The following is a 123,660-nucleotide window of genomic DNA, read 5'->3' as shown; positions in this document are numbered from 1 at the left end:
CCACAATTAGATCTGTACTGACAGAGGAGAAGTGCATGGTGATTGAATGGTGGAAACTTGCAGTGCTGGATTGCTACTGGCTGGTCAGGAATCAATCTGGAGTCAGGAAATCCATCATAGGGTCTATTGTGGGGCAAGTGTGCAGGGCCATTAATCACCTCCTTTGGTGGATCCCCAGGGATACTTCAGTGCCATCAGTGTGGGCTGGTCAGGAAAGGTGCAGGACGCTCGCATCTTTAAACTCACAGAATTATTCTGAAAACGGCAAGTAGGGGCTTTCATTCCCAATCAGTAGATTACCATTGAGAACATGGACAGGCCAATCGTGATCCTGGGGGACACAGCCAACCCCTTGATTCCCTGGCCATACAGGGAATGATTCAACTACTGGTTCAGTAGGTACAGAATGACAGTTGAATATGCTTTTGGTTGATTGAAGGGTCGCTGGCATTGTTTACTCACAAGATTGGACCTCAGTAAGAAAAATATCCTAGTGGTTATAGCTGCCTGCTGTGTCCCACATAATGTACGTGAAGCAAAGAGGGAAACATTTCTGTTAGGATATAGATATTCAGGCCTGTCTTTAAAGGCCTATACCCTATGAATTTAGGTGTATTCTTATCATTTAGCTAGTTATAGAGGTATAAAAGAAAGAATCAAAGTCACTGTCTGCCAGTGTAAGGTCCTTCTCTTACTGTGACAGTCTGAGGCCCTGTTCTTAGGATAAGGCCTTTGGCTAAGCAACATGCAGCCATAAGCTGGGAAGCGACCGGTCACCTCCGCACATTCCAAACTAGGCCCATTGAAATAAGGTGCTATTGGGCTGTTAGGATACAATCCTGTCCTGATAATGCCTGTCGCCTCCAGAGAAAGGGAAGTGCCTAGAAGATGTAAAAGGAAACTTAGTTTGATAGCATCCTGTCTGGCAAGAACTCCCTTATCAATAGCTGGGATGTGAAATCCTCACTTCTGTATTGTTTTGTCATTATAGTTCCCACTTTGCTATTGTTTGTCTGTATAATCTCTGTCTGATTCTGTGATTGTTTCTGTCTGCTGTATAATTAATTTTGCTGGGTGTAAACTAATTAAGGTGGTGGGATATAATTGGTTACATAATCATGTTACAATATGCTAGGATTGATTAGTTAAATTTCAGGAAAATGACTGGTTAAGGTATAGCTAAGCAGAACTCAAGTTTTACTATATAGTCTGTAGTTAATCAGGAAGTGGGTGGGTGTATGGGAAATGGGAATGGAATGAGGGTGGGGAAATTGGAATCATGTTTGGCTAAGGGCAGGAATGGGAACAGGGACACAGGTGTAAGGTTCTGTGGTGTCAGAGCTGGGAAGGGGGACACTAAGGAAGGAAACTGGAATCATGCTTGCTGGAAGTTCACCCCAATAAACATTGAATTGTTTGTACCTTTGGACTTCGGGTACTGTTGCTCTCTGTTCATGCGAGAAGGACCAGGGAAGTAGGTGGGTGAAGGAATAAGCCCCCTAACAATTTCCACTGGGGCAGAGGTGGAGCAGCTGTCTGCTGAATTTGAACAGCCAGATACAAGGGCTATTGGAATAGCTCAATACAGAGCTATACTGCTCAGGGAGGCTTTGAAAAACCATTTTAACAGTGAGCCAGGGCAGTATGGTGTTTGTTGTAACATGCTCTATCTGGACCTGCTCTTTTGTGGCCTGGTAGGAGTCACATAGAATCATAGAATCATAGAATATCAGGGTTGGAAGGGACCCCAGAAGGTCATCTAGTCCAACCCCCTGCTCAAAGCAGGACCAAGTCCCAGTTAAATCATCCCAGCTAGGGCTTTGTCAAGCCTGACCTTAAAAACCTCTAAGGAAGGAGATTCTACCACCTCCCTAGGTAACGCATTCCAGTGTTTCACCACCCTCTTAGTGAAAAAGTTTTTCCTAATATCCAATCTAAACCTCCCCCATTGCAACTTGAGACCATTACTCCTCGTTCTGTCATCTGCTACCATTGAGAACAGTCTAGAGCCATCCTCTTTGAAACCCCCTTTCAGGTAGTTGAAAGCAGCTATCAAATCCCCCCTCATTCTTCTCTTCTCCAGACTAAACAATCCCAGCTCCCTCAGCCTCTCCTCATAAGTCATGTGCTCTAGACCCCTAATCATTTTCGTTGCCCTTCGTTGTACTCTTTCCAATTTATCCACATCCTTCCTGTAGTGTGGGGCCCAAAACTGGACACAGTACTCCAGATGAGGCCTCACCAGTGTCGAATAGAGGGGAACGATCACGTCCCTCGATCTGCTCGCTATGCCCCTACTTATACAACCCAAAATGCCATTGGCCTTCTTGGCAACAAGGGCACACTGCTGACTCATATCCAGCTTCTCGTCCACTGTCACCCCTAGGTCCTTTTCCGCAGAACTGCTGCCGAGCCATTCGGTCCCTAGTCTGTAGCGGTGCATTGGATTCTTCCATCCTAAGTGCAGGACCCTGCATTTATCCTTATTGAACCTCATTAGATTTCTTTTGGCCCAATCCTCCAATTTGTCTAGGTGATTGCTCTATGTGCAGAGATATAACATTGTCATTACAACTATTAATCTTCTTCGTGTGAGTTGTGTGACATCCACTTACAGGTAATTGGCCGCCTTCATAATGGCTGAGCATTCGGTAGCATATGTGTTGCACTAATGAAGATGTTCCAAATAACAGAATTTTATTTTAACAAAATTAGTGCAAAAAAACAAAACAAAACACCCCAGCCACCACCAAACATGCAATTTTAAAACAAATACATTAAAAACTTAATAAAACATGTCTTTATACACCTTTGTCATTCACATCCTTCAGTAACATCAGGTTGTAGCATCATACCACTTGCTACCCTGGTTAGCGTCAATATATAACCACACACTTAACAAGAGGACAGAACTTATGCAGGGAAAGAACATTCAGGTCCATTTCAGCTACCCATTCAACCACCGTGGCTTTCACAGGCCCATGTATGTGAAGCTGCAATTGTCTTTAATAGTCCCTGGGGTCGATTGATAGGAATAGGGAGGTCCTGATCTTGAGTTCTCAGTGGGCTGCAGAGGGAGGCAAGCCCAGGACTGTTGAATCGGCAGGTCTACCAGAGTCTGCAGCATCTGTGTTTGCTGCCAGAGAGGCCCTATTATGTCCTGGTGCATCTCCCTCTCCTTTCCCTGCTGGGTTCGCCTGGGCCTTTCTCCTGTCCCCTCTTTCCTTCTCCAGGCTGTCCACATGGTTCATCCTCCAGGCTGCTCATGGTCTGATGTCGCACTGGTTTGATGGATCTCCTGGAACACGTCATCCTGAGTCCCCTTCTTCTCCTTCTCATCTGGCTCAGGCGTTCCGCGGGTGTGGAGGGGGAGACCCAAAAGGCTGCAACGGCAGCAGCTACACTACTGCACACACAGGTAGCACAGTCATCGCACGTGCTACAGAAAATGAAACTTAAGATGCTGAACTCACTCCCCTTGTTCCCCTGTCTACACTACATTCTCATTCCTGTGTGGGATTATTTGTGCATGGCATCAGTCACTGCACCAACCATGGCAGCAGGGGAAATGAGGCAGGAATTGCTCATGTGCATGATTCTAGTAGCGGAGGGCACTGGCACCGAACACTGGCACCGTTTTCCACAGGCGACGGTGATTTTAGCTGATCTCTCACTCCTGAGGGTAACAGAGGCAGAGAGAGTACAGCTGATTCTGCCTAGGCCTGTATGCTGCTAGTCCGTGTGCTGCAATGGTGCCTGCTGAAGTTATCACGGCTTGGTGTGGGAAAGTCTCCTACCGTGGAGGAAGAAATAAGGCAGCCTTCCCCAAAAACTTGAGGCTGAGGGTTGCAGAGTACGTCCATGGAAGATCCAGCGCGATCTCTCAGGAGGGTTCCAGGGACATCCCTGCGTACATAAGCAAACTGTTCCACATGCCCTCACTGCCTAACTCTGGAGAGGAAGGATAAGCAGATAGCAGCTATGGACCACAACTTCATCTCGCACAAGTAAAATGAATGAAAAGTCAAAAGATTGTGTCCTGTTCCTTTACTGGGGGAAGGGGCATCCCAATAATGAAAATTAATCTACACATTTACCCAAAGTTCCTTTCCCTGCATCAGGCTCGCCTGTGCTCCACTGGCTGGATTGCAGTGGTGTCAAAACCAGGTCCTGGGGCTGGCTGCACAGCTGGATCCCCAGTTGCCCATCCCCCATACTCCTCTTTCTTGTCCACCCCCTCCTCCTCGCAGTTCACAGCAAGGGCTTGTGACTTGGTTCTGCAGAGGTAGCTGCCGTGCTGTTAGGGGCAGTGGTGGGGTCTCCACCGAGGATGGCGTGCAGCTCTTTGGGAAAGTGGCAGGTCAACGACTCGGCCCCAGATCACTCATTGGCCTCCCCGGCCTTCTGGTCTGCCTGCCACAGCTCCTTGGCTTCACGCAGCACCCCTGATGCTCCCTGTCGTACCCCTTCTCTTGCATCCCCTGAGCAATCTGCTCATAGATGTCAACATTTTTATAGCTGGTTTGGAGCTCGGCCTGCATAGCCGCTTCTCCCCACAGGCCTGGGAGATCCAATATCTCCTGTCTGCTCCCGGCAGGACCACGCTGGCTACACGCGCTCCAGACATGGTCAGCCGGGCGGTTGCACTAAACAACGGAGAGCTGCTAGGTGTGCTCACCAAGCCAGGTAACCTGGAAAAGGAATTTTAAAACTTCCCAGGGCTTTAAAGGGGAAGGGGGGCTTTCAGCCAGTGGAGTTCACAATGGTGACCAGAGCGATCAGCGTGGGGCCTTGTAGGACAGCTGCTGGAGGACAGTTTGAGTCAACATAACTTATGCAGTGTCTACACTAGCACTGTGTCAAATTAACTACATCGACCGTGGCTCTACGCCGCTCGGGGAGGTGGTGTCGCTTTGTCTGCATAATGGGGCACTTGCAGCGGTAGGAGACCAATTGCTGGACCTCCATCGGGAGACTGTACCCGTGATCTCCTATGTACGGCCCCTGCAGAGGCCATGGACCTGGCAGCCGAGTCCACCGCATCCAGGGCTGCCTGCAAGGAGGTCCTGGCTATGGCCTTCTCCTTCTTCGCCAGTGAGAACACCTGCCTGGACTCTTGGGGAAGCCAATCTCTGAACTTCCACGTGGAGTCCCACACGTTGAAGTTGAAGTAATGCATCCGATGAAGTGAGCTGTAGCTCATGAAAGCTTATGCTCTAATAAATTTGTTAGTCTCTAAGGTACCACAAGTACTCCTTTTCTTTTTGCAGATACAGACTAACACGGCTGCTACTCTGAAACGTTGAAGTTGTATCTGCCCAGCAACCCCTGCTGGTTGGCGAGCCTGAGCTGTAGTCCCCAGTCGAATAAACCTTTCTACTGAAAAGGTCCAGTTTCTTGGGGTCTTTTGCTTTGGGAGTCGCTCCTCATAGGCCCTGCCCCTCCCTTTCATTGGCTGCAGAGACCACCAGGGACCTGGAGAGTGGGGTGGGATGAGAGTATAGGAACTTATAACCTTCGGCAGGCACAAGGTGCTTCCTCTTGGCTCTTTTTGATGTGGGGGGAAGGGAAGCGGAAGTTTGCCACAGAGCTTTCACGGGGTCCATAATGGCCTCATTGAGAAGTAGAGCCATTTTAGACGGGCCCACTGCGGCCAGGATGTTGACCAGGCTGTGAGAAGATTCTTTCACTACCTCTTTGACTGCAAGCCTAAGTTTGAGGTCACCATCTTCAATAGCTCCTGTTGGACCTTATAATTGTGTTGAGGCGACATGTGCGGCCCGGTCACTGCTTCGTCCAGGGAGGAGGAGGTGGCCTGCACTAGCCTCCTCTCGTTCTGCACCCCTGGGATTCCACAGATGCGGATCCTGAAGCTCAGTACTGGGCTGTGTTCCAGAGTCTGGGTCGGGCGCTGCCCCATGGGACAGAGGTGCCCCTCTCTCAGGGGCCACCAAGTAAGAGCGTCTCAAATGGGGCCCTGGCATCAGGGGAAACCCCCATGGGTTCCAAAAGGGCCATTGCATTAGCATAGGCCATTGACTGCTAGGCCCAGCACTCGGGGAACATGGCGGGGTAAGGATGACCGGAGGGATAATGAGGGTGACTCCTCGAACAAGAGAAGTATGACCCATCCTTTGAATCAGATGAGCTTTTCTCCAGGGACCATGGGGGTGTGGTTCCTACCGGTGCTGGGGCAGGGAGACTTGCACCATGCCAGGGCCAGCAAGGATGGTTTCCCTCTAGATGGTACCATGGGGCCAGAACTGGATGGCAACTAGGGATATGTTCCCTCCTGTTCAGCAGCACCGCTGACTTGTACTGCCAGCAACAGTACCACCAGAAGCGTCAGCAGGTTTCTGGCCGCAGGAAACATCTCCGGAGTGCCCTGCTGTCCCTCCAGTGCAGATGGCTCATTTGGGACCAGACTCAACAGTGCCTGAGTATGGGTTGCAGTCAAGGTGTGCCAGCCTGCAATGCCGAGGCAGAAGAGTGGCCGATGAAGTGAGCTGTAGCTCACGAAAGCTTATGCTCAAATAAATTTGTTAGTCTCCAAGGTGCCACAAGTACTCCTTTTATTTTTGCGAATACAGACTAACACCGCTACTCTGAAACTTAATATAGGTTGCACTCAGCTCTACTCCCCCTGTCTAACCTTCTTCAAAGTTGGAGAGCATCCCCTCCTGGCCAGTAGCATCTTTCTCTGCATCACACAATGCCAGGACTCCCATACAGAAGGAGTGCTCCGCTCTCATGGTGAGGTATTTGGTGTCAAGTCTGACCATCTCAGCTCAGAGGAAGGTCTGAGCACCGCCTCCATCAATAGGAATTTTAACCTGGCCTCCCCCTCCTTCGTAGGTTTCAACTTGTGGCAGATCTGACGGGGATCGTCCATGTGAGCCTCACTCAAGCAGTTTAGGCAACTCCAGTACAGGTTGCCTAAAGGCATAGCCTTGTTACAGGAGACACAGGGCCCTGAAGCCCGGTGACTGAGGCATGCCTCAGTGAAAGCAGTGGACAGAACTCCGCTGATGGAGAAGCGCCAACTGAACTATACACAACATGAAAAAATGAAAAACGAAGACCACTGAGATCAGCTTGGCCTAGCAAGGAGAGCAGTCGCTGCCATAAATTTGGTAGGTGGGTCAGTAAGAAGGAACTGAGGTGGCATGGCATCAGCTGGGCTCTTTATATTGGTGCTCTGCCCACACGGTACCAGGGGATGCCACAGCCACCCCAACTGGTACCACCGAGGGACATTTCCAGCAACTGAGCTTGGGGCACACAGTGGAATAGACGTGCAAGCACTCAGCACTCAAAAAAAAGCGTTATATTGGCTATCCTCCAGTTAGCTGGCAGCACGTTACATACCCTGGTTAGCAGTTCTGCAATTCCATATTTGAGTGCCTTCAAAACTCTTGGATGAATGCCAGCTGGTCTTGATGAATTATTACTGTTTACACATAGTTGGATTTTTGAAACAAATTTATAAACCTCAATCAGGACACTTCCACAGATTTTTCACCTAAAATTACTTGGGGTTCAGAAGGTTAGAGGCAAACATCCCCCCAAAAAGAGAAGTTGTTCATATGACAGTAAATGGTCTAAGTCGAACCTTATGTGCATTCCCCATCGGACACATCTAGCCACTATGGCTGAGCTCCCCCCCATCAATCACACCATGGTATCAGTCTGGAAAGAGACTATTGTTGATCCTCTATCAAAAGTGGTTTAGGGCCAGTAACACAGCCACAACTGGTGTATTGCAGTACTCTCGGCTCACACGCACTCTAATATTTCTCAGCCCTATCCCAAAGCATTTCAACAAGAGCCACTCTGTTTCACAATGACTTTTAAGTGAATACAGAGACTGCAATTAGAAGTCTGTGGCAGCTGGTTCTGAACTGTTGCTACCTGGGACTCTGGCCTACACTTCAACTCAGATTGTACCTGCCAATGTTTTTCAAACTGGAGTCCATTGCAAACCAGATGATGCTTTCACCCCGTATGACATTTTGGCCAGCAGCACTGACTGGGCTATGTAAAGCTTTTGCAATAGGACCAGACTCCCAAAACAATCCATACTGTTATTAAGAGAACAGTTGCTGTGGTTCCATGCAGGTGGATGTTAGTGTAATGAAGTTTGCAGAGAGACCTCCTACCTCAAGTTTCATGGTCTCCTTACTTTAGAATTAGACCCCTAAAGTTTGTTGAAGTTTTTTTTTTTTTTTTTTTTTTACATGTCCATGAAGTAAAGCTCTTCCTTTACACCATCCCTTTGCAGTTGTTTCACACCCCAGAGGTGGATTTTTAAAATCATGCAACATCTCAATACATCCTACATCTTCCATTTTGCGGTTGTTACGGCTGAACACAAGGAACTATGGCCTTGCTTACAAAGCCATGAAGCTTCTGTGAAATCAAGAAACATTTGAACGGATACACATTTATAACCTGCAGTTGTTTTTTATTCAGCATATTTAAGTTAATTACATTCATACACTGCAGCTCCAACCATAAGAAAGATTGACCTGGACAACTTGCTCCCTTGAAGTTTTCTACAGCACTTCCCCTGGGAGAAGTTCACCAGTCCCAGACACAGATGTGCGTCCATCTTTTACCCATGCCCCCATTTTTGTGCAGGTGGACAACAATGCTGTCTGGGATTGTATAAGCAACACCCTGGATAAGCTTTAACTGCTGGTCACATCCTTGCTTGGGTGGGTTTAGTTTATGAACTCTGATTCTGGAAAAACAGGGATGCTTTTTGTTCACCTAGTTGTGTGGCTCATCACCATAGACTATTGCTCCAAATTCACCCTAACAAGGAAAAAAACAAACAAACAAACAACCCTCCCCCCACCCCCACCTCTTGTACCTTAGACCAACGGATAAAATTTTGCAAACAAATTTGGTCAGTTTCACCTGTGCAACTCTCTAGTCTGCTATAGGATTGCATAGATGTGTACATAATTTGAGTATCCATTGGAATTTAATAGTTCTACTAATTATGCATGAACAAAATAGACATCTATTGCATGAGGTGGCACTTTTACGTATCTGCATTTAACACATTCAAGGTTGTGTGTAGATGGATATCCCTGTAGTTTGCATGAAGATGTGTATATACACATACATACATGTATATACACATCTTCATCTGTATTAGATCTTTATATAAGATAGCTTTCTAATTCTGCAGCTACCACACTTTTCCATGGGGTAGCACAAAAACCCAGAAACAAGTTTATCATCCATTTCCTGCCCCCCCCCCCAAAACCTCAGCAATCAAACTTTCTATGTAGACACTGATCAGAGGGCTCACACACTGATAATGTCCCTACTAAGCTGAACACTCCTATGCTGGAGATGGTGCTTCAGGTAATAAAGATGAGAACTCAAATGTTAATGCACAAGTGTAAATCAAGAATTTGGCATTTAAACCACAGATCAAGATGCCTCTGTCTGCTTATGTCTGCTCAATTACATGTTAATACTGTTCACAGCATGATGTATTTACATATATTAAACACTCATGACTAGCATTGGGGCATTCCAGTACAGTGACCCCAGCTTTCTGGTATAAACTGAAGTTGCCTTTATTGAAGCCCTGGCCCCAAAGAAAGCTACACACGGCAACTAAAACAATGGGTTGTTTTTTTTAATGTAGGGGATTCTTCCAGATACAGGGAGAAGGGGGAAAAAAAAGGGTAAAATTGAGAGGGCAATACAAAGTTTTACACAAATGGAACGAGCTTTACATTCTGCAGCACAAAGTCTGACATACAAAATAAAAAAAGTATAAGTCACATGGTCTGGGAATTTGTACAGTCTTAATAGGGTCTCTCACGGCGGTCTTGTCTGTGGTCACCTCTGTGGAGAGAAGGAGGAAGGATTAGGACTGATTGGTGTGGGACAGAATAAGGGAAGTATTTTAAGCTTCATCCACAAGCGGCTGAGTGATGCTTATAAACAGAAACAAGTCAATTATTTTAGATGTTGCGGCATTATCCACATTTTACAAGAGGAGAAGTGACTTGCCCAATTCATCTATGTTAAGGTCAGAAGGGACCATTATGATCCTCTCGTCTGTCCATCCAATATAACACAGGCCAGAATCTCACCCAGTGATGCTGGCATCCAGCGCATGATGTGTGGCAGAGCTACAGCAAACATCTGAGAAGCTCCAGGCTTGATTTAAAGACCCGTCTGAGAGAATCCATCTCAACCACCCATGTAAGTTGCACCAATGGTTACTTTTGCAATTTAAACAAAAAATAACCCCGGGTCTGAATTTGTCTGGCTTCAGTTGCCAGCCACTGAATTGTGTGCCTGTAGACTGATCAAGTCACCCCCCTAACCTTCTCTTAGATCAACTACTAGGTTGAGATTGTCACCAGAAGGCAGATTTTTCCCAGACCTTGAGTCACACTTGCAGCTGTACAGAATCAGGAGTAAAACCCAGGACAGATGATCACATCATGTCCTTTCTGTGCCAATCTGTTTACCTGTTATCCATCTTTCCTGGCCCAAATCCACCGCCCCGATCTCCGCCTCTACCTCCTCGGAAGCCACCCCGATCACCACCTCGGCCTCCTCGGAAGCCACCACGGTCATAACCACCTCGGCCTCCGCGGCGCTCTTCCCCAAATCCTCCTCCTGCAGAGGGAAAAAACAAGTACACGAGTGAGACTGGTGCCAATTATGCTCCAAATGCTATTGCCTCGGAGGCAGTCACAATCTCACCCACCCATGGAGGCCTGCCCCCTACTGGTGGGCAGGAAAAAGAATGGTATAAGTTACCCATGTGTGGTCCTCCGGGCCCATCGGGCTTTGGTGCCTTGCACTGGTTGCACTCATTACGCCATGAGAAATTCATGTTCTCACAGGTCCTGGAAGATGCAATATTTGAGGAGAGGCATTAGTGTCAGGTAAATCCAAGAGTTTTACCACTTGGTTCCCCCACTTACCGGAGCCTCTACTTACGGGTTAGGGCACTTCCAGTCCCCTGCGCGCTGCTGGCCACCGCCTCCACTGGGGAAGCCACCTCTGTTACCTCCACTGGAGCCACTATTGCCACTGCCCCCTCCACCTCCACCACCAAATCCACCACGACCCATGGGCCCTGCATAAGGAGGGGAAGGTGAGAGGTATCAAAAGGGGTCTGCCTCACTGGAAAGGACATGTTTATCTGCCTTCACAACCTGCAGAGTTCTGATCCTTTGTGCAGGTCATTCCCCAAGCTCAACCATAACAGCATCCAAGAGTTGGATTCAGTAGTCACCTCTTGCTAGCAGCCTCTGGTTAACTTCCTATAACCAGATCACAACTTATTTCACTCTCAGCCACACCCCTTAACTGTGCTTCCCTTGCTGCAGAGTTGGCTGGACAGTGCGTATCCCAGAATGCACTGTCCCACATGTTATATCTGGTCACTTACATGCTGAGGCAGATTTTCCCAGCATGCACTGACAACTACAATTATACCACAAATGAAGAGTGGATACAAAAATCATGGCTGACCCATAGGTGTATTGTGTACATATAACCCACAGACAAGCACGTGATAAGAAGGAGGGCTCCTAACACGGCTGACTTTTAACCCAATCAAATGTTTAAAGTCTATATGGCTAGGCCTTAGCTCAGACTCTATAATGGCTTCTAGACTTGGTGGGTAGTTTCCAGATCCTGAAAAACAGGTAACTCTCCTGTTGGGGTAGAGCACCCATCCCCATCAGGAGCAAACATTTCTAAATACCTCCACGGCCTCTGCCACCCCGTCCATTTCCACCGCCACGGTTGAAGTCCGCCCTCCGGGTAGCAAAGGAGACTTTGATGGGGTTGCCAGAAAATTCCTTTCCTAATTGGAGGAAAGAGAAACCAGACATCTCAGTTTCACCTCACACAGAGCTTTATGATTGGTTTTGTGATGGTCTAAAAGGAATGCCCCCCCACCCCACTTTAACCCAGAGCCAGTTGGAATTAAAAAAAAATTCTGTGATGGAAATTTGGATTTGATTTGTCCTATGTTGGGATAAAAACTTAGGATCCATTTTTTAAAAATTGGGACGTTCTGATTCAAATAACTAGTTTGATGTTTCCAGATGGGAATATGGAATTTCTGCTTGGCTTGACTATCTGTCCCAGCAGGCATTCTTTAGGGAGCTGCAGTTCAGATGCCTTGTGGAAATAAGGTGTTCATTTAACGGTGAGAGTAATTAACTGTTGGAACACTTTACTCAGGGTTGCGGTGGATTTTCCGTAACTGACCATTTTAAAGTCAAGATTGGATGGTTTTTCTACATGCTCCAGGAATTATTTTGGGGGAAGCTCTCTAGCCTGGTGTCACACAGGAGATCAGATTAGATCACAGTGGTCCCTCTTCTGGCCTTAGAACTGCTGGAGATATGTCTTGAATGCACAACTCGGTGGCTATGTTTTTTGTTAGTCTGAGATCCCAGTGCATTGTGGGAGATGTAGTACAGCCAGGAAGCCTAGACCAAGAATGGGCTGATGAGGCACCTGAACTACAACTCTCATGATTGCAATTGCCATATTGATGCAGGTGAATGTCCTGCCAACTAAAAATGGATTTTCCCTAATGGAAAACAAAATTCCAGCAGAACTGAAATCTTCCTACAGGCAAAACACAAGCTTATTTCAAGGCAATGTGTTTTCCCACTAGAAAAACAAACCAGCAAGATTCTTGACCAACAACACTTTAACCCCTCTGTCTCTGAATCAAAGCAGGGCACTACAGCTAAGGGCTTTCCCACACATGGAGCTATTCCAGCACAGCTACTGCATTTGAAATTAACTTCCCACTTTTAATTTGAATTAACTTCCAACTGTAGACAAGCCTTAAGACATGGCATGAAGAATGAATCCTACTCATGCTGAAGTTAACTGAAGCCCTGCCCTTGACTCAAATGACTGCAGCATCAGATGCTGAAGTAGCCAAGTATTATGCAAAACATAAGTATCATCCCCATTTCACAAAGAGAAAAATCTAAGGTTCAGAAGGGAAGTGATTGAGCAAAAAAGATCACTACTAAAATTAGAACTCCTCCTTTCCTGTTCTAATCCACTAGAGTAGATCCCACTTCCATCCCAGAACCAGGGACAGAACCCAGAAGTCCTGGCTCTCAGCTCCACCATTTATGCAGCTTCTTCAGGAGCTCCTTGGCCCAGCTCGATGGAAGCAACTTACCATCAAACCAATCGATGGCTGCCTTGGCAGATGGGGGATCATCAAAAGACACTGTGGCTTCCCCCTTTAGCTTCCCGGTCTCGCGGTCTGTGTACAGGTTAATCATGGGCTGCCCAGTTTTCTTGTTTGTCTGAAACACAAACAAGGGGTACATCTCATGATCTTAGCTTCTAGAGAGTAACCTAGAACTGAAGGCCACCCTGTCCACCTCCCTTATTGGGCAGACTGAAAAATGGAAGGAAATATTCTACGGCTTTAGACTAGGGACTATCTGAGAAATTGGCATACAAAGGATCTCTAAAACCATCAACAATAAGTCATGACTAAGGCTAAGATTGTGTCATGGTTATTTTTAGTAAAGTCATGGACAGGTCACAGGCAATAAACAATTCCCAAAGAGAAAACAGGACATCCACTCGCCCTAGGTGTCCTGTTCCCCTCCCTCCACTTGAGGCTGTTGCCCGTCGCTAGAACCCTGAGGAGGGCCCCCTCAGGAGGCTGTCGCCTGTCGCTGGACCTTGTAGGGAGCCACATGAGGCTGTTGCCAGAACCCTCCTAAGGCTCCACTGGCTGCCAGCTCCAGTCCCTCGCTCCCTGGGGCTGCAGTAGAGCATGGAGTATCAGGGAGGTCTCTGGAAGTCATGGATTCCTGACTTCCATGACAAAACATAGCCTTAGTCACAAGGATTGCAAGACGGTCACAGCAGGGACTGCCTTGGTATCAGTCAGATCCACACTGGCATGGCACCACAGTACAAACATTTGATACTAGTAATATCTGTATACTGCTTACTGAGTACCATCCATCTAGATCATTCAAAGCTTTTTAACAAACTAAACCTTGCTCATTAGAAGCATATATCCCAGTTCTATAGTGATAAAACTGGGAGTCTAATGCAGGAGTGCTGAGCCCCCCACCTCATCTGCCCTATCCCACGATATCCCCCTTCCCTCAACCAGAAATACAGGAGTCCTGACTCTTATTCTCAGCTAGTTGACCAAACTCCCTCCACAATCCTGCTTGGATTGTACGTTAAGGACAAGAGGCACAGAGCGAGAAGAGAAGTGCTGTTTCACCATGCTGTTCTTGCTAACCCAGACTACTGAGTTTCCTGTGCTGGTACCTTAATGATTCCTATTTGCTTGAAGTAGTCAGCGACCGACTCAATGGTGACATTTTCACCGAGTCCCTGGACGAAAATGGTGTTGTTGTCAGAGTTATCCTGTTCAGAAGCTGCAAAGTAAGCGAGTGTCACTCAGTTTCATACCCAAGGATCAAAGATGGAGAAAAAAATTACCCTGCTGTAGATGCTACAGCAATAGCTGTGTAACAACGTCTTTAACAAGACCACACCTTAGTAGGTATTCAGGCTACACAAGAATTTCATGCAAACTTTCAGTTTAAGCTGCTCAAGATCAGTTTTTCTTTTTGTGAAATGGGTGTGATGCTTATGTCTTAGGGGGATGATCTGAAGTTGATCTAATTTAACACAAAATACTCCAACACAAGAGGTAACTGCTTATTTGGGAACAGTCACATACCAGGATCATGGCGCGGTCCTTGGTCCCGGGGCCCTTTTGCACATGAAAATAAGGAAAGATCTAGTTAGTTGGTGGAAACAGACTCATCTCCCACACATACTAAACATATTAAAGACAGCAGGCCAGTGTTGGTACATGTGCTCTGAATGTTGAGCCTACGTTTACTTTAGCCAAAGGCAAAAATACTGTGAAGTCAGAGAACTTAAGGTACTTTGAAGACAGTGCTGCAAAACCAGTGACAACTCCTTTTTCAGATGTCATACTGTACACAGAGAACGCCTCTTTCCAACTCTACATGGAGGGTCAACTACAAAAGCCCTCATAACACATGTTAAATTCTGCTTAGCATCACCTTCCGAGGTCTGTTTAAATTGAGACCTTTGCATATACAATTTAAGGAGCTGCTACCCAAAGAGATCTTTGTCCACATGTTTTTAATACACCTTTGTCATTCACATCCTTCAGTAACATCAGGTTGTAGCATCATACCACTTGCTACCCTGGTTAGCGTCACAGTATATAACCACACACTTAACAGCTTTAAGATTTATGCAGCGATATAGTGGCATTAGCCCATGCCACACATTTACAGTGAACTAACCTTGCATAAATATAGCTTTGTTTCACTTAAACCATTATTTACCTATACAAACCATTTATGTATCAGTATTTTTGCTATATTTAGACATTTCACCCATTATACCTTTAATCACACCCAGATCAGATCAATAATTATCTTAACAAACCTAAAAGCATATGCCCAACACTGGTCTCTTAAAACTAAATTGACCTGGTCAAGTGATCATTCATGCCAAACCCTTTTCAGCAAACCCATGGGAACTCTCCTGGAAGTGTTCAGATACATTTTGTTTGGTATGTTTGAGTGCAAAAATACCTTTTTTTCTTCTTAAGATATAAGCTTAAATATAAACCATCTTTCTTAAGGTATAAGCTTACAAAACCATGTAATGTAGTCAAAGGGAAGTTTACACAAGACCAAAAATTCATTCCAGTTTTTGGGGACGTCCCCCATTTTCTTTACCAGTAACCATAAAAAGGTACGTAAACTCTTTGCATCGTTATCCTCAGGATTGCATGCAATTCCATTACCACATTTTAACTCCAAAAAAATCACCAGCACTTAAAGCTTCTTGTGTGTTTTGTTTTTTAAAAAAGGAACCACACAGACCAGACACTTCTAGGAAGTAGCACTTTTGTTTTCATTCCCCAAAGCACACTTTTGTGTGTGTGTGTGTGTCTTGTTGCAAAACATTCAACCAAGATGTATTGGCACCAAGAACTTTGGTCAAAGTAGAAGCCCAGTGGATGTAGAAATAAGTGACACCTTATGTATCTCAAGAACTCATTTGTATAGAGGGCTGCAGAGGGTGCTCCCATAGGTTACATCTGATAAATGGTGGCTTTTCCTAATGCATAAAGGTTCTGCATATGAAACACAAGTCTCTGGAAAATATATATATATACTTTTTTTGGTTCAAGTTTTGAACTCTTTGGACTTACCACCAAACTTATTGAAGCCACCACGCTCACCACCGCTGAGGAGATAAGTTAGAAGATAATGAAGCTTTTTCCATGGCTAAAAGGTTCACTAAAACTACCAGATCTTAAAATCCTGACCAACACTTGTTTTTTCCAGTTCTTCCTGAAAGCCTAAGGAATGCTCCTTTCAGCCTTTTTCTGTCCCTCAGCATATTTAGGCTTTTTATTTATTTAAATACACCCTTTTTGTCTTGTAAAATTGGAATGGACAAATCTAACACGAGTGCAACTTTGGCTTCCAACCTTCTCCTATTACTTCAGCCGTCGTGATGTACACTCGAGACAATGCTGACTCCTCGATGCAGTCCTAGCGTGGGTACGAATCCATGAACCGCATGTTACAACTTATTTGTACAGTGTATTCCCCCCGCCCTGGTGTTGATACCACCTAAACATTGATACGTAGGATATTTGCTTTGAAAGCATATAAAAAAAGCTAACCCAAGTTCCCTAGCATAGCATAATAAACTGATTGACCGCTAAGCCTGGACCTAACATAAGCTCTCTCCCTTCCTCACCCTTAGCTAACATGTGGAAGGTGGAGAATTGATAAAGTTCATTGACTTTCATACCTGTAGCACATAAAACGCAGAGTTTGTTAACAGATAACATGTAGTGTTAACAGCAGATAACAAGTAACATCAACAATATTTTGATTTCCCCCCCAACCTAATACTCACCTTTCTAAAGAACACAATTTGAACTCCAGATCAACAGTTCACGATCAGTATTATTTAACATCTGTTTCTCAACCTATCGTTTCTTTTTAATAGATCACTGAGCAACCCTCTGCTGAGGGAGGATTGTTACACCAGGGCAGTTTAAGACACTGCTTTTCTGTGTGTATATAGCGAGATAAACCAAAAGCAAGTCGTGTATATAAATGTGATCACAGCTGCTGAAGCTGCTAATTGGGTGCCCAAATACATCCTTTAACCCATGGAATATCTCCAGTGTGTGGATGGACCACAGAGTTAACCAAGTTTGTAACACAGGTTGTAAGCAACCAGGTTGGGAAGAAGACACAACTTCTCCTCTGACTGAGGAGACTTACATCCCTTGTTTCTTACCAAGATGACCCAGGTGCTTTGGTGAACAGATTATAGCACCAAATAAATTGCAAATAAACCCTTGTTGTAGAGAGATTTATATGCCCTTTGAATAGCGATATTTATAAACCTTCAGTATATACCTAGACAGGGTAACATGTGAATTCCAAGCGTTTGCTGAACTTTCATTGTGCATTTGATATGTTAAGACACACGTTTGATGTCAGACACACAACTCTGATAGTAACCACCAGTGGGGTATTTTACCCCCATGCATAAATTGTCTACTGTAGATATGAACCTACACTGGTTCTTAAGGTAGATAGTAGTGGGAGTCTGCCCCATACATACAAGAAAAGCTTTTATAGCCATTCAATCTCCACCCCCCCATAAAACATTGTAACTCCCTTACCACATGCAGTATGAGGATATGGCATTCCACCCATGCAGACTGGAAGAGCTTCTACATAATGCAACACACCCTCCCCAACATGTTAATTTCAGACAGTGCCAGAGACAGTAACACTTAAACCCACTCCCTCTCCCACCACAAGCGTCTAGACACCTACCCCATGCCTCCTCGACCGCCACGGCTGCCTCTTCCGCCACGGTCAAAGCCACCTCGGCCATATCCTCCTCTGCCCCTGCCACCACGGTCTTGCTGGCCACCTCCATAGCTGCTCTGATCCTGGCTACCGTAGCCACCACTGCCGCCGCCGCCACCACCGCCACCACCACCACTCATGGATGACTGGTCCTGGCCGTAGCTGCTGGCTGGAGAGAAGAACAAGTGCTTGAAGTTACAAAAAGACGACAATTTTAGCGGTCAGAGAAGAGGCACTGGAATCAGGACTCCTGGGTTTATCCACAGCTCTGGAAGGGAAGTGGGGTCTAATGGGTTAGAGCAGCATTGGGAGTTCATATTCCTAGGTTACATTTCCAGAGCTGCCACCAACTTGCCACATAACCTTGCAACAGTCTCTCAATATCCAAGCCTGCAGGCTGGAGAGGAGAGGAACTAAGCTCATGGGGTTAAAATTAAGAAGCCTGGATGAATAGCCTTTTAAAAAAAAGGGTAACACATCAGCTTTAAGATGTGTGTAATCCTCCTTTGAGAGCGGTCATGACTACTGTTCACCATCAGGCTGCATGAATTTGGAGTCCCCCCTACACCAAGTTTCTCCAGCTTTCAACCCTGACACACAGAGCACAATTAAGATCAACTCACATCCACTGCTGCCCCCGCCACCACCTCCTCCGCTGCTGCTACTGCTGCTGTACTGGCTCTGCTGCCCGTAGCTTTGTGGAGGGTTGTAAGAAGGCTGCTGCCCATAGGAGCTCTGTGGTTGGCTGCTGTAGCTGGATTGCTGGCTGTAGCCTCCACTTGGGGGCTGGCCATAGCTTGTGCTTTGGGAGCTGCTTCCATAACTATGGATTAAAAAAAGATCAGTGCCCTTTACATACACATCGAGTCTCTTCAATCCACCAGGTATTTGGCTTGATCACGGAGATAGCTTGGTCTAACAGACAGAACCCAAGACTCAGTCTGGTGCTCCATCTCCAGCTCTGGGAAGGGAGTCTAATAGGTTACAGCAGGGAGGTGGGGTCTAGTGGGTTAGAGCAGGGGGAAGGGGGAGCTGGGACTCCTGGGTTCTACACACAGTTCTGCCACCGACTGACACTGCGCAAGTCCCCTCCCCCACAATCTGTAAAATGAGATTACAACTTCACAGTAGGCGTTGTGATGTTAAACGTAGAAGTGTCTGCAAAGTGCTTTAAGATCCAGACACAGGGTGCTAGAAAGGGGAGAAGGGACACAAATAGGGAGATCTATGGGAAAACTAAGACTCTTTAGCCATACCTTCCAGTTGTCGAGCTGGCTGCCGGTGGCTGGGAGTAGCTAGGATAGGATGAGGGTTGCCCATATGATGTCTGAGAAGTCTGGCTGCTGCCGTATCCTGTTGTTCCATAAGTTGGGGGTGTTGACTGAGTGCTGTAGCCAGCTAGTAAAAAAGTGAAGAGCTCCTTAAAACATGGTGAGGCTGGGTCCTTTTTATGCCTGAGCTGCACTGAAACAACTGAGAGGCACCAACATATCACTTCATGTCTCCACAGCCGCTTTGGGAAGGCAGTGTTGCTTAGTGCATCAAGTACTGGATCATGACTCAGGAGAGAAGTTCTATTCCCAGCTCTGCCACCAGCCTGCTGGGTGCCCTTGGGCAGTCTCTTTGCTGCCATGTGCCTCAGTTTCCTCATTTGTAAGTCAGGGACAATGACATGAGATTTACTGATTTAAAGCAGTAGGTAAGAAATAAGTATTAACACCCTAAACCTCTATGTATGGGGAGTCCCTCCATCAGCACTGAAATGCAGGTACCTCTGGGGATGCGATACAGCAGCTGGTTAACAGATGCACAATTCACTGCTTAGGGGAGGAAACCAAGTAGTGCAGCAAATTTTAGGCAATTCCTAACCTGTACATATACCAGATGATGCAGAGACTCACGGTCTCCCCCCATGCAGGATGGAAGGTGATACAGAAGAGCCAGATTTTGTACTATGCAGCAAGGGTGAAAAGTGTTACAAAGGCACTACTATGACCTGTTCAAGAAGCTGGCAACAGAGTAACTACCCTTGATATCTGGGGCCAAAGAGCGTACACATCCTCGAAGCACGTACCAGAGAAAGGTTATACTGGGTTTATAATAGTTACTGGGGTAGGGACTGAACCACCAATATAGCTGCATTAACAAATGGATTATTTGATGGGACTGGCCGTCTGGAGAGCAGACTGAAGGGCAAATACTTGGTTCTGTGTCAAGAGAAATAATGCTTAGCACTGATAAAGCGACTGGACTTGTTGGCAGTGAAAACCTGCTTCACTTTAGTCCGAGTTGAGAAAATCGCTCAGAATGCACCATGCAGCTGGATCAAGAGACTCTGGCACTTACAGCTTTGGCTCTGGCCATAGGAAGAACTGTAACTGTTTTGTCCATATGCTGAGGTGTCTGCAGACTGGCCATAACCGCTGTAGCTTTGCTGGCTGTAGGGCTGGCTTGTTTGCTGAGAGTATCCCTGTCCTGGTGGTGCTGGGTAGGCCCCATAGCTGAGGGAGAACGATCAGACACACCCTTCAGGTTAAATATTCCAGTTAGGAGGGAGCAAGATTCCATAGTTAAGGCTGCAACGGTTTAGAGAGTTTTTCAAAGGACCCATACACCTAAGCAGACTGATCGGGAAATTGCCATGACACATCCTGGCACCATGTGGTGCAATTTGGGAGCAATCACAACATGTTAGGAGCCCTGAATGTCCTGAGCAGCCACAAATCAATGAATTTAACAGCAGGGACTAACTGGGTTTGTCAACTGATTTACAGGGCAACAGGTAGAGAAGAGCTTTTTGCCATGTTCAAAATATTAACTGATTAATCCTCAAAACCCAGAATGACAGGTTAGGGCCTAAGGCATGTGACTGAACTGGACATTCCTAAGGACAATACAAATATCCAGAGTTTAAGAGTACCCAGGAGTGGGGCAAGGGATATAAAAGCTTCAAGTCCTAATGTGGCAACTAGCAGTCTCAGTCATGACCCTTTGCAATATTGTGCTAGACATAGAGTCCCCACCCTAAAGAGCTTACAAATCAAGGGGGTCTAGGAGGAAGCTCCCTTTATGGTCAGGTTATTGTTTAACTCCACTGTAGTGGGGCATTTTTTGGGGGGGACTTCTCTAAACCAGCTAATGCTGGCCACTGTTGGAAAACAGGAGCTGGGGTAGATAGGTGTTCTGATCCAATCCAGGCCACAGGGAATGAAAATGGATACCAGGCTAGATAGGCCCCTGGGTCTAATCCGGGGCAGCAGGGAGGGATTGGATTATTGGGCTATGCAGGCCCATGGCTCTGATCCAGGGCTTCATGGTACCACTGATGTAAGACACCAATGGAAGCGGGATGAAGGGAAAGATTCCTGGGATGAATCCTCCCAATGTTCCAGTGATATGAGCCAGCATTGCCCTCCTTTTGCAGAGCCCAGGGTGACAGCTGGGCAGGGGTATCTAACACTCCCATCCTTCACACCAGATACTAACACCAATCTACTTTAGTTACAGAGAAGCGGGGCCGTTTACCTCTGGGTGGCCGGCTGGCTGTAATCTGCAAGAGACAAGAGGAAAAGGAACAAATTAGGCCCCAAAGCAACGCCCAGCTCCTGTGAGGACATATGGTGGGAGGCGGGCGATAATTGACATCGATGGGGAAGGAAGGGCAGCTACAGCCCTCAGTCCTTGTGTGTGTGCAGGACTGGCCCCAACTGCCCTGACCCAACCCCCCCATGCCCTCCCCCCCAAGCGCAGCGGGAATGGATCACCAGGATTGACCCCGATATGGGCAGCACAGCAGTGAGGCAGAAGTGACGGGGGGGGGGGGTATTTACACCCCAGTCAGCTGTGGGTGGCAAGGGGGGGCCTTACCCCGTAGGGGAGCTATAAGGGAGCATTAGGCCTGTGGGTGGGGCACTGGGGGGGTCACTTGGGGCTCACACACTGCGCTGAGCGGCCCTTTTAAAGGCAGAGGAGGGGGGGGGGGGGGGACGACGGTTGGTTGGGCAGTTGGGGTCCAATGAACCCGCGCCGCGCGCGCCAAACGCGATCCGGAGAGGCGGAGCGAGAAGTCCCCGGATGGAAGACTGCGGCAAAAAAAAAAAAAAAAAAAAAAAAAAAAAGGGAGCACGCATGCGCCAACTCGGGCACGCGTGCCCAGGGAGGCATCCCGCCGCCTCCGCCGCGCATGCGCACCCTCACTTTCCTAGGGACGCGCGCAGACGCCTGATCGTCACAACCGAGCATGCGTTACTCCGCGCAACGCCCTTCCTCTTCTCCTCCACCACGCGCGCCGCCTCTGGCGCGCAGGCGCAGTTGCCTCACGCGCGCAGAAGGGAAGCGGTTTCCTCCCCCCCCCCCACAAAATGGCGGCCAAGGGGTTTGGTGGCGCAGTTTAAAAAAAAAAAGGGGGGGGGGGCGCGCGCCGAGCCCCCAAAGCGTCGAGGACGGGGCAGGTACGAAACGGCACCCACAAGGAGAGGAGATGGGGACCCACCCCTTTCCCATAATGCACCGGGCCTCCTACCACTCTCCAGCATGGGGGGGGGGGGGGAATTGCTCGGATGGCGAGAGCAACCCACGCCCCTTGCCCAGCCCATCTGCCGGGGACGCAGCGCCCCACGGGGGGGTGGGGGGGACGGACACGCGCGGGGTTGAGATTCGCCCCGCCCGGGAGCCGTTACCATGGGGTAATTTACTCCCGGGGGGGCTGCGCTGCACCCTCAGCCCCCGGCCGCCGCCCAGGGCCGCCTCTTCTGCCCCCTGCCCCCCCCCATAGGGGGTTTGATCCCTCCACGGTGCACGTGGCGCGGGGGGGAGGGGTCAGCGGCGGCCCTTGACGCGCTTCTCCCAGCCCGGCCTGCGGCCCCGATGGTTCCTGTGCCCCGCTCCGGGGAGCCTTCCGCGCCTCACCGTTGGACGCCATTGCTGCTGCCGCCGCCCCGAGTCCCCTCCACGCGCTGCTGCCGCCGCTGGACTGAGCGTCCCTCCCCCACCCGGCGCCTCATATACTCTCCCCTCCCCCACCCCCTGCCGCCGGCCTGAACCAACTCGCCGGCAGCCGGGGGAGGATGGCGCGGCCCCGGCGCCGCGCTGCGGCTGCTGGATCCCCCCTGGGGCCGCCCCGCAGCCGGGCGCGTTGTTGTCCAGGGGGCGGGGTGTCTTTTCGCTGTGCACAAAAAAAAAGCCCCTGTTCTGCTTCCCCCCCCCCTCGGAGGGGAATGGTGCAGGCCACCCGGGGGCGGAGCAATGAGGTCATGGGGCAGAGTGGAAGGAACCAAAGTGGCTGAGGAGGGGGGGGAAGCAGTTTTCGTGTGTGTGTGTGTGTGTGTGTTTTCTGTGCGTGGGGGGATGGGCTTTTGGGGGTCTCTTTGTGTGTGGCGGGATGCGTGCGAGGGAGAGGTCTGTGCTTAGGGTAGTGTGTGCATGTGGAGTGAGATGGGGGTCTGTGTGTGTGAGAGAGAGAGCTCTTTGTGCGGGGGGGGGAGAGATCATTGTGGGTCTGTGTGCAGGGGTGTGTGTGTGTGTGTGTGTGTGTGTGACGGGGAGAGAGAGAGAGAGGTTTGTGTGTGTGAGTGTGAGAGAGAGAGAGAGAGAAATATGTTTGTGGGTCTTGTGTCCAGGGGTGTGTGTGAGAGAGAGAAAGAGATGTTTGTGGGTCTGTGTGCAGGCAACACTTCTTATATCAATAAGAGCTCATTGAATCGGTTGAAGACAGTGGATTTGTCCAGTTGTGTTGCTTTTAGGGCAGTGTGGAGTAGTGGCTAAAGCACTGGACCAATACTCAGGTCTCCTGGGTTCTAGGCCACTGGACTGCTGCGTGATCTTGGGCAAGTCACTGCCCCTTGGCGTGCGTCAGTTTCCCTAACTAAACCAGGAATTAACTTCTTTGTAAAGTGCTTATAGATCGACAGACAAAAAGCACTAGATAAGAGCTAGGATATGTGTGTGTATATGCAGGACTGAGTACATGGGTTTATATAGATGGATAGGTACGTGTTTGTGTCTAAATTTGTGTGTGGATCTATGTTTGCTTCTCCAGGATCTGAATCATCCTGTGCATTTTTGTTTACGGTATTTTCAAAAGCTGTTTTAATCTGGATGAATGTGTTGGCATACAGTGCATTCGCATCTCCAGTCTTGCTCTTGATTCGAGATGGCGAGCCAGTTCAATTGCTTAATAAAGCTTCGTAGGAACCCAGGCTGACCTTTATTCTTGGCTTGCAAAGCTCACATATCTAAATATTTATAACAACAGTTCAGCTGTTTACTACACCTTCTTCTCGAATTCTAGAAGTGCTTCCATGCTATCATGTTCTGTGGGGACATTTATTAATGAGCCATCCTCCGATAACAAACCAGGAAAGAATTAATATGAATAAAAGTAAGAGTTGGTTTTAATGGTGGAATCAGGCCAGAGCAATTCCAAAGACAGGGAGATTTTAACCATTTCAGATTGCACAATATAGGGGTTGCCTAGAACTCAGACAGCTGGATTTCAGCACTGATGGGGGGAGGGGTGTTTAAAAGGATTAAAAAGATCTCTAAAGAGTGCGTCATAAATTAGATTGCAAGCTCTTTGGAGCAGGAACTGTCTTTTTGTTCTGGGCTTGTCCGGTGCCTATATATAAGAACATAAGGGCTTCCATACTGGATCAGACCATGGTCCATCTTGCCCAGTATCCTGTCTCCCGACAATGGCCAGTACCCAGAGCTTCAGAGGAAGTGTACAAAACAGGATAATTTTAGAGTGATTCACCTCTTTCTTCCACTCCCAGCCTCTGGCAGTCAGAGTTTTAGGGTTGCCCTGAGCATGGAGTTGTGTCCCTGACCATCTTGGCTAATAGCTATTTGGACCTATCCTCCATTTATCCAGTTCTTTTTTGAACTTTTTTTGAAAAAGTACTTCCTCTTCTTTGTACAAAGCCTGCTGCCTATTAAGTTCATCGGGTGACCCCTGGTTTTTGTATTGAGTGAAAGGGTAAATAGCACTTTTCTAGTCATTTTTTTTCTAGTACAATGGACTTAAGTGCTACTGCAATAGAAAGGATAATGTACAGAAGTTTCTTCTCTGCATCTGACTCCCTGATCCCTTTTCAAGACCCATGACTTGCCCTTGTTCCCTCTTCTCCCCTAATGTAACAATCGCCTGACCTTCCACATCACCCCAGCGCTGGACTGTCTGCTCCAACCCCTCCTCCGATCCGTAGGAGATCTCAAAGCATGCCTTCTGCAATTGTATTTTATCTAGCCATGCAGATGGGGCTTTTCCAAATACAGTGCTAAGGTTGGTGTATAGAGAATGATTAAGGGATGGAGACCCTGGGGTATAGATCTACACTGAAGTGCAGCCACTGTTAGGATGAATAGATTCATAGATTTTAATGCCAGAAGAGACCTTAGATCTAGGTATACTTAATCCTGTCTTGGCGCAGGGGTGGGGTGGGGGTAGACTAGATGGTTTTGAGGGTTCTTCCAGCCCTGCATTTCTACAATTCCATTAATAGAACTAACTTCCCGGATAACACAGGCCAGAGACTTTCACTCAGTCACCCCTGTACTGAGCCGAGTAACTTGTGTTTGACGAAAGCATCTTGTCCAGAAAGGCATTTAGTCTTGATCTGAAGCCATAAAAAGATGGAGAATCCAACACTTCCCTTGGGGAGTTTGTTCCGGTGATTAATTACCCTCATTGTTAAAAGTTCGCACCTTTTTATTTCTCATTGGAATTTGTCTGACTTCAGCTTCCACCCACTGGTTCTTGCTATGCTTTTCTCCGCCAAATTGCAGCCATCTCTGGGGTGGAGGCCAGTCGTCAAGCCACATACACCACCACCACTGTTGGCCTGCTGAGCTAAGGGCAAACCCCTGCTCTTCTGAGAAAAGCATCATGGGACTTTTGCTAGAGGAGACAAGATCTTGGTAAAATAAAGAGCTGTTTACAGGATTTCTGGGTATTTCAAACCTGATAGCTCTTCCACTAAGCCATCCCTGGGAGAGGGGCAGGTCCTGAACTCTCATAAGCAATTCTCGTCCCAAGGAGAATCTGAGAGCATAAGCACAGGTTTCAGAGTAGCAGCCGTGTTAGTCTGTATTCGCAAAAAGAAAAGGAGTACTTGTGGCACCTTAGAGACTAACAAATTTATTAGAGCATAAGCTTTCGTGAGCTACAGCTCACTTCATCGGATGCATTTGGTGGAAAAAACAGAGGAGAGATTTATATACACACACACAGAGAACATGAAACAATGGGTTTATCATACACACTGTAAGGAGAGTGATCACTTAAGATAAGCCATCACCAACAGCAGGGGGGGGAAGGAGGAAAACCTTTCATGGTGACAAGCAGGTAGGCTAATTCCAGCAGTTAACAAGAATATCAGAGGAACAGTGGGGGGTGGGGTGGGAGGGAGAAATACCATGGGGAAATAGTTTTACTTTGTGTAATGACTCATCCATTCCCAGTCTCTATTCAAGCCTAAGTTAATTGTATCCAGTTTGCAAATTAATTCCAATTCAGCAGTCTCTCGTTGGAGTCTGTTTTTGAAGCTTTTTTGTTGAAGTATAGCCACTCTTAGGTCTGTGATCGAGTGACCAGAGAGATTGAAGTGTTCTCCAACTGGTTTTTGAATGTTATAATTCTTGACGTCTGATTTGTGTCCATTCATTCTTTTACGTAGAGACTGTCCAGTTTGGCCAATGTACATGGCAGAGGGGCATTGCTGGCACATGATGGCATATATCACATTGGTAGATGCACAGGTGAACGAGCCTCTGATGGTGTGGCTGATGTGATTAGGCCCTATGATGGTATCCCCTGAATAGATATGTGGACAGAGTGGTTACCCGTAGCTATGAGTCTTGAGAAATCACCTAAGACTTTGCACATTATTGCCCATGTGATTTAGGTCCAGTTAACTCCAATGTCCTACAGGGCAACAGATTGGGTGGCTTGCAGGGTGGCAGAATCCTCCCAGTTTAGTGCGGCCATAGAACGTAATTCCATTTGTTGCAGGAAGGACATCAGTCCTTGGGTGGGGGAGAAAGGAGTCAGATTTTTCCCTATTTTAAGAGAACCATAACATAACACATCCTAAAAAACAGCCTTTCCTCTCCTGTTCTGATCTGGCCCCAGAGCACGTTGTTGAAGGAAGATGAAGAGTCTTCCCCTCTTAGGACCCTGGTTCCCCATCTGGCTGGCTCAGCAGGGATTGGTATATAGTAAGGAAAGCTGTTAGGGGTTCTCTCTTTTGTGTTTGTACAACCCTTAGCGTGATTGGGTTGGCCAAGACTGGGGTCTAACACCTGAGATTAGCTTTTCTCCAAGGGCTACAACAGTATGTGCTGGTCATCAACCAGACTTCCCATAGCAACACACCTTTATTCTTAGGGTATTCTTAGGTATTTACAGCCTGAATAACTCACCTGCATCACACCTCAGTGTTCCTGAAGGAGCTGTGGCCCACTGGAATCACATACAATCCCTGACCCACAGTGAGACATAAACCATGAACTTAATGCAACATGGCCTCCAAAGATACTGCATGCGTTTGCAATATCTGTCACCCCCATTTGCACAGATTGGGCAGCCCGGGGGGACTTTGGCCCAGAACTCAGCAGGAATTAGGTACGTAAATACCCTGAGGGCCTGACCTAGAGGAGCTAGTACCAGACCCCTTACTGATCCAAAGCAGATATTTAGCTAATTAGCTCATTCTCCCAGACCTGAAGAAGAACTTTGTGTAGGATCAGGAGCTTGTCTCTCTCACCAACAGAAGTTGGTCCTCACTTACCTTGTCTCTCTAATTAATTAATCAATCAATTGGTTATTAGGCTAATTAATCAGCATGAATAATCATTTGCACAGTGTGGTGAGACATCAGTCACTGGGTTTAAAGAAGCTCATGAACAGCATGATAGCTGTGCTGCAATATATATACTCAAAAGCCCCTTTCTGTATGCGAAGCCTCCAGATCCCCGGGGAAACAAGAATTTGGACAAGCCAAGGCTGGACAGAGATGCGCTTTTCTGCATTGACGTGAAGGCAGTTTTTAAAGAATGTTCTTCTTTTAATGCAGTGCAAGACATTTACCTGTTCTGTTCATTCCCTTTGAAGCAGTTGACACCGTCCACCATCAGAAGACAGGATACTGGGCTAGATGGGTTATTGGGCTGATCCAGTCTGGCCGTTCTTACGTTCTTACAGTTTCTGAACAAACCTCTCTTTCATTCAAATCATCTTTTCAGTAATAATAAAATGTCGGGTTTTAAAAACACAGAACTGGAACTGAGTGGGAGCTTAATCAGAGTAAAGGCCTAATTCTGAGCCCATTTACACCAGTGTAAATCAGGAGCAACACCCCTGGTGTTGCACCAGGATAAAACTAGCTCAGTCTGACTGTCAACCATCTAAACTAGATTTTTGCTCCATTCTGTTTTAAACAGGACTAGGCTGCTGGAGTGCTGACCACAACTGTTTCATTTTTTCTTTGTAGTCCTTCTTCTACCTAGATCCATTTGTTGTCTCTCATCTTATACTTAGATTGTAAATGTTTTGGGGTAGGGACCACCGCTTAAAACAAACAAAAGGAAGTATTTTTTCACACAGTGCACAGTCAACCTGTGGAACTCCTTGCCAGAGGGTGTTGTGAAGGCCAAGACTATAAGAGGGTTCAAAAAAGAACTAGATAAGTTCATGGAGGATAGGTTCATCAATGGCTATTAGCCAGGATGGATAGGGATGGTGTCCCTAACCTCTGTTTGCCAGAAGCTGGGAATGAGCGACAGGGGATGGATCACTTGATGGTTGTCTGTTCTGTTCATTCCCTCTGGGGCACCTGGCATTGGCCACTGTTGGAAGACAGGACACTGGGCTAGATATACCTTTGGTCTGACCCAGTCTGGCCATTCTTATGTTCTTATGTTTTGTTCTGCGTTTATACAGCGCTTGGCCATGCCAAGGACCTTAGGCCCAATACAGTTCATGACTATGGCCCAGGGCTGGATTTAGAGGCAGGCATCCCAGGCAACTGCCTGAGGTGCTGGGTTTGGGGAGTGCCAGGCTCGGGGTGCTGTTTTTGTTGTTAGCGACAAAAGGGAAGGTAGAATGTTTGAAGTAACAGATTTCAGGTGGTCCGTACGTGGATTCATTTTTCACAGACCTCCTAGAATGTTCTGGACCTTTGTAGAATCTCGTGGAACCTTCCAGACTTTCTGAGAACTACATTTTCCTTAAACCTCCTAGAGTGCTGTCAGCCATGCCCTCATGGGTATATATGGGGCAGGGCGTCACCAGGCAGCCAGTGAGATAGAAGAACGAATTAAAGTGAGAGCCCGGCTGCAATATTGTGAACCTTGTTTTATTGTGTAATTGTGTTTTAAGACTTGAAAAGTGCAAATAGCAACTAATAGAGGACATATTTAGTGAGATGCCAGAGATATCTATTGAACCCTTATCTATGCACTAATATAAAAGAAGTACTGTTACTTCTTTTGCCATGCTTAACGCGTCATGTTTGATGACAGTTCAATTTCTGGATGTTAGTACATTTCAGTTATTCTTAAAATTAAAAAGTTTCTATAAGCTTAGCGGAAACACTTTTCTTTATTTGCTTATATATGGCGTGAATAAACACAGATCCTATAGCGTGCAAATGTATCGTCTTATATGACAGGGATAAATCATGCGTGCAAATCGTGCATCAAAGTCATGAAATGGGCTACATATGAAATAAAAAATAAGGCATTAAAAAGTTTAACGGATGGGGAAAGGGGCAGAGATACTCCTTGCCTGGGGCAACATTTTGGTGTAGAGCCCCTAGATGCTATGATAACACAAATAATAATAATTCTGTTGTACCCATCACCAGAGTATCTGATTCACAACTGTTACTATAGGTTTTGGGTTTTTTTAAAGCAGCCTTTCTTTTAAAACCCCTCGGGATCACAGGCCATTCAGCGGCATGGAATTATTGCCAGGTGCAGAGTTTCTCCTCCTCAGGACAAAAAATGAATGCAAGTCGACTGAAAAAAAAAATGGGCGCGGGGAGGTGAGCTGAATTTGCAAATGAAAAAAGCCCATTAACAAAATATAGGGCTGGATTGTGTGTCTTGGATTGTCTGTGTCAGGGGGTCAGATACTGCAGTGATGAGCGGGGTATAAGAACCTATATAGAATAGAAAAGGTTTGGTCGGTGTCTTGGATCAGGATTCAGGAAGAAACTCGATTCTCCTCTCTGCCATCCCCCACGTCTCTGCAAAATGGTTTCTTCCCGAATACAAGGCTTTCCTGTCCGTGTCCCTGAAACCGGTTCAATCCGGCTCAGAGGCCCATGCGCCATTTATGAATGGCCTTGCTGGGTGTTGGCAAGGCAACCGTGGAAAGTAGGTCACTGGCTCAGTGCACGACAGGTTCACACGGATCCCTACTACATAGTGCAGGCGTGCGCAGAGCTCTAGAGATCCACACCAGTGTTCCCTCTAATTTTTGACAAGCCATGTGCGCAAAAAATTCCTTCTGTGCAAATTTTTGACAGGCCGTGTGCGCAAAAAATTTCTTCTGTGCAAATTGTCATGCTTCTGTGCAAAATTTTGTGCGCGTGGTGTTTCGCTGTGAGCGCGGGGTTTAGGATCTGTGTGCACATGCACATGTGCACAGCTTAGAGGGAACAGTGATCCACACGCAGAGGGATCTGCACAGACCCACATATGAGTCAGCAGAAACATCCAGCCCTGCACAAATACACACAGACCCACATCCAATCCCACACAAATTCACACTGGCCCACACACAAGAGCTTCCGTAGAGCTTCTCATCAGTTGATCCCCAAAAAAGCTTTGCAAAGGAGATAAGTAGCATTGTACAGATGGGAAAACTGAGGCATGGGGAGGGGAAATGACTTGCCCGGGGCACCCAGCAGCTGAGATAGAAACAGAACCCAGGAGTCCTGAGTCTCACTCCAATGCCTTGTCCATTAGGCCAGCAAAACGGCCAACCCTAAATATTCCCCCTCACACATAGTCGTATAGATACACCCACATCACATGCACACACACGTATAATGAAAACCTCCAGCCCAAAGACAGATCACCAAGCCAACACACAGAGCCATATACAGATCACCTGTACACACCCATAGAATGGGAAATTGAAAACCTTGTTGTTTTCCTCTGAGCTATCACCTAGGGCAATCCTGTTTTTAGCGCTACCTTTTTTTATTACAGGAATCAGTTGCATTTCACTCTCTATTCACTCCCATGGACAGCCTCACTTTCATATTTCATCAATGAAAAGCCGTTTCAGATCCAACAACTGCATACATCTCTCTCAGTATATGGTGTTTCTCTTTAAGCCCCAGTTTCCCAAAGTTTAAGCCTAGAAGAGTCCATTAGATCAGCTAATATGTATAGCACAGGCCATTCAATTACACCCAAATAAATACCCCTATATTGAGCCCAACGACTTTAGTGAGACTTAGGATATGTCTTCGCTACCAACGTTAAAGCGTTGCTGTGGCAGCACGTTAACATGGCTTTGTGGTCAGGGCACCAGCGCTGTAAAAAACCCACTCCCACGAAAGATGTAACTACCAGCACTGGTGCACTATTTACATGGCCACTTTAGAGCGCTGAAACTTGCATCACCGTGGGGGTGTGTGTCTTTTTTTACACTCCTGAACGAGAAAGTTTCAGCACCGTAAAGTGGCCATGTAGACCAGGCCTAGCATTCCAATCATTAGAAGATTAACTGTTGTGTGTCCCAGGCAGAAAGCAAGATGCCAACATCCACTAGGGCCACACTACCAAGTATATGATTTAAATGGCAACACAAGGTCAGGGCTGGATTAACCTTTTGTGGGCTCCCATGCAGGCAGTGGACCATGGTGCAGGGAAGTCTGTCCCCAGAGCAAGGGGCCAGCCAGGGGTATTGGGGCATGGCATAGCAGGGGCGGCCCCGCTCCACCCAGCCCAGTGCGAGGGCACTATTTACAAACTGGCAGTTGCCAGCCACACAGTGGCCTGCCGGGCCCTGTGCTGAAAGCATGACCCTTCCCCTCGGGGTGGGCCCATACTGCGCCACACAGTCCCCCCACCCAAGGCCCTCCTGACTCCCTATGGCCAGAGCGACCCTGGACCCACTATGCCCAGCATTCCCCCAGCCCCTTCCACACAAATGCACAGCACCCTGCATAACACCACTCCTGCCCAGCGCCCCCCTGCCCACAGCCCCACCACAACTGCCCAGCACCCCCCACAGAACCCCCCCACTCCCTAGTGCCCCCTCACAGCCCAGCACCCCCCCACCCCAGACCCCCAAGAGACCCACTCTCCCACACCCTGCCTCCCGGCCGCACTCACTGGCCCTGCTGGGAGGAGACTGTATCTTAGGGTTACCATATGTCCGTATTTTCCGGGACATGTCTGGCTTTTTAGGTTCTTAAATCACCATCTGGGAGGAATTTTTAAATGTCTAAAAATGTCTGGGATTTTGCCATTTATTATTTTTCCCCAAAGAAGAGTTGATCATTCAAGAAAGAGAGTGAATGTTGATCACTTGAGAGAGTGCCTGCTTTTTCCCCCTAGCTGTTTCGCATGGCTGGGAGGGAGGGGGGCGGGGGGGGGGGAATGCAGCGTGCTCAGGGGAGGAAGCGGGGCCGGGGCGGGGATTTGGGGAAGGAGTCCAATGGGGCAGGAAGGGGGCGGAATTGGGACAGGGACTTTGGGGAAGGGGTTGGAATGGGGGCGGGGGAAGGGGTGGAGTTGGGGTACGAGCAAATGCCCCCCCATGGAGTGTCCTCTTTTCTGAATGTTCAAATATGGTAATCCTACTGTATCTGCCAGGCTGAGCCGGCAGCACAGCCAGGGCTGGTCCCGGGGCCAGGAATCGCTCTGATCCCTTGGGAGTGGTGTGATCAGCCAGGTCAGGGCCTGCCCCGGCCAGGCTCCCTCAAGACGCACTTGCCTGGAGGGGCCCAGCCAAGCTCCCCACACTGTCTCCTTCTTCCCCCCCCACCTGGCTGAAACTGGCCAGGCTTCTGCACCAGTCCCACGCGGCTCAGCTCCAGGGAGACGGGGGCCCCACAGGTGGTGGGAAGCAAAGACTGCCCAGAGCCAGAGGTGCTCTGGGGTCTGGCTAGGGGGCAGAGAAGAGCAGGGGGGTGGGGCCGAGAGGAGCAAGTGGCGGGCAGGGGGAGCCAGCGGGGTCTCGGGGCGCAATGCAAGCAGAGCAGCCCAGGGCCCCTTCTGAGCACAGGCCTGGCTCCATGGAGCCACTGGAGCCATTGTAAACTCGGGACTGCACAAGGTGCAAGGCGGCAGAGAATCAGGGCCAGGGTAACTTGATTATCACAAAGTGGACAGACTGTCCGCCGGCGTTAATCATTGTCGCGCCACTGAAGGCAAGGGAGTTCTGCTGGTATCCACCAGCTGGGAATGTGTAGAGGGGCCATTTAAACTCTCTGCACCGCATTGGTGACACAGATGCTGGGTCCAGTTCTGGCGCACACATTTTTAAAAAGGAGGTTGAGAAACTGGAGACGGTGCAGAGAAGAGCTAAAAAAAAAAAAAAAAGATTGGCGGGCTGGAGAAAATGTCTGAGAGTGAGAGACTCGGTCTGTTTAGTTGACCAAAAAGATGGAGAGGTGACTTGATGCTGGTGTACATGGACCTTTGTGGGGTGAATATCCCAAGTATCCACGGCCCTTTTAAACTAGTGGAGAAAGGTGGAAGGAGAACCAAGGGCTGGAAGTTAGAGCCAGATGAAATTCCAGTCAGAAATAAGGCACCAATTTTTAACAGTGAAGGTGATTAACCACAGGAACAAACTCCCCAGGGCAGCGGTGGATTCTCCATCTCTAGAAATTTTCAAAACCAGCCTGGATGCCTTTTTGAAAGATGCTTTGGTCTAACACAACTTATTGGGCTCAAGACAGGAGTGACTTGTGTGTGAAACCATATTACACCCGAATATGATCTAATCTACTGGTCCCTTCTGGCAACAAACTCTATGAATTTGGTCCTGTGTTTCTAGCCTGGTTACTTAATAGCCAAGTTTCTGAATGCCACAGCACCAGGTCAGCAGGTTCTTTCCTAGCCTCCTTTCTTTAATGAAAGGATTTCTAGCAAGACTTAATATTTGAAGATGCATAAAACCCAGAGGCAAATTTGCGAGCAGGGCCCTGTCTCTTTAAAGTAGACTCTAATAAGGCCCTTGAACAGCACAGCCAGAGTTAACGATCTCATACCTCAAGCCCTCTTTAGCATGGGAGCCAGGACTCCTGGGTTTTATTACCAGCACTGGGAGGGGAGTGGGGAGTAATGGTTAGAGTAGGGGCTGGGCCTCAGGACTTCTGGGTTCTATCCCTGCCTCTGGAAGGGCAGTGGAGTCCAGTGATTAAGGGTGGGGGCTGCTGAGAGTCAGGACTCCTGGGTTCTATTCCCAGCACAGAGATGATGCTGACCATGTGGCACATAGCAGAGGTGGATTAGGAGTTTGTGGGGCCCTGGGCTAGAGCAAGTGCCTCCCCCCCACTTCGCCAGCACTTCTGCCAGGGGAAATGGAGTCAGGGCGCAGGGACTTGCCTTGTCCTGCCCCCATGCACAGCACTCCTGGGGAGCTGGTGTGGGGGCTTCCCCTGCCTGCCCGGCGCTCCTGCTGGGAAGTTGGGTTGGGGCAGGGGGGTGCCCATTTTTCCAGGGGTCCCCCAATTAGCCAGGGCTCCTGGGCACAAGCCCCGTTGGCACAGTGGTTAATCCGCCACTGCACACACAGAAAGAGATGGCATTGGCCACGAGGAGGGGTATGGGGACATGCTAAGAATGCAAATGTCCTTAGCAATGAAAATGCTGGCAGTATAATGAGACGCACAGAGCAGCATTATGGTCCTGTAGCTAAAGGAAGAGGAGGCTGGGAGCCAAGACTCCTGGCCTCCATTCCCAGCTCTAGGAGGGGAGCAAAGTATAGCTGGTTACAGCGCGGGGCTGGGAGCCAGGATTCCTAGATTTTATCCCCAAAGAACGGGGATGCCCCACACCAGAGGTGGCTGCATCTCAGCCCGGGGCAAGCCATCCCTCTGCAGTGTTTCTGTGAGGCTTTTACCTACCGTCGTTCCCCACCCCACTGTCAGCTGCACCTCAGCACCAAATGAGTGAGCCATTAGTAGACAGCCTGTGAAGATGAACCTGAAGGAGTCCAAGAATACCTTGTAGGGAGAAGGGAGAGGGTGTTAATCTGAAAATCACCTGTTTTTACCTAGGATTTGTCCAACAGCAGATTATGAGCACAAACAGAACTAGAACGAGATTAAACTAAGACCATTCATATTTTATTAATTTCACACTTGATAGCAAAAAATAAATCACTTGCACTCAGATCACTTATTGTCACCAGTAGGCTATGCTTTGCAGTCCACTCATTGTCAGTTACTTGTCTTTTGTGAGACACAGAGACTAACTGAGAGGAGAGGGTCAGGTTTTTAGGTTGATCAGCTGATATTCACCCAGACCCAAATTGCTTACTGGTAGAGGCGTGTCTCGGTACCTTTCTATGAATTTTATTAAAGCCACTTCAAACCCCCCCCCCCCGCCTACCAAAGTTAAACTATTATTACTAATGTAAAATCAAACTACAGATAAAAGCAATACAACTGGAGATGGCTAGAAAACAGGATTTTCCATGGGAAGGTCCAACATTTTGACACTGAATTTTGTTGCCAATCCAGATGAGCAGTTGCAGCTTTCATGGAAAGGAAATTTCAAAAGAAAATTTTTAATTCAGAAGCCTGCCCACAACCTGATCAGAATGTTTTGATAACTCAATGATAAGTGATAAAGTTAGTACAACAATGAATATTTCACAATATAAGTTGATACAAAACAAGCAAGTCAAAACAAACTATTCCATTTTGATTCAGAATTATGTTGAGATTTTTTTCTGTCAAAAGCTTAGCTGATAACAAAACCTTTCAATTTGGATCCATACACCATTGATGGAATACTCTTCCGTCAAGATTTTTTTTTGGGGGGTGGGGACCAGCATTAATTACAATTGCCAAATCAAAGTCAAATCAACAAATTAATCTCAACACCTGATCATCAAAAAGAATTCTGGAGATAAAAAATTCTTTATCAATTCTAAAAGAGGGTTCTAAAAGACGTCAGCTGGCTGTAGGATTAGAAACCCCAATGACAGAGTTCTGCCTGCTCAAATGTATGATTTAGAGCTGGGTAAGTGCCTAATACCAAATTATCCAGTGTCTGACCCCAACCTCAGCCCTCCTTTGATCAGTCTCTTTCTGTACCCTAAGAAAGCAGATCACCCTTAACTGCACTTCCAGCTCCTGCTCCATTACAGTCAACCAGATCAGACTTTTCAGCTGAGATTAATGAAAGGGCAAGCGGCAGTTTTAAAAAAAGCAATCACTTTGTTCTGCACGATTCAGTGGTGAGGAGAAATTTGGCCCTGTTTCCCCAGCCCAGCCACATCAGAACCCACAGCGGACGTAACAGTTGCTTCAGGAATTAAATGAGAAGTACATTTATGTTCCTCCTTCGACCCTGGCAACTGAGATTACCTAAAAGGGGATTTATAGCAGAGATGATAGGAGCAACAGTGGGTGGGTGGGTGGGTGAGTGGGTGGGGAGGATAGTGATGGCAGCTGGCTTCAGCAGCGTTACTGAGCATGCTCAGTACAAGCCAAGCAGCAAATCGGGGGGGGGCGAGGGGTATGTGATCCCGCATGCCCCCCCCACGCATCACGTCGTTTTAGAGACATGAAATAGTATAGTGACTTAATTTCCCCTCTTTCCAGTGGAGATCACAGTTAGGGAAAGTGGCTTGTCCAGGCTCAAGCAGTGAGTTGGTGGAAGAGCTGAGGATAGAACCTGACTCCCAGCCCACCATTGCACTAACCCACTAGACCCCACTCCCCTCCCAGACCTAGGGATAGAGCCTAGGAATCTGGACTCCCAGGCTATCTAACCAGACTACATATCCCATGATGCACCATGGCCCAGAGTCCCATAATGCACTCAAGAAGAGGGGAGGTCTGTGGTCTCTCATGGGAGATGTAGTCCAGCCAGGAAGTGTGACCCATATAGGAGAATGGGAGCATGAGGTACCCAAACCACAACTCCCATAAGGCAGCATTTCTAAATTAAAATTGTGTGGAATTCAGGTTTTTGCCAAAAAAAATTGGCATTTGTGATGGGAAGAAATAGCTCCCATTTTCCAGCCAGTTGTAAAGATGGGCCATGGTGGGTGAGGAGGAGGGAAGGAGCAGTAGGTGGGAATGGGAAGGGAAGAAGAGGTGAAAATGGGACAGAGAGGGCAGGGTTATACAGTGGAAGAACCCTCACCACTGCCCCACAGAAAAGCCCTGGGGTTTGGCTGAGCCTGGGAATGGTCCATGGCAGAAGGTCCGCCACCTTGGAAGAGACTGGTAGAGATTCAGGGGCCTGCAGGGGTGGCTGCAGCAGGCTGGGTGGATCCTGACAGAGGCAGGATCCTCAGAGCTCCATGCAGAAGGTCAGATTGGTCCCAGTCATCTTCTCCTCATAATCCTCATCAAAGCGCTCATTCTGCGCCACGGTGAAGTGGTTCTTCCAGTCCCCGACAGTCCCTGCAGACAACAGAGATGCAGAGACAGGAGTTGCCATGCGAGGGGAAGGGCTTGGACTTTAGACACAGCCAGCATCTGCATCAGGCCTAACACAGCTGCCAAGGCCCTGTTCTGGGGAAGCTCACAGCTCTCAAGGCCTTGCTGAGCACTGCTGTGAGCCAAGCAGGGCAAAGCCCCAAACCTCTATCGACTTTTAAATGCCCTTCTGAAGTGAGTTGGTGGAAGAGCTGAGGTGAGAACCCGGGAGTCCTGACTAGACGTAGGGATAGAACCTAGGACTCTGGACTCCCAGGCTACCTAACCAGACTACATATCCCATGATGCACCATGGTCCAGAGTCCCATGATGCATTCAAGAAGGGGGCAGACTGTGATCTCTAATGGGAGAGGTAGTCCAGCCAGGAAGCGTGACCAATATAGGAGAATGGGAGCATGAGGCACCCAAACCACAACTCCCCTTTTTAAATGCCCTTCTGAAGCTTAACAGCCAACCCAGGTCCAGACAAGAACAGGGTGTGTACAGCTTGTCTCAGAAGTGTGTTACTTTCGGGGGGGGGGGTGTCACACACCCATCACCAGCAGGGGGTGCCCTGGAACCCATCCCAGGGGTAGGTCTAAGGACCGTATTACCTTTGCGCATGAATGGGGAGATGGACTGGTCCATGATGGACAGGGCGACGCCAGAGCGGTTAGCCATGGGATTGTCCTTCATGACATCAAATGACGTGTGATAGACGATTTTCTCCAGAAGCTCCTGGTCCAGGTTCTTCTCCAGAAACTGGGCCACCTTCTGGATCTCACGCTTTGGGTCCTGTGGGGAAGGCACTGCTCTGAGGAAGCTCACAGCACTAGGGTCCCTGCTAGGCACTGACAGGACACTGCTCTGAGGAAGCTCACAGTGCTACAGCCCCTGCAAGGCACTGACAGGACACTGCTGCAAGGAAGCTCACAGCACTAGAGGCCTTGCCAGTCCATGGCAATACTGTCTGGAAGTTAATTGAACTTGAATCAGAACACAGCTGTGGGGAAGCTCACAGCCCTGGAATTTAGAGCAGGACACTGCTTGCAGGGAAGTTTGCAGCACTGTGCTCCCCAGTAGGGCACTGCTGCAGAGAAGCTCACAGCATTGAGCGGCAGCGAACCAGCGGAGCAGCGGGGACAGCAGAGCAGCTCACAGCAGGAGTTTGCCTGGGACTGGTAAGTATCCGAGTGTGTGTGTTTGCTTGCTGAGGAAGTATCCGAGCGTGTGTTTGCTGGGAGGGCAGGGAGAGAGCCTGAGTGAGTGTCTGATTGGCTGCTAGCCTGCAGGGGGCGGGCATTAGGGTGTCTGTGTGTTTGCGTCAGGGAAGCCTGGCTGTTTAAAAATAGCCAGAGCCTCGCGAACCAGCTGAGCGGCAGCGGAGCAGCGGGGACAGCAGAGCAGCTCACAGCAGGAGTTTGCCTGGGAGTTCGCCTGGAGTGAGCCCAGTGAGGCTTACATCTTGCCAACGTCTCTGAGGAAGCTCATAGTAGGTAGGTGATATGGAAGGGGGGGGTTCAGCTGTTGTGACCTGCACTGGATGTGCCATGTTTGTCTTTCTTCCACAGGACAGAAGCGACTTTGTCTGTACAAAGTGCAAGCTGGTCTCCATATTGGAAGAGAAGATTGAAGGTCTGGAGCAACAGGTAACGACCCTGCGTTGTATACGAGAGACTGAGGATTTTCTGGACCAAACTCAGGATAGCCTTCTAGGGGCACAAAGCTCTAAAGATGTAGAGCAGGTTGCACAGAGGAGCCAAGAGGCCAGTGAAGAAGCTTGGCAACATGTGACCTCCAGAAGAGGTAAGCGGAATGTCCGGGTTCCAGTAACACAGACACAGGTAACTAACCGCTTTCATGTTCTCTCCACAGGTACCAATGCGGAGAGTGGACCAGATGATATGTCTGGGGGGAGAAAGCAGAAGGAGACTCCGCTGGTTGGGAGGCATGAGATGCGATGTCCTGAGGTTGGGGGTTCCACGACCACCACTCCCAAGAGGAGAAGGCGGGTGGTGGTGGTCGGGGACTCTCTCCTCCGGGGGACTGAGTCATCTATCTGCCGCCCTGACCGGGAAAACCAAGAAGTCTGCTGCTTGCCAGGGGCTAAGATTCGTGATGTGACGGAGAGACTGCCGAGACTCATCAAGCCCTCGGATCGCTACCCCTTCCTGCTTCTCCACGTGGGCACCAATGATACTGCCAAGAATGACCTTGAGCGGATCACTGCGGACTACGTGGCTCTGGGAAGAAGGATAAAGGAGTTGGAGGCGCAAGTGGTGTTCTCGTCCATCCTCCCCATGGAAGGAAAAGGCCTGGGTAGGGACCGTCGAATCGTGGAGGTCAACGAATGGCTACGCAGGTGGTGTCGGAGAGAAGGCTTTGGATTCTTTGACCATGGGATGGTGTTCCATGAAGGAGGAGTGCTGGGCAGAGACGGGCTCCATCTTACGAAGAGAGGGAAGAACATCTTTGCCAGCAGGCTGGCTAACCTAGTGAGGAGGGCTTTAAACTAGGTTCACCGGGGGAAGGAGACCAAAGCCCTGAGGTAAGTGGGAAAGCGGGATACCGGGAGGAAGCACAGGCAGGAATGTCTGTGAGGGGAGGGCTCCTGCCTCATACTGGGAATGAGGGGCGATCAACAGGTTATCTCAAGTGCTTATATACAAATGCACAAAGCCTTGGAAACAAGCAGGGAGAACTGGAGGTCCTGGTGATGTCAAGGAATTATGACGTGATTGGAATAACAGAGACTTGGTGGGATAACTCACATGACTGGAGTACAGTCATGGATGGTTATAAACTGTTCAGGAAGGACAGGCAGGGCAGAAAAGGTGGGGGAGTAGCAGTGTATGTAAGGGAGCAGTATGACTGCTCAGAGCTCCGGTACGAAACTGTGGAAAAACCTGAGTGTCTCTGGATTAAGTTTAGAAGTGTGTGCAACAAGAGTGATGTCATGGTGGGAGTCTGCTATAGACCACCGGACCAGGGGGATGAGGTGGATGAGGCTTTCTTCCGGCAACTCACGGAAGCTACTAGATCGCATGCCCTGATTCTCATGGGTGACTTTAATTTTCCTGATATCTGCTGGGAGAGCAATACAGCGGTGCATAGACAATCCAGGAAGTTTTTGGAAAGCGTAGGGGACAATTTCCTGGTGCAAGTGCTAGGGGAGCCAACTAGGGGGAGCGCTTTTCTTGACCTGCTGCTCACAAACCGGGTAGAATTAGTGGGGGAAGCAAAAGTGGATGGGAATCTGGGAGGCAGTGACCATGAGTTGGTTGAGTTCAGGATCCTGACGCAGGGAAGAAAGGTAAGCAGCAGGATACGGACCCTGGACTTCAGGAAAGCAGACTTTGACTCCCTCAGGGAACAGATGGCCAGGATCCCCTGGGGGACTAACATGAAAGGGAAGGGAGTCCAGGAGAGCTGGCTGTATTTCAAGGAATCCCTGTTGAGGTTACAGGGACAAACCATCCCGATGAGTCGAAAGAATAGTAAATATGGCAGACGACCAGCTTGGCTTAATGGTGAAATCTTAGCGGATCTTAAACATAAAAAAGAAGCTTACAAGAAGTGGAAGGTTGGACATATGACCAGGGAAGAGTATAAAAATATTGCTCGGGCATGTAGGAAAGATATCAGGAGGGCCAAATCGCACCTGGAGCTGCAGCTAGCAAGAGATGTCAAGAGTAACAAGAAGGGTTTCTTCAGGTATGTTGGCAACAAGAAGAAAGCCAAGGAAAGTGTGGGCCCCTTACTGAATGAGGGAGGCAAGCTAGTGACAAAGGATGTGGAAAAAGCTAATGTACTCAATGCTTTTTTTGCCTCTGTTTTCACTAACAAGGTCAGCTCCCAGACTGCTGTGCTGGGCATCACAAAATGGGGAAGAGATGGCCAGCCCTCTGTAGAGATAGAGGTGGTTAGGGACTATTTAGAAAAGCTGGACGTGCACAAGTCCATGGGGCCGGACGAATTGCATCCGAGAGTGCTGAGGGAATTGGCGGCTGTGATTGCAGAGCCCTTGGCCATTATCTTTGAAAACTCGTGGCGAACGGGGGAAGTCCCGGATGACTGGAAAAAGGCTAATGTAGTGCCCATCTTTAAAAGAGGGAAGAAGGAGGATCCTGGGAACTACAGGCCGGTCAGCCTCACCTCAGTCCCTGGAAAAATCATGGAGCAGGTCCTCAAAGAATCAATCCTGAAGCACTTAGAGGAGAGGAAAGTGATCAGGAACAGTCAGCATGGATTCACCAAGGGAAGGTCATGCCTGACTAATCTAATCGCCTTTTATGATGAGATTACTGGTTCTGTGGATGAAGGGAAAGCAGTGGATGTATTGTTTCTTGACTTTAGCAAAGCTTTTGACACGGTCTCCCACAGCATTCTTGTCAGCAAGTTAAGGAAGTATGGGCTGGATGAATGCACTATAAGGTGGGTAGAAAGCTGGCTAGATTGTCGGGCTCAACGGGTAGTGATCAATGGCTCCATGTCTAGTTGGCAGCCGGTGTCAAGTGGAGTGCCCCAGGGGTCGGTCCTGGGGCCCGTTTTGTTCAATATCTTCATAAATGATCTGGAGGATGGTGTGGATTGCACTCTCAGCAAATTTGCGGATGATACTAAACTGGGAGGAGTGGTAGATACGCTGGAGGGGAGGGATAGGATACAGAAGGACCTAGACAAATTGGAAGATTGGGCCAAAAGAAATCTAATGAGGTTCAATAAGGATAAGTGCAGGGTCCTGCACTTAGGATGGAAGAATCCAATGCACCGCTACAGACTAGGGACCGAATGGCTCGGCAGCAGTTCTGCGGAAAAGGACCTAGGGGTGACAGTGGACGAGAAGCTGGATATGAGTCAGCAGTGTGCCCTTGTTGCCAAGAAGGCCAATGGCATTTTGGGATGTATAAGTAGGGGCATAGCGAGCAGATTGAGGGACGTGATCGTTCCCCTCTATTCGACACTGGTGAGGCCTCATCTGGAGTACTGTGTCCAGTTTTGGGCCCCACACTACAAGAAGGATGTGGATAAATTGGAAAGAGTACAGCGAAGGGCAACAAAAATGATTAGGGGTCTAGAGCACATGACTTATGAGGAGAGGCTGAGGGAGCTGGGATTGTTTAGTCTGCAGAAGAGAAGAATGAGGGGGGATTTGATAGCTGCTTTCAACTACCTGAAAGGGGGTTTCAAAGAGGATGGCTCTAGACTGTTCTCAATGGTAGCAGATGACAGAACGAGGAGTAATGGTCTCAAGTTGCAATGGGGGAGGTTTAGATTGGATATTAGGAAAAACTTTTTCACTAAGAGGGTGGTGAAACACTGGAATGCGTTACCTAGGGAGGTGGTAGAATCTCCTTCCTTAGAGGTTTTTAAGGTCAGGCTTGACAAAGCCCTGGCTGGGATGATTTAACTGGGACTTGGTCCTGCTTTGAGCAGGGGGTTGGACTAGATGACCTTCTGGGGTCCCTTCCAACCCTGATATTCTATGATTCTATGATTCTATGATTGGAATCCCATCTCCTGTTCCCTTTAAAGACACAAGCTGGGAAGGATTCATTTCTCCTCCCTTCCCATGCAGAGTCCCCTATGCTGCAGTTTCAAAGGTCCTATGGGGCTCGCAGCTCAGCCCCCCCAAATCCTCCCCACAGAGCCGCTCACCTTCTTCATGTCCTCGTAGAAGAGGAAGAGCACACAGTGCTTGTCCTTCACCTTCCACCAGCCCTTCACATGGTCATGCCATGGACCCCAGCCCACTGCAGCAGAGAGAGCAGGGAGACAGCACCGTGAGCACAAGTGGGGCTGCGGAGCAATGCAGGGGGTCTCCCCAGCAGGGATTGCTCTCCGAGACCACAGGGGCACTAGGGGGATCCCAGAGCTGAGAGCGTAGAGATGGGGTCTCCCCAGCAGGGGACAATCTCCCCAGGATTGGAGTCACTGGGAGGGGACCCCAGGGGTGAGACCGTGTGTGTGGGGTGTCTTCCCAGCAGGAGGTGCTTTTCCCAGGCTGGGAGCTTAAGGGGATCCCATAGCTGAGGGTACAGGGGCTCTCCCCAGCAGGGGGCACTTTCCTTGGGGGAGGGGCTCTAGGGGACTCCAGGGCTTAGGGCACAGGGATGGGGGGGTCTCCCCAGCAGGGTGTGCTCTCCCTGGGATGGGGGAACCTCAGGACTGAGAGCACATGGGTGGGATACTCTAGGGGGGACCCCAGGACTGGGGGGGGGTGACTCCCAGCATGGGCGCTCCCCCCAGGATGGACAACATGAAGAGGAAGTTCTGGATGCCAAGCCAAGGAGCTGGGCTGAACTCACCTTTGCCCGCCATGAACCTCTCAAAATACTCGTGCCAGGGGCCCGGGTCAGGCACTACCTTGCTCATTCTCTGGAAGTGGTAGTAGGAGACCATGCAGTCCTTGGCATTACGAGCCACGTACAGGAACTGAGTGGATGGGGCAAGAACGACAGAGGGAGAGGGGTTTGCTATGGGTCAGTGCTGCAGGTCAAGGGGGGGTCTCTAAGCTCAAGCTTGTGGGGGGGGTTACCTTACACCTCTGTTCCCAGGTGTTAAATACCCACATAGCAACCCTGCACAGGGATCAGTCACCTAACACTGAAATGCAGCCACCTCTGGGGTGGGGCGCAGTGGCTGCCATTGCGGGCATGGCACTTAGAGGAGGGATTACCTTACACTGCTGTTCCCAGAAGGATGGAGGCAGCAGTTTGATGGGGAGGTGGGTTTTCAGGGTCCGTGGCGAGGGCATGGCTTCGGCTTGTTCCACACCTGCACGTGGGAGTGAGGTTCAGATGTTGTGCGTGAAGAACCAACCCCACCCACCCCAGCAGCACCTACCTGAGGGTTGGGGCGGACGAGCCCACTCGATGAAGGGGTGCCGGCGGTGGACGGGGGCGCGCTTGCACTTCTCCAAGTCTCCGTCCTGCTGGATCATGTCTACTATCTCCTGGATCCAGGTTGTGCCTTCCCACCGGGAAAGGAGGGGAGTGGAGTGTTTATTCCAGCCAAACCCGCTGTGCCCATATTGTTATGGAGATTGGGGTTACTTGCTGCCTTGAGACACCAAGACCTAATGGATAAAACACCAGATTTGGGAGACCTGGGTTCTAGTCCTGGCTCTGGCCAGCTGGGGGACCTTGGAGAAGTCACGTTCCCTCTCTGTGCCTCAGTTTCCCCATCTTTAAATTAGGATATCAACTTCCTGTGCAAAGTGCTTTGAGATATGATGACAGAAAATGCTATATAAGAACTAGGGATATTCCATTCAGCCTTCATGAGGGAGCAACTAAATGCTCTTTTGCTTAGTGATAGCCGAAACAAAGGAAAAAGCCACCCAGGGGACAGATAACAAAAGCCACTGCTCAAAGACTGGATTGAATGCAAATCCAGGAGGCTTGGGGATCGACTCACTAATTGCAGCTGTATGTATAAGAGAAGCCAGCAGCAATCAAGCCCCAGAGACAGCCAAAAAAGCCCTGGTAACATGACCCTGAGACAAAGCTAAGCGAGCGAGAGCTTTTGGGTGGAGGGTTGGCTGGAAAAGAGTCTTGGAACTGTAAGCAAAGAACCGGTCCCCTGTGGTTTGATCCCTGCTGTGTTCAGGTCAGAGGACTCTCTATATTCCTTGTAAATAAACAGAATGGCATCAAAGAAATACCAATTCCAATCTTAGTTTCTCTTTCTAACCAAAAGAACCCACAGGACCCTAAAAATTCACTATTCCCTCAGGTCAAAAAGGGGTAAGGATGTATTATTCTCCATATATCTTCTCCAAGACATCAACTTCCACAGCACAGCGCGCCCAGATGCCATGTCGGTCAGGTTGTTATAGTACTGATTTAAAGACCAGAATACCCCCGCCATCCCGCTTCCTGCAGCACCCCCTAATGCCGCACTGGGGCCAGCATGAGGGGAGAGCGTCCCCTACCGAGCTCCCTGCCCCTTGCCGCACAGTGCCCCATAGTGCCACACTAGGGTATTAGGTTGCTACTGAGTCACCAGTACTATTTCCTGCAGCGCCCTGGGATTTTCCCTGCATCTCCCATCTAAGTGCTAGCCCACCCTGGCACTCCTTTGCATGATACCTGACCAGCCGTCTACCACCTCCAAGGCTCTTCCTTGAGCAGTCTATTGAATCTTCCCCACCACAGTGGAAGAAGCCCTTTAACAATGCTCCCAGACACAGGAATGGGCGTACATTGCTGTCTCAGTGCTCCTAACTTTCTCTGTAGCCTTCCCCTCAGCAAATACCCACCTGCTTTGGGGTAGGTACAGATGAGCAGATCGTCGGGCCTGGCTTGGAAACCCTGGATCCGCTGCCATTCATTACAGGTGGCCTGGGAGAGCAGAATCCCCTCCACTTCGTCCAGTTCTGGACGTCCCTCTTTTTCCGGTGTGAGCGCTTTAGTCTGTTCTTTGGACATCGTGTATCATAGACTAGATGATCACCCAGCACTGAAATGCAGCCGTCTCTGGGTTGAGGCACAGCAACTATTAAACACCCACTAGTGTCCTGGCTGAGATGCTGAAAAAGTAACAATAGAATAATTGTCTTCCATTTAAACAGTGCCTAGATACCAACCCTGTAAACCGAGCCGGGGATCAGAGAGATAAGAAGGGTTCTCCCCTTCTCCCATTAGCAGTAACAGGCCTTCAGTCTGAACTGACTTAAGAAAAAAGAACAACCTGTGGGCAATGCAGGAGTCAGATTCGAGTCTGGCTCAGATTTTGACTCGACCAAGCTAACAGAGTAAAACCGCTGTTAAAGCAGCAAGACAGGACTGATACGCACACACAGCAAAACAGTTGAGCAAAAAGCTGGCATTTGAAAATAACAGTTATTTCATTTGTACATTTCAAGGAAGTGTTGAGGACGAGTGGATCTGTGGGTAGGGCAGCAGCTTTTGCCTCAGAAGACCTTGTTCAATTGCCAGTTCTGCCACAGATTTTCTGTGTCATCTTGGGCACTTAGTCTGTCTGGGTATGTCTACCCAGCAGAAAAACACACAGAGCAGGGAGTCTCAGAGCCTTGACCTACGGACTTGGGCCTGTGCTATGGGGCTAAAAAGAGCCATATAGACATGGTTCTGAACCTTAGCAAAGGGGGTGGAACTCGGAGCAGGAGAAGGAATGCCTGTGTGGCTGTTTTTAGCCCTGTAGCTTGAGCCTGTGTATATAGATCCAGACTTGGAGACTTGCTCCTGTGGGTTTATTTTGCAGTGTAGCTGTACCCTCGGTGCCTCAGTTTCCCATCTGTAAAATGGGTATAATAGCCCTGCCCTGCCCCACAGAGGTGTTTGAATGTGAATACATTAAAGATTGTGAGGTGCTCAGCTACTATGGTAATCGGAGCATATAAACACCATAGATACGGTGTATAATTTCATTAATAAGCCTCTGTTTTGCAGATGTGGGCGTAAAGGCCCAGAGACGTCCAACTCCGTTCGATCCAGCCCAGCCTTTCGTGTAGCTCACGAAAGCTTATGCTCTAATAAATTTGTTAGTCTCTAAGGTGCCACGGGTCCTCCTTTTCTTTTTGAGAATTTTCCCAGCAAGTCAGTGGCAAAGAGAGACCCCAGGTGTCTGGACTCCAACAGACTTGCTCATTTCTCAGGTTACACTCATGCCTTAAACTGTCTTTTATTTTGCTCATTTGATTGATCCCAGCTGAACTGTAGTAACCAGTAAATGCATCCGATGAAGTGAGCTGTAGCTCGCGAAAGCTTATGCTCTAATAAATTTGTTAGTCTCTAAGGTGCCACAAGTCCTCCTTTTCTTTTTGTAGTAACCAGAGAATCCCAATCTGTACTCAATTATCACCAAACTCTGGGAGCGATCAGTTCATCTCTTGCAATAATGTCTTTAAAACTAAGGCCCCTGTTACGCCATAAAGTTAGAGAACTTAAGTATGGATTTTGCTGTTGGCTTTTTAGTGGCTCTGAGACAAGATACCCTCCTACAGCTCCTCAGCTTTTTACCTTCCGCCTGTTGTCTTGACAAGCTGATCCAGCCTCCTTCACACCTCCGACGGGTGACTGAGATGGTCACACGGGGTCTATGAAGCTGCTTAATCTGGACACTGAACTTTCTCCTGCTGGGGAGCAAAGTTTCCGTCTTGATCAGCTAGGCAAAGCCAGGGCGCTGCTTTTAGCAGGTAGCATTTTTAATCCAAGTCGGTTTCCCATGACTTGGCAGTTTCTGTTCCTCACCCCATCTGCTGCAGAGTCCTGCAGCTGTTCTTTGAAACCATGGTATGGCCCCTCCACCCGCACAAACCTTCTTCTTGTCTCCAGTCTGAATTGACTCCTTGCCAGTTTATCCCCATGTTGTTCTTGCACCAACACTGCCCTTTGCTTCAGGAGCTCTTTTCTCTCTCTGCTGGCTTGCCCCTCGAGGTATTTATAGAGAGCAAACAGATCCCCTCTTGGCCTTCATTTACCTGGGCTAAACAAACCAAGCTCCTCCAGCCTTCATCTCCATTCCCCTGACCGTCCTAGTAGCCAGGGCCGGTGCAAGGATGTTTCACGCCCTAGGCGAAACTTCCTCCTTGTGCCCGGGGAGCCGTGCGGCAGCTCCTCGCTCCCCCTCCCTCGGCCCGGGGAGCCGTGCGGCAGCTCCCTGCCCCAGCTCACCTCTGCGCCTCCTCCTCCCCGAGCACGCCACCGCAGTTCCGCTTCTCCCGCCTCCTGACTGGTGCCGCAAGCCTGGGAGGGAGAGAAGCAGAGCGGGGCGCGTGCTCAGTGGAAGAGGCAGAGCGGAGGTGAGCTGGGGTGGGAAGCGGTTCCCCTGCGCGCCACCGCCCCCCCCCCCATTACTTGCTGCAGGCGGCCCTCCCCGCACCCCCCCTGCCCCAGCTCATCTCCACTCCACCACCTCCCCGGAGCGTGCTTTTGGCCGCCCCCAACCACTTGGTGGCCTAGGTGACAGCCTAGTTTGCCTAGTGGTTGCACTGGCCCTGCTAGTAGCCCTTCTCTGCACCTGTCCATCTATTCTGATCTTCTGTGTGGCACAGGCCAGAGAACGTAATCCGGTTCCCTCTGTAGTGAGCCCAATAACTTGTGTTTGACTAGAACTTCTTCCCGAAAGGCAACTGCTCGGGAACTGAAGAATCCACCACTTCCTTTGGAAGTTTGTTCCAGTGGTTAGTACCATCTTTGTGCTGTGCTGGAGGAAGACTCTGTGGCCTTGCCGTTAGCAATGGCAGGAGCTCTAAAACAGGCAAGGCTCACAGCAGCAGTTCTAGATGATGTGACAGTGAAAGCGCGGAGGATTGCTAGCGCCTGGTCTAGTTTGCAGGGAAAAGCTGGTGTAGATACATCCTCTGAGTGCTCCCGTCTCATGAACACCTGACATGTAGGTGTCCCTGTGATATTTATAAGATGCCTGACGTCTTGGTATCACAGTGGTAACAGCACACAGGAGGCTGAGCTAGTTGGGTGAGCTAGTGGTTAGAACACAGCGGAATGGACATTAGACTCCTGGTTCTAGCCCCAGCTTTAGGACGAGCGTGGCCATCTAGGGGGTTACATCGGGGGGGATGAGAGTCAAGACTTGTGGGTTCTATCCCTGGCTCTGGGAGAGAGGTGGAGTCTAGTGGGTTAGAGAAGGGGAGGGGGGAGGGATAGGATACAGGACTCCTGGGATCTATTCCAAGCTCTCGGGGGGGACTGTGGTTTAATGGTTACATTGGAAGATTGTGATCCAGGAGTCCTGGATCTTCTTTCCACTTTGGCTGAGAAGAAAGCTTCTGTGTCCCCTTCCCCGCCCCATGAGCCAGCCAGTCCCCCTGCCCTGGGACTGGATCAGAGCTGTTGTTCTGAGAAAGAAAAGGCCCGCATCCCATTCCCTGATCCCCTAAACCGGCCAGTCCCTGTCCTGGGGCTGGATCGGAGCCAGCACCCCCTTGAGGGGAAAAGCTCCCTATCCTATTCTCTGAGCCAGCCAGTCATGCAGCATTTAAGATTGTAACTAAAGCACAATGTCCCCTGTACTCCACAATGCACGACTTACCGGTCAGTTTGCTGAAGACTTTGATGTACAGTTCAGGGGGCCCAGAGGAATACAGAGCCAGCCACCACCACCCCCTGATAAGGGCTGGTCAGCCAGAGAACGCAGGAGAAAAGGCCAAGGTACAGTTACGTACCTAGACTCTGCGCAGCAGGGCAGTCAAGCTGTGCCGTGCGAGCCAGCAGGGAGTGGCCTTATCGAGGGCTCCTTCTTGTTCAAATACCCTGCTGCTGGCGTGATTGATGGCCCCCGAGTCCAACCGGCCACTGTCCACCCCGCACCCACTTCGTGACCCAGAGCACATGTGTTTGAATCGTCTAATCAGGGCGGCGGTAGCACGCCCCACGCAAGGAACTGTGGGGACGCATTGGCTAGGCTGAGCCCGCCAACGGGGCTCTCTCAGAACCATTCTCCTGAGTCAAATGGCGTTGGGCTGGCCAGGGGAAGGCGGGAAAGGGAGCTGGTAGCGCAGTTCCTTGGAGTCAGGTGCTAGGGGGCGCTGTGCTTCAGGGTGCAGGGTGCAGGCACTTCCCCTTCACCCTCAGTACAGTCCCCAATGCCCACGTGATGGTAAGGGGCATCTCCTGTGGCAGACCATGCTGACTCCAGTGTGGCACTAGGGGGCGCTGTGCTGCAGGGTGCCATATGGGGGGGCTCAGTAGCGGGCGCTCTCCCCTGGCAGTCAGTGCTGACCTCAGTGCTGCGCTATGGGGCGCTATGAGCGATTCAGAGTCGATCCCCCCGTGCCCTTCCAGTGCAGAACCATTCCCTACAATCAGCTTTCCAATCTTAAATTTTAAATGGCTCCAGGTCCCAACCCTGGTCTTGGGAAGCAACTCCCGACTCTGATGCATCCCACAAGGGGTTTTCCTGATATTCCGTCCAAATCCCCGCTCCCGGAATTTGATGCTGATCGCTACCCTAAGTAATACAGTTTCTTTAAAGGAATATAGACAGTATGGGGTTTACAGTCTAAAACCCTGTTCCCATAATCAAAATAGAAACATAGATCACATGTGGTTCTTGATTTGGCTGGACAAAGCATTGCTGAATCAGCACCATATTCCAGGCTGGACTGTGCGTTGCAGGCATGCTCCAAAGTCCAGCAATGTTCAAATGTCCATGCCTTTGGTTCAGGCCCTATAAACATAACCCTGTAGTACAGAGCCAGTCTGCCACAGGCAAAGTATCTTGAGATATTCTGCTGCAGAAAACCACAATGCTAGATGGGATTCCCTGTTACATCCCTTGAGAGGATGCTACATACTTTCCCCTGCTCTGCTGATCAGCTTTGACCAGCCATAGCTCCACCTTGTCATTGAGTTGCTGCAGCAGGGAGTCATTCTTAACTCTGCACCTGCAATTGTGGGACAGCGGAATACCCTGTATTTTGTTGCATCATCAATTTACATGTTCCCTTCATTGTAGTATCTGAGCCCCTCACAATTCTCCATGCATTTGTTCCCATATCCCCTGCAGTGAGGCAGAGCAGAGCTATTCTCTTCATTGTGCAGATGGGGAACTGAGGCACAGATCGGCTAAGCGACTGTCCCAAGGTCACACAACAAGTCTGTGGCAGAGCAGGGAATTGAACCTGAGTCTTTCAAGTTAGCACCTTAACAACTGGGTCACCCTTTTTTGTAATAGCTTTTAACTCTAACGCCCAATTGAGAGATTTTTCTCAATGTGTGAATTAAATATTTCAAGTTTTGTGGCACAGGACCTGCCTTTTTATTTTGTTTGTACAGTGGCTGATACATCAGGGTCCTGGTTCATGATTAGGGCTTCTAGGCGCTATAACAATGCATATAAATAAATAATAATAATAAAATATATCTGTATTTAAAAAATAAAACTGGGAAATCCAATTCTGTCACATACAACCATAAAACTCCTCCCTATGGGTAATAAGTGGGGTTTGACCCACAGACGTCCCATTTCCCAGCATACACTTCTACCACTTGAGCTACAGGAATAATTATTCCTAGAGCTTTCTTCTCAACATAAGATGTTGTCCAGACATTCTCCTCAATTGGTCAATGTAAGCCACTGTTTCCCAACCTTGACTAGGATGTGTTGGGTCACCAGTGACTGAACTCAGGACTGCTGGATCTCAAAACCTGAGTCTATACTCCCAAAAGACCGGCTCCAGTAACTTAAGAGCAGTAGCAGATTCATACATGTCTACATCTACTCCAAACACTGGAGAGGGACAATGAGCCAATGATTTAGTGAGAGTTAGACTCAGCAGCAGCATTCCAGATGCAAACACGGCTTTGCAAGATTTAGTATATTGAAAAGAAAACTATTTCCATTAGAATTTTATTTAATATGTTTCATGGAAACACCTTAGGTTTCTTTTGTACAACCTGGAGCCAGTTTTGACCTGGCACTGAGATTGCCCCTTTAAAAGCTTCCTCTAAACTTTTCAGTGCCTGCTCTTGGGTTATATTACCCCAGTCCCCGGGCAGATCGGCTGGTTTAGTACCATACTCTCTAGCAAACTGTTGGTTGAACTCCTTGAAAACAAACTTCCAATAGTTGGAAGTTTTGTAGCTGGAATCTGCTGGGGAATGACAGCGCAAGACATTGTTATCGTCACAAAAACAATGGCGGTAATTTATGTGGACATGGGAATCCTTGATAAGCCATCCAGAATAGCACGGAGAATAGTCAAGTTTTGGGACTTGTGCCAAACAGGGTAAGAAGACTCTCTTGGGTTTCACTAGCCCTTGGGGCCGGTGGACTGATGCAAAATGAATTTTGTGATCGGTGCCTTCCGCTTCACAGGGGACTTTACAGAACGGACAGCACTTCCCACAGCCAAACACGTGCTTAAAGATCTCCTCCTGGGGCTTCAGAGGCAGGATGGAGAGCTTAGACTCAACATCCAAGTCTTTAAACTGGGATAAGATTGCTTGCTCAAGTGCAGGCAGAAAGCCTTGAACAGCAGTGGGAAACTGGTTTGTATTTATTGTGTTAATAAGCTGGATTCTGGCTAAGCTGTCCCTGGATATTATAAGATCCTTTTGCAAATATTTGAAAAAGCTGCCTAAAAAGTCAGTCTGAGTCTTGGATTTCTCTAGAGCATCCCTGCTTTTCTTTATTACCGTGGACAGAAGCTCTGTCTCCAAATCTTCCAGGCCCCTAGTCTTTTTGTAGTGATCTAACAGGTGTGTCCATATCCAAGTTTTAGCAAACTCTTCATAGTTATTAATGTATTTCACATAGCCATCAAAGTTCATCTCCTCCAAGAGTCTGCTCAGCAACCAAAATTGGAAGAAGCTCCGATTGCCATATCCAATCCCCTGTGCACTTCTGCGAAAATTGTCCACTATTTTTATACCAAGCATCCTATTAACATAATCCACCAGGGCAGGCCTCAGACACTCCTCACAGAATATCCTGATCCCCTTTTGAAAGGTGTCCCTTTCTGAGGAAAGGTTTCTTTTCCTGCAGTGTTGCAACAGACCGTCCTCTTTCCCTTTCATTGTTTTCATGTTCATGGCTTGGATCTGATGGCTCAATCTCTCTGTGCTGCTTTGACTGTCAAGTGCTTCTTCACACTTTCTGAACCAATACCTTCTGAGTTCTTTCCTCAGGCCGTTGGTGCTCCTGATGAAATCTTCCTTATACTTCCCTGTCAGAAGCACATTTGCAGCTCCACTTTCAATGTATTCTTGCAAACAATCCAAGAGCCTCCGTTCTTCTTGCTGCAGTTTCTGCCGAATTTCATGTTTTAACCTCCTTAAAGCCACATGATCTAGTTCAGCTTGAGGCTGATTCTGGATTAAAGTTTCTTGCTCAGACACCCAAAGATGCATCTCCTTGCGGAAATCCCATTCCCATTGAGAATACTTTGTAAACAGCTGGTTATAAGTGTGAGCCACAAAGCTATTTCTCAAGCTGAGGGTAGAATTTGAATGTTTTATAGCATTCCACAAGCTCCTTACCCATTCACTAAACTGGGGGATGTCCCTAATTGGTTTATTAGATGAGTATCTTCTCATGAATTCAAAAAGGTATTTCTTTAGCTCAAACACACTCTCACTGTATCCCATGTTCACTGGAGCCATGGGAGGGACACCATGCCACAAGTCAGGGATGTACCAATTGTGTTTCTCTGCATCATTGTATATAATACCAGGAAATTTCATTTTCCTGAGTCCTTTTTCTGTACAAGATGCAGCTATGGTTATTTCATCCAGCGGCTCCAGGAGCTGATACCTGTCTCCCGTGTTTTGTTCATGTGCGGACACATCACTGACTTTCTGATGCACAAATTGGCAGTTTGGATGTTGCCTGATTTTCTTCATTTTCAGAAGTGTATCTAGCATAATTTGCAGAACACTCTTCATGTCAGTGGCGTTCTCCATGGCCATGTTAACGATGGTTATGTCACTCAGTCCAATCACCAGGGTGGCCAGCTCATTGTCACGTTGATAACTGTCCAACTTGGCCAGTTCGGATGCTTTCAAGCCTTCTGTGTCTATCACCAGGATGAAATCACAGCCCAGGTCCTGCCGAAAGTTCTCTGCCACTTTAATGACTGACATGAAGGCTCCTCGTGTACATTGGCCACTGCTCACTGCAAACTGCAGGCCGAACATGGTGTTGAGGAGGGTGGATTTCCCAGTGCTCTGCACTCCCAGCACTGTTAGAACCAGCATTCTGGACCTTCCCCCCAACTTGGCATGGAGCTCAGTCAGAACATCTGTCACCCACTGCAGTGGGATGTTGGATACGTCTCCGTCGATCAGTTCTAGAGGAAACCCTTCCAGCATCAGGTCAGCTGCTATGCCTGGGAGAGGGATGAGTTGCCTTTGGGTTTTTAGCTTTTTTCCTTCCTTCACCATTGCACATTCAGCTTCATAAAACTGCCCCAACCCACGCATGAAATGCTCCACCCCTAAGGGACTGGAGGAAATTGGTTCATGCAGTTTTGCTCGATGCTGGGGATCATCCCCTCTAGTATGACATTTCTCCTTATAGTCTGCCTGCAGGCTGGAGAGATTGCCTTGAGCAATATATTCCAGATGGTATTTCATCCACTTTAGGAAGTAGTGTGTTTCCACTTGAGAGAGTTTTTTTAGCCCAGTAATAAACTTGACCATCCCATCAGTAAGCTCACATTTATCCTGCTGGGTATATAAGTCCAACCATTCCTCTCTTTGCTGAGATGCCTGGAGCCCAATGGCGGCGTCCCCTTGCCGTTGCATTCGGCACAGCTCTTTCTCCACCTTGGCCAACTTTGTGCACTGATCCCCCAGGAGCCTCAACATTTCCCTCTTGTACTTTGCCACGTCTTTTATTTCCGCTGTGATTCCTGCCACCCATTTGCTCGCACTTCGGCATTCCTCACAGTCCTCATCTACCCGAATACCTAATTCTCGTGCGGTCACAGCCATGTCTGCTATGGAGGTTCTCTTGAGAGAGGACTCCATTGGGCTTGCAATGGTGAACTGCAGCTTCTCCACAAACTGAGCATGATTTAGGGTGTTCTCTCTCATCAGCACACTTGGTTTGTCTAGTTTCAGCACAGACTCTAATTTATAAAGGAATCCCAGGGTCTCCTCGGGTTTCTCAATCTTGCAGTTAAAGATGAAGTAGTATTTAGTGGCTAATCCCTGTAGAGATGATAACAGTGCGTATTGTCTCTCATTGATACTCTCAGTAACAATGAACACTGCTGAGGAGACCTCTGTTAAAAAGCTGAACTGCAGCCAGTGCGATTCAATGTCTCCGCGCAGGTTTGTAACTGCAACGGGTTCTGGGAAAAGATCTGAGCTTGCCTTCCCAGCAGGGAAATACCAGGAAATCTCGATCAGCCCATCTGCGATTTCCCGAGGGATGTTCCCAGACTCCATGTCACGATGGATGAAGAAATCGTGGTGCTGCTGGGAGGGGCTCAGAATGTCATTGAGGAGTTTGGACTTGGAGAAGCGGCAGCTCCCCATCCGCACAAAGGAAATGGTTGGCATTGACGTGAGTACCAGGCTCTCCTCTCTGAACCCTCTGCTCTCTGCCAGGGAGTGGGGCCTCCACTTCCTCACAATGTCCCTCATGGCCCACAGCATTAGGGTGCACTTGGGGGTGTTGAGGGCAGGTAGCAGCAGAGGGAGGGCAAACTGGCACATGGACATTTTGGACAGGATCTCCTGCTGTAGGAAACTGTCTGAGCAAAGCAGAACAGCACAGAGAACATCGAGGGGGTGCAGAGAATTTCTACCATCCATGTTACTCAGAGAAAGATTATTGTAATCAATATGTACTTCCTGCTCCTCATTGGTCTCTTGATCATCAGTTGCCCCATGCACAAGCCTTGTGTTTCTGGCCGTCCCGTTCAGAGCCATGAGTTTCCTCAGGAAATGCCATGGTAAATCCCCTAATGTCATAGGAGCCCAGGTCTCTCTGCTCTCTGCGCTGATCTCCTGGAGATCCCTCAGTCTGAGCTGCCTGCTTCTATATTGCTCCAAGTTCAACTTCTCCAGAACTCCCTGTGTGGCTCGTCTTCTCTCTGCAGGAAAAAAATAAGAACATGATATTTACTCATGTTCAGCCTCCTCCAACTTTAACTGTGTCCATTTCCAGATGTTCACCCCTGCAAGTTTAACTCTGACCCCTTACACCTTCACACCACCCATCCCCAACCTTAACTCTGCCCCTTTACCTGTACACACCCTCCTCTAACCTTAACTCTGCCCCATTAAGCCATTCCACCATCCTCCATCTTTAACTCTGCCCCTTTACCCATGTCCACACACCTCTAACCTTAACTCTGCCCTGTTACCCTTGTGATCATCCACCAATATTAAGTGTTCCCCCTTTCACCATGCCCCATCTTGCTCTCAACTACAAGTCACAGACTCTTCTTCCCTGCTACACTTGACATAATGGTCTAAACATTGCAGTCACCCCATACTCTCTGGCTGACTGCCAGAAGCTGGTATTGGACAACAGGGGATGGATCACCCGATAATTGCCCCGTTCTGTTCATTCCCTCTGAAGCATCTGGTATTGGCCAGCGTTGGAAGACAGGATATTGGGCTAGATGGACCATTGGTCTGACCCAGTCTGGTCCTTCTTATGATATAAGCTGGAGCCCAGACTGCCCCCCTCACTCCCATGTTAGGACCAGAGGCCATACCCATTGTCTTCTGTATATAAGGATATGCGTCTCTCCCACCCCCTCCTGATCACCATTGTATTATTGGCTGGATAGCCCACTCTACCTCAATTTACCCTCCCACAACTGGTCAGAGTCCCCACCTCCATGCACAGACCAGATGGATGCTCTTCCCATCTCGTTCGTGATATGTAGGCACTGAGTCTCTCTCACTACCAGCCCTATACACCCCCATGCACCCTGGATCCCTCAGCACCTGCCATATGCAGGTGGAGTGAGTGCAGGTTACTTCATTGTACAGCTAAATCTCAGGCTATTGCAATTTATGTGTACATCAGAAGAGTCTGGAATGTCCTTCATGTGGCAGCTAATGAGGCTTTCCCCGGGAGTGGAATATGGAGGACACAGTTATATTTCTTTCCTGGACTGTATCCCTTGCAGAGACAAGCTTGTAAGTGCAAATACCTTGAGAAATGTCTCTCTCCTCTGGTTCTGGGTGACCCCGAGTCTCTGATTCCTGTTCTGGATTAAAATCAACTTCTTCCCCCAGCTCTGGAGCTTTTGGAGTATCTGAATTCTGCTTCTGTCTTGAAAGATCTAGCAAGTAAAATGAGAGGAAGCACAAATGAATGGCATTCAGTTACTGATCTGCTCCAGCCCTTTTCCCAAAGGGCTCGGGCATCGGTGACTCCTGTCTCAGTGTGCAAACAGGAAGGATCTGCAAACAAGGAAAGACTGGTTTAAAGTGCTCAGTCTGGGGCAGCTAGAAATGAGCTGGTTGTGGGTCTCTCTATATAAACCCTTGAGGTGTGTTTCTTAGCATAAATGGGGCATTTGTGGGGCTTTTTTACAAAGAAGAAGAAAGCACACAGTGTGATTTCTGCTTTGATCTTACCCAGAATCTCCGTTTCTATCTCCATGTGTGTGGTTAGCATGTGTGTGTGGAGTCAGTGTGTATGAATGCAGTCAGTGTGTGGGTGTAAATTCAGAGTCTGTCTGTGTGTGTAGGCAGGCAATGTATGTACATGCAATCTGTGTGTGTGTGTATGTGTATGTATGCAGTGTGTGCACATGCAGTGTGTATGCGCAACCGATGTCTGTATGTGCAATGTGTATGTATGATCAGTGCATGTATGTGTGTGTAATGTGTGTGTACATGTGATCAGTACACACTTGTGTGCATACAGTCATGTACATTGCGATTAATGTGTATCCATGCAATTGTGTGCGTGTGCGTGTGCAGTCAATGTGTGAGTGCAATCAGTATACTTGTAGTGAATGTGCAGGTTACTATGTGTGGTCTGTGTGGGTGTGCACACTCTATGTGGGTGTGCCTAGTGTAGGTTTACATAGTCCATGTAACTACGCACGCACGTTTGTGTGTGTGCAGACTATTGAAAGCCATTAAAAGGAAACCACCACCTGTGAAATCTAGTGCAGTTCAGAAAATGAGTGAGAAAGGGTTTCAGACTCCGTCCCACCATTGTGCTGGGTGCTGTTCAGACACCCTGTCTTCCCCCCTACCTAAAGCCGAGATCTGCTCTCTCCCTCCCCACTTGCTGTCCCCTCCAGGAGTACAGATCCCCACCCTCCCTCCCCTCGCCTGCTGGCCCTTCATTTGCAGTTTGTACCAATTTTCACACATTTTTAATTTTTTTAAATAAATGGATAAATTCCCAGGAAACATTAAACAAAAATAAAACAAGAAAATGAAGAGCCTTGGCAATATTATATCAGCTGGTTTTGGGGGTGCCTGCAAATGAACTATACATGTAAAACGTAGCTGTGGAATGGCTAACTGCCTGATCTGTGGGTGCAATATTTTTGATCTTGCTGAAATACGCCAAGGCTGAGGCCTAACTGACAATTTTGACTTGGAGAGACCAGGCAGGTGAGGTAACACCTTTTATTGGACCAATTTCTGTTGGCGAGAGAGACAAGCTTTTGAGCTGCACAGAGCTCTTCTTCAGGTCTGACCTCACCTGACTGGTCTCTCTAATATCCTGGGACCACCCCAGCTACAACTACACTGCACGCAGTTTAGGCCAATACATTTCACATTCTGGACTCTGGACTGATGCCACCAGTTGGTCGATCCTAGCAGAAGTGTCTTTCGGTGCCTCATCACAAAGAGGGTTCCAAAGAGGAGGGAGCTGGGCTGTTCTCAGGGGTGGCAGGTGACAGACCAAGGAGCAATGGTCTCAAGTTGCAGTGGGGGAGGTCTAGGTTGGATATTAAGAAACACTATTTCACTAGGAGGGTGGTGAAGCACTGGAATGGGTTACCTAGGAAGGTGGTGGAATCTCCATCCTTAGAGGTTTTTAAGACCCAGCTTAACAAAGTCCTGCCTGGGATAATTTAGTTGGTGTTGGTCCTGCTTTGAGCAGGGGGTTGGGCTAGATGACCTCCTGAGGTCTCTTCCAACCCTAATCTTCTATGATTCTACAGTAGCCTTATGTGACACATCCGGGTTCCCATCTGTCTGCAGAGCTCAGTTGTTGCTGGGAGCTAAGACCAAAGATCTCAAGGCATCAGTGATTCTGGCCTTTCAAGTGCTTCCAGCTAGGGACAGTTTCTAGCTGGGCTCAGGCACCTAGGTAATGGGGAGCAGCTGCTGATCATGGAACGGAAGAGTCACTAGAGAGGGAACAGATGTATTATTCCATCGAGTCTCTCCCCACCTCAGCCACTTGCAGGAGGGGCAGGTTGGATCTGCTCTCTCTGGCTTATACCTTACCAGCTGAAATAGCCTCGGTGAGTCTCTTTGCCAGCTGTCTCTGGCTGATGTCTGTCAGCACCTGCACAGTCACCTGCATCCCGTAGTGCTCCCCATAGTGGCTGATCAGCAGGTCAGTAACATCCACGCGATCCCCTTTCTCCAGCCGGCTCCAGGGGATGGCTTGATACCCCTCCTTCGGCAGGATCCTTTTCAACATGTGCTTGAATCTCTTGAGATCATCCTCCCCCAGCGCATCCAGGGTCTCCAGCAGGAAGGAGTTGCTGCTGCTGGTTTTCTCCATATCACCCCCTCAGACAGGGCCTTAAGCAAACTGCTGGGCCATCACGGAGAAAGAGAGAACCAGAAAGCAGCTTCTGCTTCGGCAGACTAAAATTGAAACTAAAACCTTGCTGAGTTCAGCAGAGCCCTCCCATTGCACTTCCTGAACCTGAAGCCATTATACAGGCTAAGCACACTGCAAATCCTCCAGGCAACCACTGTCCGTCTGATTTTAAGGAAGGAAATGCAGGCTATTTCATCAAACACACCCCAAAGGTGACTATTCCTTGGCAAGGCCTAGGAGGGGAGCTTAGGAGTTCTAGTCTATATCTGGGACTTGGGAGACCTGGTTCAATGCCCTGTGTGACCTTGGGTCAAGTCACTTACTTAGGCCCATGGGAGTTAGGCAGCAGCATTCCTATTCATCAATTCCAAGGCCAGAAGGACCATTCTGAGCATGACCTCCTGTGACCTGACTTCTGTGACACACAGGCCAGGGAATTTCCTCAAATAACTCCAAGATCTTTTAGAAAAACATCCCATCTTGATTTGGAAATTGTCAATGATGGAGCATCCACCACCACCCTTGGCAAATTCTTCCAGTGGTTAACTGTCCCCACTATTAAAAATGTTCAACTTATTTCCAGTCTGAATTGGTCTAGCTTCAACTTCCAGCCATTGGATCATGTCAGACCTTTGTCTCCAGACTGAAGAGCCCATTACTAAATATTTCTTCTCCATGAAGATACTTATAAGCTGTAATCAAGTCACCCCTTAATTTCTTTATTAAACTAAAGCTGTGTCTACACTATGGACCTAACAGTGGCACAGCTGTAACGCTGCTGTAAAGTCTCCCGTGTAGCTGCTCTTTGCCAACGGGAGAGAGCTCACCTGCTGGCTTAATTAAACCACTCCAAATGAGCAGCAGTAGCTATGTCGGCAGGAGAGCATCTCCCACCGACATAGCGCTGTCCACGCCAGCACATTTGTCGGTGAAAATTTTGTTGGTCGGGGGTGTGGTTTATTCACACCACTGACTGACAGAAGTTTTACTGACAAAAGTGCTAGTGCAGACGAAGCCTTAATAGATTGAGCTCTTTGAATCTGTCACTATAAGGCAGGTTTTCCAATCCTTTAATCGTTCTCATGGCTCTTCTCTGAACCCTCTACACATTATCAACAGGTTTCAGAGTAGCAGCCATGTTAGCCTGTATTTGCAAAAAGAAAAGGAGTCTCTAAGGTGCCACAAGTACTCCTTTTCTTTTTGCATATTATCAACATCCTTCTTGAATTGTGGGCATCAGAACTGGACACAGGATTCCAGCAGCAGTAGCACCAGTGCCAAACACAGAGGTAAAATAACCTCTCTGCTCCTTCTGGAGGTTCCCATTTATCCATCCCAGGATCACATTAGCTCTTTTGGCCATGGCATCAAGCTGGGAACTCATGTTCAGATGATTATGCACTATGACCCCCAAATCTTTTTCAGAGTCACTGTTTCCCAGGAGAGAGTACCCCATCCTGGAAGTATGCCCTACATTTTTTGTTCCTAGATATATACATTTACAGTTAGCTTGCACCCAGTTTACCAAGTGATCCACGTCGCTATGTATCAGTGTCCTGTCCTCTTCATTATTTTCCACTCCCCAAATTTTTGAGTCATTTGCAAACTTAATCAGTGATGATTTTATGTTTCCTTCCAGATCATTGATAAAAATGGTAAATAGCCTAGGGCCAAGAACTGATCCCGGTGGGACTACTCTAGAAACACACCCACTTGGATGAGCTAGGGCGCAGGGCTTGCCTCTATAGAGAAACTACTGTGAAATAAGCTAGGAGATGATTTAAAGCACAATGTTGCTGTGTCAGTAAGAGAGAAAATGTTTTAATCCTCTTCCTCCTCACTGTAACTGTCATCACTGTCACTGATTCCTGGGTCATCCAGAATCTTGCACAGAAATTTTTTGCTTTTTGACGTCACTTTCCGAGTAACAACTTTCATAAAATACTGAGGCAGATCTTCCAAGGACTCTGGGACAACCTTCTCTGTAGTTCGTGGGGTGACTCCTCGCACATCACTTGTCATCAGATTCCTGCTTCCTTGCGGCTCCTGGGCTCTCTCTAAAGCTCTCATCATCTCTGCAGAAAGATATTGAAATATGAAGTCAAAGCCCAGAGTTGGAGTCATCTTAAATAGAAATTTTAGTTATTATTATCTCTATACACATATACTCAGTTCTAGTAGCTGAAACAGGGCCGGCTTTAGGGAAAATGGTGCCCTGGGCAAACTTGTATTTTGGCTCCCCTGACCCCCGCTGCCTCCCTTGACTTCCCCGCCATCTCTGGCCCCCGCTGTCTCCCCCAGTCCTCCTCCCCATTCCCCCATTGTCCCTGGCCCCTGCTGCCTCCCTGCTCCCCCCTCCCCTGTCGCCCCTGGCTCCCGCGGCCTTCCCTGGAATGTCATATGTACGACGTGGGAGGTAATTGTCCTGCTCTACTCAGCATTGGTGAGGCTTCAGCTGGAGTGCAGTGTCCTGTTCTGGACACCACACTTTAGGAAAGAAGTAGACAAATTGGAGAGAGTCCAGAAGAGAGCAACAAAAATGATAAAAGGTTTAACAAACCTGACCTAAGAGGAAAGGTTAAAAAACCGCAGGCATGTTCAGTCCTGAGAAAAATAGACTGAGGGGGGACCTGATAACAATCTCTCCAAGGGGAGGACTGTGGTGCATCATGGGAGATGTAGTCAGATTTATTTATAGAGAATGGGAGCATGAGGCACCCAAACAACAGCTCCCAGGAGGCACTGTGATGTGATTTCTAAATTGGAATATTTTGATTTTTTGGCCAAAATATTTCAGATTTTGATATTTTTACTAAAAATTTTCTACACAAAAGAAAACCTGCTTTTCCAACCAGCTCTTGTTCATATTATACACCACAGGAGGAGACCGTATTTTCTTTCATGTGGCAGCTCATGCAACTCTCCTTTGGGGAGGGATGAAGACCATATAAGAGGAGGTTGATTTGGAAGGAAAAGCCTTGGGTAAGTACAGTCTCTGTTGGCTGTGGGGTTTACTGGGCACCTGATTCCTGCTCTGGATTTAAATCACCTTTCTTCCCTGGCTCTGGGTCTTGCTGAATCTCTGACTGCAGCCTTGGCTGGTATTCAGTTTTTTGACCCAATTCTGGAACTGGCTGAGTCTTTGATTACAGCTTTGGATTTAAACCAACTTTGTGCCTCTGCTTTGGGGCTCGCCGAGTCTCAGATTCACACTCCTGACTTAAAGAATCTAGCAAGAAAGCCAAGAGGAGATGCAAATTAATGATACTTAATCCCTGATCGTCTCCCTCCCCTCTCCCAAATGACCCTGGGTTGATCCAAAGCTCTGCCCACAGTGGGTAGACCTCAGTACTTGTAAACAGGACTCCATTGGGAGCAGAACAATCCTGAGAGCTTTAGAATATCCCACTCTTAACTCCATCCCCACTTGTGCGAATATAGCACAACCTGCAACCAAGAAAGATTAGTTCTTAAAGTGATCCAGCTAGGATGGCCTGTAACAGAGGAACCTCAGGACACGTCTACATTACAGAGCCTATGTCAGCATTGCCTCTAGCCTAGCCACAGCATATGCTGATAGAAGGACACCACCTCCCCAAATGACATTAGTTAAGCTGACAAAAGTCACCATAGATGCATCTACACTGGGAGTTCTGCTGGCGTACTTGTGTTGCCTAGGAGCTGTGAATTTTTCATACTCCTAACCAACATGTCTATGCTGGCAAATCTCTGTAGTGTGGACCCGGGCCTCACCTATTTATAGAAAATTGTGCTATAAATTAGTGAGCTGTGTTTCTCAGCACACATGGACCAGACAGTGTTTCCAACTCCCATAACCAGAGCTGGGCAAAACTCTTCATTCAAAACTTTTTTTTGGCAAAAAAAATGTAGATTTGGTGGCACCAAAACATTTTGTGTCATTTTTGCCAAATTGTTTCAGTTGGGGGAAAAAAGAAAACCCTCAAGCACAATTCTGAAAAAAATCAAAACCTTGTGTTTTGACATTTTACAAAAGCAATATTTCCATTTTTTGATTCAAAGTGACTTTTTGTTTTGAAGCTTCCTTTAATTTTATTGTTAATTAAAAAAACTTTGGAAAATGGTTGAAATTGAAATGAAACATTTTGTTCCATGTTGAACAAAATGTTTGTTTGGCCCAAAATTATTCTTATTTTACTTTTCAATTTGCCAAAATTTTGAAAATTTTCAGTTTGACCCTTTTCTTGGTATTGCGAGTGAACTGAAAAATCTGTTCTCATAAGTCTCATGATAATGTATTCTTTGTTTGCTTTAAAATCCCTAGCTCTTGGGGTCATTGATTGTGAGAATCTCAGCTTTAATTTAAAGAGAAAGTTTCCAGCCTTCATCATTTCAGAGAAAAGTCTGCAAATATGACCCAAAATGTGACCCTAATCTGCAGAAAGCATCAGGCAAAGAAAAGGAACTTCAAATCTATTATTTTTTAAAAAAAATCTCTTTTAAGTCACTCTCATGATTTCTGGGGGCATGACTCACAACTGTTTAATGCTTCGGCTTAGTAATAGCAGACAGAACATTTCTGCAGACAGGACACCTCTTTTTAGAAAACATTTGACCTAATGTTTGAAGTGGTCCTTAAACGTTTAGGTGATGTCTTGCAGCTTGAGCAGACATACTGTAGCTGGCTTTGATCTTGCTAGCTGAGATAAAAGCAGCAGTGTGGGCTAGCCATATGGGCAATTACCCAGGGTCCCATACAGGCTTGTATGGCCCATGCTGAAGTCCATCTTGCTCTGTCTTCGCTGCTGTTGGCAGGTGAACTAGCTAGATAAAAGCTAGCTCAGGTAGGTCTACATGAGCTGCAATCCCACCTCCTGATTGCAGTGTAGACATACCCTTCAATCCAGATTCAGACTGTGTGTGAATAAACATTAAAGGGAAACCGTCCATTTTAAATCCATTCAGTTTCAAAAAAATGAGCAAGGAGAGGTCTCAGATGCTGTGTCTAGGTCAACCCCTGCCATTTTATTACCAGATTTTCTCCATTTTTCAAAACTGTTTTTCACTTCTCCCTTGCTGCATGAAAAATCCTGACAGACAAGAGGGCAGGTCGACTACAGTGAAACAATGAAACGGACGCAGTACAAAATATTGGCAAAAGCACACAGGAAATCAACTGGGGAAAAATGGTGCACAAAGACTATTTCCTTTCCAGTCGCTCTGAGTTACTGGGTGAATGATCTCAATTTGGGGACCACTGCATTAATGGGTTAATTCCCTATATTTTGATGTTTTCATAACAATTATTTTTTTAAAAATTAGCATTCTGGAAATGGCACATGAGGTTTGTAATTAACTATCTTTTGTCTGTAACTATTAGACCTCATTATTATCTCCATCTCCATTATACAGATTGGGAAAATTGAGGCATCAAAAGGGGCAGTGCTTCTCCTGAGGCCACGTGGTTAGTTGGGAGCACAGCTGGCAATCGAGGCCATGTGGTTAGTTGGGAGCACAGCTGGCAATCAAACCCAGCAGACTCCCAGCCCCCACTCCCCTGCTCTAACTCACTAGACCACACTTTTCTCCCCGAGCCGGGCTAGAACCCAGGGGTCCTGACTCCCAGCCTCCTCTGCTCAAACAGACTAAATCCACTGTCTTGTCAGAAGAAGGAACAGACCCCAGGAGTCCTGAGCTACAGCTTTTGACTGCTAATAGCTGTATATCACCACCAGCCGTGTCATGTTGCCATCTAGTGGCTGGTCCATACCAGGGCGAACCTTTAGTTCAGGTGGTGGATGCCCATCGCGGGCAGTGGATCATGGAGGATTCAAGTCCTGGTTCTGACCCATGCAGAGAGGTGCCCATGATGGAATTCATTTCTTCAATTTTCTTTTTTAAAACATTAATTTATTTAGTTTCTCCCGTCACAGGTGCTGAATTTTTCCCCCCCAGTGGGTGCCTCGCTCTGCCTCTTCCCCCCAGGCCCCGCCCTCGCTCCGCCTCTTCCCCCAGGCCCCGCCCCCACTCCACCTCTTCCCCCCCAAGGCCCCGCCCTGGCTCCGCCTCTTCCCTCCAGTTCCTGCCCTTGCTCCGCCTCTTCCCCCCCAAGGCCCCACCTTTGCTTTGCCTCTTTCCGCCCTCCCCCTTCCCACGAGACTCCCCCATGTGTGTGCCAGCCGCTTCCTCCTCTCTGCCTCCCCGCAAGCGCCTCCCACCAGCTGCTCACTGCTCCGCTGGCCACCCCCAGGGCCAGAACCACTGTGGCTGGTGGATGCTAAGCAACCCCTATTTTTTTCTGTGGGTGCCTGAGTCCTGGAGCACTCACGGAGTCGGTGCCTATGCCCCTTGTGAGAAAACATCCTTAACAGATTTTAAATTAAAAACACTCTATTTTTCCATTGTGGTACAACACACAACAATACTCAGGTGTTCTATATTTCAGTGCTTTGTCACACATTTTGGTGGGTTGTGTTGCACACTGGCAGGCTTGAAGGTTGAGAGTTCTGATAACAGCACGTAGTATCTCTCACTGATGCTGTCAGTAACTATGGACATTGATGAGGAGACCACTGTTAAAAAGCTGAACTGCAACCAGTTGGATTCAAGGTCTCTGTGCAGGTTTGTAACCACAACAGACTCAGAGGAAATCTGAATTCTCCCTTCCCCCAGGGAAATACATGGAAATCCCAACCAGCCCATCTGCAATTTCCCAGGGGACGTTCCCAGACTCCATGTCCAGACTGCAACTCCCCATCCGCACAAAGGAAATGATTGGCCATGACGTGAGCACCAGGCTCTCCTCTCTGAACCCTCTGCTCTCTACCAGGGAGCGCGGTGTCCACTTCCTCACAATGTCCCTCATGGCCCACAGCATTAGGGTGCACTTTGGGGTGTCGAGGGCGGGTAGCAGCAGCAGAAGGGCAAAGTGGCACATGGACATTTTGGACAGGATCTCCTGCTGTAGGAAACTGTTTGAACAAAGCAGAATGGCACAGAGAACATAGAGGGGGTGCAGAGAAACTCTGGCTTCTGTGTCTCTATGCCAAGATATCCTGTGTTAGTCACTAATTCCTGTATCATCTGAAGCCTAGATCAAATGGCTTGTACTTCTGGCCACCCCATTCAAAGCCATGGCTTTTCTCAGGACTTGCCCAGGAAGACTGCCTAACTTCCAAAGTGCAATCCTTTGCACTTTCTGGGTGAATTTCCAGGACATCGCTCTGCCTGATCATTTTGCTTCTGTGAAACTCTTAGCTCCGACAGGACTTTCTGAAATTGTATTCTCACCTCTGTAGAAAGATGTAAAAATGGGCCCAAGTTTTGAGAGCTGAAGAAATTCCCTTTGAGGGCAAATATGTATGCTGATGTTGGGTCAATAATGTGAAGGAGCGGAACACATTACAAGTGCTTTTTCCCCAAAATGCCTACAGTTCCAATCCTGCAGTGAGGTTTGTGCAGACAGAGAGCGCCATTCTACTGGCTGCTGTACGTATCCTTATTAAGGGCCTTGTGTGTATGGGGGAGTTCATTTATAAGTTCATAGATACTAAGGTCAGAAGGGACCATTCTGATCATCTAGTCCGACCTCCTGCACAGCGCAGGCCACAGAATCTCACCCACCCACTCCTACGAAAAACCTCACCTATGTCTGAGCTATTGAAGTCCTCAAATCATGGTTTAAAGACTTCAAGGAGCAGAGAAGCCTCCCTCAAGTGACCCATGCCCCATGCTACAGAGAAAGGCGAAAAACCTCCAGGGCCTCTCCAATCTGCCCTGGAGGAAAATTCCTTCCCGACCCCAAATATGGCGATCAGCTAAACCCTGAGCATATGGGCAAGATTCACCAGCCAGATACCCAGAAAAGAATTTTCTATAGTAACTCAGATCCCATCCATCTAATATCCCATCTCAGGGGATTAATCTTATTTACCCTGAATATTTAAAGATCAATTACTTACCAAAATCCCATTATCCCATCATACCATCTCCTCCATAAACTTATCGAGTAGAATCTTAAAACCAGATAGATCTTTTGCCCCCACTGCTTCCCTTGGAAGGTTATTCCAAAACTTCACTCCTCTGATGGTTAAAAACCTTCGTCTGATTTCAAGTCTAAACTTCCTGGTGGCCAGTTTATACCCATTTGTTCTTGTGTCCACATTGGTGCTAGGCTGAAATAATTCCTCTCCCTCTCCTATATTTATCCCTCTGATATATTTATAGAGAGCAATCATATCTCCCCTCAACCTTCTTTTAGTTAGGCTAAACAAGCCAAGCTCCTTAAGTCTCCTTTCATAAGACAAGTTTTCCATTCCTCGGATCATCTAGTAGCCCTTCTCTGTGCCTGCTCCAGTTTGAATTCATCCTTTTTAAACATGGGAGACCAGAACTGCACACAGTCTTCTAGGTGAGGTCTCACCAGTGCCTTGTATAACGGTACTAAAACCTCCTTATCCCTACTGGAAATGCCTTTCCTGATGCATCCCAAAACCGCATTAGCTTTTTTCACAGCCATATCACATTGGGAGCTCATAGTCATCCTGTGATCAACCAATACTCCAAGGTCCTTCTCCTCTTCCGTTACTTCTAATTGATGCGTCTCCAACTTATAACTAAAATTCTTGTTATTAATCCCTAAATGCGTAACCTTACACTTCTCACTATTAAATTTCATCCTATTACTATTACTCCAGTTTACAAGGTCATCCAGATCCTCCTGTATAATATCCCGATCCTTCTCTGAATTAGCAATAGCTCCCAGCTTTGTATCATCTGCAAACTTTATTAGCACACTCCCACTTTTTGTGCCAAGGTCAGTAATAAAAAGATTAAATAAGATTGGTCCCAAAACCGATCCCTGAGGAATTCCACTGGTAACCTCCCTCCAACCTGACAGTTCGCCTTTCAGTAGGACCTGTTGCAGTCTCCCCTTTAACCAATTCCTTATCCACCTTTTGATGTTCATATTGATCCCCATCTTCTCCAATTTAACTAATAATTCCCCATGTGGCACGGTATCAAATGCCTTACTGAAATCTAGGTAAATTAGATCCACTGCATTTCCTTTATCTAAAAAATCTGTTACTTTTTCAAAAAAGGAGATTAGGTTGGTTTGGCACGATCTACCTTTTGTAAAACCATGTTGTATTTTGTCCCATTTACCATTGACTTCAATGTCCTTAACTAATTTCTCCTTCAAAATTTTTTCCAGGACCTTGCATACTACAGATGTCAAACTAACTGGCCTGTAGTTACCTGGATCACTTTTTTTTCCTTTCTTAAAAATAGGAACTATATTAGCAATTCTCCAATCATTCGGTACTACTCCTGAGTTTACAGATTCATTAAAAATTCTTGCTAATGGGCTTGCAATTTCAGGTGCCAATTCCTTTAATATTCTTGGATGAAGATTATCTGGACCCCCCGATTTAGTCCCATTAAGCTGTTTCAGTTTCTCTTCTACCTCAGATATGGTAATATCTACCTCCATATCCTCATTCCCATTTGTCATGCTACCATTATCCCTAAGATTCTCTTTAGCTTTATTAAAGACTGAGGCAAAGTATTTGTTTCGATATTGGGCCATGCCTAGATTATCTTTAACCTCCACTCCATCCTCAGTGTTTAGCGGCCCCACTTCTTCTTTCTTAGTTTTCTTCTTATTTATATGGCTATAGAACCTTTTACTATTGGTTTTAATTCCCTTTGCAAGGTCCTACTCTACTCGACTTTTTCCCTACATGTTCTGACCTCAATTAGGTAGCTTTCCTTGCTGATCCCTCCCATCTTCCACTCCCTGTATGCTTTCTGCTTCTTCTTAATCACCTCTCTAAGATGCTTGCTCATCCAGCTTGGTCTACAACTCCTTCCTATGAATTTTTTCCCCTTTCTTGGGATACAGGTTTCCGATAGCTTCTGCAGCTTTGATTTAAAGTAATCCTAGGCCTCCTCTACCTTTAGATCCATAAGTTCTTCAGTCCAATCCACTTCCCTAACTAATTTCCTTAATTTTTGAAAGTCAAATTCTATACACATTAACTAGCGCATATTATTAGACAGTCTGCAATAATTGTGTACATTTTGTTAATTTGTGTTCTTTCCGCCAAATTATGAAACAACCAGCTAAACCAAACCAAAACCACCCCAACCTTTTTTTTGACATTTGCAAAAGGAAACATCTTGTTTTTTTCAGTTTGAAATGACTTTTCATTTCAAAATATCCTTTAACTAAGCAACAAGTACTGAACTGCTCAGATGCTACAGGGAGGAGCCACTTAGAAATGTCTACAAATAAATGAAAAAGAAGTAAAAGATCACATCCTATCAGTGTGAGAGGGAGCAGAAGAGAACTCCCTTGTGTCAGAGACTCTGTCTTCAACTGTTTCTCTTTATTTGTCCAATAGTTCCTTTTGAAAACATTTTGCTGAAAAGTACACTGTATGCAAAATAAATGTATATCCATCAAATTCACTTAATGTAAAAGTACAATGTTAATTTAAGAAGTACTTGTGGCATCTTAGAGACTAACAAATTTGTTAGAGCATAAGCTTTCGTGAGCTATAGCTCACTTCATTGGATGAAGCTCATGAAAGCTTATGCTCAAATAAATTTGTTAGTCTCTAAGGTGCCACAAGTACTCCTTTTCTTTTTGCGAATAGAGACTAACGCGGCTGCTACTCTGAAACCTGTTAATTTAAGAGACTCTCTGCTGCTTCCCAAATGACAGTAGAACAAGCATGTAGCATGGGCCAGACCACAGAGCGACCTGCAATGAATTCCACCTTCTATTGCATGCACAGACAGTTGCTAGCCACAAGATACCTGGGTTGTGCAGATCTTGATCTATTCTCAGGCTATTCTCCATTGTCCCTGGATTAACTGCTCACGGGATTTCACCTTTGCTCCAGTAGTCTTGAGAAACTGTAAGAGGATGCCGTTTTCTGGGATCCAGCCTAGGAATTCAGAGCTAACCCTGCTGAATCAGAGGTTAGAACTCTGCATAGAGATGCAGTTGTTTGTGCTGACTCACCCTTGTGCCAGATCAGGTGAATTCTATTAGCCCTGAGCAGGGGGTACCGAAAGTTTCTGAATGTCTCAATGAGACAGAATAAAACTAGGGGAAAGAACATAAGAGATTTTGTAGGGAAGGCTATAAACACAGCTAAGCTCAGCAGACATGTTTGGTTGAGGATTGTTTTTGCTGTTAGGAGTTAGTAAGAAAGGCAAAAAAGAAAAGGAGTACTTGTGGCACCTTAGAGACTAACAAATTTATTTGAGCATAAGCTTTCGTGAGCTAGAGAAAGGCAAGTTACAGGTAGAGAGCAAGTTTCAACAACCAAAGAGAAACCCACCTGAATACAGGGATGTTTTCAGTGTAACTAATGTGGTTAGTCATTAAACACATATTCAGAAATGTTTATTTAGGGTATTTCAATCACCTTTAATTGTAGTATAAATTGCTGGGTGATGGAAATTGTATTAAAAAAATCGGTTTCCTGATTAATCTTCCTTAGGATTCATGAATTTTATTTGTTTCTCCATAGAAAAAGAATTACATATTTTACATCACATGCTCTATTTGCATGTGCAGGAAAAATGGAATTATTCTTCATTGTTCTGTCAAAATATAACCCACTTATAAATAGAAATCACTTATACAGACTCTCTCAGCAATTGGGCTATTTCATCATAAACACTTTTTTTAATGCTCTCCAGTGCCTGCTCTTTGGTTATTTCCCCCCACTCCTCTGGGAGATCAGCAGGCAGAGCATTGTACTCTCTAGCAAACTGGTGATTGAACTCCTTGAAAACAAACTTCCAGTAATCAGAAGCCACGATGCTGGGATCAGGCTGGATGTACCGGTCTGAGTAACAGTCACAATAATCTTTGTAAGGATGAGGTTTCCATTCTGTGTCTGAATTTTGGCATTTGTCATTATAAAGCACATCAGTGGAGCATAAAGAATAATGAAGCTTTTTAGCATGGCTATTCCTGAATCTCTGTAGACTTTGAGGCCGATGCACTGATGCAAACTGTTCCCTGTGATGACGGCCGTCTGCCTCTCAAGGGACTTTACAGAATGGCCACTGCTTCCCACAGCCAAACACTCGTTTAAAGATTTCACCCTGGGGCTTCACTGACAGACTAGAGAATTTAGACTCAACTTCCAAAGCTTGAAATTCAGCTAAGATTTGCCGTTCTAGATCAGGAAGGAAGGACTGAATAGAAGCAAAGAAACTCTCAGTGTCTGCTGTGTTGAGAGCCCATACTCCCACTAAACTGTAACTGGGGATGACTAGGTCCTTCTGTATCATCTCACAAAAATGGAATAAAAATGCACAGACTGTTCTAGTCTTTTTAGCTTTGGTCATTTCCAGTGCGTCCCTGATTTTCTTTATTATTGTGGACAGAATCTCTTTCTCCAAATCTTGCAAGCCCTCCGACTGGTTGTAGTTATCTAACAGACATCTCCACATCCAGGATTTCACAAACTTTTCATAGTTATTAATGTATTCTACATAGTTGTCAAAGTTCATCTCCTCCAGCAGCTTCTTCTGCACAGTGAAGTGGAAGACACTCTGGCTGCTGTATTCAGTGGACTTCCCCCTGCTGAGAAAGTCATCTGCTATTTCCATTCCAAGTCTATTATTAACATAATCGTTCAGGGCAGGTTTCAGACACTGATCACAGAAATCCTTGACCCTGTTTTCACAGGAATCCTTCTCCAAATAAAGATATTTAAATATGGAGAGATACTGAGGTTTCAGCTGTTCCACATGTTGCTGAGGATAATTTCCTTTGATAAAATCTTTATTCATCTTCTGAAACACATAAGCCGCCTTCCACAAAATGTGAATTTCAGGTCAGTTTCAAAGGAAAGGGTAGTGGGAAGTGTCGGAACATCCTCTTCTTGGAGCCACTCATTGACCATATTCAGCAGTTCTCTGACGAAGGTTTCATCGTAGCCTGCTTTGGACCTGACTTTTGCTTCAGTGTAACTAATGCACTTTGCCATTAAGGATTTAGCCAGTACTTCTAGTCTATCATAGCATTCCTGTGTAAACCATGGAATCAGAGCTTTAAACCATGGCAAATCTAAGTACTGCTGTTTCATTGGGAATAACTCGGTTTCACAATTCAACAAGGTTTTCATGGTTACGGATGCCAAAATGTCAACAGTTGCCCGATTACTCAGATCCTTTGTCTGTTGGAACATCATCTCCTGAGTTATGGCACATTCCTGTGAAAATGCAAATGGTAACTCTGATAAAGTTTTTCTCCACATTATTTCAAATTCACTCTCCAGTTCCCTATTGTCTAATTTCTGTTGTCTTCTCCTGCAGTCTCTCCAGAGTCTGTCTAGATTCTCTTCAATGGTTTTCATGTACTCCACCTTTAGAAATCCAACCTCGAGTCAATATTTTCTAATATAAATGGATTCCTCCAACTTGTTTATTGCATAATGTTCAAGTTCCTGCTTGAGGCTGCTTGTGCGCCTGATAAAGTCTTCTTTGTATTTTTCCATCTGGTGCTCCTCTCCAACGTCAAAATATTTTCCTAAACAATCCAAAATATTCTGTTCAGCAAATACAAGATGGTCCTGAACATTACATTGTAAGATACCAAAATCCACTTTATCTGGTACCTGACTTTGAATAACATTTGCCCTTGAAGTTACCCCGAAAAGCATCAGCTCCCGGAGTTTCAATTCCCACTCTTCAAACTTCACAGACATTTGGTTATATGCCTCAGCAACAAGACTCTTTTTAAAACTGAAGATGAAGTTCTCATGTTTCACTGCATTCCACAGGCTCCTAACCCATTCAATAAAGTGGGGAATGTCCTTAGGGGGGCTGCTCAGTGAATAGTTCCTTATAAGTTTAAACAAATACTTCTTTAGTTCACATACACTCTCACTGTATCCTGTATTCACTGGTGCCATGGGGGGGACTCCATGCCATAGCCTAGGGATGTACCAGTTGTATTTCTCTGGATCATAGTCCATGATGTCAGAAATTTTAATTTCCCTGCATTGTTTTTCCATCCGTCCTGCAGCTTTGGTCATTTCATTTAGCTGTTCCAGGAAATATTTCATATCCCAAGTGTTTTGTTCATATGCAGACACATCTTCAATGTTCTGATGCACAAATTGGCAGTAAGGTTTGAGCCTGACTTCCCTCATTCTGAGAAATGTGTGGACCACAATTTACAGAATATCTTGCATTTCAGTGGCATTTGACATGGCCATGTTAACAATCGTTATGTCACTCAGTGCAATCACCAGTGTGGCCAGCTGATTGTCATGTTCATAGCTATCCTCCAGTGCGGGCATTTCAGGGGCTTTCAAGCCTTCTGTGTCTATCACCAGCATGAAATCACAGCCCAGGTCCTGCTGAAAATTCTCTGCCACTTTAACAAATGACATGAAGGCTCCATGCGTACATCAGCCACTGCTCACTACAAACTGCAGGCCGAACATGGTGTTGAGGAGGGTGGATTTCCCAGTGCTCTGCACTCCCAGCACCGTTAGAACCACCATTCTGGACCTTCCCCCCAACTTGGCATGGAGCTGGGTCAGAACATCTGTCACCCACTACAGTGGGATGTTGGATGAATCTTCATCTATCAGCTCAATAGGAAACCCTTCCACCATCAGGTCAGCAGCTATATCTGGGAGATGGATGAATCACCTTTGCCAATTTGCTTTTATTCCTTCTTTGACCTTAGTGCATTCTGTCTCATAAAACTGCCCCAATTCATGCATGAAATGCTCCACCCGTAAGGAGCTGGCAGAGAATAATTCATCTAATTCTGATAAACTTTTAGGGTCACTGCCTCCAGTTTTATATTCCTCTTTCTATTTATTTTCCATTAGAGAGAGTTTTTCATTCCCCCTACTAATGTTCTCCAGATTAAATCTCATCCATTTTAGGAAGCTGTGGACTTCCAATTTCGAAAGTTTTTCTATTCCAGTAATAAATTTCATGGTACCAACACTGATATCACATTGATTCCATTGTGCTCGTAACTCTTAACATTTTCTCACTCAGATGAGATTCCTGTGTCTCCGTGGATGCCTCCCTATTCATTCTGCACAGCTTCTTTTCTAATTTAACCCACGTTTTCCAAATGTCCCCTTGCAGTCTCAGCATTTCCCTCTTGTACTTTGCCACATCTTGTATTTCTGCAGTGATTTCTTTAGCCCAGTTGCTTGTGCTCTAACATTGTTCATAATCTTCATCTACCTGGATTCCTAGTTTACGTGCTGTCACAGCCATGGCTGCAATACAGATACTCTTGATAGCAGACATCATTATGATGCCTATGGTGGACTGAAGCTTCTCTACAAGCTGCACGTTAGTTCTGGTGTTCACATTCTTCAGCACATGGGATTTATCCAGTTTTAAGACAGGAGCCAACTTCGCAAGTTCTTCAAGTGATTCACTGTGTTTATACGCCAGGGCACTGAGGATGAAATAGTATTTAGTGGCTGATCCCTGCAGAGATGATAAAAGCATGTACTGTCTCTCACTGATGCTCTCAGTAACTATGAATACTGCTGAGGAGATCTCTGTTAAAAAGCTGAACTGCAGCCATTGCAACTCAATGTCTCCGTGCAGGTTTGCAAATGCAATGGGCTCTGGGAAAAGATCTGAATTCTCCCTCCCAGCAGGGAAATTCCAGGAAATCTCAACCAGCCCATCTGCGATTTCCCGAGGGACATTCCTAGACTCCATGTCCCAGTGGATAAAGAAATCATGGTGCTGCTGGGACGGGCTGAGAACCTCACTGAGAAGTTTGGACTTGGAGAAGCAGCAGCTCCCCAGCCGCACAAAGTAAATGATTGGCATTGACGTGAGCACCAGGCTCTCCTCTCTGAACCCTCTGCTCTGTGCCAGGGAGTGCGGCCTCCACTTCCTCACAATGTCCCTCATGGCCCACAGCATTAGGATGCACTTGGGGGTGTCAAAAGCAGGTAGCAGCAGAGGGAGGGCAAACTGGCACATGGACATTTTGGACAGGATCTCCTGCTGTAGAAAACTGTCTGAGCAAAGCAGCACAGCACAGAGAACATCGAGGGGGTGCAGAGAATCAGTAGTGCAAGGGTCACTACGTTGAAAAATATTTTCTCCACTATCCAGCTCCTCCTCATCCTCACTGATTCCTTCATCTGACGCCTGACACCCAACACTTGTGTTTCTGGCCATCCCACTCAGAGCCATGACCTTCCTCAGGAAACGCCATGGTAAATCTCCTAATGTTTGAGGAGCCCAGGTCTCTATACTCTCTGCTGATTTCCTGGAGATTGCTCAGCCTGAGCTTCCTGCTTCTGTGCCCCTCCAGGTTAAGCTTGGACAGGATGTCATGAAATGCTCTTCTTTCTGCAGGAAAAGAGTAAAACAGAAGTAGAGATTTTAGGGTTGATGCCATCTCAAAATCAAATTCTCAGCCTTTTTTTACTATGTAATTTTTTTCTTTGAGATTGGGGCAGTATTGCAGAACCGTAGATATTTATGACAGCACAGATGCATAGTCTAGTATTTCTCTGAACCTCGGCCCTTTCCCTAGCCAAGCAGAATTTTTCCCTCCTAGTCTTAACTTCATTGACATCAGCAGGGTCATTCAAGATTTACACTGAGGTCACCCAACATCAGAATCTGACCCTGACTCCATTGACATCAGTGGAGTTATTCCGGATTTTTACAATAGGGTAGCTGAGACCCAAATCCAGCCCTCCTTCCTCTCACATGAGTGTGGTTGGTCTGGATTTTTGAAGTGAGATCACCAAGATCAGAATCTGGCCCTGACTCCACTGATTCCAGTGGAGTTGCTCCAGATGTACAACAGGAAGCATGTACAACAGAGGAGAATGAAGGCACGGGGTATCTGAACTACAACTCCCATGAAGCTCTGCATCACCTTAGTCAGATGCTGTCTAATGTCAAATAGATTCATAGATACTAAGGTCAGAAGGGACCATTCTGATCATCTAGTCCGACCTCCTGCACAGCGCAGGCCACAGAATGTCACCCACCCACTCCTATGAAAAACCTCACCCATGTCTGAGCTATTGAAGTCCTTAAATCATGGTTTAAAGACTTCAAGGAGCAGAGAAGCCTCCCTCAAGTTAACCATGCCCCATGCTACAGAGGAAGGCGAAAAACCTCCAGGGCCTCTCCAATCTGCCCTGGAGGAAAATTCCTTCCCGACCCCAAATATGGCAATCAGCTAAACCCTGAGCATATGGGCAAGATTCACCAGCCAGATACTACAGAAAATTCTTTCCTGGGTAACTCAGATCCCAAAACTGTTTCCGCCCGGTTTCGAACCAGGGACCTTTCGCGTGTTAGGCAAATGTGATAACCACTACACTACGGAAACTTGCCTGAATGGCTCAATGCAAAACAATATGTCATTTCAGAATGAAAATTTGTTTAGAATTTTTCATTTAATGAAAAAATGCAATATTTTTATTTTTCATACTGATTCGGGACAAAAAACTAATGTCAAAATATTGGGATTTCTCATGGGATGGAATGTGCAATTTGCTACCATATCTGTCCCTTATCTCCGTAATTTATGAGCACTTAATGTTTTTATTTATTTTTTTAAAAATAGTTAACATGACAGCTTTAAATGCAACACAAATTCAGCTATCATCTCTGTGCTTACGACTCACAGATCTACTTCTCTACTCCAGACCTGACTCCTGTAGAAACTAAAATCCAGGCCTCTCTCTCTGTCACTGCCTTGTGGATGTCTAGCCATCAGCTCAAGCTCAATATGGCTAAAACATGGCTCTCAATCACCCCTGTTCCTTCCCTGCTAGCATTCTCAATCAATGTGAACACCACCACCCATCAATCAGGCCTATAACCTGACACCATCCTGCCTGTCAGTCAGGCCTGTAACCTGGCTGTCATCTTGCAGATCTCTTTCTAGGTCCTCGTATCCTGGGTATGTCTAAGTCTTGCTGGTTCTTTCTGCAGAACATCTTTAAAATACAGTCTTTTCTATCATCCACTGTAATATTCTGTATTCCAAAGCAACACCCTGGCTATTCATGTCTGTCATATAATTATGATAAGTTTTGTATAAAGTATGCCTTGTGAGGTATCATTTTAAAAGTCTTGATCTGTTAAGTATTAATATCCTGTTGGATTGTATGTGCTAGCATGATATGTGAAGTTATGAAGTTTTGCTCTGTGCGTGTTACTGAAATATGTTGTGAGTTGGAAACACCCACAAACATCCTTTCCGATACAACAATGGAGAAGCCAGACACTGATGATGACCCATTAAGGGAAATACACAAGGACTACATCAGGAATTGTATACAATGAAGACCTCTCAGAGTGAGCACATACACAATGGAGACTTTTTGACTCATGTCATAGCAACAGACATTTCCAGCAAGCTATAAAAGGGGGAAGTGATATCATCATGTGTCCTCACTCTCCCCACAACTCAACACCTGGAAACACATCTAGAGAACACAGACTGAACTGGGGAGGTAGTCCCTCCTGTGTATGGAAGATCTGTGATCTGCTTGTATTGTCTATCAGGGTGAGATGCTGCTTGATTCAAGTCCTGTCTAGTGTATAGAACTCAGATTGCATTTTTACCTTTATTTCTTAGGTAATCAACTTTGATCTGTATGCTTTCTACTTACAGTCACTTAAAATCTATCTTTCTGTAGTTAATAAATCTGTTTTATATTTTTTACCTGAAATAGTGTGTTGCTTGAAGTGCAAGGGAAATCTGCTTAGGAATAAGAACTGGTGCATGTCGTCCTCTCCACACTGAAGGAGGGGAAGACTGGGTAATAAACTTACACTGGTCGGGCTTCTGACCAGGACAGGTACAACTCTGGGGTCCTAGGCTGGGGAGCTGGGGGGAGTTGGCTGAAGCCTCTCTATTGTTAGTTCATGAGTGGCAGGTGAAAGCATTTATGTAAATCAACTGGGTGTGTCCCTGGCTGTGGAAGACTGTGTGAGCGCAGGACCTGGAGGCGTTTGCAGGTTGTCACAGCATCGCAGTGTGAGATGGAGCCCAGGTTGGTAAGATAGTTGGCTCAGCAGTACCCCAGTTCCAGGTTACACCCCGGGGAACCCATCACATCCACACAACTAAAAGTGTCGTCCAGCGTCTCATCATCTCAAGTCTTGATGTCTGCAGCATACTTCTCTCTGATCCCAACAAATGAAATCTAGACCTTCTTGTATCCATTCAGACCATTTCACCTTCATTTGCACACCTCCTCTGGGGGTTTCCCCTTCTCCATCACATCAAAGATAAGTTATCTGTCTTCATTTTCAAGGCCCTTCACATCCAATCCCCACCTGACCTATCATCTCTCATTTGATATCAAGTTGTTGAATTCCAGCCCCTCTTATTCTGTAATGCCAGTCTCCGCCATCCACTTGTTAAATTTTCAAACAAGCATCTTCTTGCTTTTCCCACGCTGACCTTAACGCTTGGGAGAAGCTCTCTGTAAACACCTGCAAAAATAACTCAGTACTTCCTGAAAACCCTCCTCCAGACTCTCCTTTGCTGTGATGCCAACTAAAAACTTGACAGTGGCTAGGTAGCTGGTGCACTGAGACAACTGCCCATCAGGCTGACCAATATTATGTCATTGTTTCCTTTTACTCCCCATCAATCTATCTGTCTCCATGTGCTGTCTCTTGTCTTATACTTAGTTCATAAGCTCTTTGGGACAGGGACTGTCTTTTTGTTCAGTTGGTAATACAAATAAATAAATAATAATAGTAGGAATTACCTTGGGAAAGTTCTGTTTCTGGGTCTTGCCCAATGTCTGATTCCTCACACCGATTTGAACCATCTTTTTTCCGTGGCTCTGAGTTGCTCTTTGTCTCCGATTCCTGCCCTGGATTTATAGGCCCTAACAAAAGAAACAAGATGAGGCACAAATGATCAGCGCTGAATAATCCTCTTTTTCAAATGACACAAGGATCTGTCTCTCTAGTAATCAGTTGATGTGTGTCCGGGGCTTTGAACATACAAAGGGAGTAAAATAGGGAAAGGGCCAGCTCCCACTGAAATTCAATGCAGTTTGGATGCCTAACTCACCTTGGGAACCTTTGTGAATTCCAATCTATATAAATTATAGCAGAACCCAGTGGAACAGTAATGGTTTACTGCTGCCATCTAGTGACTAAACCAAACATAGTGTTTGAGACTCCTGCTGTTGTTGCATTTTACTAGGTTTGCTCTTTTAGCTCAGGCAGTAGAGGCTTATGCTGTTAGAGCCAGAGGTTATGGGTTCAATAATCTTGACTGATGACTCATCTAGGGATATCATGTTCCACTATGTAATATTATCTCTCGCCTTGTTTATAGTACAAATAATTATACCTAGTTCTCATCTAATGCTTTTTATCAGTAAATCTCAAAGTGCCTCATAAAGGAGATCAGTATCACTATCCCCATTTTATAGATGTGGAAACTGAGGCACAAGGTGGTGAAGTGACTTGTCCAAAGCTACCTAGCAGCCCAAGCTGGGCATACTGAACAGGTATAATTTGCACAAAGAAGAAAGATCACTTCTTAATAAAACCTGCCAAAGGCCATCTGTAACACGGGGGCTTAGCCTGTTGGCAACAATAATTTGTTTTTGCAAGCAGAGTCTGAATAAGCTCTCCCCTCACAGTGGGGAGAGACTTCAGGAGCAAATTGCTTATGTATCTAGCAGATAGAACTGTGTTTCTCAAATTGATCAACTTTGGCTGGTGCTGGGTTACAAATCACTTTAATACTGAATGGAGGGGTAGTGAAACGTTGTTATCAATGTTGTTGTATTTATTGTATGAGTAAAAGGGAGCAGAACTGTGCTCAGCCTGTCCTGATTGAGGGATCACCCTCAGCTGAAAGGAACTCACTAAGCCATGGGCTCAAATGCCAGACCCTTGTGAGAGTAAAAGGGGTGGGGACAGGTGTCCCAGACAGGAGGTGTGGTCTCTGCCTAAGGATCCCCAGCCTGGTTTAACCTGTTCCTCTCCCCCGTTCAAAGATAGAGCTAGATAGGCTCTGTTAGGAGTTTTTTGTTTTGTTAAGTGTTCACTAGAGCTGAAATCATTTGGGGGACAGCGTTTCTGCTCAGCCTGCTTCAGGTTCCCCCACTAAGAGCTGATAATCACTAAGAGTTGGGTGGAACCTCAACAGACTGATCTGCAGAAGTCACAGCAGAGGGGCAGGTGACAGCAGAAGGTGACTGGCGAGCAGGCAGCTGACCGGTGAGCAGGTGGCCGGAACGGCAGCTGGTGGGCCAGCCAGCGGAGTGGAAAGGAATGGCGGCTGGCAGGGAAGCCAGCCAGAGCAAGTGTTCAGATTGCAGAGCAAGCAAGGTGCCTTCTTCCTCGGGTGGGAGGTGAACTCACACCAATGCACCTCTGAACCCTGGGGCCTCACATATTTGTTTACTGCAAATATCTGCATGGTGATTTCCCAACTTTTACCTTTGAAGGACAGATTCAAGGAGGGAGAATCTTTATAACTTGCAGTTTGTTTTGAGCTGCAAAATCCTCTGCTGAAAAAAGAAATGTGTTTGATTTCCTAACGAGAGTTCCGAGTTATATCATTAGTTACAGATGCAGATTTAAAGAGCTGGAGACCCTTTATGATCTGAATACTGCAGTGGCTATGGCATGTTTTTAATTGGTCCTCTGGAATAATATAGAAGGAATGGTTGCTGACTGAATGCTTGGCATCTGGGAACAAAAGCTGGAGTCCCGGGTTCATCTAAGGCTATATCTGCAATGGCAATCGAACAACAAAGCTTTTGTCATTCAGAGGTGTTAAAAACAACAAAAACCTGAAAGACAAAAGTTTTTCCATGACAAGTGCCAGTGTGAACAGCGCTTTGTTGGCACCAGTGGTCTCCTATTCACAACACAAATGCCACTCGTTGTGGGGTGGAAGTATTTTGTTGGCAAAAGAGCGATCAAACAACAGCTCCACTGCCCGACTTCTAGCTTCATGGCAGTGTCAACATGGCCATACCGCTAAAAGTTGCATAGTGTAGACAAGGCCTAACTGAGGAAGCTAGGCATTCATAAACTAGAGCACCATGAACTCAGGACACCTAGAAAGGAGCAACACTATTTTTGCCAGTTGTACAATGAACTTGGAATAAAGCAAGAGCAAATGTGCCTTTTGTCTCCACACAGACCTGGGCTGTCTTTGAAAAGGAGTTTGCCTATTTCTCCTAGGAAAGGAGTGTAGAAAGTGCGCTAGTTTGCATCCCCTGACTGTCTCTAAATCCAGTGTTGATTTTACCATTTTAATTAACATTTTTTGTTCACATTGGGCCTAATTCATTCTTGGTTCAACTCCCATTAGCTTTAATGAAGCTACACGAGGGATGAATTTGGCCCAATGTCCAGTTTAAACAAAAAAGAAATTTTCACTCTAGGGGACTGGCCACTGTGCACCATCCTTTTCCTGTGAATTGACGCCTATGGAAGTATTGAGTGCCTCTCCGGTCTCACTCTACCTTTTTTGTAGTGCCACTTTTTTCCTCTGGTTGGGGTGTTGAGGGTTCTAGCATTGCTCTGTAAATCAGGCTAATTAGTCTGGCGCTGTGCTACCTCCAGGTAAGTCCTAGTATGGCAGTGTCCCCAGTATTATGTAAGCTGTGACATGGAGTGGAAATACTTTAGTCTGCTAAGCAATAAGTGAGTTCATCTCATTTTGTGTGATAGCACTTTAACTCTGTTTAGATGACATGTTAATTAGATTTTATGATAATTTTTTTGAATTTTCATAATGTCTTCTGTCCACACATCTCAAACCATTTCAGTGGTTATTGAGGATTATTAGGAGGGAATGCTGTTTGGAAATGCATTTTCCCCTGGCTCTGAGACTGGCTGAATTTTTAATATCTGTTGTGGATTTAAACCATCTTTGTCCCCAGCTCTAGGGCCCACTGAGTGCCTCCTCCCTGGTTTGTATTTAAACTATCTACTAAGTAAAGCCAGAGGAGAAATGTCTTTTTGGTGCTGGAACAGACCGCCTCCTAAAATCCTCAACAGTGACTGTTCTGATCCTTCTGGCACAGCCCAAAGCCCAGATTTTAAGGAATGGCAATGGATTTGGGTTCTTCAATTTTGGGTTGTCAATTTTAGACACTTTGGATCTGATTTTCAGAAAATGCTGAGCAACCGTAACTCCAAAAGAAGTTGACTGGAGTTGTGGGTGCAAAGCACCACTGAAAATTTGATTGTAGGTGTTTCAAGTTGGGGTCCCAAAACAGAGAGAACTAAAAATCTGTGTCCATTTCTGAAAATTTGTACCGTAATATTGTAACTTACATTCCAAAGTCTATACGTTGGGAATCATTAAGAAAGGGATAGATAACAAGTGAGAAAATATCATGTTGCCACTACATAAATCCATGGTACGCCCACATCTCAAATAGTGCGTGCAGATGTGGTCGCCCCATCTCAAAAAAAGATCCATTGGAATTGGAAAAGGTTCAGAAATGGCAACAACAATGATTCGGGGTCTGGAACAGCTTCCACATGAGGAGAGTTTAATAAGAGTGGGACTTTTCAGCTTGGAAAAGGGACGACTAAGGCGGGATACAATTGAGGTGTATAAAATCATGACTGGTGTGGAGAAAGGAAATAAGGAATATTCTCATAGTGTGCTGCTGTTTGTTACAAGCTGTAGACCCACTCCTGGTCATACACCTCTACCAGCATTTACACAGGTAGGGACACACCCAGCTGCAGTTACATGCAGGCTCTCTGACTAGCCACTGTATGAACCAACAATAGAGAGACTACAGCCAAGATAACCCCCAGCTTCCCAGGCACTCCCTCCCCCCCACACTGGAGTATAAACCCAAAATTTTACCATCTTGCACTGCACAGGGAACTGTATAGCGTAAGATCATAGATTTGTCCCTCCCTCAATGTGGAAAGGAAATGCAACAAGCCTGTGTTAAACCAAGCTGAAATTTTTCCCCAGACACTTCACTGAAAGGCACACTGGGTTTAAATTAAAACATAAAACAAGTTTATTAGATTATTATTTTATTAGGTTTTAAGCGATTATAAGGGATAGTAAACAGATCAAAGCAGTTTTCCTAGCAAATAAACAAAAACACAAACTAAGCTTAACATACTAGACAGATTGGATACGAGTTAGCAGATTCTCACCCTAACTGTTGGTACAAGCAGACTTGCAGATTCTTAAGGTACAAGATGCATTTGCTTTGGAGCTTGGATTTCCCAGAATAATCATATTCAGCAAATCATAACTTTTCCAATGGCACCTTACATGACCCATCTTGCACAAAAATTACACTTATGCTATAATCATATCATAAGAATATCATTAAAGAATATGGGGTGCAGTGTCACACATTCATTTCAAAAATTTGCAACACATACATCTGTCATTAAATTATGTCTTTAAGCTAATGGTTCAATAAGTGATCAGGGTTTGCTCTCTTATGTACAAGATACCCTTTCTCAGAAGTGAGCTGTAGCTCACAAAAGCTTATGCTCTAATAAATTTGTTAGTCTCTAAGGTGCCACAAGTCCTCCTTTTCTTTCTACCCACAGCTAGAAATTCAGATCTGATTCTGGTCACCAGTTATCAGAATTAAGAACGTCCATTTGTTCTAATGACAAAGTGTCTGAAAAATGTTACCACTTTGCATTTTGTTTCAGTACGTCTGGAGATCAGTGTGAGAAAAACAGGTTGTAAAATGGCTGTTGTTCAAGCAGTTTTAATTAACCAGTTATCTATACGAGGGTTCTGATGGTTCTTTGTATTTCTTCCTTAACTAAGGTATGGAATAGAGAATTAATGTAAATCTCTAAGTTTTATTAGCCACAATAGAATTTTAAAAGCAAATAAAGATTTAAAGAAGGCAAAACGCAAGTGGTTAGATTATAGTATCTACAAGAATGAATTCAGTGTCTGGCGGTTCAATTTATTAAGAGATAAATCCAATATATTAATTCAAGGTCTAGCACAGTCATATTATGTAAGCAAACTTCCTCCTATTTCTATACTATACTGGTAGCTTTCTTTGGTACCAAAATAGAACTGTGATACCTGAAATACAGATCAATTAAGTTTATCCAACATAACTTTGCATCATCTTCAAATTTTGCTAACTCAGTGCTCATTCTGCTTTCCAGATCACTACTAAATATATTTTAAAAAGGAAAGACTTCGTACAGAATCTTGAGGCACCCAGCTATTAAATTGTTGCCATGATGAAAACTGAGTATTTAATCCTTCTCTTTGCTTTCCGTTTCCTAGTCAGGTTTTGATTCTTGACAATATTTTGACTCTCACCCCATGACAACTTCACTTCTTTAGTAGCCTCATGTGAAAAGGCATTTTGGAAGTATAAATGATTTGTCAGTTTGTTGTCCTCTATCTACTATTTTACTTTGACACATTTGCTATCCTCCAGTCGTAACTTCATAATTTTGTAAGCAGTTCAGCTATTTCATATTTAGGCTCCTTCAGAACTCTTAGAAGTACCATCCGGACTTGGTGACTTGTTTGTTTGTTAAATCATCATTTTGTTCCAGCACCTCTTCTTCAGACACTTCACCTCTGATCTCTCTGAAACACTCAGGGTTTCTCTTAGCTGTATTGTTGCAGGTAAATATCAGTTTCCTGTTACACATATTTTTTTTAATAATATGAGTTTTTCCAGCCTCAACACTCTAAATAATGTATTCACTTTCGGGGCCTTTGTGTTGTTTCTAGTCAGCTAATTTGAAACTTGTTAATGAAACAAGATGCATACTTAAAAGCAATTAGCTTAAAATTAACAAAAAGTGATAACTTTGTTCAAGAAAATACAAGAGTAGCCAAAGACTTTTTATACATCAGTTGAAACCAACCTGAAGATGTATTGTCCAGTTCCATCTCAAGAGTGGTGATGACTGTTTTCTCAAGATGGATAGAAAATTCATTCAAGTAGGTGTTATGACAACCATATTTTTGGATTTGGCAGCGGTCTCCCTAAATAGGCTTCAAACAGAGTTAATAGACGCTTGTCAGTGACAAGACTTTAGTTGTTACCAGCTAGCATGTGCTCTTGGAGGCCATCCAATAATGGTCCTGCTTTCAGTCTGTCTTGTGCAGATGTTCCCACTTCAGAAAGCGACATGCTGAACAAAACCAATATTTTATACAGTTTCTGCTGGGCAGCACGGCCTGGTTCCTCTTCTTGGCAAAGTTGATGTGGGCCAAACAGAAAATGACCCATGTTTCTAGTGAGGATTTGAAACCAAAATATGAATTGTGTTCCTTCTCATCATTCAGTGAAAAACTTGAGGTTTCTCCTTCATTAATTCTTGCAACTTTGTCTATGAAAATGCCTCTGAAAATCTTTGGGATGACATAAGATGTTTTGTACAGTTTGTGCAAAACATCTTGGCACGTAAGTTGAATACCTGCTGTCTTAGCTCCAGTCTCAACACATTTCTACATGTTACTTTCTGTGGGCTCCTTATGGTGTCATCCTTTGGCCAGCTTTGCATGAGTTCATGCCCTTTTCATCAGTATTTTCAGCTGCCTGCAGGTATGTTAGAATAGAGAGTCTCTATGTAAAGTCTTTTCGCATCCCTTGAGGATTCTGTATCATAGAATCATAGAATATTAGGGTTGGGAAGAGACCTCAGGAGGTTATCAAGTCCAAGCCCCTGCTCAAAGCAGGACCAACACCAACTAAATTATCCCAGCCAGGACTTTGTTAAGCTGGGTCTTAAAAACCTCTAAGGATGGAGATTCCACCACCTTCCTAGGTAACGTATTCCAGTGCTTCACCACCCTCCTAGTGAAATAGTGTTTCCCAATATCCAATCTAAACCACCCCCACTGCAACTTGAGACCATTGCTCCTTGTTCAGTCATCTGCCACCACTGAAAACAGCCTAGCTCTTTGTAACCCCCCTTCAGGTAGATGAAGACTGCTATTAAATCCCCCCCTCACTCTTCTCTTCTGCAGACTTAATAAGCCCAGTTCCCTCAGCCTCTCCTCACAAGTCATGTGCACAGCCCCCTAAATCATTTTAGTTGTCCTCCGCTGGACTCTCTCCAATTTGTCCACATTTCTTTTGTACTAAGGGGCCCAAAACTGGATGCAATACTCCAGGTGTGGCCTCACCAGTGCCGAATAGAGGGGAATAATCACTTCCCTCCATCTGCTGGCAATGCTCCTACTAAGCCAGCCCAATATGCTGTTAGCCTTCTTGGCAACAAGGGCACACTGCTGACTCATATCCAGCTTTTCATCCACTGTAATCCCCAGGTCCTTCTCTGCAGAAGTGCTGCTTAGCTAGTCGGTCCCCAGCCTGTAGCAGTGCAAGGGATTCTTCCACCCTAAATGCAGGACTGTGCACTTGTCCTTGTTGAACCTCATCAGATTTCTTTTGGCCCAATCCTCCAATTTGTCTAGGTCACTCTGGACCCTATCCCTACCCTCCAGCATATCTGCCTCTCCCCCAGTTAGGGTCATCTGTGAACTTGCTGAGGGTGCAGTCCATCCCATCATCCAGATCATTAATGAAGATGTTGAAGAAAACCGGCCCCAGGGCCGACCACTTGATACTGGCTGCCAACTAGAAATCGAGCCGTTCATCACTCTGCATTGAGCCTGATGATGGAGCCAGCCTTCTATCCACCTTATAGTCCATTCATTCAATCCATACTTTTTTAACCTGTTGTACTTGTTTAGTAGTTTGTCATACAACAATATAAAATGATTTAATTTGTAGCTTTATTCAACGCCAATAATGTTGATAATAAAATACCATTTAGCTGTTTACACCTCTGTTCCAGTTCTTGGTTCTTACCTTCTCTTTACTTGCAAGAGAACAGGATCACTTCATACGTTGTGTTTCTGTGCAACTGCCAATCATATAGTCAAAACCTATAGTCATTTGCATCATATTACATTTCACTGGGTTCACTTTAAAGATTTGCACTACACATTGACTTCTCAGCACACCAGTAGAATGCATTATCTTCTTTAGTATAAAACAGATGACTTGTTGCAACTTTAACTATTAGTTTGATATTTATCTATATTGGTAGATATATAATCATATTGATCACATATCAATTTAAAATAGACAGCATGGGCTGGACTATTTGTAATACTCTTTGTGCTCATGTTGCCTTAGCAAAGAAATTGGACTGACGAGTTATAGCAGTGGTTCTCAACCAGGGTCATGTGTACTCCTGAGGGCATGCAGAGGTTTTCCAGGGGGTAAATCAACTCATTTAGATATTTGCCTAGTTTTACAACAAGCCACATAAAAAGCACTAGCAAAGTCAGTACAAATTAAAATTTCATAAAATTACTGGTTTATACTACTCTATATACTATACACTGAAATTTAAGTACAATATTTATATTCCAATTGATTTATTTTATAATTATATGGTCAGTACTAGTGTGCTGTGACACTCTTTGTATTTTTATGTCTGATTTTGTAAGCAAATAGTTTTTAAGTGAGGTCAAATTTGGGAGTACGCAAGACAAAACAGACTCCTGAAAGGGGTCCAGTAGTCTGGAAAGACTGGGAACCGCTGAGTTATAGAAACTTTAGATACATTTTAATTGCACCTTTTAGAGCTCTATTTACCTTTTATAACTCTATACATTATAGATTCATAGATACTAAGGTCAGAAGGGACCATTCTGATCATCTAGTCCGACCTCCTGCACAGCGCAGGCCACAGAATGTCACCCACCCACTCCTATGAAAAACCTCACCCATGTCTGAGCTATTGAAGTCCTTAAATCATGGTTCAAAACTTCAAGGAGCAGAGAAGCCTCCCTCCAGTCAACCATGCCCCATGCTACAGAGGAAGGCAAAAAAAACCTCCAGGGCCTCTCCAATCTGCCCTGGAGGAAAATTCCTTCCCGACCCCAAATGTGGCAATCAGCTAAACCCTGAGCACATGGGCAAGATTCACCAGCCAGATACCCAGGAAAGAATTTTCTATAGTAAATCAGATCCCATCCATCTAATATCCCATCTCAGGGGATTCGGCCTATGTACCCTAAATATTTAAAGATCAATTACTTACCAAAATCCCATTATCCCATCATACCATCTCCTCCATAAACTTATCGAGTAGAATCTTAAAACCAGATAGATCTTTTGCCCCCACTGCTTCCCTTGGAAGGTTATTCCAAAACTTCACTCCTCTGATAGTTAAAAACCTTCGTCTGATTTCAAGTCTAAACTTCCTGGTGGCCAGTTTATACCCATTTGTTCTTGTGTCCACATTGGTGCTGAGCTTAAATAATTCCTCTCCCTCTCCTATATTTATCCCTCTGATATATTTATAGAGAGCAATCATATCTCCCCTCAACCTTCTTTTAGTTAGGCTAAACAAGCCAAGCTCCTTAAGTCTCCTTTCATAAGACAAGTTTTCCATTCCTCGGATCATCCTAGTAGCCCTTCTCTGTACCTGCTCCAGTTTGAATTCATCCTTTTTAAACATGGGAGACCAGAACTGCACACAGTATTCTAGGTGAGGTCTCACCAGTGCCTTGTATAATGGTACTAAAACCTCCTTATCCCTACTGGAAATGCCTCTCCTGATGCATCCCAAAACCACATTAGCTTTTTTCACAGCCATATCACATTGGCAGCTCATAGTCATCCTATGATCAACCAATACTCCAAGGTCCTTCTCCTCTTCCGTTACTTCTAATTGATGCGTCCTCAACTTATAACTAAAATTCTTGTTATTAATTCCTAAACGCATAACCTTACACTTCTCACTATTAAATTTCATCCTATTACTATTACTCCAGTTTACAAGGTCATCCAGATCCTCCTGTATAATATCCCGATACTTCTCCGAATTGGCAATACCTCCCAGCTTTGTATCATCTGCAAACTTTATTAGCACACTCCCACTTTTTGTGCCAAGGTCAGTAACAAAAAGATTAAATAAGATTGGTCCCAAAACCGATCCCTGAGGAACTCCACTGGTAACCTCCCTCCAACCTGACAGTTCGCCTTTCAGTAGGACCCGTTGCAGTCTCCCCTTTAACCAATTCCTTATCCACCTTCTGATGTTCATATTGATCCCCATCTTCTCCAATTTAACTAATAATTCCCCATGTGGCACGGTATCAAATGCCTTGCTGAAATCTAGGTAAATTAGATCCACTGCATTTCCTTTATCTAAAAAATCTATTACTTTTTCAAAAAAGGAGATTAGGTTGGTTTGGCACGATCTACCTTTTGTAAAACCATGTTGTATTTTGTCCCATTTACCATTGACTTCAATGTCCTTAACTAATTTCTCCTTCAAAATTTTTTCCAGGACCTTGCATACTACAGATGTCAAACTAACTGGCCTGTAGTTACCCGGATCACTTTTTTTTCCTTTCTTAAAAATAGGAACTATATTAGCAATTCTCCAATCATTCGGTACTATTCCTGAGTTTACAGATTCATTAAAAATTGTTGCTAATGGGCTTGCAATTTCAGGTGCCAATTCCTTTAATATTCTTGGATGAAGATTATCTGGGCCCCCCGATTTAGTCCCATTAAGCTGTTTCAGTTTCGCTTCTACCTCTGATATGGTAATATCTACCTCTATATCCTCCTTCCCATTTGTCATGCTACCATTATCCCTAAGATCCTCTTTAGCCTTATTAAAGACTGAGGCAAAGTATTTGTTTAGATATTGGGCCATGCCTAGATTATCTTTAACCTCCGCTCCATCCTCAGTGTTAAGCGGCCCCACTTCTTCCTTCTTAGTTTTCTTCTTATTTATATGGCTATAGAACCTTTTACTATTGGTTTTAATTCCCTTTGCAAGGTCCAACTCTACTCGACTTTTAGCCTCTCTCACTTTATCCCTACATCTTCTGACCTCAATTAGGTAGCTTTCCTTGCTGATCCCTCCCATCCTTCCACTCCCTGTATGCTTTCTGCTTCTTCATAATCACCTCTCTAAGATGCTTGCTCATCCAGCTTGGTCTACAACTCCTTCCTATGAATTTTTTCCCCTTTCTTGGGATACAGGCTTCCGATAGCTTCTGCAGTTTTGATTTAAAGTAATCCCAGGCCTCCTCTACCTTTAGATCCATAAGTTCTTCAGTCCAATCCACTTCCCTAACTAATTTCCTTAATTTTTGAAAGTCAGTGTTATGACAGTGTTTCAGATGATAACTTGATCTAGTGTACATCTATTACTTAAAAAAACCCCTTGTGTTAAGAGACAGTTAAGGTTGCAAAGACAGACACAAGAATAATAAGAAGATAGAATTAAGGCTGCACATGCTTAGTTGGTCCCCCTTGTGCATATGCATTATTATAATTATCAAGTTACATGATCACATACTATATTTTCCATTGGACCCTTGCCTCATTTAGTGCACAAGATGAACAATGCTTACTCAATGGATTCAATATTTTTTGTCATTCAGTGTGTGGCAGTAGGCCTTCTTAACTGCATGCCATCCAAACCCTGCACAGAGTGCAGAATTATTAATTTTCTTTTCAACAACATTTGTAACTGTAATATCTCAGTGCTTCACAAACATGAACATATCTTCACAACACCTCTGTAAGGTGGAGAGGTATTATTATCCCTATTTATAGATGGGGAACTGTAGGCACAGAGAAATGAAGGCCAAAATGATCAACTGTTTACTAATTCTGGATGCCCAACTTGAGATACCTATGGTCTGATTTTTCAGAGTATTTAGCCTTTTTGTAGCACTTTATCTGTTCCCTGTACAGATCTCAGCTGCAGTTGTGATTGGTCAGCACTCCTACAAATCTGACACCAGGTATCTCAAGTTGGCACCCTGAAAATAAGGAACACACAATCAGTGGCCACCTATGAGGAAGAGTTTTGGTTTAAGTGACTTGCCCAGCATTACATAGGAAATGTGTGTCAGAGGCAGGGGTAGAATGTAACTACCTAAAACCACAAAGCTAATCCTTGCTCTTTCTGCAGTCTCCTGCCTCATTTTCAGCACTCCCTTCAATTTCGGCAACAAGCAAGCCATGGGCCCTATGGACAGCAGTCTCCTTCACTACACAACCGTAATTCACTCCCCGAACACCCTCCATCCTGTGCACTGAATGAGCCAGAGATCCTGGTGGAGAAAACAGTAGGTGACCCTACAGATAAAGACTATATCATAATAATGCCTATGCACAAAGGGGCCAAATTAAGACAAAGCGAATTAATAGGGTACATTAATTGGTTACTAGGTATGAGGGTAGTAAATAACAGTTCATGAAAAGAAAAATTCACCAACTCCAGTTTTGGGTTTTTCACATATTTCTAATTGTATCAAACCATCTTGTAATGAGAAATGTCACAAATATACTATGTTTCCCCAAATTGTTTTTTGTTTGCCGAAGAAAAGATTAATTTGATTCAGCAAAATTCTAAGTTAAACAAGGATTTATGCAAAGTCAAATTGTCTGTGATCTTTGTGAAAAAAGTCTGATGTCCTAGATTCTTTGATTCTGTGATCATTTGGATTGGTGATGTAAACTCAAAATCGTAATCAATAGCACACTGCAGACTAATCACACTTGGTAATGATTTCTCACATTACAAGTATACATGAAATTATTAGCATTTTGGAGAGAGAGAGAAAAGTGTAATAGGCAGCTAAATGTAGATAAGTGTACATTCCTTATAAGTAAATATGGAGAGTTTTAAATGACAACTAGAGATAAGATTATTTGTTGGTGAAATGCTCTGTATTATAACAAATTACCATATTAAAGCCAGGGGATATTTTTATTTAAAAACATTCTAAGAATCATAGAACTGGAAGGGACCTTGAGAGGTCATCAAATCCAGTCCCCTGCATTCCTAGTAGGACCAGCATCATCTAGACCATCCCTGACAGGTGTTTGTCTAACCTGATCTTAAGAATCTCCAATGATGGAGATTCCACAGCCTCCCTAGGCAATTTATTCCAGTGCTTAACCATCCTGACAGTTAGGAAGTTTTTCCTAATGTCCGACCTAAACCTCCCTTGCTGCAAGTTAAGCCCATTGCTTCTTGTCTTATCATTAGAGGTTAAGGAGAATAATTTTCCTCCCTCCTCCTTGTAACAACATTTTAGATATTTGTAAATTGTTATCATGTCCCCTCTCTGTCTTTTCTTCTCCAGACTAAACAAACCTAATTTTTTTCAATCTTCCCTCATAGGTCATGTTTTCAGGCCCCTAATCATCCTTGTCGCTCTTCTCTGGACTTTTTCTAATTTGTCCATATCTTTCCTGAAATGTGGCATCCAGAACTGTACACAATACTCCAGTTGAGGCCTAAGAAGTAGTGTAGTCATTGGAAATGAAGACAGGTATGCAGATTTGTAAATAATCTATATCTGTAGGAAAGTGTGAACTCAGAGTTAAGCAGTTCCCTGTACTAGCTTTTCTATTGGGAAGTTGCTTTAGCAGAGAACCAATTACTATATTACAGTCTGTATCTATTTGAGAGGTTTTTCCTATTTTTAATTCAACTGGAGTTTGTACTCTGTCCTGGTGATGTATTAGTGGATCTCAAGCACTGCGTCATGCACCCCATGTAAACAGACTCTCAGTAAATTGCTTATTTCCTGTTAAAAATTTGCTTTATGCTCTCCAGTGCCTGATCATCAGTTATTGTGCCCCAGTCCTCTGGGAGATCAGCTGGTAGAGCATTATACTGTTTCACAAACTCCTGACTGAACTTCTGAAAAACAAAACTTCCAGTAACTGGAAGCTTCTATGCTGGGATCTGGCTGAATGCTCCAGTCTGGGTAATAGTCCAGATACTCTTTGTAGGGATGAGCAATCCACTTCGTGTCTGAATTTTGGAATGTACCATTGCCAACTACAGCAGAGGAGCATATGTCATAGACAAGCTTTTCATTACACACATTCCTGTATTGCCCTAATCCTTGAGGGCGATGCACTGATGCAAAGTGCTCCTTGTGACTAGGGGCTCCTGCAGAATGGACACTGCTTCCCACAGCCAAACACTTGCTTGAAGATTTCAGCCACAGGCTTCAGTGACAGATTAGAGAGTTTTGACTCAACTTCTATACTTTTCAGTTTAGCTAAGATTTGACATTCCAGAGCAGGAAGTAAAGTTGTTATAAAATCTGAAAATTGTTTAGCACTTGCTGTATTTATAAACCGTATCCCCACTAAATTATCCCTGGAAATGACTAGGTCCTTCTGCAGCTCTTTGCAAATAAACAGAATCTAAAAAGTCAGAGACTGTGTTTTTCTCTGTAACACTGGTACATTTAAGAGCCTTCCTGACTTTATCACTGGGGACAGAATCTTTTTCTCTATGTCTCCCAAGTCTTTCATCTTGCTGTAGCACTCCAAAAGCTGTCTCCTTATCCAGGTTTGGACAAAAGCTTCACATGTACTAATGTATTTCACATAGTTGTCAAAGTTGCTCTCCTTCAACAGCTTCTTCAGTAGCTCAAACTGAAAAAAGCTCCGGTTCCTGTATGTAATGGATAGCTCACTGCTGAGAATGTCATCCACTATTTGCACTCCAAGTACCTTGTACACATATTTTACCAGGGCAGGTTTGAGACACTGATCACAGAAATTCCTCGCCCTTGTTTGGCTTTCATCCTTTTCCAAATAGAGATCCATAAACATGGAGAAATACTGAGGTTTCAGCTTCTCCAGATGTTGCTGAGGATCGTTTTCCTTGATAAAATCTTCATGCATCTTTTGAAATGCACAAGCTGCTTCCCCCAAAAGTGAAGCTTCAGGTCAACTTCAAACAAAGGAGAAGTGTGAAGTTTCTCAATATCCTCCTCTTTTAACCTCTTGTTAACCATATGCAGCAGTTCTCCGCAATAGGTTTCATCATAGTCTGTTTTGGATTTAACTTTTTCTTCAATGTATTTTTTGCATTCATTCATTAAAGATATAGCAAGGTCTTCAGTTTTACAGTAACATTCCTGTGAGAAGTATTCTGCAACTGCTCTGATCCATTTTAGGTTTAAGTATTCCTTTTGCATTCTGAAATACTTCATACTATAACACAGCAGGCTTTTTGCATGTTGTAGTATCTGTCTGACAGCACTCCCTCCCTGCTTCAGATCCTTTTTCAGCTGGAGATCCATATCTTGAACAACTTGACGTTTCTGTAAAGTACTGAGCTTTAACTCTGACAAGGTTTTTCGCCACATTGTTTCAAATTCTTTTTTCAGTTTCTCATGGTTTAGTTTATCTTCTCTGTTTTGGCATTCAGCCAAGAGTCTGTCAACTTTCCCTTCAATTTTCTGCTTGTACCCAGATTGAATAGTGTCTATCTTGTGCTGTCCTCTTCGTATTCGAATTGATTCCTCACAGTTACTGATAGAATAATTTTCAAGTTCTCTTTTGAGGCTATTTGCGCTCCTTTTGAAATCTTCTCTGTACTTTTCTATCAGGTTCAAATTTGGAGCTTCACCTTTAAAATACTGTTCTAAGTTATTCAAGAGCTTCTGTTCTCTGCTGTAGTTTCCCTTGTGCTTCAATTTTTAAGCTGTGTAAGAGATCACCCTCTAGTGTCTCTGGCAGCTGATTCTGGATAAAAGTTTCTTTTTCAGATATCCAGAGACACATCTCCTTGCGGAAACCCCATTCCCGTTCAGAATACTTCATAGACAGCAGGTTATAGGCTTCAGCTACAAGGCTGTTTCTAAAGCTAAAGATGAAGTTCTCATGTTTCACTGAGTTCCACAGGCTCCTCAACCATTCAATAAAAGCAGGAATATCCTTTCCAGCTCTTTTCTGTGAACGGTTCTCTATGAATTCAAACAGGTATTTCTTTAGCTCACACACACTCTCACTGTATCCAATGTTTACGGGAGCCATGGGAGTAACTCCATGCCACAAGCCAGGCATGTACCAATTGTGTTTTTCTGGGTCATATTCCATAATATCAGAAAATGCCATTTCCCTGCTTTGCTTTTCCATCCTTGCTGCAGCTTTGGTCATTTCATTCAGCTGCTCCAGGAGGTGTTTCCTGTCCCTCATGTTTTGATCATGAGCAGACACATCACTGACGTTCTGATGCACGAACTGGCAGTTTGACTGTTGTCCTATTTCCTCCATTCTGAGAAATGCATGGACCACAATTTGCAGAATATCCTTCATTTCTGTGGCATTCTCCATGGCCATGTTAACGATGGTTATGTCACTCAGTCCAATCACCAGGGTGGCCAGCTCATTGTCATGTTGGTAACTGTCTTCCAGTGCTGTTAGTTCAGGGGCCTTCAGACCTTCAGTGTCTATCACCAGGATGAAATCACAGCCAAGCAGCTCCTGAACAGCTTCTGTAACTTTAATGAGTGTCATGAAGGCTCCTCGCGTACATCGACCGCTGCTCACTGCAAACTGCAGGCCGAACATGGTGTTGAGAAGGGTGGATTTCCCAGTGCTCTGCACTCCCAGCACTGTTATAAACACCATTCTGGATCTACCCCCTAGTCTGATATTGAGATGAGTTAGAACATCTACTACCCAGTTCATGGGGATGTTGGAGGCATCTCCATCGATCAGCTCCACAGAAAACCCTTCCAGCATCAGGTCTGCTGCTGTGCATGGGAGATGGGTGAATTGTCTTTGGCTTCCTTCCATTTTCCCTTCTTTAACCATTGAGCATTCAGCTTCGTAGAACTGCCCCAACTCATGCATGAAATGCTCCACCCCCAGGGAACTACCAGATATTAATTTATCTAATTCCTCCAGCTGTTTTCAGTCCACTCCTGGAGTTTCACATTTCTCTTTATACTCCACCCTCATTTTAGAAAGATTTGCCCTAGCAATATTATCCAGGCTAAATTTCATCCATTTCATAAAGTAATGTTTCTCCACTGGATTCAACTCTATTATTCCATTGATAAACTTAGTCAAACCATAAGTAAGGTCACACTGATTCTGCTTTCTGCGTATCTCTAACCATTTCTGTTTCAGCTCAGATTTATAGTCTTCAGTGGCCATGTCCCCTTGTCTTTTCATTTGGCACATCTCTTTTTCCACTTTAGCCAAGTTTTTCCATGGGTCTCCTTGCAGGCTCAGCATTTCCCTTTTGTATTTTGGCTTATCTCTTATTTCTGCAGTGATTTCTTCAGTATATTTCCTCGCACACTGACATGCCTGACAGTCCTCATCCACCTGGATTCCTAGGTCATGTGCCATCACAGCCATGGCTTCCAAACTCACTGTCTTTGGAGATGAATTCACTATGGTTCCTATGGTGGACTACACCTTTTTCACAAATCCTGCATTATTCATAGTACTATCTTTCACCAGTAGCTGTGATTTGCTCAGCTTCAACAGTGAGGCCAGCTTATTAAGAAATCCCAGAGTTTCTTTGGATTTCTTATTCTTGCAGTTGAGGATGAAGTAATATTTAGGGCTGGATTCTTTCAGAGATGATAACAGTGCGTATTCTCTCTCACCGATGCTATCGGTAACTATGAACACTGTTGAGGAGACCTCTGTTAAAAAGCTAAACTGTAGCCAGTGGGACTCAATGTTTCCACGCAGATTTGTAACTGCAATGGGTTCGGGGAAAAGATCAGAATTTTCCATCCCCCCAGGGAAATATCAGGAAATCTCAACCAGCCCATCTGCGATTTCCCGAGGGAAGTTCCCAGACTCCATGTCCCGATGGATAAAGAAATCGTGGTGCTGCTGGGAGGGGCTGAGAACCTCATTGAGGAGTTTGGACTTCGAGAAGCTGCAGCTCCCCATCCGCACAAAAGAAATGGTTGGCATTGATGTGAGCACTAGGCTCTCCTCTCTGAACCCTCTGCTCTCTGCCAGGGAGTGCGGCCTCCACTTCCACACAATGTCCCTCATGGCCCACAGCATGAGGGTGGACTTGGGGGTGTCGAGGGTGGGTAGCAGCAGAGGGAGGGCAAACTGGCACAGACATTTTGGACAGGATCTCCTGCTGTAGGAAACTGTCTGAGCAAAGCAGAACAGCACAGAAAACATCGAGGGGGTGCAGAGAAATTTTCATCTCAGTGTCACTGAAACAGAAATTGTCATCAATATGCAGCTCCTCCTCATAATCACCTATTTCTTCTGCAGGAGCCTTGTGCCCAATGCTTGTGTTTCTGGCAGTCCCATTCAGAGCCATGACCTTCCTCAGGAAATGCCAAGGTAAATCATCTAATGCCTCTGGAATCCTGTTCTTGATGCTTTCTGGGCAGATCTCCAAAACATCCCTCAGCCTGATCTTGATGCTTCTGTGCTTCTCCAGGTTTAATCTGGACAGAACATCTTGAAATGCTTTACTTCTTTCTGCAGAAGGAAGCTAAAACAAACCAAAATTTCAGAGTAGAAAACGGTGACTTTATATACAGTTTACTCATTCCATAGACGGCCTGATGTTTGTAAATTTAAAGAAAAGCAGTACGCAGTAAGTAGCAGATGACTTGTACATCCTGGGTTCAATTCTTCTCTTACTTATATTGGTATAACAAAAATGAAGCCAATGGGATTACTTCCATGCAAATAAAACATAGTTCTGGCCCACTTTGAACTCCACTAATGCTAGGTTGGTTTGCATTGTTTGATCCCAATCCTTATCCTCAGAGCAGTGCAAAGTCCACTTTAAAATGGCTTAAGTGGCCAACTGAGAATTTCCTAGAAAATCTTCCAGTATAACCAGCTCTATGACATCCCAGCTCACAGCTACTGGAGGAGGGGGCATAGACTCAGGACCCTGTCTCTGTGGTGATCCCAGAAGCTGGAATGACCCCTTGGCTGCTCTAAGCTGCTGCTCAGGATCAGACTGGAGCCTGGCAGTCTGAGGATCAGGTGGCTGCGATGGTAGCCTACACCCCTCACCCTGAGCTGTGCTGGGCATCAATGGCTCATCCTGAGGATCTGACCCTTTATTTCCCTCTCAGCAGTCAGTGCAGATTACACCTTCTGGGAAGACTTATTTTTGATTTTCTTCATATCTTCCTCCATCTCTTTGCTGTGACATGTCTTTTACAGGTGTAGCTAACAGCACTGTGGCTTTGCTTACCTCCCAGCGACCAAATCAGTCCCTTCACTCATGCTACTTTCTCTGTCCTTTTGGGGAGCTGTAAGTACTGTCATTACTTACAAAGCAAATTTACCCACACTGCAACATGGGGAGCTAATGCTAAGACACCTCCAGGCAAATTCTGATACAGTAATGTCTCCCATGCAGGATTAGGGTATTTGGACCTGAAAAACAATTAACTCATTTATTATATATTATAGAGACATTATTAAGGTCACAAAAGCAAACTATTCCACTGCATAGGAAAGATAGGAAGAATGGCAAGAGACCACCCTGGCTTAATCAGGAGATCTTCCATGATCTAAAAATAAAAAAAAGAGAGTCATACAAAAAGTGGAAACTAGGTCAAATTACAAAGGATGAATACAAACAAATAACAAGTATGGAGGGGCAAAATTAGAAAGGCCAAGGCACAAAAGGAAATCAAACAAGCTAGAGACATAAAGGGCAACAAGAAAACATTCTACAAACACATTAGAAGCAAGAGGAAGACCAAGGACAGGGTAGGCCCATTACTCAATGAAGACAAAAAAGCAATAACAGAAAATGTGGAAATGGCAGAGGTTCTTAATGACTTCTTTGTTTCCGTTTTCACCAAGAAGGTTGGTGGCGATTGGACGCCTAACATAGTGAACACCAGTGAAAATGGGGTAAGTTCAAAATAGGAAAAGAGCAAGTTAAAAATTACTTAGACAAGTGAGATGTCTTCAAGTCACTAGAGCCTGATGAAGTGCATCCTAGAATACAATGGGAGCTGACTGAGGAGATATCTGAGCCATTAGCTATTATCTTTGAAAAGTCATGGAAGACAGGTGATATTCCAGAAGACTGGAAAAGGGCACATATAGTACCTATCTATAAAAAGGGAAATAAGGACAACCAGGGAATTACAGACCAGTCAGCTTAACTTCTGTACCCGGAAAGATAATGGAGCAAATAATGAAGGAATCAATTTGCAAACATCTAGAAGATAATAAGGCGATATGTAATAGTCAGCATGGATTTGTCAAGAACAAATCATATCAAACCAATCCGATAGTTTTCTTCAACAGAGTGACGGCCTTGTGGATGGAGGGAAGTGGTAGATGTGGTATATTGAGACTTTAGTAAGGCATCTGATATAGTCTTGAATGACCTTCTCATTAACAAACTAGGGAAATACAACCTAGATGGAGCTATTATAAGGTCAGTGCATAACTGGTTGGATAACCATTTCCAGAGTAGTTATCAATGGCTCACATGCTGGAAGGGCATAACGAGTGGGGTTCTGCAAGAATCAGTTCTGGGTCTAGTTCTGTTCAATATATTCATCAATGATTTAGATAACGGCATAGAGAGTACACTTATAAAATTTTCAGATGATACCAAGGTGGGAGGAGTTGCAAGTGCTTTGGAGGATAGGATTATAATTCAAAATGATCTGAACAAACTGGAGAAATGGTCTGAGGTAACTAGGATGAAATTCAATTAGAACAAATGCAAAATATTCCACTTAGGAAGGAACTGTTCATTGCACATGAACAAAATGGAAAATGACTGCCTGGGAACGATTACTGCAAAAAGGGATCTAAAGGTCAGAGTGTATCACTAGCTAAATATGAGTTAACAGTGTGACATTGTTGCAAAAAAAGCAAACATCATTCTGGGATGTATTAGCAGGAGTGTTGTAAGCAAGACATGCAAAGTAATTCTTCTGCTCCAGTCCACGTTGATTATGCCTTAACGGGAATCCTGTGTCCAGTTCTGGGTGCCACATTTCAGGAAAGATGTGGACAAATTGGAAAAAGTCCAGAGAAGAGCAACAAAAATGATTAAAGATCTAGAAAACATGACCTATGAGGGAAGATTAAAAAAATTGGGTTTGTTTATTCCAGAAAAGAGAAGACTGAGAAGGGACACGATAACAGTTTTCAAGTACCTAAAAAGTTGTTATAAGGAGGAGGAAGAAAAATTATTTTCCTAATCTCTGATTATAGGACAAGAAGCAATGGGCTTAAATTGCAGCAAGGGAAGTTTAGATAGGAAGTTTTTCCTAATGTCCAAACTGTCAAGGTGGTTAAGCACTGGAATAAATTGCCTAGGGAGGTTGTGGAATCTCCATCATTGGAGATTTTTAAGAGCAGGTTAGACAAAAACCTGTCATGAGTGCAGGGGACTGGACTTGATGACCTCTTGAGGTCCCTTCCAGTCCTATGATTCTATAATGAAGCAAAAAGAAAAGGAGTACTTGTGGCATCTTAGAGACTAACAAATTTATTAGAGCATAAGCTTTCGTGAGCTACAGCTCACTTCATCGGATGCATGATGGATTAATAAATTTGTTAGTCTCTAAGGTGCCACAAGTACTCCTTTTCTTTTTGCGAATACAGACTAACACAGCTGCTACTCTGAAACCTATAATGAAGCACAAGCTCTGCTATAGTTTAGGTTGAGAAGCCCTTTCTACTTAATGTTAATTCTTCTAAGTGCTCCAAGATCTGCATACTTACTTGGACTGTCTTGAAATTTGTTATCTCATGAGGGAACAGGATAGGGTTAGTGACCAAAATTTTGGTGTCATTTGAGCAAGGAGTTCCCTAGACACAGCTCCTCAAAAACACAGCATTTTGCAAAATCAGCAGTCTTATAATGGAGGGGATTGTGCACCACAGAGCTCAACATCCCCCACTTGATTGTTTTTTAACTGAATGCATCCAATGAAGTGAGCTGTAGCTCACGAAAGCTTATGCTCAAATAAATTTGTTAGTCTCTAAGGTGCCACAAGTCCTCCTTTTCTTTCTGCGAATACAGACTAATGCAGCTGCTACTCTGAAACCTGTTACTTGATCTCAGTCACTCAGCATTTATTTCAGCCAGTGTGTGGCACTCACTGCCTGTTTGAGGAAGCAATACTGAAAATATCTATTAAAGGAAATGTTTGGCTTTCTAGAACACTGCATGCAAACACTCATGAGCCAAAGAGATTGAAACATGCATGTGCTGTGAGCCTAGGCAAGAGTCTTTCCAGCCAGTCCACTCTCACAGTAGCTGGATGGCTCAAGTACATTTAAGTCCTACTCTACGCCACAAAATTAACAACCTTCCTCAGAATACCATCCTTGCCACCATGGATGTCACTTTCCTCAACATCAATATCCCTCACAGTGACAGGATAGCTGCCTGTCCCAAATATTTAAAGACAATGGACAACCATCAATTATCCATCCCAAACACATAGCCAAACTCATCCATTTCATCCTCACCTATCATAGTTTTACCTTCAACTATAAACATTTTGTCCAAAGCATGAGAACTGCCAGGGGTACTAGGATGGCTCCCCAATATGCTAAACCTCTTCATGGGTCATCCTGAAGAAGAATTTCTGGAGAAGTGCATCATGAAACTAGTGATATACCTGAGAAATTTTCATCCTATGGAAGACAGCTTAAACTCCCACATAGACTTCCACCACAACTTCAACAACCACCACCCATCCATTAAACTCTCTCTGGAACTTTCCCACGCTAACATCAACTTCTGGACACCACAATCAGCTTCAACCATGGAACCCTACAGACAACCATATACAAGAAACCCATGGATCACCACACCTACCTTCATAGATCTATTAACCACCCCAAATGCAACAAGAAATATGTTATTGACAGCCAGACACTCAAATACCACAGAATGTGCTCTGAGGAGAAAGTAAGTGATATATACCTCAGTGAAGGCATAGCCTATTTTTTGTCAAGGTCCAAATTTCTTGGCCAAGGTATAGTCAAGGTCCAGAATCCAAGAAAAAAAAAAAATTAAAAAACCCATAATGATAATAAACAAATAAAAACAACATTTTGGGGTCCATTCAAAAGCATCTCGCAGTCCGGATTTGGCCCGTGGTCCTCCTATTGACTACCCCTGCCTTAACACACTTGTTGTCGATATTGTGAAGGCCAAGACTATAATAGTGGTCAAAAAAGACCTAGGTAAATTGATGGAAGATAGGTCCATCAATGGCTATTAGCCAGGATGGGCAGGGATGGTGTCCCTAGCCTCTCTTTGCCAGAAGTTGGGAATGGGTGACAGGGGATGGATCACTTGATGATTACCTTTTTTATTCATTCCCCCTGGGGCACCTGGCATTGGCCTCTGTCAGAAGACAGAATACTGAGCTAGATGGACTTTGGTCTGGACCAGTATGGCCATTCTTATGTTCACTTAAAACCACCTTCACCAAACAAGGACACTCCATCAGAGAAGTAGATTGCATCACGCAACAGGCCACCCAAATACCCCAGGAGAACCTGCTTCAATACAGAAATAAACCCCCTTCTGACTGCATACCCTTATTTGTCACCTACCACCCCACACTGGAACCCATACACTTAAGCTAGTGTAACTACCAATGGGTGTAAACACTTACAACCCATACTCGATGGGTATCCCATTATGAAAGAAATCTTTCAAGAATCATCTCTTCTGGCCTTCAAACAACCTCTTCAAGCTCATTGTTGTCCTGGTTTGAGGGATGTGTATACCCCATAATGTGATCAAACTAATTGCAACCATATTACATACATTCTGCCAATATGAATTAATGAAATAGAACACCACATAGTTAAGGGTTAATTTGGAGACAGGCTTTTAGAAGCGAGGTCATATCTAGCTGATAGCTTTTGCTAATCAGAATGGGAGGAGGGGACAGACAAGTAAACAACTGAGACTGAAAACCTTGGTGGTTGGAAAACTTTGAATCTAGGCACCTCTGATATGAAAAGTTTACTGAAAGTTAGAAAAGAGATGATCCAGTTGGGGTCATTATGACCTATGTGCTTTGTAGAAATTCGGTATAAAAGATTAGCTAATAGAGTATATTGTAAAAAGAAAAAAAGAAAAGGAGCCTATGGAAAAATGTTTTTTTTTCCACCAAATGCATCCGATGAAGTGAGCTGTAGCTCACGAAAGCTTATGCTCTAATAAATTTGTTAGTCTCTAAGGTGCCACAAGTACTCCTTTTCTTTTTGCGAATACAGACTAACACGGCTGCTACGCTGAAACCTAGAGTATATTGTGGAGCAGTCCTCTGAAGCCATCTTGAGACACTCTTTTCTGACACCCTTTCTCCCCGGTGGGTGAGCAACTGGCCACTGCAAACCTGCTGTTAATTAATACCATTCCATCAATACCATTCCAGATGTTAGGTAAATATCTGGGATGTTCTAAACCTATTGCTTATGTCTCTGTATGCTTAAATCTAATAAACTGCAGCGTTAGATAAGAACATACTTACTTGCATTTAATCCTTGGACAGAACTGCTATGTTCCTAATGATTTATTCCTGACACTGCATGAAGTGAAATAGTTAAGTTGCCCCTGCTGTGGGTTCTGAAAACCCCAGGTAACACTCGTCATCAAGAGGAAGCTCCCCACAGACCAGGACAAACCCACTCAAAGCAGCACCTGACTCTGCCAGAACAATAGATGCAAAACTTGCAGACATATCTCCATTACTATAATGATCAACACTCCACACAAAACACCTTTCAAGATCCCAGGATCTTATACATGTAGCATACTTCATCCAGTGCACTAAATGCCCGAATAATGATTATATGGATGAAACAGATAACCACTATACACTCAAATGAATATACACAGGAAAATGATAAAAGACAAAAACACCCATCACCTGTGGGTGAACTCTTTTCATAGAGTAATCACTCTATATCTGACCTATCAGTCCCAATCCTCAAAGGAAACTTGCACAGCATTTTCAAAAGCAGAACCAGAGAGCTTAAATTCATTACTCTGCTGGACACCAAATCGTGGATTGAACAGAGACACTAGATTTATGGTTTATTAAAACAATCTGTAATCCACTAACCCCCTCTTTTTTTCCTATGATTGCAGAGATGCTAATGGCCCACTATACTTTGAATGGTCCCTTACAATATGTGCTAACTACTTATGCTAAAAATCTGTTCCATCTTGCATTTTGCTCTGACATTGGGAGTAATGTTCCCAGATCTGAAGAAGAGCTCTTTGTGGCTCAAAAGCTTGTCACTCTCACCAACAGAAGTTGGTCTAATAAAATATATTACCTCACCCACATTGGCTTTCTAATATCCTGGGATCTACCTAGCTACAACTACACTGCAGACAGCCCTATGCTTGGCAGAAATCTGAGAATAATCTCTAGGAATATTATTACTATCCATCTCTGCTGGGCATTTTCTTTACATTAGAAAATGTATAGCTAATTTAGAAGGGGCTTAAACTATTTCCTGAAAGATATTATCTTTACACATTCTCTATGCAAACATGTGAGAATAACTGCTGGACATTTTGCTTCTCTTCCATTGTAGGTGTTATTATAGCAGACCAAAATCAATGAAAGACGTAATCATCTTTCCTGAACAATGGAATTGAGTCATGGAGTTTCTGATAAACATCCCTCCAAACATGAGATGCTCATAAGATTTTTAGATGATGTAAGAAGGATCGGAAAGAGCTCTCCCCAACATCTAGTGATGAACTGGAGAAGACCTCGGGAACCGATCTTGTTTGCACAGACATATCCACTCTGCATCATGGGGTTGCTTTGCCCAAATGATCACTTTTGACTGGTGTTGGATTGCAAATCACTTTGTGATTGGGTGCAGAAGTAATAAATTGTTGTTACCCTTGTTGTGTGAATAAAGGGCCACAGAACTGTCCTTGGCTTGCCCTGAATGAGGGGTTTACCCTCTCTTGGTCGTCTCTTCAGGGTCTTCCTTCCGCTGCTGAGTTCCCCACTCTATTTAAGAGTGCTCTCCCTGCTTCACTACCCCAGCTGGGGTCAGTCTTTCTAATTAAGTCCCATTACATCTAGCTGGGGTGACTAATTAGTTCTTATGTTTCCAGTTCATCAGTGAGGCTGAGGAGTAGCTGCTAAGTCTTGGATAAGGCTGAACCCAGCTTGCCTCAAAGGGCCAGCCAGCCAGTGACAGGTTTGAAATCTTGTTACTTACAATGAAATGGTGAGAATTGGCACTACTGTAGAGTGTTTGAACATTTATTAATGGGATGGTGTCTCTCATAGCGTAGATGAATGTCTTAACTACTATGATACAGAGTCATTTTCACTACCTCTCTCTATTCTATAGTCTGTATTTGTGTCACGATAGACATCTCCATGACAGAAGATGAACATGAAGATGAATTATAATCAAGTAAGACACATTTTGACACATTTACTTTGCCAGTGATGTTTACTAAGTACCTTTCAAAATTAGAAAAGTACATGGAATATATTTCTGCTGTTTCATTATTTAGTCCAAATTAATACACAAAAACCACTGTGCTGTGTATCAGTAAAGTTTGGTCTAAAGAAAACATATCTAACACACAAAACTTAAAAGCAAGGAAATGAAAAGTTAAGTCAGTGAACACGGTACAATCTTCAGCCAGCAATACATACATCACCACAGCCATTATCCTCTTGAGAGAATGCACTACGACCTTAAACTCTGCCCCAGCAGGGATTCCAGCCTTATAACATCTCCTTACACATGTTCCATTACCACCACTACCACAAACACACCAGATTCCACTTCCACACCATCCATTTTGCACAGTTCTGTAAAATGACGCATGCTTATTTTTTTCCTCCTGAGGGAATTCTGTGCCAAAAATTTAAAAATTCTGAGCACTATATTTTAAAATTCTGCAAAATTATGCATAGTTTATTTGTCAAAATAAGCCATCACACCATTTTCAATTATATTTTTGGTCATTTATTTCAAAATACCTGACAGCAAGTATGTCTGTAACAGTACAGATGACAACAAAGATTCAGGACATGTTTTTTGACAAATAGATTCCTTACTAGGCATATTAACACAGATCTCTGAGTAATAACTCATTTAAACTACAATACAGAACCATATTTCCCACAGCCATCAGAAGCAGTGCAAAGGCTTGGGGGAGTCAGGGGTAATGGAGGAGCTGAGGGAGAGTGAAGTAAATAGTTGGGAAGGAGCCTGGGTGCGAACTTGAAGGGTTGTTGGGTATGGGTGGGAAAAGTATGGAACAAGCTTTTTAGGGGCAGGGAGGGATTGTTAGGGAGCTTCCCTCATGCAGACCCTCACTGACTCCTAGCCGCTCCCATTCAGTCAGTCACATCTGCCCCGTTCCCATCTGTTCCTGCACTTCCATGTGTCCTTGCACCCCCGTCCACATGTCTCTCCATCCCCACTCAGACACCCACTTCCCCCATCTCCATGTGGCCCTACACCCCCTTCCCCATCCCCATGTGTCTCTGTGCTCCCACTGAGCCACCCTCTGTCACTATGTAGCTCTGCTCCCCTTCCCCCATCCCCATGTGACTCTGCACCTCCAGTCCCATTCAGCCCCTGCCTAAATCTGCTCGCACCCATTAGCCCTTATGAGACCCTGTTTGACCCCTTGAGCACCTCACACTGTCTCCACATAGCTCGTCTCCTAAGCTGACCTGACAGGCACTGTGAAGAAGGCATGCTCTGTCTCTTCCCTACCTGGCTGGGAGCCACTGCTGGAATGCAGCAACATTTTTGCAGAAGCTTTTTTTCTACACAAAAAATTAAAGATATGCATGGCTCATTAATTATGCATGCATACAGTAGTACAGAATTCCTCCAGAAGTAATGTTTGGAGAATACCTGATTTCACAATAGCTATTCCTTTTTAGAAGATTTTCTTCTTTGATGAAACACAAATGCCTCATGATTAAAAAATCCCATTCCCCATGCACCAAATGAACCCTCCAAGGGTTGAAATGCAGTAACATTCAAATTCAAAATCTTGGTCTTTATCTTCAAGGTGCTCAATGGCCTTGGCCTAGTGTATCTAAAAAAATCAACTAAAGCTACAGGACATAGACCGTGGTCAACATTTACTCTTGTCTGCCACAATGAAATGGAATTCTTTACAAGGGTAAAGCTCATCTAGGTAGGAGACAGAGTTTCCTTGAAAAGGTGACCAATAATTTAAATCTGATTGAATATCAGATTAGGATTGAGCAGAGGGATTCAAAGAGGAAAGTGATGTGTTCAAATCAACAGGTAGAGAACATGCTTTTAGCAGCTCAACCTCAATACATTATTTCTTTAAAAAAATGTTTATGGATACACTGGACAGAAATATTTTGGATTGCTTTTTCCCAAAATTGGCTTTTCTAAATTGTTTGGGATATATACTCGATGTGTGTCCATCTCAGATACCCATCCTACCTGACCTTAAATGAAATTGATGAGTTCAACATTAAAAATTAAACACAGTTTTAAAACAAAGCATTTTAAATACTTGTGGCACCTTAGAGACTAACAAATTTATTTATATGCTCAAATAAATTTGGTTTCAGAGTAGCAGCCATGTTAGTCTGTATTCGCAAAAAGAAAAGGAGTACTTGTGGCACCTTAGAGACTAACAAATTTATTAGAGCATAAGCTTTCGTGAGCTATAGCTCACTTCATTGGATGCATTCGGTGGAAAATACAGAGGGGAGATTGATATACACACACACAGAGAACATGAAACAATGGGTTTTATCATAAACTCTGTAAGGAGAGTGATCACTTAAGATTAGCTATTACCCGCAGGAAGGGCGGGGGGGGAGAGAGGAAAACCTTTTATGGTGATAATTAAGGTGGGCCATTTCTAGCAGTTAACAAGAACGTCTGAGGAACAGTGTGGGGTTGGATGGGGGGGGGGGGGAGAAATAATATAGGGAAATAGTTTTACTTTGTGTAATGACCCATCCATTCCCAGTTTCTGTTCAAGCCTAAGTTAATTGTATCCAGTTTGCAAATTAATTCCAATTCAGCAGTCTCTCGTTGGAGTCTGTTTTTGAAGTTTTTTTGTTGAAGGATAGCCACTCAGGTCTGTAATCCAGAGACCGGAGAGATTGAAGTGTTCTCCAACTAGTTTTTGAATGTTATAATTCTTGACGTCTGATTTGTGTCCATTTATTCTTTTACATAGAGCCATGTGCCAGCAATGCCCCTCTGCCACGTACATTGGTCAAACTGGATAGTCTCTATGTAAAAGAATTATAACATTCAAAAACAAGTCGGAGAACACTTTAATCTCTCCGGTCACTCGATTACAGGTCTGAGAGTGGCTATCCTTCAATAAAAAAACTTCAAAATCTTTTCTTTCTCAAACATATATGCAGTTACTGATAGCTCAGAATGATACTGGATGAAGCTCATGATAGACAATGATAGACTTAACCCATTCGTACCTTTTACAAAAGACCAGGTCTAAACTTTTGACTGAAATGTTCCAACTGGAAAGTTTGGTTTGGATATAATCAAACTTTTTTTTTTGAAACTCAAAAGCCAGTCCTGGAAAACACTAGTGAGTAAGGCAACAATTACAAGGGTACTATGAAAGGAGGTTTATTAATTGATGATAGTCCTTTAACTATGTCTTAAAAATACCTTTTAATGTTTTATTTATATGCTATTTTATATCATATATGGGGAGGTGATGGCCATGTGACAATTTGCAGTCATGTGATAAATTTACACCTTTAATGAAGCAGTTGCTCCCAGAGCTCTAGTTAGTTTCATCAGGATGTATTCTAACAAGCCAAACTCTTGAGCAGCTTGACTCAAGGTAATTATAATTATTTATTATTTACTTGCAGTTGCACCTCTTTGTGGTAGGTGGTTTCCAGACACTTAAGAAAGACAGTCCCTGATCCAAGAAACTCATTCTCTAAAGAATCTGGCTTTACAGGCAGAAGGATGCAACAAATAATCCCACTGAATTTTAGGATGAGCTACTAACTCATGCTGATAGAAAGTATCCCTAAATCATGTATTCCCCGATTATAAGGGGCCTGCTCCAAAGCCTGTTCTTTTCAACTGGAGCCTCTGACTGCAATGGACTATGGATCAGGCCCATAATTTGCAAAATTCTGGCTGCTTTTATGCAAATGTGCTGGGGCGGGGAGGAGGGAAGGGGGTTAAGAAGGACTCCTCCTGCTACCTGCCAAACCCATATGAACAGGAGCCATGTTCAATACATAACTAGAGCTCCTATGGAAGCCAAACTGCATGGCCAGCTAGTTTCCACAAAAAAATGCCTTTGCCCTGAGGAGGCTTGGACTGATAGATGACAACTGTGGTCTCATACCCACATGCCTGCCACAATGACTGCTTTTTTGTAAAAGCTATAAGGAGTGTTGAAAGGTTCCCATAGTCATTCTCCTTACATCTTGTCACAGAGTGTGGGGGAGTCAGGGCCCTGCACCCCCCACTTCCTGCGAGTCACCATGATTCTCAGCCAGCCAGTAAAATAGAAGGTTTATTGGACAACAGGAACACAGTCCAAAAGTGAGCTTATAGGTACAGAAAACAGGGCCCATCTTGGGGGGTAGGGAGCCCAGACCCCGGTGCTGGGCCTCCCTCCGTTTCCCCAGCCAGCTCCAAACTGAGACTCCCTCCAGCCCCTCCTCTGGCCTTTGTCTCTTTCCCTGGGCCAGGAGGCCACACAATTGCTTTGTTCTCCAGCACCTTCAGCTGGCACCTTGCAGAGGAGGGGCCCAGGCCATCAGTTGCCAGGAGACAGGGTGCCAGCCATTCTCTGTGCAGACAGCATCACACTGGCCCTCTAGGGGTCTGCAACAATCACACACCCTTATCCCACCACCTAGATACTTGAGAAATGCATAGGGGAAACTGAGGCACTCACACAGTATTCAGAGAAAACATTAAGAACATTCCCACTTCATCACACTTCTGTTGCACCTGGGCAGAATGCTTTCTAGCATCTTTTTTGATCGCACAGTTCCTCATCCCCTCCCGAGCACTCCTCAGACAAGCCATTGACTTTATACATTTTCTTTAAAACTTCAATCAGGTGTTTTTCATTTTCTTGTGGTAACTATTTAACCTAATCACTATAAACCTGGCATTTTCTCTATTTGACTCCTTTCTCATTTAATGTATCCTTGGACTAATTCTTTGAATTTTAAAAAAGATTTTGGGGAAAAAACCCACAGATTTATCAATCAAGTGATGATCTCTATTGATCTCTTTTTTTAAAAAATAGCTACAAGGGAGCCAACTGTAATTCTCACATCTGGAGAATATGGGGAGGGGAGGAAAAAAGAGAAATGGAAGTGAAACTTGTATTATTTAGGTTGAACATGAACCAAAATGATAAACAAAGATTTGTATATAATATCTACTGTCTCATAGTCATGGGAAAACATTCTTTTTCTAGCACTATCATGCACATATATAAAAGCAGCTATTAATAAGCAGGGTTGTTACAGGGAAAGAAATGAAGTGGGATTCCCCATCGGGATGGAACAGAGTTCCTTTCTATGTCTTATTTATTACCAGCCCTCTGTGCCATGGTGAGTTGATCTGTCAGGTCTCCCTGGTTTACTGCTGTTAGCACCTCCACAATCACCTTCACCTCATAGTTGGCTTCATAATAGTTGATCAGCTCATTGGTGACATCCATGGGGCAGCCCGTCTCCAGCTTGCCTCATGGCATATTGTTGTAATTTATTTCCATTTTGCTTTCTGTCAGTTTTCACTTGAAATGCTCGAACTCACCTTCTCCCAGCTCCTCCGGAGTCTCCGGCAGGGAAGCATTCAGCGACTTCTCCATGCTGTCTCTTCAGATGGCACCTTAGCAAACCAGCCAGAAGAGCATCAGGAAACTTCTTCTGCCTCTGCAAAGACTTGGCTAAAAACTAGTTTAAACTTGGAGTTGGGCCAAGAGAGTAAAACTGAAACTAAACGTCTCATGTGCAGCTCACAGTAACCCCACCCATCTCTCTTCTGACTCCCCACCTTGATTCAAGCTAGGGCTGTGCAAGTCATTTGAAATCTCCAATGCTATCCCCCCATTTCCCCACAAATAACCCATCTAATCACTTTCAAAACCTGGAGTAGAATACTATATGCTAATATGCTGACAGTTCTTAGATCCATTACAACAATGTTTACCAGAAGAGAAGGTGGGGGATGAAGGGAAGGAAAGGAAATTAAATCTCAGGTGTATAGAATAGTAAGAGGCTGTGTACTGAGTGCTCTGCTGTGCTCCTGGCAGTCGAGTCCATAAGCTACAGACTATGGGATATAGTTGGGGAGATAGGACATGAACGAGGTGCCCTAATAATCTCCAGCTGTTGGGGCCAATGTCATACACAGTAAAGCAGAGCAGCTTATCAGGGGCAGCGAGCGGCATAACTGTGATGGGTTGGACTCCCCCTTCCAGGATGTTACCTGATGTGCTGGGGTCCCACTGAGCCCACTTGTCCTACCAGCCTGCCCCCCCCCCCTTTGTGCTGCTGTGTCAGGCTCTCAAGCCCCCTTCCAGCACAAACACAGGTAGGGACACGCCTACCTGTAGAATCACACAGAGTCTGCAATCAGCTCTGTGTGGGAGGGCTCAGCTTGGGGAGTTGCCCAGTGCTCTGGTGCACACACCCTATGGAATGTAAATCCCAAATTATATTGTCTTGTGCTGTATAGAAATTTATACAGCGCAAGCTCATGAAATTCCCCATCTCCCTCAATATGGGGGAAGAGATGCACAGCTTCCCCCCCACCCCAGTTATGAATTGCACAAATGGGTTTTGGAATAAACAATGAATAAGTTTATTAACTACACAAGGTAAATTTTAAGTGACTATAAGAGATAGCAAACAGAACAAAGCAGATTACTGAGCAAATAAAACAAAACACACAAACTAAGCTTAATACACTAAAGAATACTGGCTACAAATAATAATTTCTCACACTGAATGTTGTTTTAAGCAGGTTGCAGAGTTTCTTGAAGGTAAACTGCACTGTTTTCAGCTTAAATTTCCAGGGATTCCTTCTACAGGCTGATCTGTCTCACCTGGGCTCACCCCCTACCTCCCCCAGCTTAGTTTCTTTGTTTCTTCAGGTGTTTCAAAAGTGTTCCTTATTGGGTGGGGAGGCAGTGGAGAAAAGCCAAGATTAACTCACTTCTCAGGCTAAATAGGATTTACATATGGCAAGAATCTTTTGTTTCCTAGCCCAGCCCGTTGCAGTAGAAAAATACCAGCTCAAGATGGGCTCCTGTACCAGGTGATAAGATCACATGACCTTGTAGTGTCAAGGCAGCATCCCAGGATCTTCTCATGAAGGCTGGAGATTAGTATTGTCAAAGACCTATTGTCCGTCCTAACGGCCCATCCAGGCTGATTGCCTACCGTCTGGTGTGCATTCCACAAGTACACACACAGCTGTAATTGTTACATAGTCAATATTCTTAACTTCAAATACAGGAAAGATACGTGAATACAAATAGGATAATCCTATTCAGTAAATCACAACCTTTCCAATGATACCTCACATGACCCCTCTTGCATAAAATACATCTCAGTTATGCCATATTCATATCATAAGCATATTTTTATGACGAATATGGGGAATAATGTCACCATAGCTGTCAGTGGAGGTGGGGGACAAAGGAGCAGAGGTGGAAAGAAACAACACAACACTCAGGGAGGACAGTGACAGGGAATTATTGGGTGGGAGAAGGAATCAGGATATGGGAGAAATGGACACACTATTGACAACCTCAAGAGCTCAAAAATCTTGAGTTTGACCAGAAAATGATGAAATTTTAAAAAATAGATTATATGTGTACTCTGGTCTTTTGATTTCTGAATTTCCCTGTCCATCCCCAGTGTGCATGAGAGACAATTAGTGTTACCCACTCTCCCAAAGCTATTGGGTGAGGTGATTTTGGCTCCCTACTGCAGGAGCTCACCCCCTCATTTGCCATTCTCTGTCCAGCAATTAATTCTTCCCCCACGCCATCAGTTCAGCCTCCTTGTCAGTATCCACCCCATCAGTTCTGCCCCCGCATCAATTCAGTTTCCCCAGTCTCAGCCCTGTTCGTCTAGAGGCTTTTCAACCTCTCACCTCCTTTCCAGGTCAGGTGTTTCAGGGAGAGGAGTGGGAGAAGCAGAGGTACCGTCCTGTACCTATCGCTCACAGGAGCGAAGGAGGGAACAGGGCTGTCCTGAACTTCTGGGCTCGTTAGCTGCCCCCTGTTCCTTCCTCTCCTGTACTTCAGGTGGTTATTGATGAGTGGAGCTGGAAGGAAAGAGCTATGTCTCCTCTGACCCATGAGGCTGCTCAAACTGCCTAGAGGGCTGGAGCTTCTTGTGTCCTAGTGAGACTGGGGTCTAGCCTGGCCAAAATCCTGTCAACTCGCATAAAAAAAAAATCACAAGAATTGGCAGCATTTTAAACAAAATTTAACCTGAAAAATGCAATTAATATATCTGGGGGAGTAATGGGAGCACATACAATCAATGGGAGGGAGAAATCTTGGAAGCAATAATCCTGAAAGAGTCCTAAGGGAAGGAATGGGCAGGAAATTAGACTTGCATTGACACTATGGTAAGGCTGAAAACAACATGCCAATGTACTTTAGAAGTGTATATACAAAGGCATCATCACTGCAGAAGTGTTTATTTAGATTTTGGTCTAAAAGAAACTCCACACCAAGATGCATCAACCAAACTTCTGGGGCCTTGAACGTACTTGTACAAATACAAACACGGGAATTACAAAACAAATTTTTCAGAGCAGTAGCCAGCCAATCACCAGTCATCTTAAAACCCCCTTCTCACTCTTCCACCAGACAGAATCCCACCCTCCAACTGCTTCAGTCCTCCCTCTGTGGCTGCTCAAACAGACAAGCTTGCAGAGTACCCAGAAGGTCTGCAGACCGGGGCTGTTTTGGACCTTGGGGGAAGGCATTTTACAAGAGAGGGGCCCTTTTGGAGAATGACCTGCCAGTAGCCCCTTCCCCTTTATACTGAGAGAGATTCAATTGAAAGCCCTCAGCTGATTGTGACTGTGGAAGTATGGCATTAAGAAAAAGGCATCTCTCAAACAGGGTTGCCAACTCTTATGATTTTATTGTAAGTCTCATGATATTTACTGCTTTTCTTTAAGCTTAAGCTTCTGGACACGTGATTCAGTGAGAATCTCAGCTTTCTTTCTTTTTTTTTTAAAGTAAGGTTCTAGTACTCATGGTTGCAAAGAACAGCTTGAAAACATGACCAATGTGCACCATACATTCTCAAAAAATAGAAGACAAATAAAAAATACTCAATGCATACAATATGCAATATATATGCATCTGGCAAAGTGGGTTCAAGCCCATGAAAGCTTATGCCCAAGTCAATTTGTTAGTCTCTAAGGTGCCACAGGACTCCTCATTGTTTTTTGCTGAAACAGACTAACACAGCTACCCCTCTGAAACTTGTCAATACATAAGGCATATTTAAAAGCTCATGGTTTTTAAGCCAATCTCATGATATTTTGGAACCTGACTCATGGTTTTTTGAATGCTTGGGATTGACTATACAGCTCAAGTGGACAAGCTGAAAGCTATTTAGGACACTTAAAATGCCACCTAGAAACAAAAAGGCAGCCTATGCAGATCCTGGATCACCAATAACATATGCCCCCAATCAAAAGGTATCACCAAATGGGCTGCTTTGTACTTCACCAATTTACGTTTATGGATACCTTTAAATAGCTAAGTACGTTAAGTTTTAAATTGTCCCTCTATGTCGTGGTCTAGAGGAGAATTTAGAAGTGTGATGTTACAAGAATTACCTAGGGCAGGTCTTCACTTAAAATGTTGCAGTGGCACAGCTGCACCCCTGTAGCGCTTCAAGGAAGACACCAATGGGGAGGCTTCTCCTGCTGGCATGGTGCAACTTTTTTAACATTTAAATTGAATTTAGTGGTTTTTTTTATTTAACTACCATGGATTCAGCTCCTGTTGCTACAGTGTCAAGCTCAACAAAGTGACAATCACTTCTGGTGCTTTTCTCAAATTTGGAGACTCCAGGAACACACAAAGACCTGTGGTTTAAAATTTGTCTAAGTGGCATATGCCAGAAACCTCTGGTATGGGTGAAACTAGGTTGACAGAAGAATTTGACTAAATGAATCAAAAAATACCCTTCTCTGGGTGACTGAGCAACCAAACGGCAGATTAAATTGAATGTTGATAAATGCAAAGTAATGCACATTGGAAAACATAATCTCAACTATACATATAAACTGATGGGGTCAAAATTAGCTGTTACCACTCAAGAAAAAGATCTTGGAGTCATTGTGGATAGTTCTCTGAAAACATCCACGCAGTGTGCAGCGGCAGTCAAAAAGCAAGCACAATGTTTGGAATAATTAAAAAAGGGATAGATAATAGGACCAAAAATATATTGACTCTATATAAATCCATGGTATGTCCACATCTTGAATATTGTGTGCAGATGTGGTCACCCCATCTCAAAAAAGATATATTGGAATTGGAAAAGGTTCAGAACAGGGCAACAAAAATGATTAGGGGTATGGGACAGCTGCTGTATGAGGAGAGATTAATAAAACTGGGACTTTTCAGCTTGGAAAAGAAACAGCTAAGGGGAGATATGATTGAGGTCTATAAAATCATGACTGGTGTAGAGAAAGTAGATAAGGAAGTGTTGTTTACTACTTCACATAACACAAGAATTGGAGTCACCAAATGAAATTAATAGGCAGAAGGTTTACAACAAATAAAAGGAGTATTTCTTCACACAACGCACAGTCAACCTGTGGAACTCTTGTTGTGAAGGCCAAGACCATAACAGGGTTCAAAAAAGAACTAGATAAATTCATGGAGGAAAGGTCCATCAATGGCTATTAACTAGGATGGCCAAGGATGGTGTCCCTAGCCTCTGCTTGCCAGAAGCTGGGAATGAGCGACAGAGGATAGATCACTTGATGATTACCTGGTCTGTTCATTCCCTCTTGGGCACCTGGCATTGGCCACTATCAGAAGACAGGATACTGGGCTAGATGGACCTTTAGTCTGACCCAGTGTAGCCGTTCTTATGTTCATACTGCAAGATGCATAGTAGTACTTAAAGCACCCAGTATTGTAAGTGCATACACCAGAGAACTCTTAGGTTCAGCAAAACACCAAGTCATAAGTGTAAATGTACCACATAATGCATAGGTTCAGTATAAGACACAGTGTAATATTAATACATGTATACCAAGCACTACACAACTCCAAACAACTCCCAAACCATCAGGGCCAGAGCACAGTCCAATAGTGCCCTTCACTATGGTTGACCATTAAAGTGCTTTTTCAAAGCCTCCCTCCACAGCTGTCAGGGTTCCCCCCCCACACACTGAACTCTGGGGTACAGATGTGGGGAACCGCATGAAAGACCCCCTAAGTTTATATTCTATCAGCTTAGGTTAAAACTTCTCCAAGGCACAAATTCCTTTCCTTGTCCTTGGATGGTATATTACTGCCACCACCAAGTGATTTACACAAAAATTCAGGGAAGGGTCACTTGGAATCCCTATTCCCTCTAAAATATCCCCCCAAGCCCCTTCACCCCCTTTCCTGGGGAGGCTTGAGAATAAAAATGCCAACCAGTTGCCTTAGGAGTGTGAGCACAGACCAGAACCTTTGTCTTCAGGACACTGAAATCAATCAGGTTCTTAAAAGAAGAACTTTATAAAGAAAAAATTTAAAAGAATCACACCTGCAAAATCAGGATGGAAGGCAACTTTATATGGAAATAAAAAGATTTAAAATACAGAGGATTCCCCTCTGTACTCAGCTTCACAGTTACAAAAACAGGAATGACACTACCTCTGGAGCATAGGAAAATTCACAAGCCAAAACAAAAGATAACCTAACACATTTCCTTGTCCTACTCACAGTTTCTGTGGTTTTAGATTATTCCAGGTATATTTTCAGGAGATATTTAACCTACTTGGCTTCTCCCTTCATCCGGAGAGTGAACAACCCACAGAACAAACAACAAATCCTCCACCCCCCAGATTTGAAAGTATCTTCTTTTCTCATTGGTCCTTCTGGTCAGGTGCCAACTAGGTTATTTGAACTGCTTAACCCTTTACAGGTAAGGCAATCCAGTACAGCTGCCAAGCATACCTAAAGGTTGCTACTCTTCCCTCTATATTCATGATGCCCCCCCCCCCAACTTACAGACGGTGCTGGACAGCCTGTTCCAAATTGGCTGCAATTTCTTCCTGGAGCTCTAGGAGAAAACAGAGTTAATAAGACAAATGCACCTCAAGACATACTATTGATTATATAAGAACTAAACAGTATTTTCCAAATTTCAAGGATGATTTTAACCAGTTGATTTTGGAAAACTTTCATGTAAGAGTGCATCAGCCACTTTGTTAGAAGCTCCTGAAATGCGTTGTATTTCAAAATCAAAATCTTGGAGAGATAAACTCCACCAAAGAAGCTTTTTGTTATTGTCCTTGACAGCATGAAGCCACTTCAGCACAGCATGGTCGGTCTACAGGTGGAAATGCCATCCCCAGAAGTATGGGTGTAGCTTCTCCAGAGCACACACAATGGCGTAACATTTCTTCTCTGTGATTGACCAGTGGCTTTCCCTCTCAGACTAGTTTTTTGATGAGAAACATGACAGCAGGGCTGCCCCTACCCATATGCAAAGTACGCAGCCATGTAGGGCACCAGGAAATTTGGGGCACCAAATTGCCCCAATTTTCCTGGTGCCCTACGCAGCTGCGTGCTGCTCCAGCAGCCAGCCCGATGCCCCAGCCAGCTGAGCCAGCCAGGAAAGCTGCCCCTGACCCTGCTCCGCCTCTTCCCCATGGCCCACGCTCCTGCTCTGACCCCTTCCTCTTTCCTCCCCTGCTCCACTTCAGCCCTGTCCCCACTCCACCCCTTCCCCTGAGGACTGCCCTGCACTCACCAGGTGGTAGTAAGTGGAGCAACCCTGCCCCAGCCCGCTCCGCTCTGCCGGTGAGTGCTGGGGGGCAGTTTCACCCCTGTCCCCCAAGCCTGCTCCCTCCCCACGGAGGCCAGGGGCCAGCCCCCCACCCACAGAGGTCGGAGGTTGCTCCCACCACACGGAGGGGCTGTGTAGGGCACGAAAATGTTTAGGGACAGCCCTGCAAAGCAGGATGGAATTCTTGATTTGGTTCTTCCTGCATTAAAACTGCTCCCACACCACGCTCGGACGCATCTGTGGTTACTAGGAACGGTTGTCAAAGTCTGGGGCCCTTAGCACAGGGTCAGACATGAGTGTCGCTTTAAGCTGGTTAAAGGTCTTCTGACACTTTTCAGTCCATTGAGCTGCATTTGGTGGTTTCTTTTTGGTCAGGTCTGTCAGTGGGGTGACGATTTGGCTGTAGTGTGGTACAAATTGACGGTAACATCCGGCCAAACCTAAGAAGGATTGGACCAGTTTCTTTGACTTTGGGACAGGCCACTTTTGGATAGCATCCACTTTGGCCTGTAGGGGGTTGATAGTTCCTTGACCCACCTGGTGTCCAAGGTAAGTCACTCTGTTTAGGCCTATTTGACACTTTTTAGCCTTAACAGTTAGTCCTGCCTCCCTTATGTGCTCAAAGGCTTTTTGTAGATGTATGACGGGTTGGGTCACAGAAACCCCACACCACACCCAAGACTCACTTAAAATCACTACCAGTTTCTCAAAGCAATCCGCTGTGCACAGATTCTACTATGTGATGGTGACGGGTTGGGTCACAGAAACCCCCTTGGGACTGCCACCTGATGTGCCGAGACTACCTCTAAGCCCGTTTCCCCTGGCAGCTTGGGACTTCAGTACCCTGCCAGGTTGTGCCAGACACACTAGCCTGCTACAAACACAGGCCCAGGTCTGAACAACGTCCCCCAAAAACTGAAGGCTTAGCTGAAAACAGCTTAAGAAGTGCTTCTGTCTCCAACATCCAGTTCCCAATGGGATCCAAACCCCAAATAAATCTGTTTTACTCTATATAAAGCTTATACAGGGTAAACTCAAATTATTCGGCCTCTATAACACTGATAGAGAGATATGCACAGCTGTTTGCTCCCCCCAGGTATTAATACATACTCTGGGCTAATTAATAAGCAAAAAGTGATTTTATTAAATATAAAAAGTAGGATATAAGTGGTTCCAAGTAATAACACACAGAACAAAGTACGTTACCAAGCAAATAAAAAAAAGCACGCAAGTCTAAGCCTACTACAGTAAGAAGCTAAATACAGGTAAATTTCACCCTCAGAGATGCTCCAATAAGCTTCTCTGACAGACTAGAATCCTTCCTAGTCTGGGTCCAGCAATCACTCACACCCCCGTTGTTACTGTCCTCTGTTCCAGTTTCTTTCAAGCAGCTCTTGAGCCAGCTGAAGACAAAATGGAGGGGTTTCTCTGGGCCTTATATAGTCTCTCTCTTGTGTTCTCCTGCGCAGAATATCAGCTACAAGATGGAGTTTTGGAGTCACAAGGGCAAGTCACATGTCCATGCATGACTCAGTTCTTTACAGGCTGACGCCATTGTTTACATGTTAGTTTGAACTTTCCCAGGAAAGCTCAGATGTGGATTGGCGTCTCTCAAGGTCCACTGTTAGCCAAGTACTCCCAATTACTTGAATAACCCCTTCACACTATGTTGACCAAATCTGCCTTAGGTGCTTCCTACAGCAAACACTTTAAATACAAGCATAGAGCCAACGCTCATAACTTCAGATATAAAAATGATACATGCATATGAATAGGGTGAATACATTCAGTAGAACATAACCTTTGCAAAGATATGTTATATGGCAAATCTAGCATAAAACATTCCAGTTATGTCATATTTACACTCATAAGCATATTTCTAGAAAGCTCTGTGGGGTGCAACGTCACACCCTTCTCCTGAACTTACTGCTAGAGACTTGGACACTGTTCATGGTGGAGGCAGTACATGTAAAATACCTGTTTGTCTCTGGTCACACCCCCTTTCAGTACCTTTAAACCATACAATGTCATTCTTAGGTGTTCTTGCAAGGTTTGGGGTTCCTGGTCCCCGGGTGCCTGAAGACAGGTTGGGGTGTAGTATTGCTAACACAATGCAGACAGCAATATCTGTTAAAGTGTAGGTGTCTTGGCATTTAGCCACCAATGAGGTTGTGTGTCACAGTTTCCCCTTCCACACAGCAGCATAGGCCTGTTTTGCTTTTGCTGTGGTGCCAAGCTTCCAGCCTGTTTACAGGTATAAGCTGAAAAGCAACACGCTTGTGGAACTGTTTTGTTACCATCCGAAGCATGTACAAAATATTTTTCCACAAATCAGGTATGTCCCACATCTTTAAAAGTTTACCATGAGTATTATCTCCTTTGTCTTGACTCATAGATGAAGTGGCAAAAGACACAAGATTAACAGCAAATCCACAGAGGACAGGCTTTGTCCACACAATTTAGCTTGTTTAGTGTTTATAGCATTTCTCAATTCCTTTGTGTACCCTGGTAGGGGCTCTGATGCAGATTCTTCTGCCTCTTTGGAGAAGGCTTTTAATTTAGGCCTGTGTTTGAGGCTTTGGCAATGAAAGGGTGCACTGCAACCGTGCCTGCCATCGGCCCCTCCCTCTGGAATTTCTTTGGATTTGGACCTCACCCTCTTGTGAAGCTTTCCAAATGCAGAGTTTTTCTCCCCCCAGCCTTGAAGAGAGTGTTATTTTTTACAAGGGTAGTAGGAATAACATTCTTTAATGGAGTGCTTTGGATCGGTAAGATCCTCTCAGTTATCCCATTCTCTCCCCCCAGCAGGTCAGCTGGATGGACTCCCCGCTCCAGGAGATCTGACCCCCAATCTTCCCTTAAAACCTGATTCACAGGAGAGGTGTCTGGCATTTTAGATGCAGATTTTTCACCCTTCTCCTGGGAAAAAGCCTCCCTACCAAAGGTGGGCAGAGCCTCCAGTCTCCCCTCACCTTCCATCTGGACTTCCCTCTCTGGGCTCCCCTCTGGGTCAGATACTCCTGTGTCCCCCAAAAGGGAAGGTGACTCTGGTCCAGCTGTGGGCTCACAGCTACCAGCTATGACAGACCCTTCACTTGTAGCCCAGTGGGCCAACTTATCTCTAGCTTTGTTATTCTGCTTTATTATATTATTATATTATGTTATTATATTATTATATTTATATTATGTTATTATATTATTATATTTATATTATGTTATTCTGCTTTATTATATTTAGTAGTAAAGCAAGGAACCTACAGGCTTTTATCCTGTAAGATTTGGCTTTAGTAGATAGTGTGAGGCTGGAGGTGCATAACCTTTGGTATAGATAAGCTTAGGTAACTCATAAGTTAGAGGGAACTGAAAGTATCATGCCAGAGGGGGAATTTTGTCCAGAATACTGACATCAGCCACCCACAGAACATAATCCGACCACAAAGCTGCTCTGACAGCAAATTGACATGTATGCTAATAGGGTAACATCATACACAGTGATGAGCTGCCAAAATCTTAACAACGGTTCCCCTCCTCACCCCACGAGGGGGTTGTTGCCCACCCCCGTGCCCCAGGAGTCCTGCCCCATTCAACCCCCCTGCGTTCCTTGTCGCCCGCCTCCAGGACCTCTGCCCCATCCACCCCCCTTCCCTGTCCCCTGACTGCTCCCAGAATCGGGCAGGAGGGTCTCGTGGGCCACCGTAGTGGGTGCCCACCCCACACCTAAGAGCCAGAGGCATCTGCCGGGGGGCGAGGTGGGGAGTCCCAGTGGGGCTTACCTGGGGCAGCTCCCAGGAAGCATCCGGCAGGTCCCTCTGGCTCCTAGGGGTGGGGGAGCGTAGCTGGGGGGGAGCAGGGGGAGCGGCCGCTCCCCCCACTGATCACATCAAAAGTGGTGCCTTAGGCGCCGACTCCCTGGGTGCTCTGGGGCTGGAGCCCCCATGCGGAAAATTGGTGGATGCAGAGCCCCCACCGGCAGCTCCCTGCCCCGTGTCCAGCCCCAGCTCACCTCCGCTCCGCCCCCGCCTCCTCCCCGAACCCGCCGCCCTGCGCTGCTTCTCCGCCCCCCACACCCGTCTTCCCGAGCACCCACCGGCAGCTCCCCGCCCCGCGCCCAGCCCCAGCTCACCTCACCTCCGCCCCCTCCTCCTCCCCTGAACCCACCGCTCCGCCCTGCTTCTCCACCCCCTCCCGACTTCCCGAGCACCCACCGGCAGCTCCCCGCCCCACCCTTGGCCCCAGCTCAGCTCACCTCCACCCCCGCCTCCTCCCCTGAACCCACCGCCCCGCGCTGCTTCTCCACCCCCCCCCCCGGCTTCCCGGCAATCAGCTGTTGGTGCGGGAAGCCGGGGCGGGCTGAGAAGCAGGTGGTGGCTTCGCACTCAGGCCCAGGGAGGCGGAGCGGAGGTGAGCTCGGGCGGGGGGGGCACGAGGAGGGCCGCCCGCGCCGCAGCCGGTAACCCGGGCGGGGGGCGCGCAAGGGAACCACTCCCCAGCCCAGCTCACCTCTGCCACCCTGGGCCTGAGTGTGAAGCTGCCCCGGCTTCCCGCGGGAACAGCTGATTCGCGAGAAGCTGGGGTCGGGGGCGGAGAAGCAGAGCGGGGCGGTGGGTTCAGGGGAGGAGGCGGAGCGGAGGTGAGGTGAGCTGGGGCCGGGGGCGGGGCGGGGAGCTGCCGGTGGGGGCTCTGCACCCACCAGTTTTCCCCGGGGGTGCTCCAGCCCCGGAGCACCCAAGGATTCAGCACCTAAGGCGCCACTTTTGATGTGATCAGTGGGGAGAGCAGATGCTCCCCCCCAGCTATGCTCCCCTGCCCCTAGGAGCCAGAGGGACCTGCCAGATGCTTCATGGGAGCTGCCCCAGGTAAGCACTGCCGGGACTCCCCACCTCGCCCCCCAGCAGGTGCCTCTGGCTTTTAGGGGTGGGATGGGCACCCACTACGGTGGCCCACGAAACCCTCCTGCCCAGTTCTGGGAGCAGTCAGGGGACAGGGGAGCGGGGTGGAT

The 123,660-nt window shown here is 45.6% G+C and overlaps 3 protein-coding genes, 1 long non-coding RNA gene, 1 other non-coding gene and 1 pseudogene across 8 annotated transcripts; all 6 read right to left on the bottom strand.

Moving 5' to 3' along the window:
- Positions 1-9,637: 9,637 nt before the first annotated feature.
- Positions 9,638-22,988, bottom strand: FUS (FUS RNA binding protein). 2 transcript variants are annotated; one of them, XM_038404107.2, is made up of 15 exons: positions 22,872-22,988; positions 21,489-21,513; positions 20,310-20,464; positions 19,220-19,361; positions 18,587-18,786; positions 17,928-18,132; positions 16,271-16,305; positions 14,750-14,782; positions 14,332-14,441; positions 13,208-13,337; positions 11,756-11,857; positions 10,984-11,122; positions 10,801-10,889; positions 10,506-10,656; positions 9,638-9,870 (listed from the first exon to the last, which is right to left on the bottom strand). In XM_038404107.2, the coding sequence occupies exons 1-15, from the start codon at positions 22,882-22,884 to the stop codon at positions 9,831-9,833; spliced, it is 1,569 nt and encodes a 522-aa protein (XP_038260035.1). In that variant the 5' UTR covers positions 22,885-22,988; the 3' UTR covers positions 9,638-9,830. The 2 variants fall into 2 exon arrangements, with proteins under 2 accessions (XP_038260035.1, XP_038260036.1); XM_038404108.2 differs by lacking the exons at positions 13,208-13,337; positions 14,332-14,441.
- Positions 22,989-35,265: 12,277 nt separating this feature from the next.
- Positions 35,266-47,792, bottom strand: LOC119856549 (sulfotransferase 1C2-like). Its single transcript, XM_038404179.2, has 8 exons — positions 47,578-47,792; positions 45,855-46,124; positions 44,438-44,563; positions 44,271-44,368; positions 43,900-44,026; positions 43,250-43,344; positions 38,206-38,386; positions 35,266-37,576 (listed from the first exon to the last, which is right to left on the bottom strand). Exons 2-8 carry the CDS (start codon positions 46,021-46,023, stop codon positions 37,464-37,466), a joined length of 909 nt encoding a protein of 302 aa, XP_038260107.1. The 5' UTR covers positions 46,024-46,124; positions 47,578-47,792; the 3' UTR covers positions 35,266-37,463.
- A 2,737-nt stretch (positions 47,793-50,529) lies between these two features.
- LOC119856864 (up-regulator of cell proliferation-like) lies at positions 50,530-76,131 on the bottom strand. 3 transcript variants are annotated; one of them, XM_038404908.2, is made up of 4 exons: positions 59,470-59,846; positions 57,198-57,329; positions 51,913-56,123; positions 50,530-51,590 (listed from the first exon to the last, which is right to left on the bottom strand). In XM_038404908.2, exons 1-3 carry the CDS (start codon positions 59,750-59,752, stop codon positions 51,943-51,945), a joined length of 4,596 nt encoding a protein of 1,531 aa, XP_038260836.2. In that variant the 5' UTR covers positions 59,753-59,846; the 3' UTR covers positions 50,530-51,590; positions 51,913-51,942. The 3 variants fall into 3 exon arrangements, with proteins under 3 accessions (XP_038260836.2, XP_043373147.1, XP_043373148.1); XM_043517212.1 differs by lacking the exons at positions 57,198-57,329; positions 59,470-59,846 and adding an exon at positions 75,245-76,131 and having other exon boundaries at positions 50,542-51,590; positions 51,913-55,203; XM_043517213.1 differs by lacking the exons at positions 57,198-57,329; positions 59,470-59,846 and adding an exon at positions 69,387-69,394 and having other exon boundaries at positions 50,542-51,590; positions 51,913-55,831.
- Positions 76,132-77,086: 955 nt separating this feature from the next.
- On the bottom strand, positions 77,087-77,159 carry TRNAV-AAC. The gene has a single exon. It is a non-coding gene; the product is annotated as a tRNA-Val (tRNA).
- An 8,514-nt stretch (positions 77,160-85,673) lies between these two features.
- LOC122460778 lies at positions 85,674-88,157 on the bottom strand. The gene is made up of 2 exons (XR_006282275.1): positions 87,631-88,157; positions 85,674-86,352 (listed from the first exon to the last, which is right to left on the bottom strand). It is a non-coding gene; the product is annotated as an uncharacterized LOC122460778 (long non-coding RNA).
- A 4,338-nt stretch (positions 88,158-92,495) lies between these two features.
- LOC119856917 lies at positions 92,496-111,568 on the bottom strand (annotated as a pseudogene).
- Between the last annotated feature and the right edge of the window lie 12,092 nt (positions 111,569-123,660).

Source organism: Dermochelys coriacea, chromosome 6 (assembly GCF_009764565.3).
Source record: "Dermochelys coriacea isolate rDerCor1 chromosome 6, rDerCor1.pri.v4, whole genome shotgun sequence".
Taxonomy (NCBI): Eukaryota; Metazoa; Chordata; order Testudines; family Dermochelyidae; genus Dermochelys; species Dermochelys coriacea.
Note: the sequence above shows the minus strand (reverse complement) of the source record. Positions and strands in the feature narration are given on the sequence as shown.

What these genes read in the sequence shown, in the direction of transcription:
- FUS (XM_038404107.2), bottom strand. An exon ending in TGGCGGGGGCAGCAGTGGAT is followed by an intron (nt 18,133 to 18,586) that starts GTGAGTTGATCT and finishes TCTTCTCTCCAG; the next exon opens with CCAGCAGCTACGGCCAGGAC. An exon ending in GGGTGGCAGAGGCCGTGGAG is followed by an intron (nt 11,123 to 11,755) that starts GTATTTAGAAAT and finishes CTCCTTATGCAG; the next exon opens with GGCCCATGGGTCGTGGTGGA.
- LOC119856549 (XM_038404179.2), bottom strand. Translation starts at nt 46,023, where the DNA reads ATGTCCAAAGAACAGACTAAAGCGCTCACACCGGAAAAAGAGGGACGT. An exon ending in TCGTCCGCCCCAACCCTCAG is followed by an intron (nt 44,369 to 44,437) that starts GTAGGTGCTGCT and finishes TCCCACGTGCAG; the next exon opens with GTGTGGAACAAGCCGAAGCC. An exon ending in GAGGTTCATGGCGGGCAAAG is followed by an intron (nt 43,345 to 43,899) that starts GTGAGTTCAGCC and finishes TCTCTGCTGCAG; the next exon opens with TGGGCTGGGGTCCATGGCAT.
- LOC119856864 (XM_038404908.2), bottom strand. Translation starts at nt 59,752, where the DNA reads ATGGAGAAAACCAGCAGCAGCAACTCCTTCCTGCTGGAGACCCTGGAT. An exon ending in CACCGAGGCTATTTCAGCTG is followed by an intron (nt 57,330 to 59,469) that starts GTAAGGTATAAG and finishes TTTACTTGCTAG; the next exon opens with ATCTTTCAAGACAGAAGCAG. An exon ending in GGAGAGAGACATTTCTCAAG is followed by an intron (nt 56,124 to 57,197) that starts GTATTTGCACTT and finishes TTTTTCCTGCAG; the next exon opens with AGAGAAGACGAGCCACACAG.